Genomic DNA, 140,774 nt, shown 5'->3' on the forward strand with positions numbered 1-140,774 from the left:
GTCTTGTCTGGTCCAGGAAGTGTCAGCAGTCCCTCATGCCCCTGCACACATATGTGCACACATGTATATGTACACATATGCAGACCCCCCTCACCTCCAAGTCTGCTAAGCTATAGGACAGAAGAATCCTGGGATATGGCATAAGGTCTTAATAAGGGCCGACGGGTGGCCTTGCCAAACTACAGCTCTCTAGGCCCTACTCCACACACCCCCAGAACAGAAGCCCCCAAAGCTGGAGGCTCCTGGCCGTGACCATCAGTAGTAGAATAGAATAGAGCAGGTGGTGGACAGTTGGGCTAGCCTCTGGCTGGAAAGGCTCCTGGGTGTGGAAGGCTGGACACCCAGATCTCCTTAAATCTCTTTCTCCTTGCTTGTGTGCCGAGGTTCTTGAAGAGTGGGATTAATAAAGCTAGCGATAGAAGGAAGCATCAACCAAGCTAGAATACTGATGGGAGCTATGAGAGAGGACCACACAGCCAGAAACCAGTCCCTGGGATGCTGAACAAGGGGTGCTTGATCCTCTTCTACCCCTCCCAGGAGGCCAGCAGAGACCTGCTTTCTCCTGGAGTCATCCCTTTCGTCCACCCCACTGGCTCCTCCCATCCACCTGTCCATAGCCTGAGAGAAGTTCTCCGTGCCCTGAGGCCCTGCCTGGGGTTACCAAGGAGGATGTGAGGGTGGATGGAACAGAGCTCTCATGCCAAGAGACCACCTCCACCAGGTAGCCCACCCATGACTCACAATTAGAGCCCACAGGGTCTCTGAGATCAAGCAGGTTGGCTGCTGGGGCTTGCTTGTGTCTGTCCCCCATGCTGTTCACTGGCGCTGGTCACAGAGGGACCCACGCCTGGCTTAGCTGCCCAGGTACAAAAGTGCAGAGGTCAGAGCTTGCTTGAGAATTTGAGAAATGTGCACGGTGCCTTCATAACCCACAGCCAAACCATGGGCGTGGCCCGGGGTCCACTGATAGCCACCTGGAGGACAGCAAGCAGCTTGGAGGTCTATGGCACTGTAGGAAAACAGGCACTAAGCACCACAGATGGACCCCCAAAAGGGCTGCCAAGACAAAGACACTAGACACAAGAGCAGGCACCCCGGTGGGTGGCTCGCAGGTCAGCTGCCCTGGGGGAAGTCAGGCAAATGGTTGTTGGGCCATGGGCAGAGGATCTAGGGCAAGCCTTCAGGGTGACCCCCACTGGGAAAACACTTCAAGCACCTGCCTTCACTGCTCCTGTGACCACTAAAAGGTCACATGGTCAAAAGAGCTAATAGAGAAAAAAGATATACACTTGCAAAGAGTTTTTAAAAAGGCATAAACAAGAGGTTTGAACTTGAACCCCCTAGTCAAAAGCCCCCATGGGTGTGCGAGGAAGGCTCAACCTGTGCCTGGCCATCCAGCATCAATCTTGGCTTCATGGCAAATGTCTCTGAGTGGGCCGGGTGTGATGGCGCACACCTTTAATCCCAACACTCGGGAGGCAGAGGCAGGCGGATTTCTGAGTTCGAGGCCGGCCTGGTCTACAAAATGAGTTCCAGGACAGCCAAGGCTACACAGAGAAACCCTGTCTCGAAAAAACCAAAAAAAATAAAAAAATGTCTCTGAGTGTCCACACGTACTGCTAAAGTCGTTTTCATTTTTTGACCAATAGGAATACAAGCAGAGACTGACACACCAGGAGTTCAAGGTCAGCCTGGTTCACAGAATGAGATTGTCTCAAGTGGAGCTGGGTCTGAAGGTTCAGGTCTGTGATCCCAGCTGCCCAGGAAGCTGAGGCCTGTCCTAAAGTTTGGACTACAGAGCAGATCCTAGGCAGACCTGGGCAACTGAGCAAGACACAGTCTCAAAATAAAGAATTAAAAATTGGCTGGAGATGTAGCTCGGTGGCAGAGCATTTGCCTTGCATATACAAGGCCTTAGGTTCAATCCCCCATCCGCCCACAACCACCGCGAACAGTGATTTTTAAGACTGGGATTAGGGAAGAGGGCTCAGTTGGTACCTGACTCCCAACCCTAGAACCCATGTGCAAAAGCTGGGTTTGATGGCTCACACTTGTGAGGAGGGGAAGACAGGTGGGTCCCTGGGGCTCACTGGCCAGCCTGGCCTGCTTGCTGAGTTCCAAACTGGTGGGAAACCTTGTCTCAAAATCAAGGTGGATGGGGCCTGAGGAAGGGCACCCAAGCTTGACCTGTGGCAATACAAAGAAGAAGAAGAAGGAGAAGGAGAAGGAGGAGGAGGAGGAGGAGGAGGAGGAGGAGGAGGAGGAGGAGGAGAAGGAGAAGGAGAAGGAGAAGAAGAAGAAGAAGAAGAAGAAGAAGAAGAAGAAGAAGAAGAAGAAGAAGAAGAAGAAGAAGAAGAAGAAGAAGAGGAGGAGGAGGAGGAGGAGGAGGAGGAGGAGGAGGAGGAGGAGGAGGAGGAAAGAAGAAGGAGGAGGAGGAGGAGGAGGAGGAGGAAAAGGAGAAGGAGAAGGAGAAGGAGAAGGAGAAGGAGAAGGAGAAGGAGAAGGAGAAGGAGAAGGAGAAGGAGAAGGAGAAGGAGAAGAAGAAGAAGAAGAAGAAGAAGAAGAAGAAGAAGAAGAAGAAGAAGAAGAAGAAGAAGAAGAGGAAGAAGGCGACAAGGACGACATGCCAGCCAGGAGTCAAGAGTACCTTGGAAGGATGGCACAGCCCTCATGCTCCCAGTGGAACTGGGAACTTGCCAATCCCTCCTTTGCCCATAATTCTCGCTGCAGGTGTAGAACCCAGGCTTCACCCCTGCCCCAGTGCCCTTCCTTCCCTGGGGAGGACACAGGTCAGGAGGGTGAGTGGTGGGTACTGTTGTCTTCAGCTTGTCGCTGAACCTTGAAGGAGATGATTCAGGTGACCCAGCAGGCACGAAGCCCTCTCGAGCCACTGGAAATGTTAGGCCGGTGGCAGCTGCTGCTGTTAGCTTGCACTGGCCCACACTTTCTCTTCTTCTCCTCTTTCTTCTTGTTTTGAATTTTGTTTTTTAATTTAGGTTTATTTATTTGTGTGTGTATGTTTGAGTGTCTCACCATTCATGTGTGCAAGTCAGAGGACACACGTGGGAATTGGTTCTCTCCTTCTGCTGTGTGGGCCCTGGAGAGCAAACTCAGGTGATTAGCTTAGTGACAAGCACCTTTCCCCACTCAGCCATTTTTTCTGCAGGACCTCCTGAGTGCTAGGATTGATGAGACCTATCTGGCATGTCCCCAGAAGCCTACCCCAGTCCCCCTTAGATTGCTGAAAACCTTCCCAAAAACCACTGTGGTTGGTAAGAGTCCTCTACAACCCCACACAGTCAGGAAGGGGCTTTTCTAGAACTTTCCATTTTGTTCTGGCAGGCTGGGATTTGAGAACCCCCTTCCTACCTACCTTGGCAATTCCAGGATGCAAGCACTGGAGTGAGCCCCACCCTCCTCTGAGTGGAAGGCTTACTGCCTGGTTGAGGCTAAGAGGTTGGGTTCTGGGGCTGGAAACCCAGGCCCAGGGCCCGTGTTGCCAAGTTAGATGAAACTGGATTTGTACCCAAGCCTGGAGGCAAGAGATCCCACACTCTGACCCAGGAAGCAAGGCAAAAGCCACGGGAGGTAGGTGGAGGCCAGGGAGAGATGGATGCCCCACTGGGGCCTGTGCCCCACTGACCCCCCTCCCCACTTGGAGCTGCAGCTCTGGATTGGACCTTCTTTGCCAAGCTGCTTTCGCCATCTCCATCAGGCCCTGGGGAGCCTCCCAGATTGCAGTGGGGCTCTTCCTGCTCCTGAGGCCAGGCCAACCCAGCAGGAAGGGAGAGAACACGCCGGTATCCTCAGGACTGGGTTCAAGTCAGGTCCTGAAACCCACTTGCTGTGTGACCTCCAACAATTTGAACTCCGGGATTGTTTTAGCTTTTCTCCTTCATCTCAGATGCCTAGGACGTCCCTTCCCCCGGAGACACGACTGCCTGCACAGGCTCCTCTGCTCGCTGGCTTGCTGGATCTCTGGGTTGTTTGCTGGATCTGCCTGCCTGCCTGCCGGCTGGCTGGCTTACTTACTTGCTTTCTTGTCTGCCTGCCTGCCTGCCTGCCTGCCTGCCTGCCTGCCTGCCTGCCTGCCTGCCTGCCTCCCATCCACCTCACTCTCCTCTGTTTCAATGTGTTCTTCCCACTATTCGGTTGTGTCACTGACTTCAGGTTTGAGCTGTGTGACACAGCGTGTAAGGGAGTGGGTCAGATGCACAGAGCTCTGTGAACCTTTTGTGTATTTCCTTTTGCTTTTGTTGTTTTCCAAAGTAGTGCCTCATGTGGCTCATGCTGGCTTCAAACTCCCTGTGTAGGGGAAGATGACCTTCAACCTCTCTGACTGTCCTGCTTCCATCTCCCTAAAGCTGGGATGGCAGGCGTGCACCACCGTGATACCATGGTTTTGCCCAGGGAATGAAACCCAGTACCTCTTGGCATTAGGCAAATGCTCTACCAATCGAGCCTGGCCCATTGTATACAGTTCTATAAGTGGGTTTGGATGTATCTAAAGGACCACCTTCCCATAAGATCCAGACATCTCTTAGCTGTTCAGGGGGCTTCCTGATGCCCCTACCGAGGCAGTAACTCCCCTGCCCACAGAGCAAACTGCCAGGGTGACTGGGACCTCCCTGGAGACTGCCCTTCAGTTTTGGAGCGGAAGACTTAGCCCACAGAGTGGTCCTTTGTGTCTAGCATCCTCACACAGTGAACACCTCCGAGATTCACCAGCCAGGTGCTCAGATCTGCAGCTCATCTGTGGTTGTGCTATCCTCAGGACTATTCCTTGGCTTTGGTTTGAGACTGTGAGGGCTGTAACTGCTGTGGGCCCACAAGCCTTTTGCAAGTGTTTTCTTTCTCTTGGGTGCATTGGAGGTCAGAGTTTCTCTTGGTATCCTGCAGAGAAGTGGGAAGACTCTCGTGTGAGGCTCCAGGCTGTCTCCCTAGTCTGCTCTTCCCACCGCTTCCCTGCACTTTGGCCCTCTTTCCTGGTGATTTTTCTTTTATTTTTGAGACAGTGTCTCAAATCATTGTGCAGCCTAGGATGGCCTGAACCAAGTCACCCCCCTAAGAGCCAGTAGTCCGGGCACATGCTGCCCGAGCCAGCTTAGCATTGCCCTTCCATCTGCATTTGAGAATGAGTTGTAGACATGACATCACCCCCATCCCATATCTCCTGGCTTTCATCTCAGGCACATGTGTGTACACACCAGCATATACACATTCACATGTATGCACTCACACACAGTACTAAAACTGAGTTCAAGTCAACGTCACAATTGTGGGTCTTCTGACATTTGTCTGGTCCAGAGTGACCTAAATCCCCTTCATTATGTTTGGGGTCTAACTGTCTAAAGCACTTCCTTCCCGGCATTCCCTCAATTTTCATGACCTCCAGATGACTGAGGGTCCCAGCCAGCTGTTCTGTAGGGCATTCCTTGGTTTGAATTCACCCCACATTCCCTGGGAGGGAGGGGGAGCTAGAGCTGGGCTCTCTGCTCCTGCACAGGGACAACAGGAGTGACACTGGGTTCCTGGGTGTCCTGTAAAGACACCTGCAATTTGTCTCCTGGCTAGAAAATGAGGACAGGGAAGTGTCCCATCCCAAGGATTAAATGAGACACAGCCCAAGGACTGATTTTGCAATGTTCTCTCCCTGTACCTGACCTATCTCGCCAGCCCTGGCCCAGACCAACCCAGGAAGAGACAGGAATACAGGGAACTTGGGATTCATCCCCCCCTAGTTGCAGGCAGGCTGATGCTGGCTCTCCCTGATCTCCTAACCAAATGACAGGGACAGGGAAAGCAGTATGTCCCACAAACCACCGAGGGACACTTAATCTCCCTCCATAGCAGAGATTTCTCAACCAAAAGCAGTTTTGCCTCCAAGTAACAGCTGGGAACTCCGATGGGAAGCCTGGCACGGTGTCGCATACCTGCTAGCCCAGCAGCGGCTGAGACAGGGGGATGGCAAGTTAAAGGCCAATGTGGGTTATACAAGGAGATCCTATCGCAAACAAACAAATCTAAGAGTGGGTACCTACTCCTGTAATCTCAGCACTCAGGACACTGAGGCAGAAGGGTCACCATGCATCCAAGACCCCATTTCAGGGAGAAGCCAGTGGAGTCTGGTAGGTGAAGACAGGAGTTGTGGTACCTCCTCTTTGATGCATGGAAAGCCCAGGAGAGACCCCATTCCAAAAGCCCCCCATTGTTGAGTCCGCAGCACCCTGACCCACACGGGACCTAAGTCATCCAAGAGTGACAGGTAGGCCTCACCATCACTGTCTCCTATCTGGGCCCAGTGGCTGATGAGAAAAGGACCAGCTCTGACATCCAGCATACCCAGAACTTGATGAAGAGTCTCATCTTATGAAGAGCAAGTCACAGATCCTATGGCATTGTTTTGCAAGCACTCAGAGGCTTCAGAGAGTCTGAGAACCCCCAACCTCTGAGAAGCTGAGAGGGGGGTAGGGCCTTATGGGGCAGCCCAAACCTTGTCCTCAGAGCACCAGGACAGGCATCCGAGATTCAGAACCCCAGACAAGTTTAAACAGTAACAAATTAAAGTGTCAATGAGGATGCTCTAATGATGGTGCTGATGCTGGCTTAACCCTCCAGGTAATAAAGAAATGATGGCTCAATAGCGGTAAAAATAAATGAGGGGCTGGTAGATGCCTCTGTGGGTAAGGTGCTAGCTTTGCAAGCTTAAGCGCCTGTGTTCAGAACCCCAGGACCCACATCAAAGCCATGTGTGATGGTGTGAGCCTGTAACCTCAGTGCTGGGAAGGGGGAGACAGGCTGACCCTAGGCCAGACAGTGCAACCCAAGCCATGAGCTCCAGGTTCAGTGAAAGAGCCTGTATCTAAAAATAAGGTAGAGAGCCACCAAGGAAGACACCAGCCTGTGACTTACTGCCTCCACAGGTGCACATGCCCCCCATGAAAACACATGTGCGGGCATGCATGCTCGTGCACACACACACACACACACACACGCACACACAATGTGTGCACACACATACCACATGCACCACACACACCACACACACCACATACACACACACAAACCAGTCAATAAATAGGTAAGTAGAAACACAGGTCAGGGCTCCGTGGGGAAATGTGCTTACTGCCAAGCCTGACCACCTGAGTTGATCCTCTGGACCCACCGGGGGGGGGGGGGGGGGGGGAGAGCCAACCCTTCCTACAAGTGGCCCTCTGACATCCACCATACAGATAAATAAATAAGTCAATAAAGAGTCACAAAAGGTCAGGCAGTGGTGGCACACACCTTTAATCCCAGCACTTGGGAGGCAGAAGCAGGCAGATTTCTGAGTTCGAGGTCAGCCTGGTCTACAGAGTGAGTTCCAGGACAGCCAGGGCTACACAGAGAAACCCTGTCTTGGAGGTGGGGGCGGGGGGGGGGAGAAAGAAAAAGTCACAAAAGGTTATTTTAGAAGCAAATAAGTAACTACTTGAAAGTTGGAGGCCATCCAAGCTTATTTACATTGTTTCAAAGTTCCTTCCCTCCAATGTCTGCGGGGTTGAAAGAGGGAGAAGTGGCCTTACAAACCTGACCCCCTGACCCAGTATGATGGCTGCTGCTGAGCCCAGAGCTCCAGAGACAGAAACTGGAAATTGACTGCAAGTTTGAGGCCTGCCAGGGCAGTCTGGTCTCAAAAACCCTAAACCAAAACTGAAAGTGAAGCCTGCAGGACTTGCTTTGGTCAGGTGACCAGGGTGTTCCTGTCAGCACTGGGACAGAGTAGCACTCAGCCCTCTGGGTCCTGCAGAGGCTCAGAGCCTGAGTCACATTCAAGGAGATTGTGGAGCTGCTGCGAGGACCAAGCCACAAACAGCCCCTTGGAGTCCCCGACCTGCTAAAGACAGTGAAGGCCATGAAGCCACCAAGGCCAGCCTGATGTACATAGTGAGTTCCAGGCCAGCCAGAGCTACATAGTGAGACTGTCTTAGAAGCAAACAAAAATGTTATTTATTTATTTATTTATTTATTTATATTTTATTTTTTGGCTTTTTGAGACAGGGTTTCTCTGTGCAGTCCTGGCTGTCCTGGAACTCGCTCTGTAGACCAGGCTGACTTTGAATTTACAGAGATCCACCTCCCTTTGCCCTATAAATGCTGGGATTAAAACTGTGTGCCATCACTGCCCACCAAGAAACAAAGATTTTAATAGATTTACCTATTTTTATTTTATGTGCGTTGGTGGTTTGCTGGCATATTTGTCTGTGTGATGGTCCCCTGGAACTGACATTACAGACTCCAGTTGTGAGCTGCCATGTGGGTGCTGGGAATTGAACCCAGGTCCTCTGGAAAGGGCAGCCGGTGCTCTTAATGACTGTGCCCTCTCTCCAGCACCAACAAAAAGTTTACGAGAAATAAATAATGAAGGACTGGTGAGAACTCAATGATTTATTCCCAGTCCAGATGAAATATGCCCAAGTTTGTCATTTTCCTATAAATCTTCAATCTTTTTCAAGATGATAAGTGTTTTTTAACACAGAGACAGACAGACAGACAGACAGACACACACACACACACACTTTAGACCACATGTTTGTACAGTATCCACCTCAGCCACCCCTAAAGAGCCCAGATGGAAACCAAATTGTCCCCAAGCTATTAAATGAGTGGCCACTCAGCAATAAAAAAGGACTAGCAAGTCACACACTGCCACTTAGAGAAACGTCAAGTTGGAGTTGGGGACCAAGCATGGGATTCCTTTAACACAATTCACAGAAATGGGTGAACAAGTTCTTACTATCAGAACTCACGGGTCAGTGGCAGGGGATGCAGCTCGTCTAGTGTGTACGAGGTCAGGGGTTCAATCCCCAACCTTTCATGAAACTGGCATAAGGTAGGCCTCTAACCCCAGCACTCCAGAAATAGAGGCAAGGGGATCAGCATTTTAGAGGTAACCTGGGCTACATGCCATACTGTCCTAACAACAAAATCAGAGTACTGATAACCTGGGTGTAGGGAGGGGCTCTTGGGCATTGGCTTGGCCCTTTGAGGCCCCTGGCGGGGACAGCTAAGTGACTTTGCAGGTGTGATGGTAGACTAAAGAAGAGGAATCCACAGCAGGAGATGGCCACATGGACAGACATGATGAGGCTGTAAAGGAAGTCACACATGGCCTTGGAGTAGGCCTACGGGGACTCGAGCGGGGTGCAATGCAGTTCTTGGAATGACCTGGGAGAACCTCATGGCACATGCCTGGGGTCAGGGACGAAGGTAAGAGATGCCATGTCTGTGTATCAGTCACCAGCCCTTCACCCCATGGAGCAGGAGAAGCCGAGGCCCAGCAGGCCCTGACCCGCCCTGGTGTTCCCTTCTCCACAGCCCCTGCCCTGACTACCAAGCCTCTAAGGCTTCCTCCTTCTCCCAGGCTGCCTCTGTCCCTGCCAGGGCTGCAGGGCTGGGCCAGGGATCTGGTGACAGCTATAAAAACAATAACTTACTCTGCCAGCTCCCTGGCCTCCTGACTCGCCCCACAGCGATCTTGGTGGGCTGGCCCTTGTGCCTGACGAAGGTGCCTTCTAGCCCTGGCAGGCTGGCATCTCCAGGGAGCAGGTGCTGGTGGCTGGAGCTTAGGGCAAAGAGGTCATTCCAGGTGACAACAGTTGACAACATGCTCTAAGCGCCTGATCCTCTCTGACACTCGTGGGCCCCCTTTCTGGACTAGGGTGGGAAAGCAGGCAAGCAGGGTCTGAAGCCAGCTGAAGCCAGCCGAGAAGTTTCTACCCAGCCCAAGGGCCTGGGTCACGCCTGACCTAAGCATGCTGAGAACTCCAGAGCCATCTGGAGACACCAGACGCCTTCACACATGACTTCTGTAATTCAAATGAATGAAATCAACCCTTTCACCTCATCTAAGAGAGACCTTTTCTCTTCTCTGGGGAACGGTGTCAGCAGAACAGCCCAGATGAGGAAGCACTAGGCCACCCCTGAGAAACACAGGTGACAAAGAGGCCCAGTGAGCTCCGTGCCATTTGAGCAAATGTGTCAGAAATGTATTCAGCTGCCAGTAACAGGAAACCGAGTGACAAAGGTCTCAATGAACAGGGATTTCTTTTCTTCACACAAACAAGTGCAGAGCAGGGTCAGCAAGGACCGGTGAGGCTCCTCCGCCATCAGGACTGAGGCTCTGCCTCTGCCACCATTGGAACTCAATGCCTTTTGTCTTTTGGGTTTGCTACTATGCGTGAAGCGTTGCCCCTGGGGTCAAGGTGGTCTCTGCAGCTCTAGACATCCGAGTTCCAGGCAGAATGTAGGAAGGACGGGATACTGCAGAGATGTTCCCAGCAACCCCTCCTACAGTTTATGCTCACAGCTCGGGGGTCATTCCTAGCTGCAAGAGAAGCTCGGAGAATGTAGTCTCTCCACAAGGCAGCTGTTCCCAGACCTGAGCAGTCCCGTGGCTGAGAGAGAAGGGGAGGTGTGCACACTTCACTGGTAACATTAGCTACAATGAAGGGGGAGGGGGAGAATGAAAATCTGTGGAAGAACATTCTAGAAGCTAACCAATGCCATCTCCAGAGGTCTCTGCATGAACTAACCTGTCAAAGCTTTTCAAAACACTGAGGAATGTTCCTATCACCCTGTCACGGCCAGAGTAAAGAAGTGCTTGCTTGTCCAATTCTGTGTACTGGACACGGCAGATTCTGCTGCACTGTACAAGGGCAGTGGCTAACCTGAACTAGGATGGGATCATTTTAAATACGTCATGTGAACCAACTCGTCCTCACTCCCTCCTTACTGACCCCTATGAAGCCAGTTTGCTATTACCCCACTTGATAAGCAATGAATCAGAAGCACAGAGAGGTAAGGTAACATACCTAGGGCCACACAGCAAGAGTTAACAGGTTTATTTCTGGACATTAAAATCATGAGTGCTTTTGACTTCTTTTATTATTATTTTATTATTATTATTATTAGTGATCCACACTCTCTGGAAATTAAATAAAAACAAAATGCGTCTTGGAAGTCCAGCCTCCAGCCTATCTTACAGTCCTGAGACCATAGGAGGCCTGGCTTCCTTCTGCAGCATAGACTGTTGTCCCCTCACACACCCCACCCCAACCCTACCCCAACCCTCAGGCAGCTGCCCTCTGTCCCACAGCCATAGCTTCCCAGAGAACTCCTCTCTCTCTCTCTCTCTCTCTCTCTCTCTCTCTCTCTCTCTCTCTCTCTCTCTCTCTCTCTCTCTCTTGGCTCACAGCCTTTGTTCTTCCAGTCCCTCCTGGCCAGCCTGGCCCCTCTTCCTGCCTGGCACACGGCTCAACTCGAATGGCTCCAGGCCCTGGGTCACAGGCTCGAATCCTTCAGCTCTCCTGGGCCAGGCAGGCAGGCAGCCACTCTGCTCCCTCACCTACTGCACTTTGCCTAGCCTCGAGGGCTGAGGGGCCTGTTTTGTTTGTCACCAGACTTATCAGGGATTCTATGGGTGCCAGACTCTGGCAAGGGCACCCACTCAGCCATCCTCACACAGCCTCTGTTGGCCTCAGAGGCCCTGCAGAAAGAATCTATGACCCTCCACACTCCTCTGTCAGTTCTAGCCTTGGCTGCCACCCCTCCAGCCTGCCTCAGGACCTTTGCACCTGCTGATTCTCTGAGGCCCAACCTCAGGTACATTCTACCACTTCTCAGTCTTATTTTCTCAAGCCTCTTATCACTGTCTAAATGACTATACCAACTTGCTATGGATTCCTTTTAAGGAATGAGGAGGTTGAGTCAGGGTCTTATGTAGCCCAGGCTAGCCTCAAACTCCCTATGTAGTAGAGGATAACCTTGAACTCCTGACCTTTCTGCCTCTACCTCCCCAGTATTGGGATAACAGGTAAATACCCTCTTACCAGGTATCACCCAAGATTGTTTCTCCTGTTGTTACATTGTTACTAGCAGGTAAATCCCCTTCACCTGGGGTTTGCAACAAGCATTTGCTTGTGGTAGGTTGGCCAGATGAACTCTGTCCACCTTAAGGAAGTGCAAGCCTAGAAAGGTCAAATGTCTTGTTTGATGTCTCCAGTCATCAGGAGACAAAGCTCAGAGCCATGGGTCCTGGGGTACATCTTACCCTCAGAGGTTGTGTGTGCCTGTTGTCAACCCTGGGGCAAGATCAGGTCAGCAGGGAGGGGTCTGTACCCACCAACCTGCCCTGGGTTCAAACCCAACTCCATCAACTTTGGTCGTCTGGCACGGAAGCTTGTAGCGTTTTTTCAACACGCACACACTGCCTATCATTTTATCCACAGTAAATGTCTCCTCTACCTGCCAGATCCCTGCTTGGTTTAAATCCCCTTCAAATCCTGTGCCTTTAAATTACCCCATAATCTTGTACTAAAAAAAAAAAAAAAAAAAAGTCACACTGATCTTTGAGCAAAGACTGTCTGTGAAGAGTTGTGGTGTAGGTCCCCACACATCACAAAATGAGGCTCCTGGCCACTGCCTCAGAGGACGCAGGAGGGGCTTGGTTACCAGCTCTCTGCCTCCCCCTGCTTTGTCCAGCCTGCCCCAAACCTGCACTCAGTCAATAGCAACATCTGAAGCCCCTGCAGGAGTAACTGATGGGATGCTCCCGGGTCCCTCCGTCTCAGCAGGTCCACAGGTCCACAGGTCCAGAATAGGGTAAGGGAGGGAGGGAGAGGCATATCAGCCCTAAGGGAGGCCACGCTGAACTGGAAGTCAAAGAACCCTGGCTCAGCCGCCCTGAGAACAGTGACTTTGCCTCTGTGCCCGAGGTGGGAACTAGGGCCGGTCTCATGGGGGCTTGAGAAGCACGAAATTCAGTGACTACCGGACACAATATCCTGGACTCCCCACTCAGCCTAGGCTGGCCCCAGAGAAACACCTCCTCTCAGAAGTCCTCAGGGACCTTCTCTTTCCTCCCCACCCTCCCCTGCCCCACTTTTCTTCCTTCTGAGTATTTGTCCCCACCTGTCATTATGTCATTCCAGTGGCTGAATTATTTAAGTGTCCTTCTCTCCCTGTTAATTGTCACCTCAGTCTTTGTCACCACCCAACTCCAACACCAACAATGGAGCTGGCATACAGCTGGTGCTCAATAAATGTTTGTCACGTAAATGAAAAGGAACCAGGCAAATAAATGTCTACGTGAGATAAAAGAGCAAACAAGTCGGGGCTGGATATGTGGGGTGGGGGTGGGGACATTCCTCAGAAGACTGTAGGGCATGGTCACCCCCTGCAACTCTGGCTCCCATGCCAACCTTTACCCTGCTCAGTGGTGCAGTCTCTGCCAGGCAGGAGAACCCTGTAGCAGAAGCTCCGGCCAAAGCTGAGCTGATCACCACAGTGAGCGCGGCCTCCAGCTTCCCTTTCCTACACCCACTTTTCTCCTGGGTAGAGTCACCAGGTTGTGGGTGGCTGCGTTAGACAGTAAGACGAGAGAGTACATTTTGTGAAGGCGCCCGTCCGGAGCAGGCGTGGGGAGGGCTCTGTTTGCCCCTCCTCCTAGCAAGTCTCAGCAGTGACAACCACCCAGTGGGACTTCGGGCAATCTGGCTGACCTGCCCTGGCAGCCCACCTGTGACAAGGTCCTGGAGAGACCATCCTCACCCCACAATTACCCTTCAGGCTGCTGTCCTCTCCCTGTCTCTCTGCTCTGTCTCCAAGCTTGTGGTCCAGCTGGTCCCTGGCAGCCCGGTGATCTGATCCATGGGGTGTGTCACCCCATCAGTGGCCTCTGCTACAGTGGGCCACACTCATGGCAGTCAAAGCCTTTGACCTTTGACCTACTCCTGCTCTTTCTGATCCTGCAGTTATCAGATGGGCCTGGGTTCATATCCCTTCCAGTCTGTACTGCCACTCGACTTGGGGGAGGGCTACCTGATCTTGGAGCCAGGAAATGAAGGGTGGAGGATAGGGACAGGGACTACAAACCCACCCCAAACTTGCTGGAGATGGAAGTCCAGTGGGAGTGGCACTTCTGTGACTTCCAAGTTACTTATGCTGAGAAATGGATGCCCGGCCAGACTGGCTGCTGAGGTGCATTAACGCTTCCCATCCTTGGAAAGATCGAGCCTCCCCATCTCCCAGGTCCAGCCTAGGCTTGGCTTCTAAGTCTTGGAGCAGTGGAACTGACCAACAGTCACTCGGTGTAGACAGAAGCCACCAAGACACTGGACCATGAGGTTTCACTGACCTTGGCTCCTGGGCCCACCGGGTCAAGTGTCTGTCCATCTGTCTAGGCCTAGAAGGAAGCTGAATGGAAGCCAAGTGTCTGAGGGTCTGTACAGGCTTCGAGCCACCTTAGCATTGAGCAGGCGGAGAGAGCCTCAGTCCTCACCCTGTGACAGTGGGAGACAGGTCACCAGGCTCAACACTCCAAGTTCCCAAAGAGTAAGGGAAGAAAACAGATTCCCTATTCACCAACCAGAGTCACTGGTCACCCCTAAAATCCCAGGCTCCCTTAGGCCTTTGGCAAACTGCTCTGTTACCCTTTACCCAGAATGCCTCACAGTGGGGTGTTCATCGGGACCTGAGAGCCACAAGCTATCCAAATCCATAAAGCAAAAGGCACAGTAGTGCCTACCTTCCATGAGGCACGAAGGAGATGCAGGCAGGCCCAGGGCTTGCAGAACGCTGGCCTCCACACTCACACAGCCAAATGCCAGAAGCCTCCCATCAAAAATAATAACAAGAACAAACGCTTATGTAACAGTTCTGGCGTGCCAGGCATGGCGGGACACAGCACATCCACTACTCCTTGGACACCCTGAACTCTCACTAATGCGGCCCGGCTGCAGCAGAGCTGCCCCGGCAAATCTGAGTGTTGGCCCTGCATTCAAGTCCTGGTTCAGCCACCCTGAGCTCAGTAAGAGAGGCTCCTAAGTCCCCTCTGGGCAGAAAAACTAGTGAGAAAGGGAAAGCAGAGTAGGAACTGTTCCCTTCACCCTCCTCTCGGCCCAATCTCTCTTCCAGCTACACAGGGACATAGACACCAAACAGGCGAGCGGGCTCCCCTACACCACCAAACACAGTACTCACCTGCCCTGACCCAGCTGTCTGGACTAGCCTTTCCTACAGAAAGTCTAGTCCTCAACACAAGTCTGACACTCAAACCAAGCCCAGAGGGCGGCCTGTCCCAAGCAGGGTTTCTAGCAAGTCCCCCAGCACCCGTGGGTGCTGAGTCACCCTGAATTCCTGACCTGGCACTCTGCCCCCTCTCCTGGGGGGAGGGGCTGACACCCCATCTGCCACGGGAAGAGAAAAACCCAGATGCGACACCCCCACCCACCGCCACACACAACCCAAAAATAACCCGCAGCCCCCTACACACCAGAAACACAAAAACAAAATCTCGCATAAATCCAAAGTCGGGAGAGAAGAAAAAAATTTTTTTTTCAAAAGCCAACTACTGCCCCCAAAAGGCTTTTAAACATTCTCCAAAAAAGTTTATTAAAATGTCTTCACTTTAATGCTCGAAACGGAAAAGGTTCTCAAAATATACATACGCCTCTTTTCTCATAGAAATAGAACTTTTTTATATAATACAAAAAAAATAATAAGACCAAAAACAAAAAACAAAAAACAAAAACAAAACCAAAAACATCAACAGCAACAACCCCGCAGGAACATCTTTAAGTGATTACTCAGGGCCCGGCTGACAGTTACACGTGTGTTGCGTCAGTCCCGTGTCCACACGCGCTCAGCCACGTTTGATCCGGATTGCATCAAGTCCCGAAACCCGGTGCGCGGTGCAGGTGCGTGCGCGCGGTGCCCGCGGTGTCCCCTCGGTGCAGGTGCAGGTGCGCGCGGGGCACGCACGGTGGTCCGGGCGCGCGCGCGGGGCCGGAGCGCGCGGGGCAGGGCGCACGGTGCCCAGGGTGGCCGCGGCGCCCCCCACGCCACCCGCGCCGCGCTAGCAGTGGCCCGCCGAGGCCAGCAGCGGCTCGGGCAGCTGCTTGAACAAGTTCCGCAGGGTGCTGAGCTCTCGCGACAGCTGCTCCACCTTCTTCTGCAGCCGCTCGTTCTCCGCCGTCAGCTCCAGCACCTTGTGCTGCGTCTCCAGGTTGCGCATCTTGGCCTTGTCGCGGCTCTTGCGCACCGCGATGTTGTTGCGCTCGCGCCGCATCTTGTACTCGTCGCTCAGCTTGTCCACCGTCTTCTTGGCCTTGGCCTTGGCGGGCGCGGCCGGCGGCCCCGCGAAGCAGGCGGCGGGCGCGGCCTTGGCGTCGGCGGGGCTCGGCGTGCCGGGCGGGCTGGACGACGACGACGTGGACAGGCTGCCGCTGCTGCCGCTCGGCGTCGCCTGGTAGCCCAGGTAGGCGCGCAGGGCGAACGGGAAACCGGCCGCCATGGCCGGCGCGTCGTCCGCGCGCTTGCAGTCCGCGGGTTCGAAGCCCGGCTCCGCCTTGAGCGCGGCGGGAGGCGGCGGCGGGAAGCAGGCGGGCGGCGCGGCCTTGGCGCCCGCGCGGCCGAGGCTCACGTAACCGTAGTCGGCCGGCTTCTTGCTCGGCTTGGCGCCGTAGTCGTCGGCGAAGAGGTCGGAGAGGAAGTCGTGGTGCGCGGGCGCGGGCGCGGCGAAGTCCGCGGCGGGCGCGAGCGGCTCCAGGTAGGGGCTGAAGTCGATGGCGCGCTCGTGCTCGCCGATGGCCGGCTCGGCGGCGGGGGCGCGCGGCGCGGCGCGGGCCGCCTTGGCCCCGTAGGCCAGGCAGTCGGGCTCGTAGTAGAAGTTGGCCACTTCCATGGGTCTAAAGGCGGCGGGCGGCGGCGGGAGGCATGCTGCGTCCCAGGCCAGCAGGCGGTGCATGAACGCGGGGCCCGCGGGCTCCGCTGCGTCCCGGTCCCGTGCGCGGCTCGGACTCGGCGCGGCGGCGGCCGAGCGGGAGGTTTATAAGGCGGCGCCTGGGCAACGGGCTGCGTCACGCTGGGGCCCCTCCCGTCGCCCCGCCACCCGGTCGGTGCGCGTCATTGCCCGGCCGCGGGAGCGCGAGAGGGCGCGGCGGGGAGTGGGGCGCGGCGGGGGTCCTCGCGCGGGAGGCTGAGCGGTGGCCCGGGCGTCCCGCCAGCCCCGCGATGGCCACGGACGCGGGTGACGCCAGCCCGCCCCCTTCCCGCCCCTCGGGAACACGGAGGAGCGCGGCCGCCGCCCGCCCCCTGCTGGAGGACGCGGTGGCTCGTCCCGGCTCTGGTCCGCTGTCCCGGACCCCCAACTCTTAGGAAACAGATCGTTCCTCCAGCTACACGACCCCAACCCCCGGATCCTGGCCCGCTGTCCCCGGGCCCCAATTCCCTGGAAGCAGCCTTTCATGGGGTGCATGTCCTCCCACCCAGGTGCTGCCCACACCTCTGGGACCCCCAACTCCTGGGAAGCAGAACTCTCCACCGGGTGCACGCCCACCCCAGGGATGCTCGCTGTCCTGGATCCCGGCCCTCCACCCTATGTATGGCCCGCCTACCGCACCTGCCTACGCCACTCCCTGCGCCTCTCCGTGAAGGTGGCAGGGGTGGGGGTTCTGCCACACTGTGTCTGGGTGAGTCACTTTGCTTCTGAGTTTCCTCCGTGGACAGTGTTGGTATTGTTAGTAGTGGTGTCATCAGAGACAAACGGACCCCCGAGAAGTACGATGCCTTCCTAAGACCTGCACAGCCCTGCCCAGAGGCTGCAGACTTCTCAGGTGATTGCGGTGGAAGCATGGTAGACCCCACTCCAGCCATAAGGACCCAGCGGTCACCCTGCAAGCTGGGGAGGCAACCCCTCCACCCCGTGCACTTGAATGGGCTGGGACCACCAGCCTCTCTCCGGTGAGACCCTTCTGAGGGCGTCCAGGGCAACTCTTGAGGCCCACCCTTCTGCCAATCCTAGGTGGGCCACTCAAGCAGGAGCTGCCAACCTGCCTGGGGCTGACCCCCGACCCATTGACCCCAGCCCTGGCCCCGGCAAGCTGGCGGGGTGTTGCTCAACCTTCGGTGTTATCTGCTGAGCTGGGGTGACCTCCGCCCCCAAGAGCTGGAGAAATGACATCTCCCTGTGCCCTTGGGGGTGGGGGGCAGGGAGGGAAAGGGTAAGACGCTAGCCCTGCCTGCCTGCCTGCGGCTTTCTGGCCTTCCCAGCAGCCTCTGGGCCAGGAAGGGATCAGGGCCCAGAGAGGCGTGGTGACATCCCCAGGGCCACCCAGCCAGGCCTGGCTGTAAAGTGGGACGTTGGGGCTTCACTAACGGGCCCTCCCTTCTCCAACACTGGTGACTATTCTTCCCCTCCTGTAGGTCACCATTCACGCACGTATTCTTTCCCTCAGTTTCCCCTCAGACTGGGCTCCAGAAAGGCAGCGAGTGAGCACACTAACTGTTCCCTCAACCCTGCTCCAGGAGCCCCGTCCTGGGTCCCCAGCCCCCAACACTCCTGACCTGAAAGCCCATCTCACCTGGCCTGTCTTCCTTCTGTCCCTGCTGCCCACCCCGCCATGTCAGCCCCTCCAGGGAGGGATATATCTGTCTGTCTGTCTGTCTGTCTGTCTATCTATCTACTGTGCACTACAACTTGCATGTGAAGGTCAGAACTTGGGGTTCGCTGACTGTCACAGGTCTCTCCTGTCAGATGGGTCCTGGGTATTGAACTCAGGTCTTCAGGCTTGGTAGTAACCACCTTTAAACCACTGAGCCATCTCAATGGCCCGACTTCTCTCTTTACTCGAGTTGTTTTGGCTGGGTGTGGCCTTGGGGCAAACTGGCTCTGTGCCTTAGCTTCCTCCCAACATTTCAGGGTTCTGGGGGAGACACAGCAAGACCTGGGGAGGGTTATTCAGTACTGCAAGCATCTGCTGTGTGACCTTAGCCGGCCCTCCGCTGTCTCTGAGCCATATTTTATACTTGTAATTTGTGGGAGGTGAGCCGTACTGTTTGTGTTCACAGGTTAGGAGACCGGAGATCTAAGAGTCAGCTCAGGGTCGTCACACTGAAGCAATGGCGGTGGAGAAAGTCTCCCAAGCCTTGGGGTTGTAATCAGCTCTAACAGTAAACTTGAGTCTAGAGAAAGGTGACTTGGGTCACACGGGGACTCAAGGGGTGACTCAGGCCCTGGAGACCAGACTCCACCTCATCACAGAGCATGGTGCTCTGGCCTCCAGATTGGGCTAGCTGGCCCCATGGCAGCCTCCCTGCCAGGCTCACCCACCCACAGCTGACCCAGCTGTCCCACGGGGAGGCCAAAGGATCCTTGTTCTCCCCAGGTTCCTTGCTCAATAGGCCATGCCTGTCACCTCGCTGTGGCTGCCAGCCCTCCCTCAGGGCTCTGAGGCCCCACCAGGCCCAAGCAGCTGGCACAGCCCTATCCAGATCCAGCTCCTTCCCTGCTCCCTGTCCCAACCTCATGTTTGGAGGAACCTGGGCTGCAAAGGTCTCTGGTGTGGCCAGACCAACCCAGAATGGGTTAGCTTAGAACTATTGCGGTGTGCCTGGTGTGCCTCTTTTCTTTTCTTTTTTCTTTTCTTTTCTCTTCTCTTCTCTTTTCTCTTCTTTTTCTTTTCTCTTCTTTTCTCTTCTTTTCTTTTCTTTCCTTGTGACAGTGCTGTAGTCGGGAGACCCCGGCCTTGCCCACGCTGGCCACAGCTCTGCCAGCGAGCTACACCCCAGCCCTCTTTTATATTCTTTTGAGGCAGGGTGTTGATAAGTTGCCCAGGCTGGCCTTGATCCTCCTACTTCAACCTCCAGAGCAGCTGGAATCACAGGCCTGTGCTACCAGACCCCAGCTGTCCCTTTAAGTGAATTCATTCCTAATGTGTAAAAACCAGAGACTTCACACCGCGCTTCCAATTTCCAGTTCTTCCTCTGAACTTGGGTCCCTGAACTGGCCTCTCTGGTGTGGCTGTGATGGTTGCTAAGGCATTTCCAGTATGGGTTGTATACACTCTGTTGTGGGAGGACTTAGCCCATCTGCAGGAGGAGGAGGAGGCTGAAGCTGAAGCTGAGCCCCCTCCTCCCCACCCTCACCCCCAGCCTGCAAGCAGCAGCTGTGACTCAGTACAGATGGGACAGCAGGTGGTGAGAAGTGCTGGGGACCCTCCTTACAAGGGTGCTCCAGCCATTTCTGTGACCCTTCAGCATATAGCATAGGGATGTGGGATGTCCTGTCTCTGGGCCCTGTTGGCCTTCTCCTGACAGGTAGGGGTGACTCACCTCCCGGCAGCCCCACACAGGGCTTAAGGTGGCAAAGCCTTAGAAATGCTACTCAGCAGGCTGTTGAGGACAGCCCTCAGTGGCTCACAACTTCTCCCAGAGCCTGTGTGCCACGCCTGAGCTTTGCTGGGGGGTAGAGCACTTGGTTTCGTTCCCAGCTAAGGGAAATAAGCAGAGAGGGAAGCCGCCAGGCCTCCTCTCTCAGGCCTCAGTTTCCCCAGTGTGATCAACAGTCTTCAGTCCGAGATGGGCCTCCTCCGCATACCAGCTGTCTGTGAAACTTGCCTGTGTGCATGCTGCCATCTCGTGGCAGGGCCTGGGACTGCAGGAGTGACTTGAGTATCTTTTTGAGTAGTAGAGCCTGGCACTGTGGGACATGAGCATGCCACAAGAGGTACAGCTGTCCACGGGATGGGAAGAGGCTCTCAGCCTTCGTATAGCCGTTCATCAAACTTTTTTAACTGGTTCAGATGCTAGAGACACAGGACATAGGGAAGACACTGGGTCGCTGCTCGGGGGTGGAGGTGGGGGTCTGAATATCGAGCGTTGCAGATGGGAGTGGGAAGAGGCACAGCCTGTAGGTCTGTACCAAGCAGTGAGCCCAGACAAAGGCTGCGCCCCTGCAGTGCTCTGTTAGAGGCCATATCACCAACAGCCTTGCTGACCATCGAGGACATAACACAACCAGCTGTAACGAGGGACAGGAGACAGGATAGACCCTCTAAGGGGACCCCTCTGGTTCCCTGTGGGATGTGGTCTGTGGCACAGGCCAGGGAGGGAGAGACATTCAGGAGTCAGGGAGGACCTGACCAGGACTCTACTGGAGAAGAGACCATCATGATTCCCTGACACAGTGAGCACAGTGACCTGCTGTGTCTCTGGGGTCCAAATCCGTGGCCAGAAAAGGTTTGGTGAATGACTACACAAAGGTCGAGCTCCTTTGTCTGTTGCTGGGAGAATCTTGTTCCTCTTAGTGGCTTTTTGTAGCTGAGGCAGGGGGATTGCTTTGGGTTTTCAAGGCCAGCCTTAGCTACTACACAGTGAGACCCTGGTCAAAAGACAAAATGTGTGTGTGTGTGTGTGTGAGAGAGAGAGAGAGAGAGAGAGAGAGAGAGAGAGCGCATCCCTCCACTGGATTCGATAGTACGCAAATACAGTGTTCCATGAGGAAGCCATCTTGTCACAGAGCCCAGACTGCCTCTCACCTCCCTCCAGGGTCTTCTGAGATCATCTGAGGTCCATGTCTCCTGCGTAGCGTCCATATCTTCCTGTGCCACCATCCCTGTCCTGACGCAGTTCTTTTCTTCTAAAGCACTCACTGGAGAATGAGTGAGCCCCGGTGCCTATGTCATAGCAAGTTTGCAGCCTCTTTGCAAAGCATGAGAGAGAGAGATGACCTCATTCAGTAACTGCACAAATACTGGGCATGGTGACTCGGGCCTGTGATCCCAGGAGGTGGTCACAGAAGGCTCAAGTTCAAGGTTTCAGCACATGGTGGCACACATCTTGAACACCAGAACTCTCTGAGTTCAAGACCAACCTGGCCTATAATAGTGAAATCCTGACTCAATAAATAAATAAATAAATAAAATCTTTTGCTATCTCTGGCCTAGAAATACCAGTTCATTTGCAAAGACTCAGAGACAGGTGGACACGCACCAGCGCTAGTGACGTCACAGGGGTGTGGTCCCTGCAGAGAATGTACAAGAATGAGGTGGCTTTGTGGGGGAGGAGTGGGGCAGTGCTGTCCGACAGAACTTTCTGGTATGCCTGGAACAGCCTCTCCCTGTGTCACAGCAGCCACGTGTGGCTCCCAGGGACCTGGCTTGTACCACCGAGAACATTTCTACGGCATTCTTGTTTGTTTTTGAGACAGTCCCATGTGGCCCAGGGTAGCCTTGACCCCCTTTGCCTCCACTGGGCTGCAAACTTGCTATGACATAGGGACCGGGGCTCACTCATTCTCCAGCGAGTGCTTTAGATGAAAAGAACTGCGTCAGGACAGGGATGGTGGCACTACGCAGGAGACATGGATCCCAGTTCAAGCCACCACACTTGGCTTGAAGTTTAATATTTAAGTTCTCTGCTGGTGACCACTGTACTGAGTAGCAATGGTCTAGAGTCATCTGTACATTCTAGTGTTCCGTTTTTGTTTTGTTTTAGTGCGTGGTGTGGGTGTTTTGCCTACATGCTTGCCTGCATGCCTGGCGTCTGCAGAGGTCAGAAGAGGGCGTCAAATTCCTTGCAGCTAGAGTTACAGATAGTTGTGAGTCACCATACAGGTGCTGGGAATCGAACTAGGTCCTCTGAAAAAGCAGCCACTACTCTGAACACCCTAGTTAGGGTTTCACTGCTGTGCACAGACACCATGACCGAGGCAGCTCTTATAAACGGCAACATTTAATGGGGGCTGGCTTATAGGTTTAGAGGTTCAGTCCGTTATCATCAGAGCGGGAGCACGGCAGCATCCAGGCAGGCATGGGGCTGGAGGAGCTGAGAGTTCTACGTCTTCATCTGAAGGCTGCTAGCAGAATACTGACTGGCTTCTAGGCAGCTAGGATGAGGGTCTTTAAGCCCATACCCACAGTGACATACCTACTCCAACAGGGTCACACCTCCATGTAGTGCCACTCCCTGAGTCAAGCACATACAAACCGTCACACTTATCCACTGAGCCTCTCTATGATCTCATGTTAGTTGAAGAAAAAAACACTAAGGTGGAAACCTGCTGTAGTTTTGTGGGAGGGGGGAGGCTCCTGCTTTAAATGAGAGACATTAGAAAGTTGGAGCTGGGGCTGGAGAGATAGCTCAGTGGTTAAGAGCACCGACTGCTCTTCCGAAGGCCCTAAGTTCTAATCCCAGCAACCACATGGTGGCTCACAACCATCCATAATGAGATCTGACACCCTCTTCGGGTGCATCTGGAGACAGCTACAGTGTACTTACATATAATAATAAATAAAATTTTTTTCAAAAAAAAAGAAAGGAAGGAAGAAAGAAAGAAAGGAAGGAAGGAAGGAAGAAAGAAAGAAAAGAAAGGAAGAAAGGAAAGAAGAAAGAAAGTTGGAGCCGTGTAGACCGGGGCCAGACAGTTCGTACCAAACCCCACTGAACCTCTATTTTAGCCTAGCTCATTGCCTGAGTGCTCAATCCCAGTGCTCAGCAGACTGAGACAGAAAAGGGTGCCAGCCTCAGCTACATAATGAGTTTGGGGCCAGCCTAGACAACAGAGTAAACCCTTATTTCAATGGTTGGGGAATAACAAGAAAAAGCACACCATTTTACCCCTCTAGGCTCCCATGGGGCTGGGAATGTGGGTGTGGTGCGGCCAGGTGCCCACTGGGAAATCTACAAAGTGGCTTCTTCATCCCTGAGTGCAGCCCTCAGCTAAGGTGGCCTACAGGGCTGATGGATGGGTAAGCGACACGTCTATGACTGCAACCCTCTCTTCCTCCATGTCCCCAAGAGCTGCTTCCCCCCCACGTGGTTTCCATGGGACCTTAGAACATGGTCCACATTGGATCTCCTGGTATCCTCCCCGTGTGACCCATGATCCTCACCTCCCAGCACAAGCTTCTGACATGGCAACGGGCTTCCCCAGTAGCGTGGAAATGGAAGCTACTGGGCCTTCCTAGGCTTAAATCCAAGCGTGGCACCAGGACAGAGGTTACAGCTTTTGTCCAGCAGAAGACCTCCACCCACCCTCATGACCTCCATGTCAGTTTTCCATCACTGTGACAAAACGCGGACCAGAGGGTGGTGGTCATGTGACTCAGCAGGTGACAGTTACAGTAGCCTGAGTAGCCTGTTCAATCCCTGAACCGAACGTGGAAGGAGAGAGCTGGCTGGTACATAGTGGGCAAAAACAGGGGGACTAGGAGTTCCTGGGCCATTCTGGGCTATAGACAGAGTTTGAGTCTAACCTGTGCTACCTGAGAATCAATAATCTAGAGAGTTATGGAGCTGGAGAGATCTGGTTGCAGTCTGGATCTTGGCACTGTCCAGCATCTCTGGTCTCGATGTTGTGTAAATTGGTTTTCATCACCTCTGATTGGCAAATAAAGAGCTGAGCAGCCAATAGCTGGGCAGCAGAGGAGAAGGTGGGACTTTGATCCCAGAGAGAAGGAGGCAAGGGCCATGAGAATTCACCGTGAGGGTCACCAGGGGAGGACAGGTGGAGCAAGAACACCCAGAGCAAGACTGGGATGGCAGGTAATGCCACAGGGCTGGGAAACAACCCTTCCAATCCATGGTCAGGTTAGAATAGACGAGAACCCTGCCATAACACAAGAGGCTTTTGGATAGCTATGCCAGGTCTCTGTCATTATTTCAGAGCTAGGGCGAAGAAAAGCCCCGAACATTCACACGCTCTCAGGGCTAAGAGCCTTGGCTGCTCTTTAGTGAATCTGGCTCAGTTCCCGCACCAGCATGACAGCTCACAACCATCCTTAACTCCAGTTCCAGGTGGTCCGATGCCCTCTTGTGGCCTCTGCAAGCACTACATGCACATGGTGGTCAGACATACACATTTAAAAAAAAAAATCTAAATCTAAAAAAGTCTTTAAAATATGTAGAGACACAAATGAAAATTAGCCAACAACTTCTGTGTTGTCTCACGGTTTCAGAAATCCTGTCCCAGGTCCCATTGCTGTGGGCCTGAGGCCGGGCTGAAGCACTGTGACAGAAAGCCCTGCAGAGGAGTAGTACACAAGACTGTAGGGATACAGAGAGGGGAGGAGGTATGCAGTCAGCTTGAACTCCCCGGTCCCTAGGGTTAGCTCCCGATGGTGTCCAGCCTCTGCTCATAGCACTTAGACCAATACAGGTCTAAGCCTTCTACAGATCAGCCTCTGCAGGATTAAAATACAGACGACAACAGGAGTGGGTGAGAAAGCCTACCACTAACCTTTGCCTATTCTGTTTCTGCCTCTAACCCTTTCCTGTTCTTGGTTGGCCAAGGCAAACCACACACCCCTTCTGTGCATTCTGTCAGTGTCTGACCAGTCTCTAAGTCTCCACCTTATTCCGAAGGCATACAATTAGCTCAGCGGCAGTGGTTTGAGGGCCCCATGTCAGGAACACACACACACACACACAACGTAAGCCACGACCCTGGGTACACCCGCAGGTGCGATATGCAGAGCCACCGCCAGGGGGCGCGTCCGCCCGCTGTCGCCTGACATCATATCGCTAGCCAGTGAATGATGCTGAGGAAACTCAAGAGGTGCCAGCCTACTCTGCTCTGCCCCCAGGGGCGCCAGCGTCTACCCAGCATGGGCAGGCATCCTGCAAGGGGGTGACTCTTGGGGTACTGACCCTCTGTTACCTCTCACCCATCCCAGTTTGGGTGCTGAAGATGGAACTTAAGACCAACTCCCACTTTTTTTTATTTATTTTTTTTATTTATTACCAGAAGAGGGCGTCAGATCATTACGGATGGTTGTGAGCCACCATGTGGTTGCTGGGATTTGAACTCCGGAGAGCTAAGAGCTGTCGGGTGCTCTTACCCACTGAGCCATCTCACCAGCCCTTTTTTTAACTTTTAAAAGTTGCATTTGGGGCTGGTGAGATGGCTCAGCGGTTAAGAGCGCCGACGTGGTGGCGCACGCCTTTAATCCCAGCACTCAGGAGGCAGAGGCAGGTGGATTTCTGAGTTCGAGGCCAGCCTGATCTACAAAGTGAGTTCCAGGACAGCCAGGGCTATACAGAGAAACCTTGTCTCGAAAACCAAAAAAAAAAAAAAAAAAAGAGCACCGACTGCTCTTCCAAAGGTCCTGAGTTCAAATCCCATCAACCACATGGTGGCTCACAACCATCCGTAACGAAATCTGATGCCATCTTTTGGAGTGTCTGAGGACAAGTGTACTTACATATAATAAATAAATAAATAAATAAATAAATAAATAAATAAATAAATAAATATTTTTTTAAAGTTTCATTTGTTTATTTGTGTGGAAGGTGCAGGCTTGCCACGGGATTGGGAGGTGGGGGGAGGGGGGAGGTCAAAGGACAACCTGTGAGAATCGGTTTTCTTTCCACTATGGGGGTCTTGGAGATTGTTGAATGCAGGTCCTCAAGTTTAGCAACAAATGCCTTTGCCCACTGAACCCTCTTCCTCAGCCCTAACATTTTTTAAGTTTTTATTTTTAGATTTATTTATTTTGTCTGCGTGTATGTAAATCACCTGCATGCCTCCGGCCAGAGTTACAGTTGGTTACATGTTGTGAACCAACATGTAAGCAAGCACTGGGGATGGAACCAGGGTTCTCTACAAAAACAGGAGCTCTTAATTGCTGAGCCAGTTCCCCAGCCCTCTAACTGCCCAAGCTGTCCTCGAGGGTCCGTTCTTCCACCTCAGCCTACCCTATAGCTGGGATCACAGGCCTAGCCACAAGGTCTTGTGCAGCTAAAGATGCCCCTGAACTTCCCATCCTCCTGATGCTGGGGATGGACCCAAGGCTTTGTGAGGGATAGGTGAGCAGTCTACCTCTGGTCCATCCACCTTTGAAATGTTTTACGAAACATTTTGAGATTTAGAGAGAAGATACATATTGCTATGTTGTTACCCTATGATGCTTAATTTGATACAATGTAGGCTTTTTTTTTTTTTTTTTTTTTTTTTTTGGTTTTTTCGAGACAGGGTTTCTCTGTATAGCCCTGGCTGTCCTGGAACTCACTTTGTAGACCAGGCTGGCCTCGAACTCAGAAATCGCCTGCCTCTGCCTCCCAAGTGCTGGGATTAAAGGCGTGCGCCACCACCGCCCGACCAATGTAGGCTTTATTATCTCAGCTGTTAAGGTGGGAGTGCCTGGTTTACTCTGCAAGACTCAGTAGATTTGCTGAGAATAGAGCTCTGCTAATATAAGCCAAAGCTTTTCTGTGACTCTGGCTCATTGTCGGCACCACTGGCCTTAAGATGCAAGTATGGCCTACCTCCCTCTTTTGCCTCTTCCCTGTCCTGAGGCTGGGACAGTTGTTCATTCTTCCTTTTTCTTTTCTTTCTTTTTTTTTTTTTTTAAATATACTTTAAAAAAAAAAAAAAAGGTTTGTTTATTACATTTACAGTGTTCTGCCTGCATGTACATCTGCTCCCCAGAAGAGGGCGCCAGATCTCGTTATAGATGGTGGTGAGCCACCATGTGGGGCTGCAAATAGAACTCAGGACCTCCGGAAGAGCAACCATCTCTCTCCAGCCCTCATCTTTCTTTTCTTTTCTTTCTTTCTTTTTTCTTTTTTTTCCATATTATTTTTTGGTCAGGATCTTGCTATGTAAACCTGGCTAGGTGTCCTAGAACTCAGGGCGGTCCTCCTGTTTCAGCCTCCCAAGGACCAGGCTCATTAGACCTTTGCCATTCCATTTTGGAAACACATGGTTTGTCCCTGTCTGGTATTGCGTGCCTACAATGTCCTGTGGGAGCAGAGCCCTATAGCTTCCACGTGGGAGCCACAGGTCTGGAGAGCTGGGACCTCAGCCAGATGCTGCATCAAGGGCTGTGACTTCAGACCTCACAGCAGCTACCTGGCCCTGGAGTGGTTTGATGACACAGAAGCTGTTGTCCCCAGAGACATCAAGGCAGAAGCACAAAGCTTTCTGAGACTGAAGACCACAGGTCCTTCCTGCCATGCTCCATTTATCAGAGCAGAGAACAACAGTCAGAAGTGTGTCTGTCTGTCTATCTGTATTTGTGTGCATCCATATCTGTCTCTGTATTTATGTTTGTCTGTGTGTGTCTGTCTTTCTGTATTTGTGTGTGTCTGAGTGTGCGTGCATCTGTCTTTCTCTGTGCATCTGTCTTTCTGTGTGTTTGTGTGTCTGTGTGTGTCTGTTGGGGGGTGTCAATGTCTCTGTGTATTTGTCTATCTGTGTGTGTGTTTGTGTCTGGGTGTGTCTGGATGTGTGTTTGTGTGTCTGGGTGTGTCCATGTCTCTGTGTATTTGTCTGTGTGTGTGTATTTGTGTGTGTGTGTATTTGTCTGTGTGTGTGTGCGTGTGTGTGTATTTGTGTCTGGGTGTGTCTGTGTGTCTGTGTATGTGTGTGTGTATTTGTCTGTGTGTGTGTATTTGTCTGTGTGTGTGTGTATGTATGTATGTATGTATTTGTGTGCATCCATATCTGTCTCTGTATTTATGTTTGTCTGTGTGTGTCTGTCTTTCTGTATTTGTGTGTGTTTGAGTGTGCGTGTATCTGTCTTTCTCTGTGCATCTGTCTTTCTGTGTGTTTGAGTCTCTGTGTGTTTGTGTCTGTGTGTGTCTGTGTATGTGTGGGTGTGTGTCAATGTCTCTGTGTATTTGTCTATGTGTGTGTGTATTTGTGTCTGGGTGTGTCTGGGTGTGTGTTTGTGTGTCTGGGTGTGTCCATGTCTCTGTGTATTTGTCTGTGTGTGTGTCTGTGTGTGTGTGTGTTTCGACACATATCAGAGGTTTAAAGGCTGACATAAGGTAACCTCCTCAACCTCTGCCTTGTTTTTTGAGTCAATCCCTCACTGAGCCTGGAGCTCATTCACTCAGTTCAGCTAGCTGCCTATGAGCCCCAGGGTTCCCCTGCCTCTGCCTCCCAGCACTAAGATCACATGGATGCACTCCCTGTTTTATGCAGGTGCTGGGGATCAAACTCAGGTCTTCATACTTGTTCAATAAGCCCTTTACCAGTGAGCTACCACCCCCATTTGAACAGGACCTCATGTAGCCCAGGCTAGCCTAAAACTCAACAAGCTTCCTGACTAGAGATGTGTGTCTGACCCCCACCCCCAGACCCTGCTCTTAAAGATCATGGCTGGAGGAGATGGAGAGGTGGCTTAGTGGTTAAGAGCACTGATAGCTCTTCCAGAGGTCCTGAGTTCAATTCCCAGCAACTATATGGTGGCTCACAACCATCTGTAATGGAATGGAATGCCCTCTACTGGTGTGGATGAAGAGAGCGACAGGATAGTCAATTACATTAAATAAATAAATCGAAGAAGAAAAAGAAGAAGGAGGAGGAGGAGGAGGAGGAGGAGGAGGAGGGGAGGAGGAGGAGGGGAGGGGGAGGAGGGGGAGAAGGAACATGGCAAGAAGCCATGGAGACCACAGGGTCATCACAGGATGTAAGTTAAGGGTTTTGGTTAGTTTTGCTTTTGAGATAGAACTGAAGCCCAGGAAGTCCTGGAACTCACAGCCTAGAATGTTGGGCAGACCAGCCTGCACCACGCTTCTGCTGCCTGCTGTGTGGTTCTTCACCCTCTGAGGCTAACACTCCTAGTTAGGATACCCCCTCTCTTCCTTTCATCTCTGTTGCTGTGATAACATACTGATACATACTGATACAGTCTCCATCTCTGCACACTCTCTGCCAGTTAAAGAATTAAACTGCAGAAAATCTCTGGAGCAGAACAGGTGGCCATCGAGAACTCTGGAGCACCTCAGACAGTCAGCAGGTGAGTGGCTGCATTTATTGGGGTGAGGAAGCAAGCAAAAGGCAGACACTCAGAGGAAAAGACCCCCACAGCGGAGCTGGGACTGCAAAAGCTGAAACCCAGTTCCTCCCAAGGCCTGGGGCAAACCTTTTAGCCTCTGTAAAGTTTTCCTCCTATACTTGCAACTGTCAGTTTCAGGGAAGTGTGCAGGGTTGGCTGGCCGGGAACTGTGCAGCACTCCTGACCAGGCTTTTTGAACCAGTTCATCAGCGTGGAACCTGCTGGTGGGAGACAAGACAGGAGGTTTAGGAAGAGGCTGACTGTCTTGGAAATTCACTTTATTTCCTAGCCATGGCTCCTCTCCCTATCTGGCTGCCTACCAAGGAGTCAAACTCAATACTCTGACAAAGGCAGCTTAAGGAAGAAGGGGTTTACGCAGCTCACAATCCCAGGTTCTAGTCCATCATTTGGGGAAGTCACAGGAGGACAAGAGTGTGAAGCATCCGGACATCGCATCCACACTCAGCCAAGAGCAATGGATGAATGTTAGTCCTGGGGCCCTCTACGTTTACACAGTCCGGGATCTCCAAGCCCAGGGAATGGTGCTGCCCACAGTGGGCGGGGTCTTTAATATCAACTATTCAATCAGGACATCCCTCACAAACCTGCTCGGGGCCCTTCTCCTGTGTCGTGTTGACAAGTCGTCACCCACCTCCAGGGTTCTGGGCATGTTCACTGGTTTATTCTCTAGGGAGCAGGACCCGGGTCTGTATCCTTAGCACCTTGGTGAGACCCTCCAGTCCTAGGTGCTCCTTATGGCCCCCACTAAAAGTATCAAATAGATGGATACTTTCTTGTAGCCTTGAACAGAGATGGGTCCCGAGAACACAGGTTCCTAGAAAGAAGTAGGCAGAGATAGGTCTACCCAGGAGAGCCCAGCGCAGAGACCGGAATTTGATCTGATTCCTGGTTTTAACCACCTCACCTTGGCTCTCTCCTCAATTGTCCCTAAGGAACCAAAGTTGCCTCTGAAACCCCCTTACCCAGCTACGCGGAATGCAGTGCCGACTTCCACCAGCAGGTGTCGCCAGGAGTCCCTGACCACAGTCAAATCAGTACCACAACGCAATGCCTGGTGTGTGTGTGTGTGTGTGTGTGTGTGTGTGTGTGTGTGTGTGTGTGTGTGTGTGTGTGTGTGTGTGTGTGTGTTGTGGCGGGGGGCTTTACCTTTCAGGCAGTTTGCAAGATACTGCACCTCAAACAAAGCTGCGGTATGGTTGCACCTTTGTTCACAGGCTATAAACAGAATCTGGAAGAGAAAAAGCAATGTTTACGTTGCTCATATTGATGGCAAGTAAGTTGCACACATTGCTTGACAGCTAAGGAAAGTAGACCCAGAGAAGGCACGAGGTTAACCAAGGACACACAGCAAGCTAATGGGCCCCACCACCTGACAACGGCTTTCTCTGGCCATGAATTTCTGCAGTGGGTTTTGCTCCCCACTAGGCGGCATTAGACTGCAGCAAGGAGGGGTGGAGCCTCCTCCCCTGTCCTTTTCATCCAGAAGACAGGAAATCCATCTGGGGTGCAGTGAGGCATTTTCACCTTCAGAGACCCAGCCTCTTTCTCTCTCCTGGGCAATTGGCAGTTTCCATCGTCTGGTACAAAGTATATTTACATTCCAGAATATGAGAAGAAAAAAAAATCAGTCTCTTGACAAGCCCATGTGTGAGCTCAAAATTCACAAAAAAAAAAAAGAGAGGCTGGTGTAGTGTCACAGGGCTGAAGGCAGCTCAGGAATTCAAGGTCACCCTCCACTACATGGAGACTGTGGGAATAGTCTGGGCTACATGAAACCTCTGTCTCAACACAAAGCAAGAGTTGATGTGAGGAGCTGGCAAGATGGCTTAGTGAGTAAGAGCACCGACTGTTCTTCTGAAGGTCCTGAGTTCAAATCCCAGTAACCACATGGTGGCTCACAACCATCCATAATGAGATCTGACTCCCTCTTTTGGAGTGTCTGAAGACAGCTACAGTGTACTTACATATAATAAATAAATAAATCTTAAAAAAAAAAAAAAGAGTTGATGTGAGCCGAGCTGGTGGGAGGGAGATATGGTTCCCTGAGCAGGAAGCACAGGGTGGGTGGGGTGTCTTAGAGTTTTATTGCTGTGAAGAGACACTATGACCAGACAACTCTTATAAAGGACAACATTTAATTGGTACTGGCTTACAGGTTCAGAGGTTCAGTCCATTATAATAATTAGCTTCCAGGGATGCATGGTGCAGGAGCTGAGAGTTCTGCATCTTCATCTGAAGGCCACTGGAAGACTGGCCCCCATGTGGTAAGGAGGAGGGTCTCATTGCCCACCCCCACAGTGACACACTTCCTCAAACAAGGCCACACCTCCAAATAGTGCCACTCCCTGGGCCAAGCATATTCAAACCACCACAGGGAGGTTCTCAAACACTTAAACTGGGGATCCCTTTGTGACTGAGCAGTTTCCCTTCAGGTCCCCAAAAGAGTTGAAAACTGGGGGGTCTTGACACGCCCACCTTCACAGCAGTGGAACATGGAAGCACCCAGCATTCTCTGCAGATGATGAGAGCGGCAAAGATCAGCCTTCGCTGGAGCACAGCCTTCTGCCTTCAAGAGGGGACCACACCACAGTGTGCACACACAGTATAGGATCCCAGAGGCACAGGGCCAGGTCTGTGTCTCCCTCAGAGGCGGGACGGGGTCAGCATCACAGAGGAGGCTGCGGCAGAGGGGAAGCTGTTCAGTGGGGACCAAGATGTGCAGAACTGTGGAGTCAGCTTAGGTGGTACATGGTAAGAAGGCCATGAGTTCAAGGCCAGCTTGCGCTATATAACCAAACCCTGTCTCAAACAAAATAAAATTTTGGAGATGTGCTATGATGCCCGCCCACCGTGAATGTGTTTAATGTCCCTAAACTATATATTCCTAATGGTGTCCACTCAGTTAATTCAGAGGTCACTTACATGAGGCCTTGGGTCCAGTCCTCAGCATATCGTAAGATTTCAAAGGGCACACCTGTAATCTAACACTTAGATGGAGACAGAAGGTTCAGAGTTCAAAGTCATCCTCAGATGTAGAGAGTTCGAGGCCAGCCTGAACTACATGAAATACACACACATCCTTTTGGTTTTTCTTTTTTTTTTTTTTTTAAAGATTTATTTATTATATGTAAGTACACTGTAGCTGTCTTCAGACCCTCCAGAAGAGGACGCCAGATCTCATTACAGATGGTTGTGAGCCACCATGTGGTTGCTGGGATTTGAACTCTGGACTTTTGGAAGAGCAGTCGGGTGCTCTTTCCCACTGAGCCATCTCACCAGCCCCCCTTTTGGTTTTTCAAGACAAAATTTCTCTGTGCAGCCCTGGCTGTCCTGGAGCTCACGCTGTAGACCAGGCTGGTCTCGAACTCAGAGCTACCTGCTTCTGACTCCTGAGTTCTGAGATTAAAGGTGTGTGCCACTACCACCCTGACTGAGACCCTGTCTCTTAAAAAAAAAAAAAAAAATTTCCTAGCACCTATGTGGTGGGCCTAGCCTTTAACTCAAGATCCAGGGGATCCAGCGGCCTCTTCTGGACTCCCCAGGTACATCCACAGAGCATTTTATATACATGCGGGCAAAGCTCACACACATATAAATATTAAATATAAGAAGGTTAAAATGGTTAGGATGGTTAGATTTTCTGTGTATTTTACCATAGATTTAAATTTATTATTGTGGTAGTGGTAGTTGACAAGGTCTCATGTGGTCCAGACAACACCAACTTCTTTACCAGCCGAGGATGACCTTGAACTCGGGATCTGGCCTCTACCTCTCCCTTGCTGGGATGACAGATGAGCATTATCTGATTTTTGCAGTTGTGGGGATGGAACCCAGGACTAGGGCTCTACTACCTGAGCCACATCCCCATATCACCACAAAAAACCCAGACATTAGCCGGGCGTGGTGACACCTTTAATCCCAGCACTTGGGAGGCAGAGGCAGACAGATTTCTGTGTTCCAAGCCAGCCTGGTCTACAAAGTGAGTTCCAGGACAGCCAGGGCTATACAGAGAAACCCTGTCTCAACAAACAAACAAACAAAACAAACAAACAAACAAACAAAACCAAGACAGACATTTTGGCACAGGCCTTTAGTCCCAGTACTTGGGAGGCAAAGGCAGAAGGATCTCTGTGAGTTCAAGGGCAGACTGGTCTACATGGAGAGTTCCAGGACAGCCTTGAAAAACCAAACTAATAAATTTTAAAGCCCTAGGGGGAAAAATAAACAGTTGGTGTTTTCAGCAGGAGCTATGGTGACTCAGCAGAGGCCCCACCCTCCCCAGACCCGGACCTTCCAGGACTGTTCCATTGATAAAAGCTGGTACCCAGTCGACTTGACTCTGAGGCTAACACATCTCTCTCCCTCTCTCTCCTCCCCCTCCCCCTGACTGCCAGTTTAGACAGCTGACAGCTGCCCGGGGCTCCCAGGAGACTCTTTCTCCAGCTGCTATCACAGCAGAACAGTTGTTTTGTATTGTTTTAAGACCTTGCTTTGCATTTTGAGGTGGGGGCGGGGTGCACCAAAGCAGTATTGCTGCATCACCAGGCGCCGGATGACGACTTTCTCCACGAAGATATTATGGTGCTGGATGACCCGTGGACTCGAGAATGGGAGGGGCATGTTTGGGGATGTGCTCGGGAACATACTGTCCCATTTTCCACCCCCTCCCTTCTCCCATCTTTCCTCATTATTGTGGGGGATGGGTAAGAGTGTATGAGTTTGTGAGTCTGCTCTTTCCACTGTGGGTTCAGTCAACGCAATTAGAATAGGGAGTGAATAGAACTTGGTGCCAAGGTTCAATTTCATGGAGAATTGTCAATGACATTCGGTGACAGTGAGCCCTGGGGCCCTAAGAAACAATCTACAGAGCACAAGATGGCACCGGACACTCGCCAGCCCAAACACTAAGAGAGTTAAGGGCCACATGGACCAGCTGGGCATGGTGGCACAGGCCTGTTATCCCTGTACAGGGAAGGCTGAGGCAGGAGGATTGCCACAAGGTTGGGGTGGCACAAGGGAAACAGAACTTTGAGATGGCTCAGTGGTAAAAGGGTTTGCTGCCAAGCCTCAGAACCTATATTTGACCCCTCGAGCCTCCCCAGGTGCAGGCCAACGTGGCAGGATGAGAGAGCCAACTCAATTCCCAAGAGCCCACCAATTCTAGGCAACTTGTCTCAAACCTACATGCAAAGAAATGTAAGAAAACCTTAAAAAGAAAGGAGGCGAAAAGAAAGGAAACAGTTCCGTGGACCAGCAATTATGCTGGTCACTGTGGCTCCAGCAGCCACACCCTCCTCTAGCAGCTGATTGCCTCTGGGCTGAAAGTGTCAGTCCCCAGCTCCCTGGACAACCCATGGGTCAAAGGGTAATCTCAATGGCACTGCCTGCAGCCAAGGAAAGAGGAGGAGCAATTCCTGGAAGCTCCTGGTCTGTTTGATTTACCTGGGTCAACAAAAGGAAATGAGTCTGTGAGACTTCTGGCTCAAAGGCTGCTAAGCAGATCCGTAGCAGATCCAGACCTGGGATTAGAGGCCACGTATTATAGAACTAGACCCAAGAACCTTGGACATCTGAGCTCTACCCCGGCTTCAAGGATTGTCTATGGAAATAGGAGGATGCCCAGTGCTGGCACCACAGGCGTGTGTCTTCTGGCAGGGGTCACCTGGTCTCTGTGGTACCTGGGACCAAACCCAGCACTTAGTGCAGATTAGGTAAGGCCTCTACCCCCAATCCTGTGCTAGCAGGTCCTGTTGCGACCAGCCTCCTTCATATCCCAGGATCCCGAAGTCCACTGTGGTTGAACCTCCTAAAGTCACTTGATCACCTCTGAGCCATTCTCTGTGCCCTCAGGGACCAGAGGAGGATGTTGCTTAGCTTATTCTAAGGGAAGGTCAATCCCATGCCAATCATAGACTTCAGAGGAGCAAGAACGGTGCTTCTTAACTTCAGGGAACCCTGATTTCCACACAGAAGGATGTCTGAGTCAGGGTTTCTATTGCTGTGAAAAACGCCATGACCAAAAGCATGCAGCAAGAAGGGCTGATCCCGTCTTACAACTCTCAGGTCACGGAGGGAAGCCAGTGATGGCAGGAACCAGGAGGCAGGAGCAGGAGCAGAAGCCACGGACGAACATTGCTTACTGGCTTGCACTCCATAGCTCACTCTCCATGGCTTGCTCTCCATGGCTTTCTCAACTGGCTTTCTTGTACTGATAGTAGGCTGGACCCTTTGATCAAGAAAATACCGCCACAGCTGGGCGTGGTGGTGCACGCCTTTAATCCCAGCACTTGGGAGGCAGAGGCAGGTGGATTTCTGAGTTCGAGGCCAGCCTGGTCTACAAAGTGAGTGCCAGGACAGCCAGGGCTACACAGAGAAACCCTGTCTCGAAAAACCAAAAAAAAAAAAAAGAAAAAGAAAATACCGCCACAAACTTGCCTACAGGCCAATCTGATGGAGACATTTTCTCAGTTGAGGTTCACATTTTTCATAACTTGTGTCAAGTTGACAATAAACAAACAAAAAAAGAAACAAGCCTGAGCTGGGAAGATGACTCAGCAGGTAAGAGCACTGACTGCTCTTCTGAAGGTCCTGAGTTCAAATCCCAGCAACCACATGATGGCTCACAACCACCTGTAATGAGATCTGAGCCCTCTTCTGGTACATCTGAAGACAACTACAGTGTACTTACGTATAATAATAAATAAATCTTTGGGCCAGAGCTAGCAGGGACTGAGCAAGTGGAGTTGGCTGGAGTGAGCAGAGGTCCTAAAAAAAATTCAGTTCCCAACAACCACATGAAGGCTCACAACTATCTGTACAGCTACAATGTACTCATATACATAAATCCTTTTTTTGTTTTGTTTTGTTTTTTGGGGACAGGGTTTCTCTGTGTAGCCCTGGCTGTCCTGGAACTCACTCTGTAGACCAGGCTGTCCTCTGTCTCCCAAGTGCTGGGATTAAAGGTGTGTTCCACCACTGCCCAGCTAAATAAATAAATCTTTAAAAAGAAAGAAAGAAACAAAACAAACCTAGCCAGGACAGAGGAGGGATGGAGGTGGTAGCTCCTAGGAACGTAAGACATTTTGCAATGAATACTGGGAAACTGTCACTGCCCGTAGTCCAGGCAAGCAGGAAGCACCCCTCAGTCCCGCCAGCACATTGTGTCATCTTGCACACACAGAGACACACAAAACACAAGTAAATTGTAAATTTTAAAAGGAACTCTGTCTCGAAAAACAAAACAAAAAAAAAGGAACTCTGGCTGATAATTTACCATTGTAGGTTGGTCTCTGTCTCCCCAGTGAGGAATGCCAGGTGCCTTTGTGTCAATGGTGACCTCTTGGTGTTAATGGTGTCCCTGTAATCTCATCAGGTGTGACACACATGTCACCCTGATGATGGGGATAAAGATAACAGATGCTGAATATGTTGAGAGGACCTTCGATTATCTTGGAACTTTGTCTTGGTTGTGCAGTAAGTCTAAAACTGTTCAATAAACAAAGTCTGGGGCTGGTGAGAGGGCTCAGTGGGTAAAGGTGCTTGCTGTCAAGCTTGACAACCTGAGTTTGATTCCCAGAACCCACATGATGGAAGAAGAAAATCAGTTGTTCTGCGATGTCCTCTTACCACCACGGTGCCAGGGTGGATCACATGCACACACACACACACACACACACACAGACAGAGACAGAGACAGAGACAGACAGAGACAGAGAGTCACTAAATGTTAAAAGTATCTTTTTTTTTATTCCGTATTTTCCTCAATTACATTTCCAATGCTATCCCAAAAGTCCCCCAAATCCTCCCCCCCACTCCCCTACCCCCCACTCCCACTTTTTGGCCCTGGAGTTCCCCTGTACTGGGGCATATAAAGTTTGCATGTCCAATGGGCCTCTCTTTCCAGTGATGGCCGACTAGGCCATCTTTTGATACATATGCAGCTAGAGTCAAGAGCTCCGGGGTACTGGTTAGTTCATATTGTTGTTCCGCCTATAGGGTTGCAGATCTCTTTAGCTCCTTGGATACTTTCTCTAGCTCCTCCATTGGGGGCCCTGTGATCCATCCAATAGCTGACTGTGAGCATCTACTTCTGTGTTTGCTAGGCCCTAAAAGTATCTTTTAAGGGAGCTGGAGAGGTGGCTTGGTGGGTAAGAACACTAGCTGTTCTTCCAGAGGACCCAGGTTCATTTCCCAGCACTCACAGGGCAGCTCACAACTCTCTATAACTTCAGTTCCAGGGGATCCCGCACCTCACACAGACATACACACGGGCAAAACATTGATGTACATAAAATAAAAACAAATTATTAAAAGAGATGCATCGCTGGGCGTGGTGGCGCACGCCTTTAATCCCAGCACTCGGGAGGCAGAGGCAGGCGGATGTCTGAGTTCGAGGCCAGCCTGGTCTACAGAGTGAGTTCCAGGACAGCCAGGGCTACACAGAGAGACCCTGTCTCGAAAATCAAAAAAAAAAAAAAAAAAAAAGGGCTGGTGAGATGGCTCAGTGGGCAAGAGCACCCGACTGCTCTTCCGAAGGTCCAGAGTTCTAATCCCAGCAACCACATGGTGGCTCACAACCATCCGTAACGAGATCTGGCGCCCTCTTCTGGAGTGTCTGAAGACAGCTACAGTGTACTTACATGTAATAAATAAATAAATCTTTAAAAAAAAAAAAGAGAGAGAGAGAGAGAGAGATGCATCTTTTAAAAGTGGGAGATATCGGAGGGTAGGATCAAGGGTCATTGAATGCCAGGGAAGAGAGTGTGGGTCTGTGGGTCAAGGTGACAGATGGGAGTCATAAGAGAAGCATGCAGTGCCTCTGCGCCTGGAAGGTTCTTCCAAAAGCTCAGCTCCACATCTCCCCACAAGGCTCCTTTGCTTCATCCGGATTCCTGTGCATGGCACCAGACTGACCCATGGTTGTTACCCCACCTCTCAGAGTGCAGCCTGAGGAGCTGGCTCTCTGCATTTCAGAAGGCAAAGCCAAGACACAGGCCAGTGCCCAGAGCCACCAGCCGTGGCAGGCCAAGCCTTCTGCCAGCCTCCCTACGGCTGGCCTTTGCTCTCACCCTAAGTGCAGGATTCTACCTGAGCTGCTCATTTGTTTCTTTTTTTTTTTTGGTTTTTTCGAGACAGGGTTTCTCTGTGTAGCCTTGACTGTCCTGGAACTCACTTTGTAGACCAGGCTGGCCTCAAACTCAGAAATCTGCCTGCCTCTGCCTCCCGAGTGCTGGGACGCCCGGCTTCATTTGTTTCTTAGCTTGACACAACCAAGAGTCACCTTGGATGACTTGGGATGGGAGAGCAGGCCCGTGAGCAGCCAGCCTTCTTCCTGGTTGCTCCCTGACCCTCTCAAAGAGGGGCTGAGACCTGGAAGTATAAGGTAAAACAAACCCTTTTTTGCCCAACCTTCTTTTTGGTCATGGTGTTTTATCGTGGCAACAGATGCCAAGCTGGAGCAAGCACCGGGTTGCTGTGATGGACCTGCCCATGTGGCTAGGAGAGAACGGGGAAGATTTTGGCGGTTTGAACTGCACACCGAGCCCTCTGCGTTTGGTGAGCTGTGGCCGTCTGGAAGAATGAGAGCTACTCGGGCAGTGGAGGCCTGGCTTATGATCAGGAAAGCTGAGAGTCTCTCGGAGACTGCTGGGGTCATGCCTATGGTATGTCTGAATGAGGTATCTGCAGAAATGAAACCCTTACTTCACTGGCACAATCAGTGCTGGTCAGCTGGAGCCACGAAATCAGCAATGGTTAGGAAGAGACTGGCATCACTGTAGTGAAATCTTCTGGGAAGTGCTTTCTCAGAATCGACCACAGAAGCTGTCCAGAAGGGGCCAAGGCCACATCTCAAGATGACAGCCAGTGCTGGAGAGATGGCTCAGCAGTTAAGAGTACTTACTGCTCTTCCAGAGGTCCTGAGTTCAATTCCCAGCAGTGGCTCACAACCCTCTGTAGTGGGTCTGGTGCTCTCTTCTGGTGTGTCTGAAGAGAGCAATAGTGGTGTGCTCATATGCAAAAAATAAATAAATAAATCTTAAAAAAAAAAAAAGATGACAGCCAAACTCAGAGAACAGTCTTCCACATGTGCTGTTTTTGAAGACATGAGGATGTCATGACGAGCAGTCAGGCTTGGCACGGTTGGCAGAGAGGCCAGGAAGCCATAGGTGAAGATGTACCATCGGTTACAGTGGGACCCGCAGGACCAAAGGAGTCACGGAGAGCAGTTCAGGCGCTCGACACCGTACAGCAGGAGTGGAGTCTCTGCAGGTCAGCCAGGCGGCCATTGCTGTCAGTGAAGCCTCAGTTGCCGTGAAGATCCCAGGGGATGAGAGGACCCAGGACTGTGGAAGGACCATGACAGTGGCCAGTGTGTGGAGTGGAGTTGATCAAGTCTAGGAGACAACGTGTGTGCTGTGGGTGCCAAACCAGAGAAGAAAGCAGTCCAAGCCCTTCAGAGCAGAGATCGTGTGTGAGTCCCAGATATCGGGACTCACAGAGCTGCAGAATTTGAAATTACACCATTGGCTTTTCTTTAAAATAAGAAAATATGTAATTTGCTTTTTACTTTATAGGAGCCCACAGTTAAGAGATTTGGGATAGGGCTGGAGAGATGGCTCAGCGGATAAGAGCACTGACTGCTCTTATCCAGAGGTCCTGAGTTCAGTTCCCAGCAACCACATGGTGGCTCACAACCATCTAACCAATGCCTTCTTCTGGTGTGTCTGAAGACAGCTACAGTGTACTCATATAAAGAAAATAAATTAATCTTTTTTAAAAAGAGAGAGAGAGAGATTTGGGGTTTTTAAACAAACATTGGATTTTTTAAAGTGTGGAACAGTTTTCTTTTTAATATTTTTATTGAGAATTTCATATGATGTTGTTTTGTTAGACACCCTCTCTCTCCCTGTGTAGCTCTAACTGGCCTTGAACTTGCTATCTAGACCAGGGTGGCTTCAAACTCAAGAACTCTAGCTACCTCTGCTCACTGGTGTTGGAGTGATACCTGGCTCATACGATGTGTTTCCATCACGCCACTCCTCACAGACCCATCCTCAATCCTGGAATTTTTTTTTTAAGATTTATTTATTTATTATATGTAAGTACACTGTAGCTGTCTTCAGACACTCCAGAAGAGGGCGCCAGATCTCGTTATGGATGGTTGTGAGCCACCATGTGGTTGCTGGGGTTTGAACTCTGGACCTTTGGAAGAGCAGTCGGGTGCTCTTACCCACTGAGCCATCTCACCAGCCCAATCCTGGAATTTTTTAATGCTGTTTTTTTTTTTTAAAAAAATTTGGACTGTTTCATATTGTATTTACATGAGACCTTGAGGACAAGCCAAGGCAAGGTTATGTTTTAACCGTGATCTGTTTATGTGTCACGTTGACAAGGGGTGGCTTAATCTGGTCAGTGTTCATAGTTAACACACCCCAAGGTTTACTTGGGAAAGGGGACAAGCCAGCGAGCAGCATTCTCCATGGTTCCTGTCTCCAGATCCCTGCCTTAGATGCCTGCCTGACTGCCCTTAAAGAAGGACTGTGACCTGGTTGCTTTGAGTCATGGTGTTTTATCACAGCAAAGGATCAAACAAGGATACCATCTGACCCTCATTTCTGTTTTTGCTCTTCGGTCTGTCATCATTCCACCTAAAGGTTCTTTCTGTCCTGAAGGACGTGTTCCAGATGGTTTGATCTAGATCTTCAGCCACTAGCCCCAGGCTACCACAGAGGATGTTACATGAGCCTAGCGTAACAGTAGTAAGTTCTGAACATCTGTAATTCATTCACTTGCCGGACAGTCGGCATGGCTGTGGCTGGTGAGAGTGTGAACCCGCACACCAGTCCAGCGGCAGCTTCTTCCGTACTGCCAGGAGTGACTGACAACTGTCAAGGCTTTTAAACATCTGTCTGAATAATGCCATGTCACATGTGTGTCCCACCAGATCTACCTGTATATGCAAAAAATGACATTATACACGAGCCTTATAATGCGCAAAGAAGAAGCCACACACTGTGGCATCTAAACAGAGAAAACCAAAGGGAAAATATAGATAAGCAGACTCCAGCAAAAGTCAATTTCTGTATATAAAGGGCATTGCTGCCCAGTGTGGTGACACACTCCTTTAATCCCAGCACTTGGGAGGCAGAGGCAGGCGGATTTCTGAGTTCGAGGCCACATCCTAGTCTACAGAGTGAGTTCCAGGACAGCCAGGACTACATAGAGAAACCCTGTCTCGAAAAAAAAAAAAAAAAAAAAAACAAAACAAACAAAAAACGAACCAAAGGACCCAAGAAGAGAATATTCCAATTCTTTTATGTTAAAAAAGATGGGGGCTGGGGAGATGGCTCAGAAGTTAGGAACACTGGCTGTTCTTCCAAAAAAAGAGTAGATTTAATAACCCATCTCTATTTGTCTAATTTCTTATAATACTACTATATCCCCCTTTTTTCTTTTCAACCAACCCCCTTCCTTCTACCTAAGAAAGAAAGGATAGAGAAGAAGAAAGGAAAGATATAAATCCCTGAGTCTAAGCTCTCGATTTTGTTTCCTCCATGTCCAAGACCACAGTGATTTGTAATCATCCCCTAAAATGACAACATATCTATTATTCATAAAATAACCAAAACCATCCATCCCAACTTAAGGGATTGAGATGGCGGGCCTCTTATAATTGTTTCTTGCTGAATTGGGCAAAGAATTAATTTTGTGGGCCCAAAAGGAAATTGGAAAAATGGCTAAGTGAAAAGAAAGCTAGCTGGTATAATTTGTTGTCCAGTCTCGGTACTGAGAAAGTTCAGGGTTTAACTGACGTCCTGACTGGAACAGTTTGAAAGGCTGAATGAACCACTGTCATTTGGATCAGCAGTCCTTTCTGAGATTGTCCTAGAAGCAAGTCTCTGGGAACAGCATCAGTTTGAGCAGGATTAATCAGGGAGCTGGAACAAGAGGTCTCAGAATCTTAGCATCCCCGAGGGTGAATTCTTTTTTTTTTTTTTTTTAAAGATTTATTTATTTATTACATGTAAGTACACTGTAGCTGTGTTCAGACACACCAGAAGAGGAAGTCAGATCTCATTACGGATGGTTGTGAGCCACCATGTGGTTGCTGGGATTTGAACTAAGGACCTTTGGAAGAGCAGTCGGGTGCTCTTACCCACTGAGCCATCTCACCAGCCCATGAATTCTAATTCTATAAGGACTGTCCATTTGGTCGTTCTGTGGACATAAAGTGTTTAGAGGTGATATACGTTTCTATATTAACATAATGTATGGAATGTGCACTGTGCACAGATCTGTTAAAGATGAATTTTGCAGCCGGGCAGTGCACGCCTTTAATCCCAGCACTCGGGAGGCAGAGGCAGGCAGATGTCTGAGTTCAAGGCCAGCCTGGTCTACAAAGTGAGTTCCAGGACAGCCAGGGCTACACAGAGAAACCCTGTCTCAAAATAAAAAAACAAACAAAAGACAAAGAACAAAAAAACAAACAAACAAACAAACAAAAACAAACCTACTGCCGAGCTGGAACCCTTGAGATTGCTCCCCTGGACTTCCACGGTTGATGGAACAAGCCAACCAAAGCCCAAGTGTTGCCCTTTGACCACACATGGACACTCAAGAACACACATGCACACAAAACAACAAAAAAAAAACTACAGAAAGAGACTTCCCCGGTCATTTCCAGCAAATCTCAGAGACTCTGCATAGGGCCAAGCTGGTGCTCTGTGAACTGAATAACGGTGAGACAGAGTTAGTTCCGACTACCTGTCTTGTCTGTCAAGCAGGATGTCCTGGCCACTGGGATCTCCAGCCCTAATCTGCAACCCTAGCCTTCTTGCTAACAGGCGCTGTGCAGTCTGGGAGGGTCTGAGACCCAGCACCTGCCACAGCAAGTTCAGCAGAACCCCTGACACCCCAAATCTAATGGCGCAGTTAATACAAATGCCAGGCTGTCACCTTCATCGGAACAGGAAGGACTTGGGCTGCAGCTTGACTCGGCCATCCGAGTGGCTCTTCCTTTGAGTAGACGTAAGGAGACAGAGAAGGAGCTTGGGACGGACAGAGACCACCCAGGAAAGGAGCACTGTGGGGGAAGGGGAGATAGCCTGGGGAGGCTGGCAACTGAGAAATATGAAGCTTAAATCTCAGAGAAGAACGAAGATGGAGCCTTGGAAAAATTCTTCAGATCTTAAGTTCCCTCTGCGGACCCCAGGCACCTCTAGGTCTTGCAGCCCCAGGGTGGACGCTGTTTATCGTCCCTTAAGGACTTTACATAAGCCTTTAGCTCTCTTAATGCTAATGCCTTAAAGACAGAAGGATATTCTCTGAACTGGAATTCATTCAACCTCTCCTAAAATCTGTCAGCTGTTGGCCCAGGCAGAGTCCCTGCCCTCAGGGGCTCCTTTCCTGATAGGGAGACAGTTACTCCTGACAAGCGCTGAGTAGCGTGAGGGTGATGTCACAGTGACCAGAGGAGGGGGCACCCCAGCAGGTGGTCACGAGCGGCCTCTCAGCAGGCAATATTACTTCTTATGTTCTGTGATTGAGTCTTGCAATGTAGCTCAGGCTGGCCTCGAACGCGAGACACTCCTGGGTAGTGAAATGAAACCTAGCGCGTGCAGCCGATGTGCTGCCCCGTCCAGCAGCTTCCTAGCGAATGCACGATCTGCAGTAGCCATGCACTCCGTAGGCGCTTCGCGGCGCGTACTCCCTGCCTCCAGCGCGGTACGCGAGTTCGCGGGGCGCAGCGGGGACGCGCACATCCACCCTGCCTTCCGCGTCCAGCTGCGTCCAGCTGCGACCCCGCCCCCCGGCGCCGCGGTTGGCTGAGGCCCGAAGGCCTGCGATTGGCCGGGCGCGGCGCGGGCGCGGGCTCCGATTGGCTGTGACGCGGGGCCCCGCCGACGCCCCGCCCCGGCCGCCGCGCCCCGCGCCGGCCGGTCATTGGGCGGCGTGATATCGCCGCGGTTCCGCGGCCGCCGCCGCCGCAGGCAGAGCGCAGCGGGCGGGCCGGGCGACGGGCCATGGCGGGCGCCGAGGACGCGCCGGGCCGGCAGCCGGAGCTGGACGAGGACGAGACGGCGGAGGGCCGGCGCTGGGGCGCACAGCACGCGGGAGCCCGTGAGCTGGCGGCGCTTTACTCGCCAGGTAGGACGGATGGAGGGCCTGCGATCTGATGGGTGCTCGGCGCCGGGCCCGCCCCGACCGAACCCCAGGCGGCCCGAACTCCTGGACCCTAACCCATCTGAGCCCTCTGGATCCGAACCTTAGCCCATTCGAAGTCCCCGGATTCGAACCCTAACCCATCCGGAGTCCATGGATTAGAACCCCAACCTATTCGAACCTCACTTCGACCCAACCCGTCCGAACCCCCACGAATCCAAACCCCAGCCCATCCGAAATGCCGAGATCTGAACTCTACCCAGATCCGAACTCCAGCAGCCTATTTGGACGCCCTTGGATCCGAACCCCACTCCATCCGAACCCTAGCCCCATCCTAACCCTGCCCCCATCCTAATCCCAGCTTCCACCCAAAGCGGAACTCCAGGGCTTCTAACTTTGCAAAGAGCACTCCTAGATCTAGGGACCCTAACTAAACCCCTTCCTACTCCGAGCCCTGCGGCTTTGGAGTTGCAGAGATTTGGAACAGCCCCAGTGCACCTGCGCATCCAGAGTCCTAGCCCCAGGGCACCTTGGGCAGTTTAGGAACCCCACCCTGGCCTGCCTTGTCTTCCTAAATCCCAGTCCAAGGCTTCCGGTTCTCAGGCAGCGCGAAGCCTTAGACATCTCAGTCGCAGGCACTGCCCTTAGCCACCTAAACTCACACGCAGTCCTAGGACCCCCACATTACGAGTCTGCACCCTGTGCGTTTTTTCCAAGACCGTGGGTTGCAAACTAACCCCCCTTCTGGAACTAACAGCTCTCCAGCCTCTAGGGCCCCGATTTGGATTTCAGCTGCAAAATATCCCAGGCGCTCATCCCCCAAGCTCCATCATGGTCCCTGCTTCAGTAGCTGCAGTGAACTTATCCCCTCCCCCTCCCAGTGGGACCGGCAGCCCTCACCTCTTACTGGTAGATTCTCGGCAGCGATTCAGACCCTACTGAGTCTAGCTCTGTCCTCTCCCACACCCACACACTAGCTGCCCATTAGGACACTTCTCACCACCCGGAGCCCCTTTCCCTGGCTCCACCCCTTCCCCCAAAGCCAGGTCCCCTCTCTGGTTTCTTTGCTTCTTGACATGCTCATATCCTAACTGGCACTGGCTCCATCCCGCTCTCCAGCTCTCAGGGAGCCTCAGCAATCTCACTGCCTGGCTGGGCATCCCCAGGGGTTGCGGAAATGCCTGTGCATCCAGGGTCAGATGACAGCCAGCCTTGAGGCCCCTCTGCCAGGGTAGAGTCTCCAGGAGTTGGCTTTGTTATTCAACATTCTATCCGCTCCCTTGGCTGGGCAGCTACAGGGCACACAGCCCTGGCCTGGGTGGGGCTGAGGCCACTACCCCCTTGGCTCCCTGCCCTGGCTGGCATGCGATTGATGCTTTTTCAGCGCTAAGTGGCACGTGACATAGGACCATTTGCTTTTTCTCTATGGGTCCTAGGTCAGTGAGGATTGGCCTCGCCTTGGGTTTCCAGTCTGTATGTTTGGTTTTCCACTTGTCTTGGGTGTTTGGTCTGTTCTGCTGGGTCCTTGACCCGAACACCCAGCCTCAGGACCCGAGTTCTCCTTGAGGGAGGCTGGTGGTGTTAGCTGGATGGCCTGGGTGGTGCCTCCTCTGATCACTCGCTGTAATGACACACACTGTGTGGCTCTAGGCCTTGTGTACAGTAGGCGGCCCCTGTGATTCACCTGGCCAGCCGCCCTTCTCTGAACTTGAAGCGAGCTTGGTCTTGCTGGTCCTCAGGCATATAGTTGGAAATGGAGAGGAAGGGATTCATAGTGTGTGGCTGTGCTGTCCTCACAGCCCCCTTCCTACTGGCCCCAGTCTTTCCTCTTGCTTTCCCCTGGGGTCCACCTCTTGCCCCTCCTTTATGATCAGGTATCAGTACCTGAAGAGCAGCCACACAGCTTCAGACAGCCTCCTGGGGCCTTTCCTAACCCAGAGAGGGAAAGACTGGTCAAACTGGTTCCTCCAAGTTTCTCTCAGTAGGTCTCCTTGTCTCTGTCCCCCGAGCTGTGTGGTCTTAGAGAGGTGCCCTGGCCTCTCCTGACCTGACCCTGTCAAAGAGAAAGCAGGCCTGATGTATATTGAGCACCTAATGGAATATTTCTTCTAGTCCCTGTTCTCAGCCCTGAAGGCAGGCAAGACTTGAACTGGCATTTTGGTTCAGGAGACAGGTAACGGGCCCCTCAATAATAGGGTAGCAAAAGCAACAGGGAAAACATGAGGCAGGGGCTTGGCATTGTAGAGAGCCTGTATCGGGCTTTACTGAAAAGACAGCATTTGAACATGGAGCTGAAGGGAGAAAGGCAGGAGGGAAGGGACCTTGAGAGTGTGTGTGAGGGCCAGAGAACAAGTGGAAAGGCCCCGAGGTGGGAGTGTGGCTGGCACGAGGAACCTGTGGGCTGGAGCAGGGAGAATTCCCTGCGTCCCAGGACCGAGTTCTTGAGATTCCTGGGGCTGATAATGGTTTGTCATTTGACAGCTGATAGCAGTATGTTAACAAAGATGCCATTTACTGAGTGAGCACTGGCTCACACAGGCGTTTCCCCGAATGTTCCCATGTCTTAAACACCAGGCCTATTTAGGGCTATGCCACTGCTGCTGCCACAGAAAGACTGGCGAGGGTAGGCTGTGCATCTTTGACATCTGGTTTTCAGGGAATCTCTGGTACCCTAGGACCACCCTATCCATGTCTGTGGAGGCTTAGCACGGGATGGTAGCCCTTTCTGCTCCCATGGGGGCTATCCACAGCACCAGGACCAAGATGATGAGGGTCTATTTCTTGTTTGCCTGCTTTTGCCCTGGCTGTAGAAATTAGCCAGGTCTAGGACAGCAGTTCAGCCTGTTTGTGGCAGACACAGGGCCTGGTGTGTGTGTGTTTAAGTGTGTGTGTTTAAGTAACTCCAAGCAGGGTGACCAGGGTGGGTGGGATAGAAAGGGGTGACAGGGATGAGGTGCTAGTGATCTAGGGCTTAGTTCTGTGCAGTGGAGTCACTGAGTGTTTTCCTCAGTGCCCCCCTCTGTATGCCTTTCTCAGCAATAAGCCAGAAGCCAGGCTTGAGAGGAGCCTCATGATGGGTCCTCCCTCCCACCTTCCTTGGGCAAGGTGGCACTCGGAGGGGCCAGCTACAACCTGCCACTTCATGGGTGTCCCAGTTGTAAGGACACGGAACCAACTGTCCCGTCACCTTGGACGGCTGTGAGTGCTCTCTGCCCTGGAGGTGTTTAGGACCACAGTGGCCTGACCTGTAGACCTGAAGTTGGACCCTGCATCACTCCAAAATGGGCCTGGTTGAAGCCTTGGCACACAGAGCCTTGGAGCCACTGTGGCATCTGTCCCTGGCCAGGCCTGCTCCCACTGCATTGGCCTGAGCTCTGTCTGTCTCTACCTTAGTCTGACTTTCTCCCTAAGTCTCATCTTTTTATCTCCCTGGTTTCTGTTTCCTCCTTCTGTTTCGTCCCCCTCCGTCTGGTCCTATTCTCTCTGTCCCCCTCGTGTGTTCTCTGTGGTGCACAGCGTCTGAGGGCCAGAGGCCAGCACAGGTGTAGGGTATTTGAGGCAGGAAGAGGCTTGCCCAATGAGGTAGGTGAGTCTCCCTCCCTTGCCAGGCTCCATGCCCATCTCACATTGGCATCTAGGCCAACAAGTGGGCACCCAAACCTCAACAGTCACTGCTACACCTTGGCCCCAGATCAGCAGCACCTCTTGCTCCAGGCCAGGAACAGGCTTTCAGGTGGAACAGGCCACCAGAGTCTTGAGTAAGCGGCCTCCTCTACCGCCTTGGTTTTTGTTCTGGTTTTTTGAAACAGGGATTCTCTGGCTGTCCTGGAACTCACTTTGTAGACCAGGCTGGCCTCGAACTCATAAATCTGCCTGCCTCTGCCTCCCAAGTGCTGGGATTAAAGGCGTGGGCCACCATGCCCAGCTTTAAGCGTGGAGGTTTATAAAGTAGCTCTGTTTAGGTCCGGTGACTATGTGGGCTTGCCAGCGTGGTGGCCTGGGTCCTATGTTTTCAGGGCTAACAAGAACTAGGGATGTGTGTGGTTTTAAGTTTAGGTCACATTTTTTAAGAAATCAGAACAAACCCGACCAGAGGGTCCTGTTTGCAGCCCAGCCTCGTCCCCACATGGCGGGCATCAGCTGATGTCACCATTGTCATTGCTTTAGTCTAAGCCTTGGCTGTGCCTCTGCCTACCCACCTGTCCATCCATCTGTCTGTCCATCCATCCGTCCCTCAATCCCTACGGTTAACCAAGCAGGTTGGCAGGGAGAGTTCCCTGTCCCCTGTCTCCTCCTGAGTCCCCTTCCCCCACCCCTGGGGCTTCCTGCTTCTGAGTCCTGGGCCCTACCCAACAAGCAGGAACCGGAAGAGGTAGGCAGGCTGTGGCTCAAAACGGGACTCAGAAACAACCCAGCTGAGACGGGAAAGATCAGAAGCCTCAGGCCCAGGTCTGCTCCCGTGACCTCTGGGGGCCTTGCCTCTCCTTGGCCTTGGTGTCCTCTTCTGTAGGGGCGAATGACCCCTGAGTCCCCCTCCCATGGTCAGCCTTTTTTTTGGGGGTCAGCTGCTTTAGCTGGTCTGGCTCCAGCAGTCAGGAGCAGCAGCTACTGTAGGGACAAGGGTGGAATCTAAGCTCTGCTTCCTACGTGGTGCTGAGCCTAGGACACAGTTCCGGTTTTGTGACTGGATGTGTTCATCCCACAAGCACTGACTGAATACCAGCTGAGTGCCAGGGCCTGGTGAAGGAACTTGACCTAGCCCTAGTTCATATTCAGGTGGGGCTGTAGCCCTGGGGAGCGGGGGAGGGCGTGTCAGAATCACAGAGCAGGAGAGATGGTAGAACGTTCGTTCTTCGGGGGCAAGGCGGTGGGCAGCAGGCCTGGCTTGGGTCTTCATTAACCCCATACATGAGCCTTCACCAGGACAACAGTGTGGTAGAGAAATGGGGGCAAGCATGGGCAGCCGGAACAGGACAGGGGGAGGGTTGAGGAGGCCACAACATCCTTCAGCTCAGCGTGCTGAGCTGCCTTGGGCTGCCTCCCTTCGATTTTCCTCGTAGCCTCTGCTTCTGGGTAGGTTCTTGGTTCCTGCAACAGTAACTGCTTGGTATATATTAAGCACCAGTGATAATAACATTGTCAAATGCCTGGGAAACAGGCAGAGGCTTGCTACTCATGTGTGGTTTATTCCTTATTAAAAAAATATGTATGTGTTAAAAATGAGTTGACAGAGCGGGGCAGTGGTGGTGCACGCCTTTAATCCCAGCACTTGGGAGGCAGAGGCAGGCGGATTTATGAGTTCAAGGCCAGCCTGGTCTACAAAGTGAGTTCTAGGACAGCCAGGGCTACAGAGAAAAAAAATAATAATAAAGAAAAGAAAAAAACAAAACCAAACAAAAAATTATAACTTTCGAGAAGAAAACGCCTTGATGTGCTCTATCGAGGGGAGGGCGGCCTCGGGTGGTCTCCAGGCTTGGCTTCTGTACAGTTTTCTTCGATTGAGTGTATTTGTGCCACAGCATGATGTTGGCTGAGGACAGCTTGTGGGAGTTGGGTCTCCCCTTTCATTGTGTAGGTCCCAGGGATTGAACTGAGAGCATCAGGTTTGGCAGTACATGCCTTTACCCACCAAACCATCTTGCCGGCTCCTTTATGTCTTTGTGTGGTGGAGCCTTAAGCAGCCTCGTGCTCAGCTCCCGACCCTTTCCTCCCTTGATGTTTTACTCACTTTTTAAAAATGTTTATACATACTTTCTTTTTATTTGGTGAGTGAGTGTGTGGGGTGTGTGTGTGTGTGTGTGTGTGTTACAGAGGTCAGAGGATAACTTTCAGGAGGAGTCCGTTCTCTCCTGGCGTGTGGCACCCAGGGACTGATCTCAGGTGATCGCGCTTAGTGGCAAGCTCTGTTTCTGGCAGAGAAAGCTCTCCAGCCTTTCTTCTTTATTGATGTCTCTAGCCTTTCTTCTTTATTGATGTCATCACCGCATTTGCTCTCTGTACCTCCATAGAACGTGGGCAACAGAGAGAGCCATGGGGCAATTCTGCCTCATCCCTGGGCCGTGGACACTTAGATGATGTCCAGAGTTTTGACACCTCCACCAGAGCCACAAGGACTGATCTGATTGTCCAAGCTTCCTTGTCTATAAACTGATTACATAAAATGGAATTCTCATAGCCACGTCCTCAGATCCTGTGTCTCCTTGGTCACCTGCAGCCTTCTGGAGACCACACTCCTGCCTGGCTGCAGGCGTCCAGATGCCAACCCTGGAAGGCCTAATGTTCTCAATGCCCTATTTCTCTTTGACCCTGAGGCTGATGGCCTGTGTCCTGCTACATGGAAGCTGGGCAGGCTCTGGATATCCCTGGGTTAAAGGATCAAAGGCCTCTTGCTTCAGATGACCACCTACCTGGGAACAGATGGTACCAGGAAACCAGTTCAAATACAAGGGTGTCATTAAGTTCCCACAGAAGTCCCCAGAAAGCCTGAGAGACCAGCATTGGGACCTGTCTGTCACTTGCAGGCCCAGCCTCACAGGCACACAACATTTGCTCAGTGTCCTGCTTCTACAAAAGCCCTTCTTCTGGGCCAGCAGTGCTGTCTGTGAAATGGGCTGGTGGTGGGTGCTTGGCACAGTCCGCCGCCGCTACCGTTGAGGCTCCCACAGCCCGTGCCTCACACAGCCCTCCTCCCCTCCCCACAGGCAAGCGCTTCCAGGAGTGGTGTTCCGTGATCCTCTGTTTCAGTCTCATTGCCCACAATTTGGTCCACCTCCTGCTGCTGGCCCGCTGGGAGCACACACCCCTCGTGATCCTGGGTGTCGGTGAGTACCAGGGCCCCTCTCGAGGTCGTGTGCCTTTGTGCAGTCGAGCTCATGAGTGCTCGGGGTGGTCTCGCGTCAGCACCTGCTCATCTTGGAGCATTCAGTCGAGTGGCATGGTGACATCACCCCCAGTTCCTGTTTGTTCCATTCTTCTTTTGGCGTACTGAAAATCAGCCACCTCCCCCAGCTGTTCTCCAGCGCCCCCCCCACCCCCGCCCACTGCCCTGTCCAGTGCTCACCTGGCAGCCATTCCATCTGACAGCCCCCAACTTCAACATTCCATCCTTGTTGCTGTTCGGCCACACTGACCACACTCTCGGCGCATGCACACCCCTTCCTTTGGGGGCCTCTGTACGAGCCGTTCACTGTACCTGTAGCCCTTCTCAGGACTCCACGCTTTTGGTCCCCAAGATCTACTGACAGCCACCTGCTTAGGTAGGTCCTCCGTGATGGGCCCTCAGAGACAGCCCTGTGGAGTTTGGTGGGTGCAAGCCTTTAATCTCAGTACTTGGGAGGCAGAAGAAGATCTGTGATCTCTGGACCAACCAGGGCCACATGTTGACCAAGCCCTGCCACACACACTGTCGCTGGAGCCCACTGGGTCTCCAACAACTCAGAAGTCAGATTTTTTTTTTCCCCTGTTCCATTCACTGCTGTATCTCCAGCCTCGGGCATGAGCCCTGATACATGGCAGGTGCTGGGAATTCAGTGAGTTGGATGGTGTATATGGAGTGGGGGTCCTGTGTGCTAGGAAGTCCTGGTGTTCCCCTTGGCCAGGCTGAGACTCATCTTCTTGATGAGGAACTAGGGGCCGAGAGAAGGGACCTGTAGGACACTTTAACCTGAAGCACATGTGGTCGGAATGTCTGACTGCAACCCGAGCTCCAGATGGCTCAGTTTCCCTCCTTTCCAGCCTATTGTCGTCTGGCTCAGGTGCCCCAGGGCTGGCCAAGGGGTTGTGGTACCCTTGGTCCTACCTGACCCTTCCTGTGGCTTTGCTTCTCAATCCTGTTAAAAGCATTCTGTCTGCCTAAGCCAATAGTGTACAGCCCTGCTAATCAAGCTGTCTCACAGGCCAGGGGAGAGTTTAGCCCGCTTTGTGATGGAGAGCCCAGGCCTCATCTGCAGGAGTCCCATAACCCCCACACCCACCCCCAACCCCTCCTAGGAGCACCTAGCCCAGAATTGGGAGGCTCCTGCAGCCTTGGCTGGGCTGGCTGCAGCACATGTCCTGAACACTGAGGCCGTGGCAGTGTGGTTTCCTGGAGCTGTAGGAAAGCCGGGAGGATCCAGCCACGCTGAGAGGGCTGGTGATCGGGATGAAGAGGGAAGGTGACCTGGCCTGCAAGACCACTGGCCAAGGCTACCTTAACCCCTGCTCATGCTGACAGTGGATATTCTATAAGTATCTGCTAGGTCATGCCCTGAGTTGGCTATCTCCCTGGCAACAATATTGTCCAGCATTGTTCTCTTCCCACCGGCCCTGGGCTCTCTAGGCACACCCTCCCTGGCCAAGGGTAGGGAAACACCCTGTAGTAGGTCCAGCTGGGTGCCATACTGTCAGGTCACCTTCCCACGCTGCCTGAGACCTGTGTTTCTGCAGCTCCCAGCCCCATCCTAGAAGCCAAGGTGGCCGGATCTCCCAGGCACCCAGCTTCTGGGCTGATAAGGGCAGGTAATCCCCTGATAGCAGTGTTTACACAACCCTCAATTGATTTAAATAGCCGCCCTGATTTGTCTGTTAGCATGTAGGTAGCCGCCAAGGGCACTGTGCCAGCTTGTTTCTATCTCTTCAACAGTTCCTGATGCCCCAGGTAGCCCCGGAAACCAGAGCTTAAACTGAAAGGATTCTAGTCTGTAAAAGTCGGGCTTGTGTGACACAATGCTTGAGAGCTGATCAAGATAAAACTGTGGTTGTTAACAGCCTGGAGGGGAGGAGATGCCAGAGGAGGCTTATCTGAGGCAGGGCGACAGGTGCAAAGGCCCTGAGGCTGCCGTGAGCCTTGCATCAAAGAGGCCTGGTGACCTTTCACTGAAGTGGATGGGTGAAAGGGACAGGACCTTGGGGGTCATGGTCTGGACAATGGGATTATCTTGAGTGTTGTAGGGAGTCACTGGTGAATTTCTCATGGGAAGATGCTGGGTGCTAGGTTTCTGGTGCTAGGACCCAGGAAGCAGGTGGTGATGGGTTTTTCGAACTCAGAGGAGCTCGGCAGTTGAGCTGCGTGATGGTGGCAGAGGAGAAACAGAAGTAGCCTGGGGAAGACCTCAGCTGGACAGCAGGAATGAGCACAAGGTACAGCCCAGGGAGTGGAGAAAGCTGAGAGGCCCGCTGCCTCAGAGAGGGCACCACCCGAGTCGGCAGCACAGCAGGCAGCCTGATGGTGTAGCAAAGGGACCTGGCCCTGAAGGTCACTGATGGCCGTGACAAAGATAGCGTGTGGTGAAAAACTGATCGTTCTCTTGGGGAGGGGATGCCGTGGGTCCTTGAAGGGGCAGCTTGGAGACTGAGGAGAGCAGGGATCAGCACCGAGTCCCAGAGGCCACACTGCCTGAGGCGTCTGGATTAACATAGCCTGAGCGATGTGCTGGCTCGGGGTCTGTCTACCTAGTCTGCTGGCCTCTCAGCTCCACGCAGCCTTCACAATGCTGCTGTCACTGGATAGAGCAGCATCCTTGTGCCCTTCCCAGTGTCTGCGGGGAAGGATGGTGACCATGCCAAAGCTGCTCCCAGGGTGACCCAGCCACCAGCCACCACCAAGGCTGGAACAAAGAGACGTCTGTATCTGTACCCTGCCCCCATTAAAGGAGCCTCATGGGCAACTGAGTGCCCTAGAAAACAGCTACCAGGCTGCAGGAATTGAGAGCCTTTTCCTCAGGTGGTGGGAGAGGACGCTCTTGTCCAGGTTATTCCTGGCACCAGCGTCGAGCATGTCTCTGTGAATACCAGATGCCAGTCATCCTACAGATGGCAAGACTGAGGCTCACAGAGGGATGCCGGGCTCAGGCTACAGGCAGCTACCACTGGGGAGCTTGTGCCAGAGCCCAGAGCTCTGGCTGCACCCTTGTGCTTCTTTCGAGAGTTTCTGATAGTTAAGGGACAGGTATCCTGCATGACTCTCATTTCCCAGACCTGGACATGACGCTGAGTGTGGTCCTCTTGCCCCCACCCGCACGGGTGACCTTGGACAGTCCTTCCCTGCCAGCCTGAGCAGGTCTGAGGCCTCTGGGCAGGGCAGGTGTGATGGGGCTGTCACTGGACATGAAGGGAGATTGCACCGTTCTTGTAGATGGTTCTCCATGATGACCCCGATTTCCTGATCTTCACCTTCAGAGTGCTGGGTTTACTTGGCAGCTGTTTCTGCAGGGTTGGAATCAAACCCAGGGAACCCAGGGCTTTGTGTGTGAAAATAATTCTCTCCCGGCAGTTGCTTTTAGGCCATTTCGGGGTAAGGAAGGGTGGAAGGAAGCAGGCGTTGAAGCTCTGCGCTTGTGCCAGTTAGCACCCAGGGGGGCTGCTCTATGCTATGCTCTGCCATCGATCACTTGCCTTTAGTCTCATAGCCAGTGTCCCCTTCCTATCCCAGAGTCCCATCTAGGCTTGCACAATCTGGTTACTTGTCATGGCCCTATTTGAGGATCATTGGTCTGTGGCAGTTTCTCAGCCACAGCCCAGGCTGGCTTCAAGTTCTCTCTGTAGCCCAGACTGTCCGAGAACTCCCGGTCCTCAGCCTCCTGAGTGCTGGGGGCGGAACTCAGGCCATACACATACTGGGAAGGCGGTCTCCCTCTGACGCCTCACTTGCAATCTTGGCTGACTTGGGAACACTGGTTAGAATTATTAGGATGCCTCAGAGTCTAGAGTGGTGATGCGCTCCTGGCCTGATTGGTGTCAGCAGAACAGCTCAGTGCAGCTCGCCACTGTGAGGTCACTTTGCCCTGGACCAGGAGCACCTTCTGGGTTTTTTCCCATGTTACCATGCACCCCTCCCGGCTTCTTTTGAGACAGCCTCAGCCCTAACTTAAGTCAGTAGTGAGGTCCATACAGCGCACTTTCCTGACGCCCCTGCAGTGCTGGGCACTGGAAAGAGGCTCCCAAAGGCCACCCTGGCTTGACTTTGTAATGCTGTTCTACTGTGTTCTGATGACAGAGGATTAGCTGCCCAGGACAGTTAAGGGGAAGGAGCTTAAGCACACTAACCTGGTCCCCAAGGACTAACAGAGTCGATGCGCTCAAGTCCAGTGTGCTCTGGTTTAAAAGAAAAAGTGTCAACCAAAAAAAAAGAAGGAAGGAAGGAAAAAGGGGAAAAAACCTCTTATGGTGTCAAACAGAAGTCAGGCATAGTGGTAAGTGTCTTTAATCTCAGAACTTGGGAGGCAGAGCTCTGAGTTTGAAACCAGTTTGGTCTACTTAGCAATTTCCAGGCTAGCCAAGGTTACATGACGAAACCCTGCCAATAAAGTTAGTAAGTGTTGAGACTGGATGGGTAGCTCGGCGGATAAAGTGCTCACTGTACAAGGGTGAGGGTTAGAGTTCACATCCTGGCAACCGTATAGAGAAAAATCCAAGTGTGTATGGCAGCCTACCTAAATCCCAGCCATTAGGTGGAGATGGGATCCCCAGGGCAAGCTGGCTTGCTAGACTAGCCAAAGCTGCAAGCTCTGTGTTCAGCCAGAGGTCAGCAGGTAGAGAGCCTAGAAGAACCTTAGTGCCACTGTCTGTTAGGGTATGTTTGCACACCTGTCACCCTTGTACTTGACAGGCTGAGACCGGAGGATCAGAAACGTTCAAGGCCAACCAGGGCTGCATGAGTCTCTGTCTCAAAAAACACAATGTCTGTTGTCCTCAGACCAGGGGATGGGGGAATCTGTGAGCACATGGACTTCTCCATGAACGAGCAATGCACCCAGGGCTCAGTAAAGGTCCAGTGTGGGCTGCGTGCATTGTACCAGATGATGGCACAGTAGTCAGCAGCAAAAAGGGAAATGGCCAATGCATGTGACACAGGAGTGACTCCAGATGTGCTAGCCCAGTGAAGCAAGCCAAACCCAAAATACTTGCAAACAAGGTATTACAACAATACCATCGCATCACTCCTCGCCCCCTGTGCTGACTGACACGTTGCCTGTGGTCACCCTGTGATGTTGGCAGGGTTGAGTCATAACAACAGAGACCATGTGGCCACAGAGCTGGCGGCCTCCGTGTCTAGCTTTGTTATAGAAGGTTTGCTGGCCCCTTAAGTTCCACATGAAGAGGAAGCCGTGTGGTGACCTTGGCTGGTCAGAGAGGTACAGCCTTGAGCCACATAAGCCTGCACACCAGGGTGTGCAGGTTAGGTACAGTTCTAGTCAGACTCCAGCCATACCTGGGGAAGGAAGTGATCATTTCATTCATGGTCTGGGCCGGACATTCAGGACAAGAAGCCTGGACTAGGAGCCCCTGCTGTGCTCTACCACAGGACCAGTATTCCCCATAACTGTTTGTCAGGGTGGCAGTGTTTAAATCTGTCATTGGTCAGTGATACTGGGACAGGCCTCTGGAAGGATGCTGAGCCCAAATTTGGCAAGAGGCAGAGCAGTGTAGTTAGCTAGAGACAGGTTCCTCAACCCTTGCTTGCTTAGAGGCAGTATGTCTACACCATTCATAGTAGACAGTGGGTCCTGCAGTAATGCCCCAGACCTGTTGGGGTGCCAGGGAGCAGCAAGTCCTCTTCGGGGCACGTTGTCTTCACTGAGCAACAGGACTGCCCAGTGCTAGGCAGTGGAGCCCTTCTATCCTCATCTCCCACCGCTGCTCTGGCCCACTGCCTATGCTTGGATGGGTGAATAGAGAGATGAGCAGGTAGGTGGGTGGAGGGATGAATGGATAGTGCATAGATACATATTAGGTAGGAGGTGGATGGATGTGTGGGTAGGTAAATTTGTGGATAAGTAGCCAGGTGGCTGGACAGGTACCACTGGCTTCTAAAAACCTACCCTTAGCAGCTGCCTTTAAACAGATTGGACACTGGGATTCCATTCCCAAAGTAGCCTGCATCCTTCCTCCTGTCACCTGGGTTACAGTCTCTCTCTCTCGGGAGGTGTCCAGAGGTTCTCACCCACAGGCCTCGTGGCACCCCCAAGGCCTTGGTCCCGTCAATGAGAGTCCAAAAGCACCATTGCAACTCAGAGCCTGGGCCAGGCAACCAGTTTACAGTCAGAAACTGAAGGATGGGGGTCAACGGCACAGGCCTGTACAGCTCCTCATTTCCATACACCCTAATGGGTCAGCTCTGAGGGCCTCCTGTGTGCCAATTGCTACCCCATGCAGCATTGAGCCCATTGATGTCGCAAAACCAAGGTCCAGTCCTAAACCAGAGCCCACGGTGCCCCAGATAACTCAGGTCTTAGGAAGGGCACAGAGCCAGGACCCTAAGCCTCGGAGGAAAGCAAGTTGTTGAACTGCATCCTGGAGAGGAAGAATGTTCCGGGCAGAGAGGAACAGTAAAGGCAGAGGCTCAGAGGACAAGAAGGTACAGGGGGTGAAGGAAGGGCAGGGACACTGCTGGGCTCTCTGCCTCAGTTTCCCCATGTGTTCGTGGCTCCTCCTATGCCTGGTTTAAATCTCAAGGCCTTAGGAGCCAGCTATGCCACTGCCATGTCTTTGACTTGGGCTCCATCCCTCTTCCCACATTCTGTGGGTCACCTCTGTCAAGTAAGCTAAATGCTACTAACGGGTAAGAAAGTGACAGAGAGGCCACAGACAGAGGGCATGTCCTGCTGAGACTTGATAAACAGTCACCACTGAAATCTTTTACATCTTCACCACTCCTGTCCCACAAGAGAAAGTGGGACACAGAGATGTTAAGTAACACACGATCTCACACAGCTCATGGGGAGGGGAGGGCTACCCCAAGCTAGTTCTGAGCAGGTTGAAAGTAAACAAAGAGCTGGGCTGTGGTGGCGCACACCTTTAATCCCAGCCTTGGGAGGCAGAGGCAGGCGGATTTCTGGGTTCGAGGCCAGCCTGGTCTACAAAGTGAGTTCCAGGACAGCCAGGGCTATACAGAGAAACCCTGTCTTGAAAAAACATCAACAACAACAAAAAACTAAACAAAGGGAAAGCTCAAAGAACTGAGTCCATGATACAAGCCAGGTGGGATAGGAGGGATGGAGACAAAATTGCAAGTAAGGAATTGCTTATGTTTGCTGTAGCCCAGGCTAGCCTCAAACTCTGGATCCTCCTGCCTCAGCCTCCCAGGTGCTGGGATTCTAGGCAGCTCAGCTGAGGCCTAAGAAGGCAGTGATGCCCCCACCTCAGGGAGTGAGTCCACTCTGTGCAGACCAGAACCAGGGATGTTGCGTGTTACTCTGTGCACTGGGCATTGGCCCGGATGCTCCGACCTCATAATAAATAAACGTCAAGATTGTGGGGGGTGGGAATGGTCCCCGACAGGAGGGGCGGGACATCTCTGAGTGCCCCTGCCCTGGCTTACATTCTTGTTGCCCACAGTTGCAGGGGCTCTCGTCGCTGACTTCCTGTCCGGCCTGGTACATTGGGGTGCTGATACATGGGGCTCTGTGGATCTGCCCATTGTCGGGAAGGTGCGTATGCGGGGCTGTGTGACTGTCCCAGGGTCAGTACCCTAAGACTGGACTGGGGATCCAGTAACAGCACAGGAGGGTGGGTCAGAGAGCCTCCTGGAGTCTTCCCTCAAGTCAGGGCCAATCCTGTGCTTGCATGTAAGCTGTCGGTGAGGCTTTCGGGCTTAGGCAGAAGATTCAGTCCAAACCAGTTCCATCAGGCAAGGATTCCGAGTCAGTCAGTGCTAAGTTAAAGCCAGGGCAGCCACCTTTTTAGAATGGGCATTCCATTTCTAGTCTCTGCCTTCCCTGCTGAGTTCAGGCCTCCACTCCTGTCTGCCTAGAGAATTCTTTCCCCTAGTGGCTGCCAAGCTCGCAGCACCTCATCCCGTTAGTCCAGCTGGTATGGCACCGCCCATCTGCAGCCAAGCCCCGCCAGGGAGATGGATGGGCTCTGGTTAGCTGGTCCTAGGTCTGTGCTCACTCAGGCCAGGCTCCACTTAGCAGCATGAATTGAGAGCCTGGAGATTGTTCCCAGAATCAGGAGCTTAAGGGCCAGGTAGACAGGGTCCCCTTTGTTTTTGTGGAGATTGTCTCCAAGTCCCTCCCAGTATGGTTGGGGAAACTGAGGCCCAGAAGGATTGAGGAAGATCCGCATCAGTGTATTGAAGCCATTGTGGACTGCAGCCTGTCAGACCGCCCCAGGCAGGGTCTGTGTCTGTGGCGAGGTAGAGGGTGAGGAGCTACAGGAGAGAGCCTGGACTCAGCTGAGTGGGAGGCTACCTCTGTACCCTTCCCACCTAGGCCTTCATCCGGCCGTTCCGAGAGCACCACATTGACCCCACAGCCATCACAAGGCACGACTTCATCGAGACCAATGGGGACAACTGCCTCGTCACGCTGCTGCCACTGCTAAACATGGCCTACAAGTTCCGGACCCAGAGCCCAGGTGAGACCTGCAGTTGGGGCTCCTCAGAGTCCCCGGAGAGGCTCCCAGGGTGTGTGGGTGTCTTGTGACATTTAAAGAAAGTATTCACCATTCGTAGGGCGCATATAAAAGTTGGGCATGTAGCCTAAGACGGCATTCTCTGGTAACGTGACCCCCAGGGTCCTCCTTCCCACCTCCTTCACAGAGCTGCTCATTTGACTTGCTCCTTGTGAGTCACAGGCAGCCCAGGCCTCGTTCTGTTGTATTATTTAAAGAAAAGGCACACTATGAGCATGTGGGTGGGACCTATTAGCCGAGAGCTGGCCCTCTGTGTCTGTACCCTGGGTTCAATCCCAGCACTGGGAAAAAAGGCAAAACATAGACTGTGAGCTGAGGCCAGCAATGCCCGGTTTTGAGTCCCAAAGCTATCTGGCCCACTGCTGGGTATCAGGTGAGGCAATGTCAGAACTTCTGCTAGTTGGCGACACTTCCCTTTGGGAGAAACAGAGGGTCTGTCCATGGCCAGGGATGGGGTACTGCTGGGCCCACCCCCCTTACTGACAGTCTCCCAGCAACCCCTTCTCCATATCCCCACTTCCTTCCTCTCCCCATCCCATGAGCAGGAAGCCAGCAAGCACAGGCCTCCCGAAGGCCCATGGCTTTGCTTTCTTCCAAGGTGAACTCTGTGGAGCTGTTATACCCTAGAAACCCACAGGGCCCCACAGAGCCTGAATCCCTGTCCCAGACGCTGCCTGCCTCCCCTGCTCTGTAGATGTGTTCCAGCAAGAGATACTCCCTCGAGCACATGAGTGTCCTGCTTCAGAGAACCTGACCCAGAGTCCCTGCTCCGAGCCCATGCAACCCACAAGAGTCAGCAAGAATCAGAAACCAGCCCCGGTTGGCTGCAGAGCCCACACTCTTAGCCAATCCCTGGCTGCTTCTAGATCTGAAGATCTGATGGTAGAGGCTGAGGTGGTGCTCCACCTCGGGGGCCTGGGTGCTCCTGGCACAGGAGCTGGCCGGCCAGTGAGGCAGCTGCAAAGGTCTCATGCCCTTGCCCTTGCCTTGCAGAGACCCTGGAGCAGCTGTACCCTTGGGAATGCTTCGTCTTCTGTCTGACCATCTTTGGCACCTTCACCAACCAGATCCACAAATGGTCACACACATACTTAGGGCTGCCATGCTGGGTCACCGTCCTGCAGGACTGGCACGTGATCCTACCACGGAAACACCATCGCATCCACCACGTGGCGCCCCACGAAACATACTTCTGTATCACCACAGGTGGGTGGTGCTACCCCCCAGGGTCAGGAGGGTGGGTGGCCATAAGGCCTTGGCCTCCTGAGTATTCTCAGAGCGCACATTTACTGAATGAACCTCTGTTATGTGCAAGCGTTCTTCTAGGTCAGGGCCTTGAACACCAAAGCCCCTTCCTTACTTCAAGCTCTTGTGACTCCAGACATTCACTCAGCCCACAGACAATTTACTTGGTGCCTATTCACTGCCCTGGGCTTAGGGTATACCAGTAAATAAAACAGACAGAATTCCTTGTGATTGCCTGGTGGGAGGGCACACACCTTTAGTCCCAGCACAGAGACAGGCAGATCTCTGTGAGTTTGCGGCCAGCCTGGTCTACAGAGTGAGTTCCAGGACAGCCAAGTCTACACAGAGAAACCCTGTCTCGAAAAACCAAAAAAAAGGGGGGAAAATCCTAGTGATTTGGGGAGACCTGAGGGAGGGCCCCAAGCCGCACTTGAGAGAGGTCTCTCTCTTTCTGTGTGCCCCACCTTCTTCTGCCTGTCTCCTGAGGGCTCTCCACCCCAGGGCTGGCTCTCCTCACTACCCCCATAACTGTGTCTGCTGCAGGCTGGCTCAACTACCCCCTAGAGGTTATAGGCTTCTGGCGGCGCCTGGAAGATCTCATCCAAGGCCTGACGGGTGAGAAGCCGAGAGCGGACGACATGAAATGGGCCCAGAAGATCAAGTAGCATGTCTGGACTCTTGGTCGCCAACCTTCCCGAACCTGAACTGAAGCCATCTGCCAAATCCCGGCGTCTCTGAGCTACCCTCCAGTGAAGAGAAGTCCCCTGGGCTGGGCCCGGGCACCCCTAGCCCACCCCCAGTGACACAGAATACTTGAGTCACCCACTTTTCATTTCCTCTTCTCCTTTTCTTTCCTTGGGCCTTCCTGGCCACTGAGCTGCTCCGAGGCCAAGCCTGACTGCAGACGGGAGCCCAGTCCTGCTGGCCAGCCCCACCCTGTGCATCTGCTCTGCACGCCTGCTCCCTGGGCCGGTGTAGGGTCACAGACAACAGATCTGTCTCGGTGACCCAGAGAGCCCCCAGAACACGTAAATGTCCCTGGATCATGATTCTCCCTCAGCCCTGTAAACAGACCCTAGAGGCCTAGGTGGGTGGGCCACCCCAGCTGCCACCCAAGGGAGGCAGAGCCGGGCAAAGGTCAGGGGGCAGCTGGCAAGGAGAGGCCATGATGCCCTGCCCACATGCGGATACTCTCCCTTCCCCTAGTTCTCCTGTCCATGTGTCCAGCCACTTCTGAGGTCTCCCTGCAGAGACATCTTCATGGGCACAGCTCTTGTGAAGGGCTTGGTCATTTGGGGAAGGGACACTGTGTCCCTTCTGGCCAATGTGTCAGAGGAGGAAGAATAAGGCTTTTTTATTTGGATTTTTTTTTTAAAGGTGCTTGCTTGTTAATGTAAATAATAGAAAGCCTTAATATCTTTCTGTAACATGGAGTAATATTTTAATGTCATGTTTTGGATGTATATAATATATTTATAACAAAGGAAGCATCTCCTTCACTCTGGTTGCCGTGTGGTGTTTCCGGATGGCTGCATAGAGGGAGCTAGCCCTGGCCTGAGGGATGGGGGCTTTATCCCCAGACACAGTGAAGTGGTCTAGATTTATTTATTTTATGTTTTGCCCGCATGTGTGTGTGTGTACCATGTGTGTGCCTCGTCCCCACAGAGGTCACAGAGAGCATTGGAACCCTGGATCTGAAGTTACGGATGCTGAAACACTGTGGGTACTGGGGAAAAACCGGGTCCTCTTAAGTGCTCTTAACCAGGGTGCCATCTCTCTCCAGTACTGAATTTTTGTTTTTTTTAAGGCGGTGGTGTGTCATATACTCCAAGTGACCTCACACTTCTTATAAAAACCAAGGCTGACCTTGAATTCCTGGTCCCCGTACCCTCCCAAGTGCCAGGATGACAGGTGTGTGCCACCATTCACAAGACCTTTCACCTAGATTGTGCTAGAGCAGTGCTGGCTGGCCTGTCCCAGAACTCCTTTGGGGTCATTGGCATTTGACGTACGTCATGGCTCTGGCCTAGATCCAGACCACCAGACTGACTGACTGTGGTGGGAGCTGATCTAAGAAAAAACACCATAAATAAAGAAAACGTACTACAACTTCTTTATTATATTTTTTGTTTGTTTTAATACTTTGTTCTTTCAAGAGGTAGGGGTCTCAGTATATAGTTCTGGTTATCCTGGAACTTGCTCTGTAGACCAGGCTGGTCTTGAACTCCTGAGATTCATCTTTGATCCCAGCGTTGGGATCAAAGCATGCGCCACCATGCCCAGCTCACAGTGCGGTTTCACAGGGTCATCTGTGGAAAGCTATTAACGAAGCTGCCTTGGAGAAGCAGGGTGGAGGCTGCTGGGACAGGAGGCCATTTGAGAAGGGAGCTGGGAAGAGGCAGAGTCAGCTGGGTTGAACAGAATAGGTCTTTTGGGGAGGACAGCAGGTACAAAGGCCCTGGGGCAGGTCCAGACCTGCAGTTGGATGCTAGGGTGATCAGCAAGATCAGCCAGCACAGAAGTGAGGAGAGCAGCTGTCGAGAAGCCCCGTGCCGCCTGATAAGCATTTCCAAGGCACCAGGATTTAGTAGTGAACACACATTCTGGTGTGTATCTGGTCAGGCTGTTCTGTGGCTCCAGGCCTGTTGATTCAAGCCTGTAATCCCAGCATTCGGAAGGTGAAGATAGGAAGATTATAGAGGGTCAAGGTTCATCTTTGGCTACATAGCAAGTTTGAAGCCAACCTGGACTATATAAGAACCTGTCTTTATTAAGAGAGAAACAAACCGGGCGGTGGTGGCGCACGCCTTTAATCCCAGTACTTGGGAGGCAGAGGCAGGCAGATTTCTGAGTTCAAGGCCAGTCTGGTCTACAGAGTGAGTTCCAGGACAGCCAGGGCTACACAGTCTTGGGCGGGGGGGGGGGGGGGGGGGAGAAAGAGGGAGGGAGGGGAGAGAGAGAGAAAGAAATCAACAAAGATCTTAGGCTGATTTCTGCAGTATTAATAATGGAGGGAGAAGGGGGCTTGAGGACACAAAATGACAATCTGAAAAACATTCATTGACCTTGATGTTAGTCAACACTGGCCACTACAGTCACGACCACTGAAGGAGGGTGTGTTAGCATTTGGCGGTCCCTTAGGGATAGGAGATGAGGCCAGGCCTGGTGGCGAGAGCCTACAACTCTATTCTGGAGACCAAGGTGGAGGGTTTTGAGAGTTCTAGACAGGAGTTCAAGGGCAGCCTGGTTGGTACTTTAATAAGTCCCTCAACAGCAAAAAGAGACCTGGAAATAAGGGCGGTTGTGGAGTGCGTGCCTAGGAGGTGGGCAGAGGGAGCCAGGGTTGTGCTGCCATCTGGTGACAGGGTCAGGTCAGTGACGTGCAGGGCAAACCTGGCTTTAGAGTGGACTTCGGTCAGGCACCTTCAGTGCCAACCTCTTTTGAGAGGAGCTAGGTATGTGCCTCTTTCCACCTGTAACTCCCACCACCTCAGGTGAAACCCAAACCTCCCAGGCCCCCCTCACAACAGTGCAAACCATGAGCTGTAGGTAGGAAGACCAGCAGGGTCCCATCCAGTCCACTGCATTCTCCAAATGACAGCGGGCAAGGAACGGGTACCATTCACAGTGCAGTGTTCAGTGTCCTTGTAAAATGCATTGTCATCTGTTCCAGCCATTCATTTCCTCCCAGCTTCAAGGGGCTGGGTGTGTGTAACAAAGACCAGACACCCTGCAACGCCTAAGGCCCGAACAGGCTTGGAGGCCTGATGCAGCCAGAGATTTCAGTTTCCCAAGCCCCCGGTCAGGTTCTCTCTCAAGGCACACATGAAATGCTTGCTCTGTGTATGTGTGTGTGTGTGTGTGTGTGTGTGTGTGTGTGTGTGTGGTGGTGGTGGTGGTGGTGGTGTTTTGAAATAGGGTCCCACTCTGCAGCCCTGGCTGACCTCAAACTTAGAGACATCTACTTGCCTCTGCAGGATGCTGGGATTAAAGGTATATACCGCCACACCTGTCCTTCAGCAGCAAACGTTGCTCCTCTGCAAGGGTGGCCCCTCAAAGGCCATCGCTTTGATAAGACTGTGATGTCTGCTGTATGAACACAGGAGGCTGCCTGCCTGTCCCCTACTTTCCCCCCCTCTCTAAGAAGACATCACCAATGAACAGCGGGGTGGATCTCTGCCTTCCCTTTTCTCACAGAACACCTTTTAGAGAGTATTATGTCTGACGGTCAAAAGATTTCTTTTTAGTGATGTGTATGTAGTATTCCAATTTTAAAATGGACCCATCTTGGGGACTGGGGAGATGGCTAAAAACACTGGCTGCTCTTCCAGAAGCCCTGGCTCTGATTCCCAGCACGCACAGGGCAGCTCACAATCCTCTGTAACTCCAGTCCCGGGAACCCTCCCCTACCTTTTGTCAGCACTGACCCTGCACCCTCTTCTGGCCGGCATGGGTACTGCATGCACATGGTGCATAGACATACATGTACACTAACACCCACACCTATATAAAATAAAATATGGGTGGAGGCAGTGGGAATGAACCAGTCTTGTTTTTGAAAGACTTTGTAGTCCTGACTGGCCTTGAATTCGCAGCAGTCCTCATTGATCTGCTTCTCAAGTACGGGGATTATAGAATGTGCTGCCACCCCGGCAGTCCACCTGTACACTTATAAGTATATGTAGGGAAGGGGTGTGTGTGTGTGTTTGTGCACGTGCACAGATGCATACACAAGTGCATGTGTGCGTGCCAGAGGTCAATGTCCGGTGTCTTGCTTTCTGCCTACCTTTTTTTGAGACCAGATCTCTCACAGAACATGGCCGACTGTTCAGGACCCCGGGATGCTTCTTTCTTGGTCCCCCCAATGCTGGAATTACAGGCATAGCTGGCTTTGTGTCTGGGAGCTGGGGATCACCCTCACTCCGGTCCTGGTGTTTACACAGCAAGCACTCTCTGAACCCAGCCACTTTCTCATAACCACCTTCGTTCTTCAGACCCACCCACCGGTCATGGGATGAGATCATTTTCAGGCCCAGGAACTACAAACTATATTCAGAGGACCTTGGCTTTGCTCCTAAATGCCATGGGCAGCAGGGTCAGTTTCTAGGAAAGGTCAAGGGTGTTTGGGCTTTCCATTTCAATCGATTCCTCCCAGGCTATCTCCTGTCTCTGAGGCCCTCTCCGCACACCCTGCCAGGTCAGGGTGCTATTGATCAGGAGTCAGTTCTCTGCCCATCTGATAGCTGCTTGCTTCCCCGACTGTATTTCTCTGATTCTGAGATGTCCTGGGCCCTAAGAGATGCCCTGATTTCCCATATGCTCCAGTGTAAGACATGCATTTTAAACCTCAGAAATAGATGCCTCACATCAGTCCTTGTGAGTTTATAAAGTGTTCACATTCCTCATAACTGTTTCCGTTTTCCTGGAAGATAGTACCGCAGTGCTTAATCCTTTTGAAGGATGGGGGAGGTGTTGAGAAAGTCTTACTTTGTAGCTACACAGCTCAAGGTGGACTGGAACTCAGTGTGTATAGGCAAGGTTGGCCTCAGATTCACTGTGATCCTCCTGCCTCAGCCTCCTCCTGAGTGTTGGGGTCACAGATGTGAAACAGTACACTGTGTGTAATGGTCAGTAGAAAAGTGTGACTCTGGTGGGTCTGTGAGGCCTGTTTCCAGAGGTGACTCGCTCTGAGGGTGATACCCTGAGTATAGCACCACCATGGCTGCAGCCTGGGTGGAATAAAGGTGGGGAGGGAGAAAGCCATCAGCAAGACCAGGAAGCTGGTCGAGTTTAGGGTTTGCCGTGCATTCTGCCAAGAATTCAAGACCAGCCTGGGCTACATAGCAAGATGAAAGGAAGAGACACAGAAGAATGTGTGGGGGAGGGCCAGCCTGGGCTACATAGCAAGGAGAGAGCCTGGAGAGGGAGAGATAGAGGAAGAGAGGAGAGAGAGAGAAGGGGGCTTGACGTTCCAGCTCTGCTGCTTCCAGGCTTGTGACTCAGGTCTCAGTCACGTCATGACGACTTGAGGGAGGGTCGACTCCTTTCCACCATGGGTTCAGGTGTAGAATTCAGGTGTAGACATCAGCTTGTCGGGCTTATGTGGCAAGCGCTTTTTCCTGTTGAGCCATCTCGTCAGCCCCAGTGTAGACCAGGCTGGCCTCATGCATGTAATCCTTCTGTCTCTGTATCTTCAGCACACCCTACTGGAAAACACAACCACAGCCAACCACACCCTCTTTTCACTCATCTTTCTCAGTGGGCTGCAAGGTCAGTCTCCCCACCACGCTACACCTCAGACCCCTGCCTACCCGCAGGCATCCTTCCTGCCTGCCTGCTTAGCCACCTACCTGCCTGCCTGCCTACCTGCCTTTCCTTCTTTCCTTTTTTAAATTCTGTTTTCTGTGTACGACTGCTCTGCCTGCATGTATGTCTGCGTACCGTGTGCTATCTGGTGCCTACGGAGCCCTTAAGAGGGCATCCATTCCCTGGAACTGGAGTTATAGATAATTGTGAGTCACCACGTGGGTGCTGGGAAGTGGACTTGGGTCATCTGAAAGAGTAGCCAGTGCTCTTACCCACTGGCCCTTTCTTACTTCTTTCTCTCTCTCATTCTTTCTTTCTCCTCCTGCCCCTCTGTAACAGTGAAAATTGAACCCTTGGCCTAATATGGATGAGGCAAAGGTTCTACAACTGCAGCTCTGGACTCCTTGGTGGCAATTCCTTGACCTCCAACCACAAAACTAACACATACAAAATTCAGACACTGTCCAAGGTGCTGTGCACCAGGAAACCACAGACTGGGCCTTGGGATGAGGCTTCGCAGCAGACAGCCCTTAGGGGAAATCTGAAGCCATTAAGGAATTATTAGCCACAACCCTCTTCAGTGTCCGAGGTCTTCCTGTAAGTAGCCCACACTCTCCTTTCTGGAGTTTGCATTTAGAAGCTGGGACACGAGGTTGTGGCCTTGGACCTCAGCTTTGCCATCACTTTTAAACTGACTTTAAATGACACATGCCTTTCCTGTCCAGAGAGACTCCAGACTCCCATGTTTCCCTACCTCGGTAGGACCGAATTTATTTTATTTTTCCTCTTTCAGACAGGGTCTTGTTGTGGGAAATATTAAAACAAACCAGCTCGTTCCTGCCCTTGTGCTGGCAACTCTCTGCCCCTGCGCCCTGGCCAGCCATGCACTGGTAGGCAATGGCTGACCTGCTTTTATCTCGTGGAGACTGTGACTCAGAACTCCACAATCTCTCCACCCAGCTCAGTAGGTTTCCACTGGCGGGTTGTTACTACATCAGCCTCATGCTTCAATACCCCCCACAGCCTTTGTGGTGCACATGAGGTGAACCCACGCTTTGACACCATACTTTTCTCTCTGAAACCCAGATGAGTTGCTGGGAGAAGAAAAATACCATACAAACTTGGTTCAGAAACAATAGTAACTCAATCCTAACAACTAGAATCCTAATCTTGTAAGCCGTATTAAATCTAATTTCTCCAATGGCGAATCCAATGACAAGGATTCGCCATATGCCGGGAGACACTAGTGGCTACATCTTGTCCTCAAGATATCCCCATCCAACAGGGACTCTCAGTCTCTCTCTCTCTCTCTCTCTCTCTCTCTCTCTCTCTCTCTCTCTCTCTCTCTCTTGCCTCCTTCTCTCTTTCCCTGTCCAACTCCGAAGCTCGGAAGTTCCTTCCAGTGATTGGCTCCTTTATTCACAAAAAGTCACCTGAGTAGTGACTCACTCCTTGTCTGCAGCCTCTCCCAAGAGAGAGCAGAATGAATTAGCATCAAAATGCAAACAGCACCAGGCCCATCCACAACAGGGTCTCACTAGGTAGCCTTGGCTCCTTAACAGGCTAAATATGTATAGCAGACTGGAGCTTGCTCTGTAGACCAGGCTGGCCTTGAACTCATACAAATCTGCCTGCCTTGGTCTCCTGAGCATTAATATTAAAGGCATGTGACATATACCCTACCTGTTTTTCTTTTTATTAAAAAATATATATATATTGCCAGCACTTGGGAGGCAGAGGCAGGTCAATTTCTTGTGAGTTCGAGGCCAGCCTGGTCTACAAAGCAAGTTCTAGTACAGCCAAAGCTACACAGAAAAACCTTGTCTGGAAAAACAAAAACGGAATACTGTAGTGCACACCTTTAATTCCAGCACTCAGAAGGAAGGCAAAGGCAGGAGGATATCTGTGAGTTTGAGGTCAGCCTGGTCTACAGAGTGACTTCCGGGACAGCCAAGACTGTTACACAGAGAAACCTGTTAGTGAGTATCTTTTTTTTTTTTTTTTTTTTTTGGTTTTTCGAGACAGGGTTTCTCTGTGTAGCCCTGGATGTCCTGGCATTCACTTTGTAGATCAGGCTGGCCTCGAACTCAGAAATCCGCCTGCCTCTGCCTCCCGAGTGCTGGGATTAAAGGCGTGTGCCACCACACCCGGCTAGTGAGTGTCTTTAAAAACCCAGATGTGTTATGTGAATATGTTTTTATTTTAATCCCAGGTGTGGGATAAGAGGCTACTTCACAATGGGTGATTATGATTTGCCTCATGCTCTAGCAGGGGCATGGTTTTGCCAGGTTCATATACTTTCTGAGAGTGTGACGTTTGGAATTCTGGGAACTTTTGAGAATCTGCTACAAGGGGCCAGGTGTATTCAGAGGAGGTTGCTTCTGGTTCCTGCTGCTGCTGTTTGTCAAGTAGTCATTGGCGATAGCCTGGTGACTAAGATTGGTCTTATCCCAAGGAACTCAGACACCCCTAATCAGCAGGAAGTAGTTTAAAGAGGTCTACACCCTTTTCCCCTCTAACCTTCTTTCTCTCTTACCTAGTGTTAAGTTGGGGAGGGTGAGGAGGCTGGAGAGATGACTCAGCGGTTAAGAGCACTGAATTCTCTTCCAAAAGTCCTGAGTTCATATCCCAGCATCCTCATGGTGGCTCACAACTACCTGTAATGAGATCAGACGCCCTCTTCTGGCACCTCTGAAGACAGCTACAGTGTACATATTTATAATAATAAATAAATCTTTTTTTTTTTTTAAAAAGAAACTCTGAGCAAAAACAAAACAAATTTATATTTTTTTATTATGTCTGTTGAGTGTCCACCACATGTGTGCTTTGTGCACAGAGGCCAGATGAAGAAATAGAATTTTCTAGAGCTTGAGTCACGGGTTTGAGTCTCCTGACATGGATGAGTAGATGCTCAGAACAGATATCAAGTCCTCTGGGAGAGCAAGAAGCACTCTTAAACACTGAGTCATCAGCCGGGTGTGGTGGCGCACGCCTTTAATCCCAGCACTCGGGAGGCAGAGGCAGGCGGATTTCTGAGTTCGAGGCCAGCCTGGTCTACAAAGTGAGTTCCAGGACAGCCAGGGCTATGCAGAGAAACCCTGACTCGAAAAAACAAAACAAAAAAACCAAACAAACAAACCCACTGAGCCATCTCTCCAGCCCCTGTTTTTTTTTTTTTTTTTTAAAGATTTATTTATTTATTATATGTAAGTACACTGTAGCTGTCTTCAGACACTCCAGAAGAGGGCGCCAGATCTCGTTACGGATGGTTGTGAGCCACCATGTGGTTGCTGGGGTTTGAACTCTGGACCTTTGGAAGAGCAGTCGGGTGCTCTTACCCACTGAGCCATCTCACCAGCCCCAGCCCCTGTTTTAAACACAATCTTTTATTTGTTGTTATTATTGTAGGAGACATGCTAAGCCATCTTGGTGGCCCTCCTCTATTTTTATTTTTTAGATTTTTTAAAAAATGAGTTTTTGCCTGTGTGTATATATGTGAGTGCCTCCTGATGCTCATGGAGGCCAGAAGGCAGCACTGGGTACCCTGGAACTGGAGTTAAGAATTGTTAGCTGCGTGGCGCACGCCTTTAATCCCAGCACTCGGGAGGCAGAGGCAGGCGGATTTCTGAGTTCGAGGCCAGCCTGGTCTACAGAGTGAGTTCCAGGACAGCCAGGGCTACACAGAGAAACCCTGTCTCGAAAACCAAAAAAAAAAAAAAAAAAAAAAAAAAAGAATTGTTAGCTGCCATAAAGATACTGGAAATTGAATCCAGGGCCTCTGTTCAACACGTGCTCTCAACAGCTGAGCCATCTCCTCTTCTTCTTCCTTTTTTTTTTTTTTTGTTTGTTTGTTTGTTTGGTTGGTTGGTTGGTTTGGTTGTTGTTGTTTGGTTGACTTTCTTTCATTTACTACATAGAAAAACAATAACCTTTTAATCTAATTTCACTTCTCGATGTGTGATCCTGGAAAGAGCTAACTGCTCCCAATTTCAGTTTCCTTATCTGACAAATGTAGGCTGTAAAGTGCTACTTTGCTGGGGCCTCGAGGCTTCTTTGCTGGGGTCATTGACAAGGATTAAATAACTAAGACTTAGCATTTAGTGCCGAGCACTCTTCTAAATTCGGTAGTTAACCACTTTAATCTTTCCACCAATCCGATAAACTGGATTCTCTCATGCCTATCAGCTGATCTCAAGCGCAATGAGCGTGGGTGAGCAGCATGAGGAATCCCTCTCTGGGGACTCGATATGACGCAAGGAAAGGGGCGGAGTCTCCTTGAGGGGAATGTGAACTCCGAGTACTACAACTCCCAGCAAGCCACTGCTGGACTACAATAACCAGCATGCCCCGGGGCGCTCATTTTTTTTTTTTTTTTTTTTTTGCCCTCTTCCTCTTGCGTTGTTCTCGTGGGAATTTGCAAGATCACTTTTGCTTGCAAGATGCATCTGCTGGCAGAAATTTTATGAGCATAGAGGATAAAGAATTGTGTTTTAGACGTCACTCCACCTATTGGCTCAGTTCCTTGTTTTCTCACCTTCCTTTCCTGTCTTTTCTGAGAATCCTTCCTTTGCCCTGGCCTGGAATTTCCTATCAAAGATTTTTTTAAAAAAGATTTTTTTTTTTTTACTGCTATGTTTATGAAGGTTTGCTGTACGCATGGTTACGTGCGTGCCTGATGTCTAAGAGGTCAGAAAAGCAGTTGTATCGGTGCTGGGAATTGAACCTGGGTGCTTAGCAAGAGCAATAAATGCTTGAAATTGCCGAGAATGCTTGAAACTGCCGAGACATCTCTCAAGCCCCCAGCCTCCTTTTCCTCATCTTTAAAATGGGACCATTCTTAGCAGTGCCTAGCATTTATACGTGGCTTAGCAAATGCCAGATTTTCTGCCGCACCCGCATCCTCTCATCGTCCAGGGGATTTATCAAAGCATAGAGTGAGACTAGCCCCTTTTCAGAATGGAGAACCAGATACTAGGTGCTTCAAACCTCTGAGGTGTACTTTGTTGTTAGAGACAGGGTCGCAACCATGTATTCTAGGCAGGCCCCAATTCTCCAGCCTCCAGCCTCAGCCTCCCTACTGCTATGATTACAGGGGTGCACCACGTCCAGCTATCTTTACAAACCTCTCAGCAGAAGCCACCCAAAAAGATAAACAATGAAGACTCAAATCTAGAGACTCTCACTTCTGAAGTGAGTCAGCCTCCAGGGACAAATGCTTGCTCTAGGTCCTAGTGCTTTACAGTGGCTCTAAATCCAGAGCGAATGTCATCTGTGCTTCCAAAGGATGCTTTGTGTCATGTGACATGTGAAGCAAAGGCAAGCTATATGGCAAGCAGCTGGAACTCCTGGCATCTCAAGAGCCTCCAGTGACGATTACAATAGGTGAGACCAAAGGGTCTGAGGCCAGGGAGAACATGTGAGGTTCCATCAGCCTCGAGAAGAGGCAGAGCCACGCTAGAGAGGCCCTGCACGTGTCATAAGGTCAAGGCTAGAGTGAGGCTGTCGTCGTATTGTGGACTCAAACCTGCAGACACTTCGGCAAGCAGGTACAATATTGGGACACCGGGAAAGCCTTCATAAATACAAGGCCACAGACACATCATAGCCCCAGCCCTGGGAGCAGAGCCTCAGTGCATTGTGCACTCACCCTTCCCAGTTTACCTAGAGACCCGGTTCCCTCTTTCTGTGGGACAGAGTCCTAGGCTGGTGTGCATCCTCTGCAGGACCGTAGTTCTGAGCTTACCACGTACTTCCTCAAGAGGTAATGCAGTGGAGCTACCTAGAACACACCAAACAGATGACAAATGGAATGTTCCAGGAATGCCTCCAGCTTCCTTGCCCCTCTGCTGTCCCTCTTAGCAGTATGATCTGCAGCCCATCTGGCTACTTCATCCTCGAGATTTCCATGTCCCCTGAAGGGCTTCACATCAAAGGTGGCTTTGTGATGGGTTTACTCTGTATGCAGAGTCTCCAGACCTTTGCAGGAGGCCTTTTCTGATTCTTCCTGGTGCCCATTATAGGTTTGTCCCCTATCTTATCATAAGTAAAATGTATACTTATCTATTTATATTGGCTTACTTGTTCTCTGCCCAACTAGAATGTAAGCAATTGAGAAGAGAATCTCACTTCGTGGAGACATTGCCATGTCCGGCACCAAGCAGAGTTCTCCCACATAATAGATGCTTAAATAGAAGAGTGCAAAGATGCAGGGCTAGGGATGAGGCTCCTTGCACAGCAGACACAAAGCCCGAGCTTCCATCTCTAAGAACTCTAAAACACAAGCCTGCAACCCAAGCAAGAGGCAGAAACCGAATAATCAGATGGTCAAGGTCATCCTTTGTCTAGTGGGCTTTGGGACAACTGGGTTGAGAGCATGTCTCGAACAAAACCCCTAAACAAACAAACAAACAGAATGCATGTCGCCCCTAGCTGCACCTTGTCCCTACATGCTTCAGGTCCCAGAACAGCAACAGTGCCGGAAAAAAAGATTGTACTGGCCCACAATTTGACGCATTCAGGCCTTTCGGTGTTATTTTTCTTCAGATACCCCATAACAAAGATCATCTGGCTTGGGGTCAAATTCTGACTCAGCTACTTAGCAGTTGAGTTGAACTTCATCTCTCTCGGTTTCATTTTCACTACGTGGTGAGGACACAGGGGGACGGAAACAGACTGGGAACAGGCTCGGGGCTCAGCAGCCCTTCCCCCTCATTCTATTCTCCCGGAAGCGCACGGTCACCCCGGGCCCCTCCAGCCCAGCACCTGCACGCCTCCCCCGCGCTCGGGCTGGGCGGGGCTTGCAGGTTGCCCCGCCCTCGTGCTCGCTCACTGAAGACTCGGGCAAAGCCCTTCCCGCCCGGCTCCTGCGACCCCGAGCGGGCGTCAGCGGCACCGTTTGCGGCTGCGCCTACACCTGCGCCTGCGCACCAGCGCCCGGAGAAAAACTCAAGGGGGGGTGAAGAAGGGGCCGGCCTTCGAGCGACAGCGACGCAAGATGGCAGCCACCACAGGCTCGGGTGAGCGGGGGCGCCGGGCGTGCTGGCGGACGGGGCGCGGGCTCCCTGGGCTTGGTCCCGGTCTACCGGAGGCCATGGTGGCCGGGCCAGGGCTCCGCGCTGTCCCTGCGGCTGCGTTTGGCTGCTCGGCCGGGCCTGGGACGATCAGGCGGCGGCCGGAAGCCCGGGCGGGGGCAGCCGGGCCGTGGGCGGTGCGGCCAAGCCGGAGGCTCGGGCGCCTCCGGGGGGCGGGGGGTGGGGGAGAGGCCGGCAGAGGGGCCGAGTGTGCTCGGGAATGCCCGGGCGAGGTCCCGCTGGGAGCTGGCCCGGGCTACTGGGAGCCGGGAATGCCCGGCGGGGCTACGCGGGCGCAACCCTAGGGAGCACGCACGGAACCTCGCGGGCCGCAGGCGAGGCCGCCGGGGCCCCGCGTCAGTTTAGGGTCGGGGCTGCGAGAGGGAGAGCATCGTGGTGGTCGCTTCCCTGGGAAATCCGGGCACCTGCACGGGCTGAGCCCGGGCGTTCTGCCGTGGGAGCAGGCCTGGGTTGCAGAGACCAGGGATAGATTTCAGAAGGCGCGCTGGGAGCCGAGCGCCGCGTTGGATGGGCACGAGCAGGTGCCTTGGAAGCCCTGGTGTGTGTGTGTGTCGGGGGTGGGGTGGGGGTCTGTCGGGGCGTGTCGCCGTTGGGAAGGCTCCTGCAGTGGGGAGAATGGGATGGGGTGCAGTCCCGCAGATGATGCTTTTAGAGAAGAAAAACCTCTTCCTGCGCGGAGCGGATGGAGGAAGTGCCTGTCACTCCTTCTAATCCTTCGGCGAATTGGGGAAAATATGTGGGTTCAACTCAGAAACTCTCCATTATCTGGATGGGCAGGAGAGGAGCAGTAAAATGAGAGCTCTTGGATCAAATGGAAGGGATAGCAAGAGGGTAAAGCGGGTGCTCTTAGGGGAGAAGCTCCGTCTCTGATGGGCTAAGAGAAGGCCAGATGGGGAAACCCGAAGGGTCTGCTGCCTTAGGACCGGCAACTTGTACTTGATTATGGGGCACGGACTCTGGCAGGCTAGAGAAGGTGGAGTGGGTTTGGTGAAAGAAGGAGATCCCCCGGGGTCTGGGAAGGCATGAGAGTCTGCTTTTCCAATGAAGGATTCAGGAGAAAGTGAGTGCTCCCTTCTGGTATGGGGCTGTACCCTCGGGAGTCTGTCAATGGAGGTGAGCAAGGGGTAAGGACGAACCACCAGCCGAGGCACTGGTGTTTTGGAGCTGTGAGGCCACGAGAGGAGGAGATGTTGTGGGGTGGGAAGCAGAGAGGTGCTGCCTACAGTGACCCACCACACAGTGCCTGGTGTGTCCTGGAGAAGACTGCGGAGCCAAGTCAGTCCATTCCCCAACAAATACATGGCGGTGGGAAGACTGGGAAGACCCAGTCTGCGTCAGGCTTTACTGGGGTGGGATGCAGGGTATCTCACAGAGCAGTGCCAGGCAGCCAGTACTGGGGTGGCCCTACCAGTCAGCACTGCTTGTCCTTGCTTTAGGACATCTCAGGATCCGGTTTGACAGCCACTTCTAACTTCTGAGGCCCTGCCCATGCCTCAAGAGTGCAGATAAAAACAGCAGCTCGGCAGCAGCTGCTGTATACAGAATCCAGAAGAGCTTGGGCTGGGTGAGGCTCAGTGCTAGAGTGTTCGACTAGCAAGTCAGAGGCCTTGGGTTCCATCCTTAGCACCATGAAAAGAAGGAAGCGCACATAGCACAGCTTAGATAGCATAGAAAGGCTTTAGGGTACCCAGAAACAGGCGTTCCTCGGCGCCTGTCTAGTCCACAGATGGTTACTGGGGCCTCTTGTGTCCTGTTACGAGTAGCAGACAAGGTAGACAGAGCACTGTCTTTAGGTTTCATTCAAACCAGACAGAAGGCCATTCAGGATGGAAATAAAGTGACTCCAAAAAGCAGGAAGTGCTCTGAAGAAAATTGTGTTCTGTGATGAGCGAGTCTGGTGAGGAGGGGGCAGGCTTCTCTCAGGGCCAACACTGGAACTGAGACCAGTGGGTGGGAAGAGCCAGGCCTGTGGCTGTGGGAAAGTACCATCGGTGCGGTGGGGACACTTGTGTTGAAAGATGAGATTAAAGGCCATGGGGCAGTAAGGTGGCCCAGCAGACAAAAGGCCCTTGGCGAGCCTTGGGCCCTGAGCTTGATCCCCAGGGCCCACATGGTTGGAGGAAAGGACAGCTTCCACAGTTGCCCGCCGCCGTCCACGGGTGCCCCTCCCGTAACAAAGGGCCTTAGTAATGAGATGGAGAGAGATGACTTGGGGCTTTACTATGTGCGAGGGGGAGCCATGGAGCAGATGCCTGCTATGAGCAGGCATTGAGAGTGTGGTTGATGAATGAATGAATGAATGAATGAATGAATGCCTTGAAGAGAATGATGAATGGTGAGCTCTGACTTGAGCCCCAAGGCATCAGGAGGCTGCAGTGGTGAGAGTGGAAGCAGGACCTTCATTAAACCTGGTGCTTAGTCTCTGCTCCCTGCTACAACCTTCAGGTGTGCTCAGGCCTCAACCGCCTGTAGACTGAGCCTGGTCATTAATCTGTGCCCTGGTTACCAGGAAACCACTGTGTGGCCTCGGAGTCCTGTGAGGCCCGGCTCAGGTGCTATGGTCACTGCTGCTGGCATCTTCCCACATTGTTCGCTGTTGTAATTTTGGCGCAGGTCTCAGAGAGGAGCTGAGATGAGCCCACTACAGCCACTCAAGATGTCTACAATTGAAGGGACGTCTCTCCTGTGTGTCCAGGACTGCAGGATGTCAGACAGTGGCCCTTGGCTGCCAGGTCGTTCCTCTCATCCAGCAGCTCACAACGCTGTGCTGCCCAGAGCTGACAGTTAACCAGATACCGAGTGCCAGAGTGACAAGCCCTGGCAGGGTGCCACTGTAAATATACACGCAGGGGTGTGGCCTCATGCACACATTCAGCTTCTAGAAATGTCACCATCTGGGCGGTTGAGATTGGGTCTTTCCTTCCACTCAAGGGTGTTCCCCAGACAGCTGGGGATGGGAGATGAGAACTGAGGCCCTGTAATAGGCCCCAGTTCTCACAGGTCTCACTGTGAGCCATCTCAGGTCCCTTACAACCAAGTGCCTTTTCTCCTTCATGGCCTGCTTTCTGGATAGCTACTTCGGAATGTGCTCAGCCTGAGAAGCAGAAGCCAGGCCCCACAGTGGGGCTGGCCAGCTTGGTGAGTGAGTGCAAGTAGGATTTCTTTGTCTTTGATGTTATAAGACAGGATATTATGCAGCCCAGGCTTCTCTTGAACAGTGTGGAGTTGAGGATGCCTTTCGACATGCCTCTGGTCCTGCTGCCTTCATCTCATAAGCGCTGGGATCAGAGGGGTGTGCTGCCTGACACCTACTGTTGTATCCAATTCCTGTCTGGCAACTGGTGGCACACGCCTTTTATCCCAGCACTTGGGAGTCAGAGGCAGGCAGATCTCTGAATGCCAGAGATCAGGTCAGCCTGGTCTGCATACAGTTCCAGGACAACCAGGACTACAAAGGAAATCCTGTCTTGACAAACCAGAGAGTTGCCAAGTGAGGAGCACAACAAGGTGGCTCACTGGTTAAGAGCACTTGCTCTTCCAGAGGATCAGAGCTTTGTTCCCAGCATCCACACCTGGCTGCTCACACTCATCATCATACACACAGATGCACGCCCACACTCACATGTCATGCACACATACATGCTCACACTCACATGTCATACACACAAATACATGCTCGTGCTCACATATCATACAGACACGCACACACACACACATATGAATAAACACAAAGATGGATCCTTAGAATTGCTAAGTGAGTTTTCACGGGGCTTTTGCCCCATTACTCTTAATTAAAAGGCTGAGTGGAGTTTATGTAGCGTATTTGCCAAGCTGGCCCTTGGTTTGGTTCCCAGCATCAAAGGAATAACAAAATCACCTCCACCTTCCCTCCCTCCCTCCCTCCCTCCCTCCCTCCTGAGTTGAAACTACCAAGGCTTGATGGCCACAGAATGAATACAAGCTGGGCACCCTCGGCCTAACCCTGAAAGGCCATGGCAATGCCTAGAGTGCTGTGTGGGGTGTGGTGATCCCCACCCCACCCCAGAGGGTCTCTCTAGCCCTGGCTGACCTGGAGCTCACTGCATAGACCTGCACTCCTCAGACTCGGGCCTGCCTCTGCCTTTGCCTCTCGAGTGCCGGGGCTGTGCATCGCCGTGAGTTCTGTGTCCTTGTGAGTAGTTGAGCTGGGACCTGTGTGTCACACACAGGGTAAGTGGGTCCTTGTCCTCATCTGTGTGCAAGCCCTCTTGTGAGAGGAGCTCACCCTGTAGTCTAGCCTGGGGGTACAGGTGTGTGGCCTTGATGGGCTGGTGCTGCCTTGCGCATGCTTTCTCTTCCTGGACCTCTTGGGAAGGGGTTGGGCTGCCGTGATGAGTTCTCTGCCCAGATGTGTGACTCAGGCGTGATGCAGAGGTGTGGAGCTCACAGTGCTGCAGCCACAGAAGAGGGGGATGGGGTGCAGTGGCTCCTTCCTGGACTGGATGTCCAGCTCACTCTGTCACTGAGCCCTGGCACACTGAGATGTAAAGAGTGACAGCTGAATGGGGGTGGAGCAATGGCCTCCCTGGGAGAGGACCCAGGTTGGGTTCCCAGCACCACAACTGCCTATCACTCGAGATGCAGGAGACCCAGCTTCCCCTTCTGACTCCGTAGGGCGCCAAGCACACATGGTAACTTACGTACAAGCAGGCAGCACATTTACATACATAAAGTAAACCTTAAAACAAAGAGTAACAGGTTTCCATGCTAAGTTCTGCCTATGATAGATAGTCAGAGAGGCCCGTCGTCACATTGCTGAGCCGCCCTCGGAGCTGCTCATTGTGAGTTCCCAGAGGAGGACATCTCAGGCTGGCTGGAAATCAGCATAAGTCGTGTGCCCGCTGTCCATTTTGGTAATGCTGCATCCAGGGCACCTTTCAGGTCCTGTCAACTTCTAAAGCTGCAGCAGCACTCTGTGTAGCCTTAGTGCTGCTGCACCTGCACAGTTTGCTAGAGCCCTGCTATTAATCCCCAGTTCTCCAAAGATGATTGTATTTAATTTTATTTTTGTTTATTTATTTTGGTGTTTGGTTTTTTTAAGCAGGTTTTTTTATGTAGACTTGGCTGTCCTGGAACTCGCTTTGAAGACCTGGCTGTTGTTTATTATTTCTGAGGCAAAGTCTTACTCTTTAGTTCAGGCTGGCCTGGAACTTGTGGCAATCCTCCTGCCTCAGCCTCCTTTTCTTTTCTTTTTTTTTAAGATTTATTTATTTATTATATGTAAGTACACCGTAGATGTCTTCAGACACCCCATAAGAGGGCATCAGATCTCATGTGGTTGCTGGGATTTGAACTCAGGACCTTCAGAAGAGCAGTCAGTGCTATTACCGCTGAGGCATCTCTCCAGCCCTCCTTTTCCTTTTTTTTTTTGTAATTTTTTAAAAAAGATTTATTGGGCTGGTGAGATGGCTCAGTGGGTAAGAGCACCCGACTGCTCTTCCGAAGGTCCAGAGTTCAAATCCCAGCAACCACATGGTGGCTCACAACCATCCGTAATGAGATCTGGCGCCCTCTTCTGGAGTGCCTGAAGACAGCTACAGTGTACTTACATATAATAAATAAATAAATCTTAAAAAAAAAAAGATTTATTTATCATATATATACGTGTGTGTGTGTGTGTGTGTGTATACACACACACTGTAGCTGTCTTCAGGACACACTAAAAGAGGGCATCAGATTCCATTACCAATGGTTGTGAGCCATCATGTAGTTGCTGGGAATTGAACTCAGGACCTCTGGAAGAGCAGTCAGTGCTCTTAACCTCTGAGCCATTTCTCCAGCCCCTGCCTTAGGCTCTTAAGTGCTGCAGTTACATAACTGAGCTCCCATTTTTAGTCAGGGTCTTACTGTGCAGTTCTAGCTGACCTCCAGCTCAGACTCATCTGTCTCTGCCTCCCAGGTGCCACCACACAGATTTTGTTTTGTTTTTGAGTCAGGGTCTGTGTGCCTTGTGTGGCCTGCACTCAAATCTGCATGTCTCATCTGGCTGGCATGCTTGCTTGGTTGTGTCTCATGAGCTTAGACTGACCTCTAACTTGACTTGTAAAGGAGAGGATGACAGAGAACTCCTGGTCCTCCTGCCTCTACCTGCCAAGTGCTAGGATTATAGGCACACAGCTACATCTGACTCCTGATGGTGCTGGGCTCTGAATTTCTGTCCCCACGCTTACACAGTGAGCCAGCTCCCCCTTCCTCCTGTCTGACATTTTGTTTGGAGTCATGCTGTGTAGCCTTGGCTAGTCTCAATCTCCTCCCGGCAGCCTCCCGAGGGCTGAGGTTGCAGGGGTGGTCACACCCCAGAGTCATCTCTGTGCAGAATGTCTCCCGGGGACACCGTGTGAGACTGTCAGCCTGCATGGTGCCTGCTTTTCTTTTGGGGGGTTGGCATGTGTTTCGGCATGCTTATGGAGGTCATGGGACAGCTTGGTGTGCTGGGTGTTGGATCTTTCCCACTGTATTGGTACCAGAGGTGGAGCCCTGACCCGCTGAGCCATCACACTCAAACCTGCATTTCTATTGTTTTCTGGGCTTTTTGTTTATTTGTTTGTTTGGTTTGTTTTGTTTTTACTGCATTTTATTTAGTCTGTGTGTGTGTGTGTGATTGCATGTACCACGTCATAGGGCTGGGGGTCAGAACTTGTATGTGGTGACTCTTGCTGCAGGGTTTCTCAGGGTGGAACTCAGGCGTGACAGCCCTGGATTTCACTCTTGCTGCATCTGTGCCTCTAATTTTGAGCCCATGGAGTTTGAACTCACGCCCTGAGGTTCATGGCACTGAGGTGCCTTAGGCCACGAGGATTTCCATGCTTTGTGACTGCTGTGGCAATAGCTTACTTTAGCTTCCTTATAGTTTCTAAGTTTGGGACAGCAGTAGAGCACATTCGTGAGTTCTAATCTGAGGTGGGTCCTGTCCTCTGGAGGCAGTGCTTTCTTGGAGAGGCTCTGGGCTTCAGCCCAGCACAGAAAAGAGGCTTTTTCTTATGAGGTTTGGTGAGGAACCAGTTCGCCCTAGTTTATAAACAGAATAAGCAAGTGGGTCTGGCCCCCAGACAGCTCAGCTGTGGAGAGACAAAGGCAGCAAGGGCAGAAATTGGAGGCTCGCTCAAGTACAGAGGCAGGCAGTTGAAGGCCGTCCTGTACAGTTGAGTGAGGTACTGTGTTAGAGAGGTTCCGTGGCAGGGGATTTGCCTGGCTTGTGCCAAGCCCTGGGCAATACCCAATATGGTGGTTACCCCCTCCCTCCAACGTTAAGTTTCCCTCAGATTCCTACTTTTTTTTTTTTGGATGGGGAAGGACTGTTGGAACCAACCGTGGCAGCGCACGCTTCTAATCCCAGTAGTCTGGTGGCAGAGGCAGAAGGATCTTTGAGTTTGAGACCAGCCTGGTGTACAGAGTGAGTTCCAGGACAGCCAGGGCTAAGAGAAACCCTGTCTCAGAAAAAAGAAAAAGAAAGTTAAAAAGCTGAGTCTGGTGTGCTGGTGTAATAACCTTCAGTCCCGGCACCAGGACAGCAGTAGCAGGCAGATTAGAGTTCAAAGCCAGCCCTGATCTATACAGCAAGTTCCAGATCCTGTCTCTAAAGTTAAAATAAGGCTGGGGGCTGGGAATGGGTTGCTGGGGAAGGGCTCTCATGCCAGAACAGACATTCTGAGTGCCATGGACCCACTGTGGCACACAAAAGAAGTAAAACATAGCCATTGTAAAAGCTACCGGATTTTACATCCAAAACCAAAAAACCCACACCTCAGATGACTGAGTGTGCTCCAGAGCCCGGTGACCTGAATCCAGTCCCCACGATCTACGTGGCAGTAGAAGAGAACCGACTCCTGGCCGTTGTCTTCTGACCTCAAGTGTATCACGGTGCACAAAAAATAAGAAAATGTAACTGAAAGACAAAAAACCCTGAACTTGGGCCAGGGAGGTGGCTCCCGATGCAGGCATCTGCTGGGTAATGGGTAAACCTGGGGAAGTGGGTTTGATCCCCCAGACTCGGGTAGAAGGAAAGAGAGAATTGTGCTTACAAGATTGTCCTCTGACCTCTACACACAAAATAACTTCAAACATTCAGATAGCCTCAGTTGTCATCTGATGATGTCCAGTGTTTTGGTCCTAGTCAAGGTAGGGCTCGAAGTATGGCCAGAAAATTCTGCTACCCATCCAGGAAGCTACCATCGTGTGCCAGACAGCTGGTCAGTTTGTGTGTGCTGAGGGCAGGTTGAACGAGTCCTATAGCTCTTTCTGAAAGCAGTGAGATAGTAGAAAACAGGCAGGAACAGAAAGAGAAAGCGTCTGTGTGTGGGCAGGACTGCTCAAGGTGCACAGGTACAGAGCCCTGCTGGCCTCTGCAGTCAGAGGACTGACGAGTCTTGTTCATTCTGCTTGTGTGTCATGTGGAATTCTGCTTAAATTTTAAAATCCTCACTAAGCATTTTGTAAGATTCTCAAACCAAACTAGGTGGGCACACCTATAATGTTAGGACTTGGGAGTAGAGGCCTGTGACCTGAGGGCATCCTTGTTATATAAGCTAACTCACAGCCAGCTTGGGCTATATGAGACTCAGTGTTCATACACACGCACACACACACACCAATAATATAATAATAATTAGGCTCCCTTTTAGTAAAGTGTTTCCTGGGTATGTTTTCAGGAATCTGTCATAATCTTGTGAGGCGGGGTTTACCAGCACACATCAGGTACCTGCTGGAGAAGGCAGTGTGCGAGGCTAGACACGTGTGGTCAGAGTGTCCGGTCAGCTTGCTGGAGCTGAGCAAGAGGCAAGAGGAGGAGTGTAGGCTAGGGAGGAAGAAGCTAGTGACTTGCCAGCTGTCCATGCCCTGGGCGAGAGCACCGTGACACAAAGGTTGAAGGAAGCCAAGCCTCCCCCAGAAGCCTGAAGGGCGTCTACCGTGGTGCTGGCCACTTGTGATGAAGGCTCCATGGAGCAAACCTGGCTTGGCTGTGCTGAGAGGCTGGTGGTGCCCTACAGGGAAACGATGGTGTCCTGATCACATAAAAAGGCTGGTCCTTGGAGAACAGGCAGAGGGAGTCAGGCAGAGCAAGAGGCAGAGGTGGCAGGGTCCCCAGTAGTCACCAGTGAGATGGTGGTTGGGGCAAGAAAACCAACCACATAGAGATGCAAGGAGGGATTGCCGTCCGACTGAGATGGAGCCAGAAGTGTTGGTGCCACATCCCAAGATTAGGAGTGACTGTGCTATTTGGGGATGCATGCAGCAGGATCTGTTGGAAGGGTTCTGAGTGTCTGAGGCCCGTTGGTGGGTGTCTGGGAGGGATGGCTTAGCATGGACATTGAGGAGTCGGCTTAGTGCGAGGTGTGGCTCAATGGAAGCACTTGAGCAGTGGGGTTGAGTGCTGAAAGGGAGTTTGGAGGCAGGAGCATGGAACTGACTGTGACATCTGGCCAGGAGCTGGGGTGCAACATGTCCTGCCATGAATGACCGGGGGAGCGCTCAAGTAGAGCCAGGAGAGGTGCTCCACCATGGTGGCCATGTGCCATGCGTCACCACAGCCTTCCAGGCTCACTCCTTCTGCAGAGGTCAAGAGTATTGTGACCTCTGCTGGGCCAGGGGAAGGGAAGGGCTTAGCTCATGCACGACTACTGTAAGGGGGGGGGGGAGTTGGGGGGGCCTGGCTCAGTGGGCACACGTGCCCTGGCTTCAGCATTCACCCTCCCCTTCCTTTCCGTGTCCCCCTCTCTCCCCGCCCTCTCCCTCTGACACCCAGTCACCACCTACTGTGGACCCAGTCTGGGGGAAAAATACTAACGCTGTTGGTGTGCTTGTGTGTGTGGGCATGCGTGCCATCATGTGCATGTCAGAGGAAAGTGTGTGCAAGTCAGTTCCCTCTTCCACCACATGCTTCCGGGAGAGAGCTCGTGCTGCCAGCCTTGGTGGCAGCTGCCTCTCTATGCTGAACTAGCTCACTGTCCCCAGCCTGACCCAGAAAACAGCAGATTACTGAGGGAGGTCAAGTGTCATAGAAATGAGTCCCCGAAGCTAGAGAAAGTACCCAAGGAGCTAAAGGGATCTGCAACCCTATTGTTGGAACAACATGATGTACTAACCAGAACCCTGGAGCTCTTGTCTCTAGCTGCATATGTATCGAAAGATGGCCTAGTCGGCCATCAATGGAAAGAGAGGCCCATTGGACTTGCAAACTTTATATGCCCCAATATAGGGGAATGCCAGGGCCAAAAGAATGGGAATGGGTGGGTAGGGAAGTGGGGGGCGCTATGGGGGACTTTTGGGATAGTATTGGAAATGTAATTGAGGAAAATATGTAATAAAAATATAAAAAAAAAAAAAGAAAGAAATGAGTCCCCACAAAAGATGGAGTCTATCTTATGGCTGAAGGAAGTCTTCTATAAAGAACAGGAAGTGCCAAGGCTGGGCGATACCTTGGTGGAGTGGAGTACACGTGCACACACACACACACGCGCGCGCGCGCGCACACACACACACACACACACACACACACACGGCTGAGGCAAGAAGATGACAGGTCTGGATAATAAAGAGGGAGTCACTAGCCTTGATTCTCAGAGATCCCCCTGCCTCTGCCTCCTGGGTCATTCCCAGCACTCGGGAAGCAGAGGCAAGTGGAGGTCATCCTGGCCAATCGTGAGACTCTCCCTCTCTAGTGGGAATTAAGTTTAACTCTTGTGTGTGCTGTGCAAGCATGTGCGTGTGCCACCATACACACTGGCGCAGGATGCATGGAGCCACAGCATGGAATAGCTTCGCCTTGCTGCCTTGAGACACAGCCCCACTGAACCAGCAGCTCCCTGACTGTCAAGTGCTGGCTTGTGGGCATATAGGCACGTGCTCCTAACCCTGTTTTCTACATGGCTGTGTGAGATTTGAACTCAGATCCTCATGCTTGCAGAGCAGGTGCTCTTGGCATTGAGCTATCTCCCAGTCCTTCCTCTCATTTTTTGTTTAATTCTGAGCAAAGTAATTATGTTGTTTGCCTTTTGCCTGTGATGTCCAAACCTTGTTTACTGAAGGACGTCACCTCATATAGCCGAAGAGTGCAGCTGGCTCTCCAAGATGTGACAGATGCTAATGATTCTGAGCCAGTGAGTCACGAATGCTTTATGTTTCTGCTCTTCTTTTTTTCCCCCAGTGACCACATTTGCTACTTAGTGTTTTCAGTCAAATGACTCTTTTGCTCCAGCTTGTCTTGGGGTGGCTCAGGTGGTGAGACCTTGTAAGACTGAGGACTGGGCTTTGAGCCTCAGCCCCCAAGTGGGAGGTAGACAGGCAGGCATGGTGGTGCATGTCTGTGACCTAGGCGTTTGGAGGTGGGGACAGGAATCCTGGGGTTCACTGCCCAGCCTTCACAGTCTATCACTGAGGTGGACAGCTCCTGAGTAACAACACCCAAAGACATGCATGTATACGCATGGACACACGTGTGTGCATAATTCTTTTCCTTTTTTTTTTTTTTTTTTTTTTTTTTTTTTTCATTTAAAAATTTGGTTTCTCTGTAGCCTTGGAACTTGTTCTGTAGACCAGGCTGGCCTCAACCTCAGAGATCCAGCCACCTCTGCCTCTCAAGTGCTGGGATTAAAGACAAGTGCCATCACTCCCAGCTTCCAACACTTTTTTTTGGTTTTTCAAGACAGGGTTTCTCTGTGTAGCCCTGGCTGGCCTCGAACTCAGAAATCCACCTGCCTCTGCCTCCCAAGTGCTGGGATTAAAGGCGTGCGCCACCACTGCCCGGCCACAATTTTTTTTAAAAAAAGAAGCTTTACCATTACTGTAAATGGGGTTAGGGTGATGTTATTTGTCCTAAATAAATTTTGTGGTGCTGGAAATAGAAGCTGAGGCAGGTGTCTGCCAGGCATGTGCTCTGCCACTGAGTTGAACCCCAGCCGTAGTGAAGTTGCTGCTGCTGGAGAAGGAAGAGGAGGAGAGGGGAGGGGAGGGGAGGGTGAGACTGGGCCTTTCAGCTAATGGGACCCTGTGCTGCTTTCTAGTCCAGGGAGCCACTCCTTTTTAAAATTATTTTTATTTTATGTGCATTAGTGTTTTGCCTGCATGTGTGTCTGTGTGAGGGCACTGGATCCCCTGGAACTGGAGTGACAGAGAGTTGTGAGCTGCCATGTGGGCGCTGGCAATTGAAGCCAACCGAGTCCTCTGGAAGAGCAGCCAGTGCTCTTAACCACTGAGTCATTTCTCCAGCCCCCAGGGAGTCCATCATAACAGGAGCTGTGGCACTGGAGGATGAAGCACTCCACTGCTCAAGTCACTCACGTTCCACAAGCAAGTCTGTCCCAGATGCTCGCACCAAACCTGTGGTGCTAGAATTGACCCTTTCTCACAGGCCACCTGAAAGAATCCTTTCTGCTGGGACCAGAGCCTGGCACATGGCCACCGGTCCTTTTCAGCATCCCTCACAATATCTGGGGTCACTTTGAGAACTCGCTGGTCTCTCCTGTGGTCCTCTGTGCTGTCAGAGGCCTTTTCTGCTGACCTGTGCTCCCAGCTCCTCTTCTGGTTGGGCATCTGCACGCTGTTTCTTGGTACTAAGAAATGTCAGACCTGGAGACCTGTCCCCTGAGCCACCCCTCATCTGTGCCTTTGTCTCACTTTTTCTTCAGGCCCTCAGCTGGGACCTGTTACCCCCTATCCTACACAGTTCATGTATTTAATGTTTATCCCACTGCTCTTCTGGGTGGAGGTTCCAGGAATACAGGCGCTGTTCCTTGCCTGTCTCCCAGTGCGTGGGCATGGCTGCCATGATGGCATAGGTGAGCTGTATGCCCTGCACATCAGGACCCGAGGACATTCCAGGACAGGGTCCTGGAGTCCGGCCAGATGAGCTAGTGGCCTGTGTAGATCCTAAGGTTTTTGTCAGGAAAAGTTACAGGGGAGGCCAGGAGCAAGCCTTCCAGTGCTGCTGCTGGCATGGATTCCCTAAACCTGAGCTCTGTGCAAGATACCATGACACTGAGGTGGCTCAGGTGCCTGGTGTGGTTGTGGCGATGTCTGTGCTACCCTCATGGGCAGCTTGTTGGGCTTTGTGGCTAAAAAATAAACCAGAGGGGCCAAGGCTTACGGAGTGGAAAAACCTCCTCTCCACACTCCTGGCTGACAGCTACTTGTGGGGACAGCATTTCATGAGATACAATGCTTGTGTCTCTAAGGCCTTGCCAGCCAGGAGCATCCTTAAGTCTCTGCAGCCTCCAAAATGTGTCATACCACGCTTGCGTGACAGGAAGTGCCGTGTCCCAGGCTGCAGTTGGCATTCCTCTCAGCCAGTGCTCAGATTAAAGGGAGCAACAGCTAGACGGGGTGGGGCGCAGGAGGGGCTGGGTGGGTGAGCACCCCTCTGGCTCCCCATGGCTTGGTGTGTGTGAGGCAGCCATTGCCAGCTGTGTACACAGCGTCCACAGCACTCACAGCTCCTCGATGTGCTGTCTTAGCCTTACAGCTCCCTGGATTTGCTGGAACCTTGAATTTCTTTCCGTTTGTTTTAGGAGTAAAAGTCCCTCGAAATTTCCGACTGTTGGAAGAGCTGGAAGAAGGACAGAAAGGAGTAGGCGACGGCACAGTTAGCTGGGGTCTGGAGGACGACGAGGACATGACACTTACAAGATGGACAGGCATGATAATTGGGCCTCCACGAGTAAGCACCAAGCTCCGGCTGTCACTGTCATTGTGTTGAGCTCACTGTGCCTTTCCTTAAAGCAGTGGTAGCCTTGTCGGCAGACAGCACCAGTGGTGTTTGCTCAAGTGTGCTGTTTTTTCTCTGACCAATTTCAATTTATACATTTGAGCCCTTCTGATGCGCTTTAATTCTCTTTGGTAATCAAATCCTGTGTAGCCAGTAGTATGGATTTACATGACAGTGTAGACTGTGGTCTTCAGACAAAGCGAGCACTTGGACAGCAGCTACCGTCCCAGCTTTACTGTGCCTTTGTGTTCTGCCTGTCACTCAGCGCAGGTTCAAGTCCTGCCATCAGCTCTGCTGGGTCCAGAGGTATTTAAACCCAGGGCCAAAGAAGCGGGGCAAGCAAGCCTACAAGCACTCAGCTTAGTGAGGTCCTAGCCACTGTGTGTCTGAGGGTACATGCTCAGCCCTCCAAGAATCGTCATCCAGTGCCCACAAGGTCGTTGTCTCATCCTCCTGCGTAACTACATTCTAGGTCACAGGTGGGGAAGCCACCTGCCCAGGGTCACAGAACTGGGTCTGTTTGCCAAGCCTGTTCTCCTCCCTGCCCACTGGTCACTGACACACTCCTAACAAGTTGAGTATTCATTAGTCAGCACTGAAGTGCTAGGGAGTTTACTACTAGGTACAGGAGAGAATACAGGAAGAAGGAAAGACCCTAAAAGGGACACTCCTGGAGATGAGCCTGAGTGTGCTATGCCTATGGTGACAGCTTCCTTCCTTTTCAGCAACAGCAAGGCACAGTGGAACTAAGAGGGCAGACACCTACCTCCTGCTCATTAGCATTCAGACATTGGAAGGCCACCTTTGAGGGTCATTGAGCAGCCTTGCACTTCACTCCTGCTTCCTAAGTCATCTTTGCAACTCTGATGCCGGGTGCAAGAGTCAATGTATATACATTCCCCATTTCCTCCTCCCTGCACAGCAGTGTGCTGAGTCTCAGGACAAACAGGTAGATGGCTCTGCAGATCCTCTCCTTCCTCAGAGGATCCAGCCTCGAGGGAGATGTTCTCCTTAGAGCACCTGGGTGTGGCTCAGGGTCAGGGGGTACAGAGGCTGTGGACCTTGTGCCATCAGCTCTGTTGAATGCTGAGAGACTCTGTGAGAACTAAACAAGAGCTTGCTATGGCCATAGTTGCCCACATCCCAGCATGCAGTGGCAGAGGCAGAAGGACCGACCAGTCACTCGCAGTGATCTTTGCCACACAGGGAATTTTGGGCCAGTATGTATCCTTGAGACGCTGTTTCAAAAGAGATAGGGGCTGAAGACAGCTCGGTGGTTAAGAGCACTTGTTATTCTAGCAGAGGACTGAGGTTCTGTTCCTAGTACCACCCATGTGAAAGCTCACTACTGTCACACATGAGACACACACACACACACACGAGCAAAGCAAAAGGACACACAGACAGAAATCTAAAACAGCTTGTAAATACTGTTGGAAATGTTCTGCCTAAATGTTCAGGCTAGGATTTCTACAGCACACTTTATAAACTCAGAAGGTGAGGCAGGGGGATTACTGCAAGCTCAAGGCATCTTGGACTACCTAAGACCCTTTCTGTAACAAAAACTGTTTAGATTGTCCTGAGCTAGGCTTTACCCTTTTCTAAAGGGGAGTGGGGCTCACTGAGCTGCTAGACACCAGATCCTTTCCATGTGTCTATTGTACGGGCTTGCAGTGCAGCCCAATGGAGAGGAGCCACCTTAGGACCTCACAGATGCTTGCTTGCCAAGCAGCATGCCATGCCTCTGAAACACACTCCAGGCAGACCAGCCTGGCTTTTGTTTAAGACAAAGTGGTTGCTCAGACCTAATCCCAGCTCTTGGGAGGTTGAGGCAAGAGGATCACTATTGATTGGAGGGTTGCCTGGGCTACATATCTCGCTCCTGTCTCAAAAACAGAAGAGGAAGCGGGGCATGGATGGGACATGCCTTTAATCCCAGTGCTCAGGAGGCAGGGGAAAGTAGATGTCTATGAGTTTGAAGCGGGCCTGGTCTGTAGAGAGAGTTCCAGGACAGCCAGGGCTGCACAGGGAAACCCTGTGTCCAGAGACTTAAGAAGATCCTGCCTTGCAGACCTGGGTGCCAAAACCTTGGAATCCTCTTGCCCCAGGCTCCCAAAAGCTGGGGTCTAGGGCTGTGGACATGGCAGGCAGGTGCTCTACCACTGGGCTATGTCTCTTGGCCGTTTGTGTTTGCGTCTGCTGGTATCCTGGAGCTGTGCTCGCAGGAACCTGTGATCTTCTGACGGGTGCTAGGCATCAACTGGGTCCTCTGCAAGAACAGCTAAGTCTGTGTGCTCCCCAAACCTTGATTTTTGAGATATAGTTTGGTAATGTAGCACAAGCTGGCCTCAGATTCCGCCCCTGAAGCACTGAGGCCGTCTCCTCGCCTGGCTTAGAGTGCTCTTAAGTGTGTAATCCAGCTGGGTTAGTATTTGACTCTCCCATCCATCTGACACAGTGCCTGCAGGAGGAGTCTGGGAGCGAGCATGCGCTCCCACAGGCAGGGCAGGGTTGAGAGCTGGTGCTCCACAAGCCTGCCCTCCTCTTCATGCTCTGTAGCCCAGCACAGGGTAGCTCAGTGGGCGATGCACTTGTGCCAAAGCCTGGCAGCCACTATGAGTGAGTATGTGTGAGTGAGTGAGCTATCGAGCGAGCGTGTGAGAGTGAGTGAACATGTGGGAGTGGGAGTGAGCATGTGAGAGTGAGTGGGAGTGAGCGTGTGAGTGAATGGGTGAGAGAGTGTGGGTGAGAAAGCGTGTGAGAGTGAGTGAGCATGTGAGTGAATGTGTGAGAGTGAGTGATGTGGGTGAGTGTGAGTAAGCATGTGAGAGAGGGTGAGTGAGCGTGTGAGAGAGGGTGAGAGAATGTGTTAGTAAGAGTGTGAGAGTGTGACTGAATGTGGGTGAGAAAGTGTGAGTGAACATGTGAGAAGTAAGTGAATGTGTGACTGAATGTGGGTGAGAGTGTGAGCGTGTGAGAGAGAGAATGAGCATGTGAGAGAGTGTGTGAGAGTGAGTGAATGTGGGTAAGAGCATGTGAGTGTGAGTGAGCATGTGAGAGTGTGAGAGCATGTGAGAGAGTGTGACTGAATGTGGGTGAGAGAGTAAGCGTGAGTGTGAATGAATGTGGGTGAGTGTGAGAGCATGTGTGAGTGAGAGAGTGAGTGAATGTGGGTGAGAGAGCATGTGAGAGTGAGTGAGCTTGTGAGAGTATGAGTGTATGAGTGTGAGTGAGCATGTGTGAGTGAGTGCCACCTGGCTAGCAAAGCCACCACAGTATCTGTCACTTGCCATTGGGTCATTTCTCATCACACTAAAGAACTGTTGGTGGCGATGTCGTCCCAGGACCACCCTGAGCTTTCTTCCAGTAGAGCCGCCGTGGAGCTGCTGGCTGCCTGGTTGTCTTCACTCGTTACTGTAGGCATTGGGACTGACGCTGGCCATGGTGGAGGGTCTGTGTGGATCAGTCCTCAGTTCTGTGCGGAATGTACTAGGACTGGCCATGCCAGATGAGGTGGTAGCTGTCGGGCATTTTCAAGAGCTTGGGCTTTGTTGGCAGTGTGTGCAAAGTAGTGTCCCCTGTCACTGGCTCTGTCCTGTTCTTTTTTTCTTTTTATATGTTTATTTAATGTGTGTACACTGTAGCTGTCTTCAGACACACCAGAAGAGGGCATGGGATCCCATTACAGATGGTTGTGAGCCACCGTGTGGTTGCTGGGATTTTAACTCAGGATATTTGGAAGAGTCGGTGCTCTTAACCACTGAGCCATCTCTGCAGCTCCCCTGTTTTTTTCAAACCTATCGTCTTTTTGCTTTATGAGACATTTTAGAGTCTCATTGCAGCTCCGGTTGGCCTGGAACAACGATTCTGCCTCAACCTCCCAAAGATGAGGTTACTCGCCTCAGCAGCCACCCTGGCATCCCTATGGCTTTGATTAACTTAGTCCTCTGAGGTAAAGAGCAAACTCATAAAAGCGACTACTTGTAGGCTCCTCATGGGACTGTGCTGCTTTATGGCTGGCTCATAGGCCACGTGCTCTGGAACTAAAAACCTACTGGGGTGTTTGTTTGTTTGTTTGTTTACTTGGGGTCTTAAGTACCATAGGCTGGTCTTGAACTTACGAACTTTCTGCTTCCACTTCCACCTTGCTCTGACATATTTTTTTTAATTTAAGATAGGCTCTTATGGGGGCTGCAGAGATAGCTCAGCGGTTAAGAGCACTGACTGCTCTTCCAAAGGTCCTGAGTTCAATTCCCAGCAACCACATGGTGGCTCACAACCATCTGTAATGGGATCAGATGCCCTCTTCTGGTGTCTGAAGATAGCTACAGTGTACTTAGATATAACAAATAAATAAATCTTTAAAGAAAAAAAAAAAGATAGGCTCTTAGCCTGGCAGTGGTGGCGCACACCTTTAATCCCAGCACTCGGGAGGCAGAGGCAGGCGGATTTCTGAGTTCGAGGCCAGCCTGGTCTACAGAGTGAGTTCCAGGACAGCCAGGGCTACACAGAGAAACCCTGTCTTGAAAAACAAAAACAAAAAAAAAAAGATAGGCTCTTAACTTAGTCCTTGCAAAGCTGGGGCTGACCCTGTCATCTCAAACTGGCAGAGATTTGCCCACTTTCTACCTCCCAGGTGCTGAGACCCTATGGTGTGTGTGTATTAGCAACATGGTTTTTATATAGACATACATTCCTTTATTTAGAGGCTGGAAAGGTGGCTCAGTGGTTAGGGTGGTTGCTGCTCCAGACGACCAGAGCTCCGTCCCCAGCATCCATGCTGCCCACCGTTGTCTGTGATTACAGCAGCTCCAGGGCCTCTTCTGGCCTCTGTGGACATGTATGCACAATCAAACTGACACACATAAGTAAAGTGCTCACATTTATGTGTTCTTTTTTTTGGGGGGGGGGAGTAGTTTGAGACAGGGTTTCTCTGTATAGCCCTGGCTGTCCTGGAACTCACTTTGTAGACCAGGCTGGCCTCGAACTCAGAAATCCGCCTGCCTCTGCCTCCCAAGTGCTGGGATTAAAGGTGTGCACCACACATTTATGTGTTCTTATGTGTGTGCACATGTGGAAGTCAGAACACTGAAGGGTCTGCTCTCCTTCCCACCCTGTGGATTCCAGGAAAAGAATTCCAAGCCCGGCAGGTGCTGTATAGCTGAGCCACACACTTCGCACTTGAGCTCTTTATAGCCCTGCCAGGGCTTGAACTTAGATATCTTGCATCAGCCAGCTGAGCCTCAGTTACAGGCCTGTACCACTGGGCCCAGAGTTCCAATTGAGTTTTGCTAGATTTTTGTGTGTTTGTATTTGTTTGTTTGTTTTGTTTTCGAGACAAGGTCTCTGTGTGTACAGAACTCAACTGTAGACCTGCCTCTACCTCCTGAGTGCTGGGATTAAAGGGGTGAGCCACCACTGCCTGGCTGCTCTGCCTCCTCCCATGAGTGGAAAACTGGTGTGAGGCGCTCTATGCAGCTGTCTAAAGCAGTAGCCCAGGCTGGCCTCATCTTGCTGTGAACCTGCTGCCTTCTGGGTGCTGGCAGAGCTGCTGAACGCGTGCTGGGCAGGCATGCAGAGGATGAGGCATGTGAGTGTGCTGGTTTAGGGTATTCTGCAGTGATGGGGAAGGAACCTAGCCTCCCGTGTACATTCAGCACACGCCCTGCCCTCGAGCCACACCCCAGTGCTGGCTTTCTGAGATAGGGCCAGTCTTTTACGTAGATGGCATTTTGTTTGCAAGCATTGTTTATGTACCATATACGTGCCTGCTGTCCACCAGGGCACCACATCGCCTGGAACTGGGGTTATAGGTGGCTTAGAACAGCCAGTGCTCTCAGCTGCTCCCCGGACCCCTCCCTCCCTTCCTCCATCCCTCCCTTCCTAGTTAGTTTGTAGGGCATCACTTTAGAGCTCTTACCTGGAACAGTGAACTTTGGCAGCCTTGCCTTGGCTTCTTTCTTCTGGGTGCTCCTGGGGGTTGTAAGTTTTTATGGACCCTGTGCTGGGGGCTGAGGGGCTAATCCTGTTTGGGATACCTCAGCAGATGTGAATCCACAAGCTATGAGCAGCATTCCTCCACCCAGACCCTATAGCCGAGTTCTGCTGAGCGTGCTGGATAGATGATGGGTGGCAGCACTCTCAGGTGTGGGGAAAGGGAGCGTGCGTGCGTGCGTGCGTGCGTGCGTGCATGCAGAAAGTCTTTGAGCTGGCTTATCTTGGCATGAGAATGGTTTGCATAGGTGTGTTCTGGAGGACCTGAACCTGATAAGGGCATGATTAGGCTGTGTTCAAGGGTTTTTAAAAAGACCTTGAGGCCAGTAGGTGTCGCTGTGTGCACAGGAGCAATTGCTTTGTGTGCAAGACTCATAAGGAAAGGGTGCTGCCGCCTGCCTGATAAAGAAGACTACACCTTTTGTAGTCTTCCTCCTCCTTCTGCCTTGACAAGCTTGCATGATGAGCCCCTTACCCTCTGAGCTGTCCCCACAGCCCTCAGCAGTTGGCGTTGTTGTTTATTTGCACAAGTGATTTCATAGGCCAGACCCCTAAGGCTCAAGGTCACTGTGTGCCCGGGAATGACCCTCGTGGGGTCACAGCTGGGTACTGTCACGCCCAGACACAGTTGACGTTTCAGAGTTGATGCTGTCCCCGATGGTCTGGTGCCTCAGCTGCCTGGCCTCCTGCTTCACTCACTTGATGCTGGTGGCGTCTTAGGTCACCATGACTACATAAGAGAAAGAATGCTCTGAGGGCAGATGGCATATGCTACAGAAGTGGCCTCAGATTGGACTCATTGACACGTAACCCCAGTTTCCTCCTGTGTCTGTCCTGTGCTTCCGTCTCTGAGGCACCCACGACAGGCGGTCTGGGGCAACGGTGTCTCCGAGGTGTTGGAAGCTGTCTCTCTCTTAGGTCTCTGTAACTTGTCTCTATTCCTTTTTTCCAGACAATCTATGAAAACCGAATATACAGCCTTAAGATAGAGTGTGGGCCTAAGTACCCAGAGGCACCCCCGTCTGTAAGATTCGTAACAAGAGTCAATATGAGCGGCGTGAGCAGTTCGAATGGAGTGGTGAGTCCCCCACTGCCTGCCTGTAGGTTATCAAGGTGCGCTGTGTCTGCAGCGTTGGGCAGGGCTGCTCCATTGTGGCTTGTCACTGCAGGAGCCTTGCGCTGGCTGTCAGCCGGGTGTGGTGGCGCATGCCTTTAATCCCAGCACTTGAGAGGCAGAGGCAGACGGATTTCTGAGTTTGAGGCCAGCCTGGTCTACAGAATGAGTACCAGGACAGCCAGGGCTACACAGAAAAACCCTGTCTCGAAAAACCAAAAAAAAAAAAAAAAAGTGTTCGGTGTCCATGACACCATGAGGTAGAGTTGTAGAGTTGGGAAGTTGGGGCTGAGGCAGAACTGTTCCCACATCTTTACCTCCTGTGTCCTGGCCCCCGCCATAGGATATTTTTTAATACTGTTTGCTTGTGCAGCCCTGGCTGGCCTCCACCCATGGCAGCCTTCTGTCTGAGCCCCTGCATTAGTGTTGTCCATGGCCTTGAAGGCCTGGCCTTGAGAGGTCAGGGTTGCAGCACTGTCTACAACTGCAGCCCTCTGTAGAGCTCAGGCCTTATACAGGCTGGCCACACCTCGGCCATAAAGCCCTAATCTGTGTCTTGCTTGCTAGAGGCTTGGAGGCGCTGTGCCTGTCCTGTCCTAGGAGTCTTCAGAAGATGGGCCAGAGAAGTAGAAATGAGCGTTCCTGCCACTTGTCCTATGTGTTCTGTGTTGGAGCTACTAACCCCTTAGTGACCTGAGAGACCTGGGCACTATGGCTGCTCTTGCTCCCTACCCTCCTTTCTTTGTCAGCTCCACCCTGGGTACACATTGGAGAAAGGACAGGGCATGGGCGCCAGGCGCTTGTTGGTCAGGATGGACCCAGTTTGGCCACATTAAGTCTCCCTGTGTGCCTCAGGCTCTGCTAGTTTTCTTCATGCCAGGACCCAGAAAAGGGAGGCAAGACTGTCTGCAGGAGGGCAGTTTGGCCCAGCCCATGGGTTTGATGGGCCTGTGGGCTGGGCATATCAGCCCCGGGGAGGGCGGGAAGGTTTTGCTGCTGAGTCTACAGTAATGTGTGCATTTGCCTCTGCGCAGGTGGATCCAAGAGCCACGGCAGTGCTGGCAAAGTGGCAGAACTCCCACAGCATCAAAGTCATCCTGCAGGAACTACGGCGCCTGATGATGTCAAAAGAGAACATGAAGCTGCCACAGCCGCCGGAAGGACAGTGTTACAGCAATTAGTCACCAAGGCCCCGGCCTCCCCTCCCCATCCAACCCAAGTCTTCATTTTCCACAGTAGTGAATTTTCTAGATACATCTGTAGACCTCAAAGTACCGGAGAGGAAGCTCCACTCAGCCTTCATCCTGAGACACTGTTCTGATACTAACTTCTCGTCCATTTGAAATACCTAAGTTGTGCTGTGTAACATCATCTGTCGAGTGTAACCGCTGTCTGCCTGGTTGAAAGACTGGGATCAAGAAGGTGTTGAAATCGGTTTCCTGTGGGAGCGGTGGGCACAGCTAACGCAACTGTGAACAGACACGTCACACAATCACCTGCTGCTGGCCCTTGGCCTGGGTCTGCCTTTGCCCGCCCCGCCCTCCGCCACAGCTGTGTGGTGGCCCTTAGACTAGATGGGAAGGCTTCAGATAGCAGCTGTGGGACTGACTACTGCTGGGCTTGGGGCGCTTTGGCTGCACCCCTGCTTTCTTAAGTCTTAAGTGATGCCCCATCCAAGCCATGGTCCCCACTCCTCCACTCCCACCCTTGGCCAAAGCTTAGATTGTAACCCTCCCCTCCCTCTGAAATTGGCCGCGGGTGAGGAATTCAGGGCTTCCCGTGTCCCCACCTTTATCAAGGGGTGCTGCTTTCCCCTCCTCAACTCCCCTGTTGCCCATCACCACCCACCACTTGCTGTGGCCAGAAGCCATCAGATGAGGTTGGAAGAGCCTGGCCTCCCTCACTTAGCTCTGGACCACACTCGCCTGCCACCAGCCTGGGAAGGGAGCACGGGGCCCTCAGCCCTGCTGCCATCGTCAGCCCTCGAGCTTTGCGCTCAGGTCTAGAGGTAAACAGAGCAGTCACAGGGTGACTCAGACCGGCCAGCGCTCGGGGTCCTTGGTGGAAAGATGCCTAGAGAAAGGCCATGCGGAGAGTCCTCAGTGCACACGGTTCTGAGTTGGTTCCTTTTCCCATAATTGCTTTGCTTTTACACATTGAAGAGGTTTGAACAGGGCTCTCGAGTCACCCTGGCCACCCATCGGGTCTGATGTGGAGCCTGACAGCTGGAGCACGAGGCCCTGACCCTGCAGACTCAGGTTTCAGTGTTGCTCCTCAGACCCTCTGCAGGGACCGGGAGGAGCTCTGTGTCCCCACGTTTGCAGATCATCTGCAGATCGTGGGCCTGGCCTCCTGGCTCACTGCCACGCTCCCCACTCTGTTCAGGACCACTAAATGTTGAAATGTGGATGCATACCGAAATAAAGGCAATCCGTTGTGTTGCAGAGCTTGGTGGTATTTATTTATTATATGTAAGTACACTGTAGCTGTCTTCAGACTCACCAGAAGAGGGAGTCAGATCTCATTACAGATGGTTGTGAGCCACCATGTGGTTGCTGGGATTTGAACTCTGGACCTTCAGAAGAGCAGTCGGGTGCTCTTACCCACTGAGCCATCTCACCAGCCCTCGGTGGTTTTATTTTAAGCACGTGTGTGGCTCCACCTTCTGAAGCAGCAGCTATGAGGTCTAAAGAGTGGCTGGTGGGGCCTTTGATCTATCTGGGGCAAACTAGCTCTCCAGTAGGCACCCTGTAAGTCAAGCTTGACTGTCCATAAGCAACGTTCTGTCATCGTCCAAGTCTACTGTAATAAAAAAGTATGCTTTGATACAGGGCAGGCTGTGCCCTTCACCTTCAGGCATATTCAGTGGGGCCTGCCTGATGGCTGAAACCAGCGCTTTACCTCTTATGAAAACATTCAGGGTTCTCCAACCAAGTTTAGGCTCTTCCCTCACTGTGCATGAGGGACAGACCTCTCGCTACGTGGTGAGATGCAATGTCAGGCACAGTGAGGCAGGGTCTGGCTATTACATAACCCTGGCTGTCCTGGAACTCACTCTGCACAGCAGGCCGGCCTCCAACTCCAATTCTCCTGCCTCCGCTCCTAGGTGCTGGGATTAAAGGGCTGCACTCCAAGCCGAAACGTAGCTGTTAAAGGCTCTTCAGATGGGGAATTTGACCTAGAGACCCTGGGAAAAGCAAAGTGGCTGCTTGTGGTTGTACACACCTGTAGCCCTCCTTAGGGGCGATGCAGGAGGATGAGTTCAGGACTCCAGGGAAGTATGTCCTCTTTGAGCCTCACACGTCCCATGAATGACTAGTTAAATCTAGCAGATCACAGCAAAGTGGGTGTGGCGTAGGTACTTGGGTAAAAATGAAAATTGGTTTCCCCTTGCTTAAGTTGCCTTGGGGAACTCCAGCTGCTGGCTCCTTGGGGAGAGCCTGCACTGATTGGACTCTGTCCTAAAGTTAGACGAATGTGTCATAGCTGTGATGTTGCAAACAAGAATTTCGATCTGATAGAGTGGCAGCTGTCTACCGTACAAGGGGTGAGAGCAGGTCTGAATGTCTTGACTCAGGAGCTGAACTTCATCCTGTAGATACACAGGCCAGCCTACAGCTGCGGCAGACATTCCCTCTGGCACATGGCCCCAACAGGCTGACCTCCAGAAGGCCCTGCTAGACCCCAGGTGCTTGGTGCCTGCCAACAGGTCTCTTCTGGCCTGGGCTTGTTAGTTCACTGCCAGGTCACTTAGGGCTCCAGGCTGGGGTCTCCACTCAGCAGAGCTTGCAGACAGTACATCCTCTTTTGAGGGTGTGACCTCATGTGGCCCCAGCATGAGCCCACAGGACCTGGCTTTTGCACTGTGGGGTCCACATGGGTCCGTTGATGTCCAACAGCTGCAATGGCTTGGGAGATGGAGATCCTAGAGCCAGTCACTGAGAGGCCACCGTGCACACACAGGTGTGAAGGTCTCATTCAACACCAACATTTTCCGTGGAAGTAAATTTTACATGACATCTCCCAGAAACCACAAGTCCGTTAGCCTACCGGTGCATGGGCAACAGTGGCCAAGTCTGTAGTCTCTGTGGGGTACCTGGTCCTCCCACGATGTTTAGTGTGTACCCTTTGGCTTTTAGGGAGCCACAGTTCTAGGAGCTCTTTGAAGAACACTCTATGGCCCCAGGAGCCTGGGTGCTGGCATTTGTGTTCCCAAGTGGCTGATGAGGACACCATCCACCTGTCCCTGTCATCACAGCTGCTGCTAAATGTCAGTCATGAGAAACCAGAAGTGTCAGTAAACAGAAGAGGTGTGTGGAGGGGGTCACTTTAGGGTCATTTTTTTTTTCCTTTTTAAATTCCATATGCAATAGTCTCATTCTGACGTTTCACACGTTAGTATGTCCTGATCATGTGACCTCCGGTTTACACTTAAGCTTTTTGTGAGCGAGAGTCTCTTGTAGCTCAGCTTCCCAGCAGATCCTGGGCAGACACAGCCAGACCATCCCCACTGGGACTAGCTTTATCTTGGGGCACTGCTGCTGGGTACCAGAGGCATTCAGTAAAGAGGACAGTGATGTCACCTACCGTCAAGACCATGATAGTGACCCTTAGTTGGTTGAGGTGTGGCAATGACGGGAAAAGCCTATCTCAAATGTGTAAAAAAAAAAAAAAAAATTCACGTCAGGGTGGGCGTGTGGCTGAAGGTGACACGTTCAGGCTCTATCACACCTGATAGGGACATATTTACTCCTATTGTTTGCCCCCCCTGCCCCACTGAGCGTCAGCTGAGAGCAGCAAGGCCCAGCCTAACTCCATAAATGCTACTGACTATGAGTGGAACAGAGGCAGAGGCGGGGTAGGCATTGTTGAGGGTGTGAGGAGGGACTGCACCAATTCTCCATTGTAGGCCTCAAGGCCAGACTCTACTATGTGACTTCAGGCAGGTTCACTAACCTCTCCATGCCTGGGTCACACACCGCTGCAAACACCTTGGCCCAAGTCTGCATGAAGTACTGACCTCCAGGTTCAGCTCAAGCCTTTGAACCCATTGAAGTCAGCAGAGGGCGCCCTTGTGCTACAGACTACTGCCTCACCCACATCGGTTCCCAGCCAGCTGGACTAAAACAGGGACAGGTGGGGACAGATGTGGCCATTGAGCAGGAAAGGAGTTCGCAGCTCCAGGGTGTCCCACAGAGAAAACAGTCCTCCACCCCCTAACTTGTGCTGTCCCTTGGATCCTGAGATTTCAGTGAGGGTGGAAGCAGGGGTGGGGTCCTCTGGAGGCCACCAACTGCAGGCAAAGGCCTAAAGGGCCCCGGGGGTGGAACAGAAGAGGAAAAATGGGTGTCTGGAACACAGGCCTCATAGGCCAGCCTTTCCCCTTGTGGAGCGGGTGAGGTGAGGTGTCTGTTTCTGTGGGGACAGTGCGCTGAAGGTGTTTTGATTTCTGTCATTATTTTCCCTGTTCCCACCCCTGAGCAGCCTCACCCGCACCTGAGGCGATTCTCTAGGAAGAAACTCCCTTCTGTTTCCCCACCTGCCCATCAGCCCTTCCCCAGGCGACAGCCCTGACAGTCCCCTTTCCATCCGGTAAAGACCCAGCCCTGAGCTGCCCCCAGCAGGCTTTCCTCCCCTGACACACTCACCCAGCAAGCATCTTATGTGTGCTCACTGTGTGTCAGAGCCTGTGCAGTGAACAAGAGCTGTGAGCTGAGATGGTAGTGGGCTGGGGGACAAGGAGGCAGGTGCACACAGTGTGGCTTTAGAGGTGTCCGGAGAGTGCCCGGTAGAGATCAAGGGGTGATGGAGAGGAGAGTTAGTGCCTTTGAAGGGCTGACTGACTGACCAGGCGCCGTTGGCAGTTCTAGGTGGGGGAGACTGAGACCACAGGCCTGGGTTGAAAGGTTCAGGTCACAGTGTCACACTAATGCCCCCAGTGTGCCGCACTGAACAGGTACCCAAGGAACAGATAAAGGGACATGTGACAGTCTGGGAACCCCTGCAATCCCCCACTGGCTCAGTGGACACAGGAGAACAATGGCCCATCACCCACAGGAGCTGGGACTGCTGTACCCATCACTAACAGTTTGGGGGGCACCTCTCCTACTCGGTGAACTCCCAGCATTCCTGGCCCACTGTGAACCCATGCCTTGCCCCTCAGGTAGGGGTCACTTCTTCCCCTCCAGCCTCCCAGTGCACCTGTGGCTCTCTGGCACTCGCTTATACCACAGCTTCCTCGGAACATAATTATTTTTTCTCTCGGATAATTCAGGCCAGGAGACTCCCCGGCCCCTTCTGGCCACACTGCTCTCACCCCCCTCCCTAACTGACCCCTCTGACATAGTGATTGCCTCAGGTCAGAGATCCAATGCCCAAAAGCCCTGGCCTCCCTCCTGGCTCAGCCCCAAGAACCTGGTTGCGCCCACCCGTCCACCCAGGTCTACGCACTCAGCTGTATTCTTTTCCAGAGCCTAAACTCTTATCATTCTGACACACCCTTTGCATCCGGAAAGCACAGGACTCTACAGTTTATACAGTGAGCCACATGATAGTGCCTTCACTTAGACAGGAACACAGTGAGGCACCCACTTCTGCATTCACCCTGCTCAACCAGTGTGTGTGTGTGTGTGCGTTACCAGAGCCCCAAAGGTGTCGCAGAAAGCTGACCACTGGCACACTATGCTGGCAGAGGTGACCTAGGATGGCCATGACCCCTGCAGAGACAGGAAAATGACAGTAACAAATTATATAGAGGAGATAAGGCAGAGAATGGGTTCGTGACAGACGGGGCTGAGAGTCCCTGGAGTCAGAGAAAGCCAACGAGGTAGCCCTTGAACAAAGATGGAGAATCTGCCAACATCTGAGGGGAGAAAGGTTTCAGACAGATGAGACTAGAGCAAAAGCCCCGAAGCAGGGGCATGGTAGACTTGAAGTTGTAGCTGGGAGGTCTGCATAGCTGCAAGGGAGCAAGGAAGGAGGAGGCAGGGGACAAGGAAGTGACCGTGTCCCTGAAGCAAGGCTGGAATCTATGCTGGTGCCCCAGACCAAGGCCAGAGCTACTGGTGACTTGGGAATCAGGTACCTTACTCTACAGCCTGGTTCAACAGACCCACCAGGGCTGTGTGGCTGCAGGGCTGGCCTCGAACCCTGTCACCACTTGTCCCTCTGTGGCCTGAGTCCAGCAAACCCTTAGCCAGCTGTTTGCTGCTGGGGTGAGCAAGGACTCTGATACCCAGGGAGGGGCGCCATCTGCTCAAAGACAGCATGTAAAGACAGCATGTTTGAGTATGGGACTGCGAGCCTGGGTTAGCTTTCCCTTCACGAGTTGGCAGGGTTTGTCTGTCTTTCAGAGGACCCTGGAGCGGCACACCTCTGTCTATAAGCTCTGTGATATGGATAAGCATGGGCTCTGGGACAAGTCCCAAACTCAGATCTACCACAAGTGCCCTCTGAGTGGCCGTAGCCTGAATGCCATGGGCCCCCAGAATCCCTCACACCACAAGGGTCTCTCCAAGAACCATGTTCTGTGGCTGCTACTGGGGAATACTGGCCTTCTTCCCTGCCACCTTTCCTTCCTTCTCGACACCCCCTGACCCAGAAACCAGGACTTTCTATAGGCCCTGGGGTCAGAGGGAGACACCTGGTACACTGCTCTGGGTGAGACACTCACTTCCCACAACAAGCCACCTGTGTTCCACAGCGTTGGGCCTGGAACTTTGACAGTTTCAAGGCTGTTTCCCCTCTTCCGGGCTCTTCTTGGGCACAGGCTATAGTGGGGTCCTGCTGCAAGAAGTGAGGGGTGGGTGGCTTAAGAGGTTTAGTGAGCCCTGTCATACCAGAGAGACCTCTCCAAAGTCAGTCAGTTGTCACACCTGTGGGGCTGACTCTAGCACCCAGAGGACAGGAACCAAGGACACTGTGAGCCCCAGGTGACCAGGCAGCCCCACCCTCACCCCCAGGTGCACAGAGGATCTGGTCTCAGCGTGGTCTATCTAAGCCAACACAGCTAGTAAGCAAGCTTCCTTTCAGCTGAGCTCTAGACAGATCCTAAAAGACCAAGGGTGTGCATGAGCAGCCAGGGCAAGGTCTGACAAACCCTATCACCGTGACACAAACGCAGCATCACCTGGGAAGAGGGAACCTCAACGGAAGAATTGCCCAGATCAGATTGGCCTGTGGCCATGTCTGCGAGGCACTTTCTTAATTGTTAATTGGTGTGGGAAGGCCCAGCCCACTGTGGGTGGTGCCAATCCTAGGCAGATCAACCTGGGCTGTGTAAGAAAGATTGCTGAAGCCTGGATGGTAGCCTACACCTTTAATCCCATTTACCCTGGATGCAAAAGTAGGCAAATCTCTGTATATTTGAAGGCAACCTGGTCTGCAGAGCAAGTTCTAGGACAGGCAGCCCTCTATGGATACCCTGCCTCAAAACACAAAAACAACCTTACTGGCTGAGTCTAGCGGCTCACACCTTTAAACACAGCACTTGGGAGGCAGTGGCAGGCAGATCTCTATGTGAGCTTGATGCCAGCCTGGTCCACAAAGTGACTTCCAGGAAAGCCACGGCTATTAAACAGAGAAACCCTGACTTGAAAACAAACAAAAGAAATCCCAACAGTCTGGAGCTCTGTGATTTTGAGGCTAGCCTCATCTGCATATGAAGTTCAGGACAGCCAGGGATACATAAAGAGACCAAAACAAACAAACAAACAAACAAACAAAAGGAAGGAAGGAAGGAAAGGCCACTGAGGGAGCCGACTCAGTTAAGGACCTTAGTCTATTTTCTGGGTTCCACATGATGGAAGGAGAGAATCAAGTCCCACAAGTTGTCCTCTCATATATGTGTATTCTCAGCCACTCACGAGTGAGCACACACACAATGAGCAAGCATGGCAAAAACACATCTAAAAGGGTTGTGTGTGAGCAAGCAGAGCGGGCAGTAAGAGCGCCATCTTCCTGGCTTCTGCTCCAGGCTCCTGCCCTGGCTGTCCCCAGAGGATGCTCTGTAACCTGGGAGCTAAATACATCCCTCCTCCCCAAGTTGCTTTTGGTCACAGTGTTTATCCCAACAACAGAAGGAAAAGTAGAACAGGGTTCGAATCTCAGCCCTGCCTCCCACCTGCTGTGCGCCCCAGGCGTGTGTGTGTGTGTGTGTGTGTGTGTGTGTGTGTGTGTGTCCTTCCATCTCTCCTGGCTAGTTTCCATAACTACAGTCAGGCAGAGTATGGGGACCCACCTCAGAGGCTGAAGGAGATGAGTCTTCGGGCTCCATGGGGTTAGTGGAGGTAGGAAGACTCACAGGGCAGACCCAGCAAACGCCGAGGCCAAGGCCGCATCAGCTCCTCCCAAGCACCCACTCCTCCACTGCTTTCATCCCACGCCTGAGGGGAGGCTTCTGATGGCTTCTGAGGATTTGCTAGAAGAGGAAGCTGATGCCCTGAGATGTCAAACACCCTGCACAATGCTACCTACCCAGCAGTCCAGACATCAAGTGGGGACAGGAGTCCTGGCTGAGTGTCTGCACTCGGACCAGAGGCCCCTCCCTCCCTGACCTCATACCACAGAAGTACCTTTGTGCCATTTGTCCAAAACTTGGGAATTCTGCCTCCCAAATCTGATGGAACTCAGTTGCCCTAGAGTTAGCAGCTGTCCACTCAGCTCTCCCCTTCTGCCCACAAATTCCCCAGAGGGACAGAGACACTGGACTCTCACGCCCCTTCCCAACCTCAACCACTTTCAAAACGCTCCTAGCCTGAGCCAGCTATGATTCCAGATCTTTCCACAGCAGAAAACATAGACTGAGTCCCTCTGAGGACCCTTGTGCCATAGCCCCGAGGGGCCCAAGGACAGGCCTCACTCGGCAGGAGGCAGACCGGAACTTGGCAAGCCCAGTCCCTACTTTAGATCAGGTCTGTGTCCAGGAAACTCAGGCCCTGGGCCCTCATCCCTCAGTGAGCACCTACTGAGTCTGTTAGCCCCTACTCCTCGCCACAGCTTTGCCAAAGACAGGCGACCTTTCCCTCACCTGCAGAAGGGGAAACTGAGGCTCAGTGGGGAACATGACACAGCCAGGCTTTGTTTGGGCCCTTTCTTGAACTACCTCCTGCTGACTTGGAGAACCACAACAAGAAGGACTAAGGGCAGACAGGTGGGGAACTTCCCTCCACCTGCCTGACTCTGGGCTGCGCCTGAAGGGACCAAGCGCTAGCTAACTGCAGCTTCTCTGGAAGTTGTCAGTGGGTGCTGGCTTCACTTCTGAGGTTGTGATGTCTGTGGGGCTTGTTTCCATGACGTCTCAAGTCATGCCCTAACAGTAATGCCCAGTGTGTCCCCAGCTGGTTCCCATCCCAGCCTTGTCACGGCTCCCCAAAGCCCCCAGTGAGGGTGAGCGCCTCACCCCGCCTCATTCTTCCTGCAGAAGCTCTCGGTTTTAGCCTTTGTCCTCTTCCTCGTGGAGATCCTGAAGCAACACTTCTGAAACCCCGAACCCTGCAGGTGGAAGCAGGAGGACCAGAAGTTCAGGGTCATCCTCAGCCACAGAAGGAGGCAAACCTGGGCTACGGGAGACCTTAGCTAAACAAACGAACAAACATAGAGACAAACGTTTCTTCCCTTGGTGCTAGGGCCAGGCTCTGAAGTTTGGGGACATGGTGCTGCTCCTTCAAGGCTCCCTCCAATCCCCAATAGCACCTAGCATTCTTGGTCTGAAGCCACACCACAGCAGCTTCTGCTGCCCCATCTCCTCAAGGTCAGTTCTCTGTGTCCCTGTGTCCTCCCTCTCACTGGGCATCACCATCGGCTATTATGTAATCTTGTCGTGAGACCCTTAGTTAATAAGTCTGGGAGAGTCTATTTCCAGATCCAGTCGCTTCTGGGGCTCCAGGTGCACTGGACTTAGGAGGAAACACAACTCAATTAACTACAAGCACCTACTGTGTGCTCTGGGGACAGAATGGTAAGTGGCCAGGCTAGGTGGCGTTAGAGATCCAGTTCCGGGAAGGGGCTGGCAGGGGCGGAACCAACAATTACAGAACTGAATGAGGTTTTAATTACAGCCTCTGAGACCCCACAGGAGACATGGCTGGCCTGGTCAGGCCACCAAGCATGAGCTGACCTGTGGGTGTCTGGACCCCAGCTTTCCACACGGGCCAGCTCCTTCCACCTGTGTCCCCTCTCGCCTGTGCCCACCACCCAGCTTCCTAAGGTCCCTAGAGTTTCTCCCCATACCAACAGGAAGGTACATTTTCACAGACTTGGGATTTTGGGTGTGGGTGTCGGGATGGAATCCAGGGTTGCAAACAAGTTAGGCCATAGGTGTTTATCTGCCACAACCCCGAGCCCTACTTGGAAATGTTTATTTGTTAACAAAAGAACGGTTTCCGGGGCTGGAGAGCTGGCTCCGTGGTTAAGAGTACTTGCTGCCCTTCCTGGAGAACCAGGTTCAACTCCCAGCTCCTCCTCTTCCTGCCTCTGTGGGCAGCTGGGCTCACATGAACAGACAGCCGTGCAGGTTATTAAAAACAAATCAGTAATCAGCTGCTGCTGGCGACTCGAATCCCAGCACTCGGGAGGCGGAGACAAGCAGACCTCCAAGTCTGAGGCCAGCCTGGTCTACAGAGCAAGTTCCAGGACAATCAGAACTACACGGTGAGACCCTGTCTCAAAAAAACAAAAACAAAAACAAAACAAAACAAAAAAACCTAAAAAAAAAAAAAAAAAACAGAAGTTTCTGTGGCTGGGCCTAATGGCTCACATTACCGGAAGCATTCTGGAAGCAGAGACAAGGGGATCTCTGTGAGTTGAGACCTCTGGGCTACAGAGTGTGTTCCAGGTCAGCCAAAGCTCTACAGAGAGGCTGCCAACAAACAAACAAGAAAGATTCTCCGGTGGGGCTTTTAGCAGGGGGCATCTCCCCCCCACTCCCAGGCTCCTTCCTGGCCTGCAGCTTCCCGGTGATGAAGATGCCAGGCTTTGGGAATGGTAAGTGCACAACCGCCTTCAGAGGAGGAAAGATATTGCCTGTCACACTGCTAAGACTCGACTACGAAAGCCCAGAAAATACTTCCCCAGCCCTGGAACACAAACACAGTGAGCATGCTGTGGGCAGTCTACAGTGTGTGCCACAGGGAACCACTTTGACACCCATCACCACAGACCTAGAAAGCAAGGAAATGCATAGTGTGGAGTACTACACAGCTGTGAAAATGACTTCGCTTTAGCACCTTAGGTGGGTAGACTCAGAGTAGGGGATATGCAGGCGGAGCCCAGGCCTTCTCAAGCCCACAGAATGAGGTCCCTGCTGCCCTTCCACACACACCTCCAGCCTCGAACCGTTTGTATTTTAAACCCTTTTTAAAAAACTGCAACAGGAAGGAGTTCTGGGATGCGCTCCGACTAGCTGTAGGAAGCGGCTCAGGGCAGCAGGGTTGAGGCCAGCAGGCAGGAGTCCTGGTCTCTATTTATTTACTTTGGGGCTATAAGTTATTGTTATTACCGAGAAACCATAAAGAAGAGCGCCCTCCCCAGTCAGCCCCATCCAACCCTAGAGCGGAGGGGACCTCCTCTACCAGAAGCGAGGCAGCCTAGGGAGCCCTGCATCGATCGGCCCCTGCCCACCCCACCGCCCTGAACCCCGTCTTTCCCGTCTCCCCCCACCCCTGGTCCCTCTGTCATCGTCACCCCCGCCCCACCCCACCCCCCAGGCACGAGGGATCGCCGTCCGTGCGGAGGGGAGCTGTTGCCTGGGCTCTCCCTGGCTGCTGCAGGCCGGGTGGGGCGCAGAGCCAGCAGGCTGGAGCCAGGCAGCCTCCCGGGCCTCCTCACAGCCGCTTTTGATAAAGCCCCTCTGTGCGTGGGGTGGGGGCCCGGCCGGCTGGAGCCAGCGCACATCTGGAGGCCAGCAGAGGCCCAGGCGGCCGGCGGCTGACAGCGGCGCCATCCCGAGCCACACGCCCGGCCCTGGGTAAACACGCCCGCGCCCACCCAGCGGCTCACCTTTCGCCCACAAGGCTGCCTTTCTTCTCGGACCCGGGCCCATGCCACCGCGAACATTCCTCCCGGGCACAGGGCAGAACAGGCCGCTCACCCCAAGGCTGGCTGAAATCCGAAGCCGGGGCGGGCGCAGGTTGCGGTGGAGGGGGGGGGGTCTGGGAAGTGTTCCCCCACCCCCAGCCAGGCCCTGACTGTGGTTCGGACCCCCCTGGAATGGTGTGGGCGGGGGGGGGGGCACGTAGACCTCAAGGTATCCCTGAGTTCCTATAGGGATGAGATCCGGGCTCCAGCTGTGTGCCCTTCAGAAAGTCACCGCCTCTCTGGGCCTCAGACTGGGCACCCAGCTGCCTTACACTCAGAGCTTCCAGAAGTTTCCATGAGCGAAGTGCTGGGAAGAGAACTCACACAAGCTAGAGCTCCCCAGGTGGCTAGTTCCATCGGGCTCTCCCAGGGCCACCACTGTGTGCCCGACACTAGGCTGAGGAGGTGGTAACGGGCTCAGGCCCTCAGAAGCTGTGTCGTTACTCAGGGCAGACCCCATCACATCTAGCAGGGGCTACCCCGGGACAAAACTACCCTTGCCCAGTTGGGAAACTGGCTGGCTTCTCTGTCCCTTCCTCTGGTGGATCATTACACGGTTCCAGCCTGGGGACAGCAGGCTGGGACCTCACCATCTGCTCTAAGAGGAAACAGAGGGTCTCCTGGCTTCAGTACTGCAGCGTCAGCACATTTCTGCTGCCTCACAACCTCTTGTTTCTTCTCTCCTTCCTCCTCCTCTTCCTCCTCTTTCTTAGAGACTCTAAGACAGTGGTCACCACCGATGGTGGCTGGCACAAAAGGAGAGGTGTGGGAGCAGTCAGGGCACTTCCTGGAAGAGGCGGCCTCATCGCTCTCAGGCTAGAGGGTGAGGGGAGGATGATTGGCAGCTGTGTACCCAGCATAGCTTGGATGCTTTGTGGAACTTCAGCCTTCGCGGCTGGGCTGACCTAAGAGGAAATTGAGGCCCAGAGGGGAGCTGCGTACTTTACTGGGGAGGGGGAGGGGCCTGGACCCCTCTCCCCCCTGTCTCTGTCAGTGAGCAAGTCTACTGTGTGTTGGGTCCCCAGGACTGAAGCATGCTTGCCTCTCTGTCCCCTCCTTTGCTTCTTCTGGCCTCAGTTTCCCTTCTCTGACCAACAGCTTCACTCTCCAAGCTGCCTTTCTGACCCAGGGTCCCTAACCGGCTGGGGCTCTGAAGCTGGCTGGTGGGGAGGGTCCTCCACCTGCTACACCCCCTGATCCCGTGAACCTGCTCGCCAGGCTGGAGCCAGCCGCCATCTGGAATGCCGGGCTGTTTATGGAGCCGGCGGCTGCAGCCCTGGCCCTGACCCGACCAATCTGGAAGTGATTAGCAGCTAGGCCAAGGGGTATTAGAAGTTCTCATCCGTGATCCACCGCCCACCCCTGCACCGCTGGATCCCAGGCTGTGCTGGGGGTGGGGTGGGGTCTCTGAGAAGTCCCCTCTCTCCCTCCAGCTCCTGCTTCTAGGCCAGTGGCTCAGAATCCCACGATCCACAGAGGCAGGAACTAGGCCACAAGCAGGCCAGGGCTCTGGGTGGGGCTGCGGGCCAGGATCTGGGGCTTTCCCGAGGGGAGAATGCCTTTTCCGAATATGAAAGTGGACAGAAAGAAATACTGACTCCATCAGCAAAGCCCAGACAGAAGTGGACAGAGGGAACCCCTGTCACCAGGGTCTGGGGGCTCTCACCGGGGTGGGAACACCCACTCACGGGAACCTTCCCATTTTTGGAGCAAGATGAAGGAGTGTGTCAGGATTGGGCTCCGTGTGTCCTAGGCTGGGTTCAAGCTCTTTGTGGAGCTGTGGATGACTTTGAACTTCTGATCTTCCTACTTCTTGTATGCTGGGATGACAAACTTGAGTCACCATGACAGCTTTCTGCTGTGAGGGACAGAATCCAGGCCTTTATGCATGCGGGGCAAGAGTTCTACCATCTGAGCTGCAGCTCCAGACATTTTTTTTTTCTTTCAGTCCTGGGAATGGGACCCAGGGACTTTCCCATACTGGGCAAGCTCTCTACATGTGAGGCATACTTGCTGGTCCTTAGACTATTATTGCCGATAGCTGAGACTAGCCCAGAACTGTCTTCCTCCTCTTCTCCTGAGTGCCAGGATTCTAGGCTTGTGTCACCACATCTGGCTTCTCCCTCTTTGCTCACAGGGACAACCCTCTGTCCTGCCCCTCCCTCAAGCACCCAGGATGAATCCTGCAGCTCATGACACTCATGACAGTGCAACTCTGGGCTGCAGCACGGGGCTGGGGGTGGGGTGGAGTGTCCTGCTGTGCACCCATATGTCTGACTGTTTCACATGCACTGATCACATGGGTGAGAGATTCCATGGGGAAGCCGCCCTTGTCATCTCTGTCCCCATTAGAGGAGACGTAAGCGCACAGGTGACAGGTACCTGCCTGATATCCTACGAGTTGACAGGCAGAGCTGAGACTCTAGACTCCAGCTCTGAGGGCTGAGTCCCAAACGCCCTCACCATGTTGCCTCTCCCTGGGCTGCAGAGCATTCTGGAGAGATCTGGTGTCTTGCCAGGCCTCCAGTGGTGCACAGCTGGCTTGCTTCCACTGTGGGCTGGCCAGACAACGACATCTGTGGCAGTGGTAGGGCTGTGGGGGTGTTTCCATTCCCAGAAGGGGCTGTTTGTCACCATGGTGACCATTTCCTGGGATGAAGGCCATCCGCCCAATGTCCTCCATGGGGAGGTGCTGTTGATACTGACCTGGACCCCTGCCCTCAATCCCATGTCCTAGGCTTGCTTCCAGGGACCTCAGGGCATGCAGCCACGGAGCTCCTTCCGTCCTCACCGAGCCTCCTTACTTCGAGACTCCTCCGGCTTCCTTTGTGCCGCCTTCCCCCAGCCCAGGCTCCTGCTCCAGCCAGAGAGAGGACAGCAGAGCAGCACGGGAGGGGCTGGAGAGCTCACTTGCAATTGAGAGCACTGGCTGCTCTTGCAGAGGACCAGGCTCAGTTCCCAGCAGCCCTGCCCCATGGCTCACAGCCATCTGTATCTCCCACTCCAGGACATCTGATGCCCCCCTCTGATCTCCATGGGTACTTACACTCACGTGCATGTACCCATGTGCTTGCACACACACACACACACACACACACACACACACACTTCCCCCTCTGGCCAGCACCACCCTTAGGGAACAAGACCAGGACATCCTTGGCGACGCTGGCTTTTCAAGGACTCTTTCCATGCCCCTTGTTCATGTGTCCTAGGGCCTACAGCAGAGCCTGCCATGTGTTCTAACAGTACCTAATGATGCAGTTGGCCATGCCAGCCACTCAAGATGCTGAGACAGGAGGATGACAGACAGCAAGGCCTGCTTGGGCTACAAAGTGAGGTTAGACCTGCCTAGGCAACTGAATAAAAGGCTTGTGTCAAAATAAAAAGTCAGCACAGGGCTGGGCTGAGTAGTGTGTGTTTTTAATCGCAGTGACCAGCTGAGTGTGGGTGGGTGGGGGTGTCTCTCTGTGAGTTTGAGGCCAGCCTGGTCTGCATATGGAGTTCCAGGCCAGCCGGGGCTACACAGTGAGATCCTGTCTCAAAGTAAGAAAAGAGACCGAGGGTTACGGGGTGGGATGCAGTTGGTGGTAGAAGGCTTGTTTAGCATGTCCTGGCTTCCATCCCAGAAATATAAAGAAAAAGTAAGTGAAGGGATTGGTGTGGGGACCCAACCTGACTTGGCTCAAAGGTCATTGCCCTGGAGCATGCAGGGAAGGAAGAGAGGGTAGGAAGGAGCAGATGACACAAAGGATTTATAAAGTGTCCACCATACCTAATGGACTTCCCTCCCTTCCCATAGCCTGTGCCCCAGGCCACAGTGCCCATCCACTCCACAGAGCCACCCTTCCAGGTGCCAGATGCCAGTGTTGGAAAACAAGCAGATACTTTGGGTCTTGTGTACAGGGCAAACCCTGCAGGAGGCAAAACCAGAATGGACCAGAACCATCAGCTCAGTTCCACCTAATCTGAGGCAGGAGGATTATAAATTTGAGGGCAGCTTGGGCAACACTGTGAAGCCCTGTCTCAAAAAATAAAAAGGGGCCGGGCATTGGTGGTGCACGCCTTTAATCCCAGCACTCAGGAGGCAGAGGCAGGAGGATTTCTTGAGTTCGAGGCCAGCCTGGTCTACAGAGTGAGTTCCAGAACAGCCAGGGCTATACAGAGAAACCCTGTCTCAAAAAAAAAATTAATTAATTAATTAATTAATTAATAAAAATAAAAATAAAAAGGGTCTGAAGAGATGTTCAGTGGTTAAGAACATTGGCTGCTCTTCCAGAGGATCCGGGTTCAGTTCCCAGCACCGACATGACAGCTCACAACCATATGAGACTATGGCGACTCCAAAACCCTTGCTAGCCTCTGAGAGCACTGGTCACACACACACAGTGTACACACATACATGCAGGCAAAATACATACATAAATAACCCTTAAAAAATAAAAATAAAGAAAGAAGAAAAACTGTGCTTTGTTGGATAGCCTGGCTCAAGAATGTAAGCCCAGAATGAAGGAGGTTTGGTAAGAGGGCTGTCTATCAGACTCAAGGTCAGCCTGAGCTACAGATATTGTATTTGTTTCTCTTCTCTTTCCTGTTTTTCCGAGACAGGGTCTCTCTTTGTAGCCCTGGCTGTCCTGAAATTCACTCTAGACCATCCTGGCCTCTCAGACACCTGCCTGCCTCTGCCTCCCGAATGCTAGGATTAAAGGTGGGCACCACCATCACCACTTTCTTTTTTTCTTTTTTTTAAAGATTTATTTATTATTATATCTAAGTACACTGTAGCTGTCTTCAGATGCACCAGAAGAGGGCATCAGATCTCATTACAGATGATTGTGAGCCACCATGTGGTTGCTGGGATTTGAACTCAGGACCTTTGGAAGAGCAGTTGGTGCTCTTAACCACTGAGCCATCTCTCTAGCCCCATCACCACTTTCTTTTCGTTATTTTAAAAACAGAATGAATATACATTTATTAAGAAAAAGAGAGGGCTGAAGAGATGACTCAGCAGTTAAGAGCTCTGACTGTTCTTCCAGAGATTCTGAGTTCAATTCCCAGCAACCACATGGTGGCTTAAAACCATCTGTAATGGGATCCACTGCCCTTTTCTGGCATGTCTAAAAACAGCTACAGTGCTTTAACATCCAAAGCTGAGGCAGAGGCAGGTGGATTTCTGAGTTCGAAGCCAGCCTGGTCTACAGTGTGAGTTCCAGGACAGCCAGGGCTACACAGAGGAACCCTATCTCAAAAAAACAAAACAAAACAAACAAACAAACAAACAAAAATCCAAAGCTTTTTTATTTTGGTTTTGGGTGTTTGTTTGAGTTTGAATTTGTTTCTTTGGGTTTTTTTTTTTGTTTTGGTTTTTTTTTTTTTTTTTTTTTTTTTTTTTGAGATAGGATTTCTATGTGTAGCCCTGGAACTCACTTTGTAGACCAGGCTGGCCTCGAACTCAGAAATCTGCCTGCCTCTGCCTCCCAAGTGCTGGGATTAAAGGTGTGCACCACCACTGCCCAGCTTGTTTTTATTTTATTTTTTTAAAGATTTATTTATTTATTTTATGTATATGAGTACACTATAGCCGTACAAATAGTTGTGAGCCTTCATGTGGTTGTTGGGAATTGAATTTTAGGACCTCTGCTCGCCCTGGTCGGCCCTGCTCGCTCAGTCCCTGTTTGCTCCAGCCCAAAGATTTATTTATTATCATAAATAGATACACTTATAGCTGTCTTCAGGCACACCAGAAGAGGGCAGATCTCATTATGGATGTGTGTGAGCCACCATGTGGTTGCTGGGATTTGAACTCAGGACCTTCAGAAGAGGAGTCAGTACTCTTACCTGCTGAGCCATCTCGCCAGCTCCGAAGCTCTTTTATTAACAGTAAGATCCAGGGTTAGTTTTTGTAGCTTAGCCTAGCCCTTCAGCTAGCCCTCTGGCATCTCGAACTTCTGGCCCTTGGAACAGACATAGGGTTTGGTGTGGCTGTGTGGGGTTCCTGGGGCCTTGCCACAATGTTGGTACACCCCTCCCCCCTTCTGAGGACCAGACATGAGCACAATGCCTCCACCCTTGGGAGACTCCAGGGCCAACTGGTCAACAGTGAGGATCTTACCCGCAGCCTGAGGGTGTGACTTTGGCCCTGCAGTGCACACACACGTTCAGTTTGGGCACTTCCAGAATCCGAATGCACAACATCTGTGATGGTCCCCACAACCACAGCGGCCAGGAAGCTTCAGCTTTCAGATCATCGGGGACAGGGACAGAGGTGGCCAGTTAGTGTGTCTCATAATCCTTCAGCACAGCCTGACTGGAGGTGGAGTTGGTCCGTCTGGACAAAAACCTGTATGGCTTGACAGCAGCCGCGGGCAGATGTCCTGACTCTTGGGTTCCTTGCCCCAAACCTTCGGTCCTTGTGGTGAATGTCAATACTGATGAAAAAATAAAAAGTAAAAGAGAATGAGGCCAGCAGTGGGGCCCAGCACTCAGGAGGCAGAGGCAGGTGGATCTCTTGAGTTTGAGACAAACCTGTTCTACAGAGTGAGTTCCAGGACAGCCAGGGCTACTCAGAGAAACCATGTTTCAGAGAGAGAGAGAGAGAGAGAGAGAGAGAGAGAGAGAGGAATAGGAGGGGAGGGGAGGGGAAGGGAGGAGAGGGGGAGGGGAGAATGATATGACCAGTCCAGAACACACACACACACCCCACAGACAGAGACAGAGACAGAGAGACACAGAGATAGAGAGACCTAGGAAGGCATACACACAGGTTAAGGAGGGAGGGAAGGAGGGGACCACAGGGGTAAGAGAAATCTCAGGGTTCCCATGACTTTGTCAGGCCCTCAGCTTTCTGTCCTCTGGGAAATGGGGGTGGGGGAGCTCAAACACCGTTCCCGAACTTTGTTGCAAGCCAAAAGAGTCCATTCCAGCAAATGCCCACGTAGCTGGGCCGCAGAGTGACTAAGAGTGGACATGAAGCAAGCCTTCGGCTAATTCTGTGGCTGAAGCCAGCCTGGGTGTGGGCCCTGCCCAGTCCCCCTCTGCCTTGGATCCTCCTGGCCCTTGGTGACGCAGCTGTGGTGGAGTTTGGCAACTCCAGCTGCCCACAGTTATGACAGCTGGGGGTGGGGTAGATGGGCCAGTCCCAGCTTCTGCCAGAGACCCTTTCTGACAGCCTCACCAGTATGAGGCACCCCTCTCTGTGCCTTCTCTGACAGTGGTCGTTTTCAAAGACTAGAAACTCTTGGCCTTGGGCAGGACCCTGCCTGTCACGTTGTTACCAACTATTCTGAGCAGAATAGATGGCACCTGTCCTTTTTTTTTTTTTTTTTTTTTGCTTTTCTGGACAGGAGTTCTCTGTGTATCCCTGGCTGTCCTGGAACTCACTCTATAGACCAGGCTGGCCTCAAACACAGAAATCCACCTGCCTCTGCCTCCCAAGTGCTGGGATTACAGGCATGCACCACTACTGCCTGGCTCGGCTCGGCTCTTCTCTTCCTTTCCTTTCCTTTCTTTTCTTTTCTTTTCTTTTCTTTTCTTTTCTTTTCTTTTCTTTTCTTTTCTTTTTAATAAAAGACAGGGTGTTACTATGTAGCTCAGGCTAACTTTACTCTGTAGCCTAGGTTGGCCTCAAAGTTCTTCTGGCAATTATTCTGCCTCAACCTCTCCAGTTTGGGGATTATGGCCTGAGTCACCAAACCCAGGCCAGTGGACACTTAGTACCAGATAAGGAAATGAGAAACTGAACAAAAGCTGGATGTGGTTCCGTACACCTGTAATCCCAAGATGGAGAGTCACCAGTTCAAGGTCTGGGCTACTTGAGATCCTTTCTAAATAAATAAATCGGAAAGAAAAAAAAGGAACAAAATAATAGTAGTGATTTATACCCCTCCCAAATAACCGCTAAGCTCCTACTGTGTGCTGGGCACTAATCATAGCCCCAGGGGTTCGACAGTGTACAAAGTAGACACTCCCTTTTCTTAGAACGGAGTGGATTTAGCAATGGCCCAGCTGTAGATGGTGAGAGGGGGGCAGGGGTCACCCCACAGGACAGGTGAGCACCAGCTGAGGTACAGAGCTCTGAGGCTGAGTCGGCAGGGAAGGAGACCTTCGCTTGAGCAGGACACTCCTTGTGAAAGCGGAAACCCTCAGGGCTCTGAGCAAGTGCCTGGTCAGGAAGGTCCCTGAGGAAGTGACGTGTGTGCTGCACTGGGAAGGGGGCAGATCTCTAGGCCACTAGAGGAAGAGCTTTCCCAGCAGGGGCAAAGCTGGGGCAGAGGCAGGAAGACAGTCGCCACCCCTGGGAGCCAGTGACCAGTGGGAACGCCCCTTGGCCTTGGGTTTCTCCTCCGCCGGGAGGGAGCAAGGCCTTCCAGGCAGGCATCAGGAAACATCTCCGAAGCTGCTAGGATCCCCCAGGGCCATGCACCTTTCCCCCAGCCGCCAGGGCCCCAGCTGCTCCGCTCGGACCAAATGGCAGGTGCGTGGGAATGCTGTGCCTGTGGTCACCACCTTCTCAAGATCCCCAGTTTCCCCGTGTGGGGAGATAAAGCCAACGTCCCTCTCTCCTGATGGCGGTCAGCTTCTCTGAAGCCCCATTTGCTCTGAGGTGGAAGGGGATGGTGTGGGTGGAGCAGACGCGGCTCTCTCAGGAGGAAACGCTGTTCAGTGTCCCTTACAAAAGGAGGAACTGAGGCCAAGGCGAGGCGGGTTCTGACCCTGGCCCGGTGCTCACGCTGAACTGGGCATTGGGCAGAGCCCTTTGACCCCAGCTGCTGCGCCTGGTTCTCTCGGCAGGCAAGGTAGGAAGCAGCCGCTGGGACCCAAGCTTTCAGTGAGGAAGTAAAATGCAAGCTAAGAGGAAAGGCAAGGCCAAGGCTGGGTCACAGGGGAAATGGGGACAGCCAACTACACTCCAGACCCAGGGACACCAACCTGATGCTGCTGGCTGTGCAGGCAGGATGAGCAACACACACATACACTCACATGCACACACTCACATACTCATACACTCACACATACACACACATACACATAAAACACACTCATACACATACACTCACACCACACACACACACATATACACTCACACACAAACACACTCACTCATACATACACACACACACACACACCACACACATATACACTCACTCATACATACAAACTTACACATATACATACTCACACATACATATATACATACATACATATATGCATACATACAAACTCACATACACATATACATATGGTGGTAGTGGAGTTGGGTTTTGGGGTTTTTTGTTTTGTTTAGTTTTGTTTTGTTTTTTTGAAAGATTTATTTATTTTATGTGTGTGCGTACACTGTTGCTGTCTTCAGACACACCAGAAGAGGGCATCAGATCCTGTTACAGATGGTTGTGAGCCACCATGTGGTTGCTGGGAATTGAACTCAGGACCTCTGGAAGAGCAGACAGTGCTCTTAACTACTGAGTCATCTCTCCAGCCTGTTTTGTTTTGTTTTGTTTTGTTTTGTTTTGTTTTGTTTTGTTTTGAGACAGGGCCCCATGTAGCCTAGGCTAAACTAAAATTCACTATGAAGCTAACTATGATTTTTGAACTGTGTTTTGTTTTGTTTTTGTTTTTCGAGACAGGGTTTCTACTGTGGTATTAGCCATCCTGGAACGATCTTTCTCTCTCTCTCTCTCTCTCTCTCTCTCTCTCTCTCTCTCTCTCTCTCTCTCTCTCTCGACCAGGCTGGCCTTGAACTCAGAGACTTCGCTTGCCCACCACCAGGCTTATTTCGTCCTGCCTCTACATCCTGAGTGCTGGAATCCAGGCATGTGCCACCACACCTGGGTTACCACGTTCCTTTTGGTTGTTGTCAGTTTTGAGACAGGATCTAGCTGTAAATAGCCCAAGCTGGCTTTGAACCCACAGCTCTCATGCTGCAGAATGCTGGGATGCAGAGGTGTGGGCCAATCCCAGCTCAGCTTCTTGTTCTCCTACCTAGATTGCCCAGGGGAGCTGGGGAAAACCTCAATCTCTACCCATCCCAGCAGCCTGGAGTTTGTTCATTCATTCATTCATTCATTCATTCATTCATTCATTCAGTAGAACCCTTAACTGAAATGGCACAATACTAACTTTAAATGTAAATAGATTAACTCAGCAAGACCTGTCTCAAAAAGGAAGAAAGACACTGGGTGTGGTGGCCACACCTATAATCCCAGCACCTGTGAGGCAGAGGCAGGTGGATCCCTGTGAGTTTCAGCCCAGCCTGGTCTACAGGGTAGAGCTCACTTCAGAACCCTTCTATAGCATGCACAAGGCTCTCTGCTTTTGACTCCTGCTCTGCGTGGGCAAACACAGTAAAGCATCCTCTTTTGTTGGGCAAATATTTACGGAGTGCTTCATCTGTTAAAAGACGCTGTTTTAGACTCTAATGAGAGTCAATAAGAATCAGATCTAGTGGGGGCGGAACACGGAGTGGGGGACCAGGGAGAGAGACACGAAGGTGCTGGTGTGGAAGGTGACAGGGTCGAGGGGGGAGGAGCTGGAAGAGGCCACCGCGATTGAGTAACAGCCTGGTGGGGGGAAGGGCGGGAAAAGGTCTGTTAGCTAGGCCACCCTGGAGCATAAACAGGACAGTCACCCTGTAGATGTGTTGGCTCTCCAACAAAGCCAGCTGGGGTGGGCTGGAGATCGGGGGCTTCCTCCAGCTGCCTGGGCCACCCAGGGCACGGTCTATGCTTCCTTCTGGGAAGAACACTGTGTGAGTCACTGGCTCAGGCTCAGGCTCAGGCTCAGGCTCAGGCTCAGCCTCTTCCTTACCAGTTCTTTAAGTCCCAGTCTCGTGCTAGTTTCCTCCCATTTTACAGAAGAGAAAACTGAGGACCAGAGGCATACAGTAAGCTGTATAGGGGCCACACAGTCAGCCAATGGCAGGGCAGAAGTTTAAAGTTCTTGTGTAGGGTATCTTTTGTGTGCCTGCTTAGCATCACATGACCTCTTAGGGGCTGGAGGTGGACCGGCCTCCACTGGCTTCAAGTCCTTATGTCTGTTCCCTTCCATCCTAGGGCCTTAGTTTCTTATCTGGGAAACAGCATGTTTGGTCAGAGTCAGGACCCACTGTTTGGGTAACAGCTCCCTAAAGGCTGTGTGGACAACCCCTCAATTCACCCTCACAATGACTCTGTTTAACAGAGAAGGAAACTGAGGCACAGAGAAGTGGTGTCCATGGCCTTGGGGTCTCATTGGATTGTCGGATGGTAAATCCTCAGACTGGGGAAATCGGAGACAAGGACTCTAGGGTTGGGGTGGGGACAGGGACACCCAGCTGAACTGGGCCTGGGCGGGAGCAAATAGAACCCAGGATGTGGGACCCGGCCCTTGCCTTCTGGATAGAGGCCTGGTTCGTGAGTGGCAGGACCATGAAATCCCTGTGTCTCTCCTCAGGCTTTTGCCTGGGCCCTGCCCAAACAAACAGGAAATGCCAAGTGGTCCCCCACCCCCACCAGGGCCGTGGGAAGACTCTGGAAGAAGGTTTTGAGTCAGATCTCCTGCTCTGGGTCAGCTTCTGCGGGAGACCGGGCCCAGGAGGCTGCCTGACCTCAGGCAGGGCCTGCCCTTCCTGGCCTCTGTCTCCCCACCACTTGTGGAAACACTGGCAAACAAGCTCTGCTACCTCGGGCTGTGTGACCTGGGCAGTGGCTGTGGCCCTCTAAGCCCAGCCTTCTCTTTCATGTTTTCGTTCACTGAGCTGTTTGTGACCTTAGTGAAGAAGGGGAGGGCAAGGCCAGGCTCTGAGAAGACAGTGGTCAGGGGACAGGGGATGCCTGAGTGTTAAAAAGCTGGCTCAGCATGTAAGGGGCTCTGGGTTCACCTCAGCATTCCTCCCCCTCCCCTTCCCCCCTACAGCCCCCTCCCTCCCTCCCCCAGGGCACACACACAAATTCCAGGACCTTTACAAATGGTTTCCAATTCTTCCCTGGGCCACGCTTCTCCATGCCTCAGTTTCCCCTCAGTAAAGGAGGCCAACCTGCAACCGATTTATTCCTGGTATCACTGGCAGTTCAGGGCATGGCTGATACAGGATGGAGGGGGGGTGGCATGGTGGGAAAACACAGACTTGGAGTGGTCTGGGTGCGGGGAGATAGAAAGCTCACCTCCCACACATGATGAATTCAAGGCCAACCTGGGCAGCCTGAGACCCTGTCTCAAAACAAACAACCAGACCTCGTGCCCACAACCAGGGAAACCCCTTAAGGGTTCCAAAAGTGAAGCAGGGCCTGTCCCTAGTCACCAGACACACACAGAGAGACACACATTACCAAACTGTGTAATGGGCTGTGGCCACACTGTACCGAGGGGAATGCAGTACCCAACTCATACCCAGAGGACAGACATCCAGGGCCATGGCTCTGTCACCAGACATCTATTGTCTGGTCCTGGGGACTTTGGTTCCTCTCACAATGGGTGCCTGTGCAGAACCCCAAGGCTCTTCTTTTACCATCCATCACTTACAGTAGAGCCTGGCACATAGTAGGTACTCCATGCCCTGACTCTGCTGAGACCCTAGACTCCGTAGCTTTCCTCCAGTTAGGTTCTGCTCACCCCTGCTCCTTTGGGTGGCAGCACCCACTGCCCTGAGCTCCAGGTCCTGTCCTGCCCGCCACATGTCAGGAGCTGGGGACAGAGCTGAGGACTTGGTTGCACTGGGCCTAGAGCTTTGGGAATTCTGGCTTTGTGGATCAGGTAGGAGCCAGAGGGGGCTCTGAGCAGAGGAGAACTGAGATCTGACTCAGTTTCACCATCCAGTGCACACTGGAGGGCACAGAGGAAGGGCCAGGAGGATGGGGGACGGGGAGTGACTGCGATATCCCAGCTGTCAGGAGGGTACCTGGGAGGTGGCCACTTCCCACTCTCCTGGGGTTTCAGTGCTGGGGACTGAACCTAGGGCCTCAAGCAAGTACCCCACCACCAAATTACAGCCACAGCCACCCCTTTTCCTTCCTTCCTTCCTTCCTTCCTTCCTTCCTTCCTTCCTTCCTTCCTTCCTTCTTTCCTTCCTCCCTCCCTTCTTCCCTCCCTTCTTCCCTCCCTTCTTTCCTCCCTCCCTCCCTCCCTCCCTCCCTCCCTCCCTCCCTCCCTCCCTCCCTCCCTCCCTTCCTTCCTTCCTTTCTCTTTAGGTTTCATTTTATTTTGTCTGCTTTTTCCAGACAGAGTTTCTCTGTATAGCCCTGGCTATTCTGGAACTTGCTCTATAGACCAGGCTGGCCTTGAACTCACAGAGATCCTCCTGCCTCTGCCCTCCTTAGTGCTAGGATTAAAGGTATGCGCCACCACTGCATGGCTTAGGTTTTATTTTGAAATGAGGCCTTCCCCACCCCTCTCCTACTTTCTTTCTTCTTTTGTTTTTGTTGTTATTTTCTGAGACAGAACCTATGTAGCCCCAGGCTGGAACTCACTCTGTAGCCCAGGCTGGCCTTGAACTCAGAGATCCATCTGCCTCTGTCTCTGCCTCCTGGGTGCTGAGATGAATGAAAAGCACTCGCCACCATGGCTGGCCCTCTCCTTCATTTTTGGAGACAAAATCTTGCTAGTCCAACTGACCTGGTACTGTGTAGTCCATGCTGGACTCAAACCTTTGGCAATCCTCCTGCCTCTGCCTCCAGAGTACTGGGAATATACACAGATGCTACCATACCTGACTTACAGGTTCAGCCTCCCCCAGCAGCTGGGATTGCAGGCCTGTGCTCACAGCACAGCCCTCGGCTCTCCCCATCCTGTCTAACTGCAAAGAAGAGGGGCCCCAAGTTCTGGTGAGACGCCCCAGGGTTCCCAGAATCCCCAAGCTGAGGCTCAGACACACCAGAGTTAGGCCTGGAGGGATGAGAAAAAAGGTCTTCCCATCAGTCCTGCCTGTTGTGGGTACCACACCCCTAAGCCTCACGGGGAGGACACAGCCTTTCCATGTAGTGAGGGCCCAGTCAGTGCTGTTCCCAACAATTAATGAACTGTAATTATAAATCATACTGAGAAAAATTCTACAGCCTGAGGCCTCTAAAGAGGGACGATGGCTCCCCCATCTTCCAGCTGAGGACAAGGGTGTGGGGGAGGGGTGCCACGGACTGAGGTCACAAGGTAATGGGACTGTGTTCTGTTTCAGAAACAGGCTGTTCAGGAGCAGGTATCCAGATTTGTAAGATGAGTCGGGAAACAGAGGCCCGGGGACCTGCCCTTACACATATAGAGCCCCCTGACAGAAAAAGGCTTTCCTGGGTCCCCCTTGCATCCCCCCACAAGCCGGGGGCTCTGGGCCCCTGCAGGAAGCGGCCTGGCTGGGACAGGCCCACTGCTTTGATCAGCTTTATGAGACTTGGCTGTTTATGGAGAGCCCGGCCCCCACCCTGCCACCCGGGGCTGTGTCCTGTCAGTGCCACTCAGAGATATTAGCTGTCCCCGGAGAGTCTGCTGCTGGGCCTCAGCCCCATTTCCTCTGGCTTGGCCCTTGGCCTTGGCTCCTGGGAACAGAGCAGCCCCTCAGGCTGGAATGGGGGTGGGTCCTGAAACTGAGAGTTTAAGACCACTTCTGTCTTGGCTGGCCCTTGTTGCCTAGGCTGGCCCTGACCTGGGACCACCTCCATTGTCCCCCTCCCCTTGGTAAACGGTGCTCTATTCTCCTCCCGGAGCAGAGTAGCCCTCCCCACCCCATCTGATGACCATCAATCTGGCTCACTCTTTCTCTTCACCCCCAGGCTGGAAGGCTCGAAGGATTTTTGTCTGTCCTGCCCGTGGACCTCCCTCCTTCCTCAGTGCAGAGACCTCATCCCCCAGTACCGGCCCCAGCTCCTAGCTGACACACAGTAGATACTAAACAAATGCTTCTTGAGTGAAAGATAAAGATCTTAGTCTGGGTGTGATAGAACAAGCCTGTGATCCCAGCACTTAGGAGGCCGAGGCAGGAGAATCAGAAGTTCAAGATGCTCTCAGAACATCATGGGTTCCAGGCCAGCCTAGAGGGGCTGCGTGAGACACTGTTTCATCCCTCCCTCCAGAGAGAGAGGGGAGTGGAGATCAAGTCTTCCCTGGAGACAGACCTGTAGGAAGCCAAAAGCTTGATCATACCCCCACCCCCACCCCCACCCCCACCCCCCAGCAGCATCCCTGTGTCAGGAAAACCCACCGGGTGTGGCCTCTGCTCATGCACTAGGCCTACCTGCAGCTCCCTCATGGATGAGGGAACAGGAGACGGAGGTGACTGGTTGTTCAGGGGCCAGACTTCCCTAGGCCCTGCCCCGAGTCCCACTCTCCACCTGCAGCCCAACACCCCCCCCCCTTACATCTGTGATGGCTACGGTGGGGGGGGTGCAGGGGGGGCAGGTGTCTGACCAGCTGGGCCGGTTCTGGGGCTCACACATGAGGGCACTTTCCTAGGGGTGATGCTGGAAGATGCTTGTATCCACCTGCTGGGCACCTGCCCTGCATCTGCCCCGCCTCCCCTCCCCCCAGCTGAGACCATCAGGCCCCGTGGTCTCCTCCCAAGGTACTGCCCACAAACCCTCCACACCCACAAGGCACAATGGCTGGTTGTTCTCAGAGACACTCACACCCTCATCTCCTCCTTGAAGTGTTTTCTGTGACCTGGGGCAGGTGTAGTGATGGCTTGGGGAGGACACACAGGTGGGAGAGGCCTACCTGCTCCCCGAGAATCCCGCCAGCCCCAGCTCCCTATCAGCCAGCTGTCTAGAACCCTTCAATTCTGGGAGTTCGTGTATGTGAGTGTGTGTGTGTGTGTGTAAGAGAGTGTGTATGTGTATATGTAAGTGTGTATGTGTGTGTGTGCACAGTGAATCTCTGATTTTGGCAGTGGAAATTCAGAAACAGAGATCAGGGCACCTGCCCAAGTTCACACAGCAAGCAGAATTTGAACTCAATGTCTTTCCAGCTCCTCCACCTTGTGTCCCCGTAGGGAGTTGATGTCACTTTAGCGGTTTTTCTGGAAGCCTGCTGTATACTGGCATTTAGCCAGGTCCAAGTGCATTAGATAGGAAGGGGTTTGTGGAGCCTTGTGCAAGGTGTGGGGAGAAGGCATGGCTAAGGTCTGTCTGATGTTACAACCGGGGACACAGAATCTACCAGCAAAGTAACAGTGATGTCACCTCTGGTGTACCTCAGATGAGGCCAGGCCATGGAGGGCAGGGAGGGCACAGGGGTAGGTGGTCTACTGTGAGGAATAAGTTCCAAGCTGAGAGAGATGAACAGGCAGGAAAGGAGAAAGGGAGGCTGAGGGGCGGCTTCTGCAGGTGAGCCTCTGTGTCCCCCATCTGCATGAGGGAGGAGGGGGGAAGGGAGGGGAGGGACCCACAGGCCAATCTGATGGAGGCATTTTACCAATTGAGGTTCTTCTTAAAGAAGATTCTGGCTTGTTTCAAGCTGATTTTAGATAGATAGATAGATAGCCAGTACAATAGTTAGGCTAGATCTGTCTTAGGTCTTAGATGTGCCTCTAGACACCACACAATGCCTAGCTCCATCTTGGGTCTCTGCATGTGGGTGACCTCTAGGCTTCCCATCTCTCGGGATGCCTGGTACTCAGAAGGTGTGGCAGGGGTCCTCTGGCTGGCCTCAGTAGACCACGTCAGAGGTCCAGGCATGAGCATCAACCCTGGAGCTTGCCCAGGAAGCCTGAAGGATTCTAGGGTGATGGCTGCTTTGGGACCCTGAAGGGTAGATGGAGGGCCAGGGGCATCACCTTGGAAGCTTCATCCTCAAGTTGGCTCCTGTCCACTCAGATCTGGGAGAATTCAGTGTCCCAGGATCCAAACCCCATCCCATGGATGAGAACTTGGAGGTTGAGAGAAAGCCCAGGATCACACCGCTAGAAAGACCAGAACTGGACACAATTCAGTCACCTTAAATCTCACTGTCCCCAAACAACCATTAGGATGGATACCGTAGTTGTCCTGCAGTGTACCCATTGCACAGATGAGTAAGCTGGGGCTTGGAGAGAAGCAACTTCTCAGGGTGTTTGTAATTTATACAAATATTCGCTGATCACCTACTATGCCAGGTGAAAATAGACACGGAGGCAAAACCAAGTTAGACAGCTTATGTGGACTCCGCCCCCAGTCCATGGAACAGCTGTTATTCCTGATGACACAGGGTGAGAGAGGCAGGAAAATCAGAAGTTCAAGGCTGGTAACTTTGTGGGACTCTGTCTCAAAATAAAAAAGTAAGAACGGGAGGGCCGGGGCATAGCTTAGTGCTAAAGTGCTCAGTCTCTGAGCTTGGTCAGTGGTGATGCATGACTCTAATCTCAGCACTTGGGAGACAGAAGCAGGGGCAGGGGCAGAGGCAGGTGAACATCTGAGTTCAGAGGCAGGGGCAGGGGCAAGGGCAGGGGCAGGCAAACATCTGAGTTCAAGTCCAGCCTGGTCTTCAGACAGAATTCCAGGACATCTCACAATTTAATTAATTAGTAAATCAATTAAACAAGGGCTAGGGAGATGGCTTGGTGGCTCGAGTGTCTACATGGCAAGCATGCGGATCAGAGTTCAAACCCCCAGCACCTACTTAAGGAGGGCATGCTGGCCCAACCTGTAACCCCAGGACTCAGGGGGCTGGCACAGACAAGGATTCCCATAGCAGGCTGGCCAGGTAACTAGGCAAAGGTGAACTCTGGGTTCAGCTGGAGAGAAGCCTGCTTCAAAATATAAGTGGAAGTGACCGAGGAAGAGACCTAGTGTCAACCTCTGGCCTCCACACACATGCACACACACATGCACACACAAGTACATACATGTACACCACACATGGAAAAACTAAAGTGAAATTAAAAGGGAAAGTTTTACAAATAAGCTTGTGTTCAAGTCCTGGTTACCACTTGGTAGCTGTGTGGCCTTGGGCAAATTCCTAAACCTCTCTGTGTGAAGTTTCTTTGTTACATAAAGTGACTTTCCCTCATGAGGGGATGAGCAGGTAGTATCTTATGCTTTTTTTTTTTTAAATTAACATTTTAAGATTATTCTTTTTTGACAGGACAAGGAGTCTTTTTTTTTTAATTAATTAATTTATTTATTTATTATATGTAAGTACACTGTAGCTGTCCTCAGACACTCCAGAAGAGGGACTCAGATCTCGTTACGGATGGTTGTGAGCCACCATGTGGTTGCTGGGATTTGAACTCCAGACCTTCGGAAGAGCAGTCGGGTGCTCTTACCCACTGAGCCATCTCACCAGCCCAGGACAAGGAGTCTTACTTTACAGCCCAGGCTGATCTAGAACTCAAAGCTCAGAATCACACACTTGAACCATCACCCTGGCTTATTTTACAAATCCATTTAATTAATTAATTAATTAATTAATTACTTTTTGAGACAGAGTCTCTCTATGTAGTGCTGGCTATCCTGAAGCTGGATCTTGTTACATAGACCAAGCTGATTTTGAATTAACAGAAAAATCTTCCTGCCTCTGCCTCCCAAGTGTTGGGCTTAAAGGCACGAGCCCCACTGTGCCCGGCTATTTTGCAAGTTTGATGGTGCGTCTACAGTATCCCAGGCTGAGCCTTGGGAACTGGGTGCACAGAAGCGAGCATGAAGCATGGCGTATCATCACTGCCGCCTTCTCTTGCCAAGTCAGCCTCTTCTGGACCCCCTCCTCCTGGCCACGTTGGAGTTTTCAGGTGGGTACTGACACCTGCTACGACAAGTACCAGCAGCCACCGGCCTGGAGCTGATGCCTGCCCGCCTGTCAGGCTGGCAGAGGCTTCTTGAAGAAAGCCTTTTAACCATTAAGGTTCTCGCAGCAGCAGAAGATGTGTGAGATGAGTTTCCCAGGCCTGTTCCTGCTGTCCTGCTTGGCTCTCCTGTAGCCCCTCCTTACTCTCCCTGTGCATGTCCCCAGGTGTGGCCCAGAGGACACTGCACTCAGGGCACTGGGGACTTCTCTAAGATGCCCAGAGATCCCATGGTTCTGACAGCCCACAGGCAGGGACCACACCCCTGGGAATCCTAAGGCCAAGCCAGAGCCCCTGAGGGACAGAGGTGAGGAATAGACGCTTTTGGCCTCCATGGGTCTTGAACTATCTAAATGTCTTAGCTCACAAGCTTCCCAACCCTATTCAGAGTGTCTGGTTTCCATGGCAACGGCCACTTCCCCATTGCCCCGCCCTTCCGTCTCTGGAGCACCTGCAGGCCCTGGAGTATCTGACCCTGCTGAATGCAGGGGAAGGGACAGCAGGTGCTGTTGTCACAGGAGGAAGCATCCTGAGTGAGTGACTGAGCCTCGTGTGCTTCCTGGGCTCTGCTGAGCTTCCAGAGGCCTCCTTCACCTGCCTGGCAGTGCTCACTCCTGGTCAGAATCAGCTTACAAGCCCTGGGAGGGCAGAGGAGTCTGGGAGGCTCTAGTCTGGGGTCAGCCATGTTCCCGGTGGATGGTCCCAAGCAAGGCTCTTCCCTTCCTGGGCCCTGAATTCTCAGAGCTGATGCCAAAAGTCCCTGTGTGACTTGAGCCAGGGGCTTAGCATTTGTCACACCTGCACCCCTCACACAGGAGGAAGAGACAGGACCACCTGCCAGGCCAGCAGGACCCACTGGAGCTCAGGCTACTTGGCCTCAAGAACCACATGAGCCCCTTTTGTGGCGGTGTGTGTGTGTGTGTGTGTGTGTGTGTACACAGGCAGCTCTACAACTGTTCTTGCTCTTATAAGACAGGGGTGGCCAGGCAGTGGTGGCGCACACCTTTAATCCCAGCACTTAGGCAGAGGCAGGTGGATTTCTGAGTTCGAGGCCAGCCTGGTCTACATAGTGAGTTCCAGGACAGCCAGGGCTACACAGAGAAAAACTGTCTCGAAAAACCAAAAAAGGCCGGGCATGGTGGCGCACGCCTTTAATTCCAGCACTCGGGAGGCAGAAGCAGGCGGATTTCTGAGTTCGAGGCCAGCCTGGTCTACAAAGTGAGTGCCAGGACAGCCAGGGCTACACAGAGAAACCCTGTCTCGAAAAACCAAAAAAAAAAAAAAACCAAAAAAATAAAAAGACAGGGATGACCTTGAACTCACTATAATCCTCCTGCCTCAGTTTCTCAACTGCTGGGATTACAGAAGTACAGAAGTGCACCACCACAATAATCTTTTTTTTTTTTTCTTTTTCTGGAGACAAGGACTGTAGATGACCCTGAACTTCTGATTCCTTGCTTCCAGCTCCCCAGTACTTAGCACACGCAGGGGATCCCAGGGCTGTGTGCATGCCCGCTGGGCAAACGCTCTACCCACTGATCACATCGCTAGCCCTCCTGTAGCCATTTGTCACTTCTCAGCTGAGGAATAGTTGGGGACAAATGGACGGGCTGACAGAAGACAGAAGGACTGAATGGCCTCAGTCCTAGGCCTGGACAGCTGACCAGGTCAGGAAGGAAGCCGGAAGCCAGAGCAACCATGTGTCCAGGTCCAGCTCCGGCCTCTGCCTGCCCACACATCCTCAGGGCTGAGCTGGCCGCTGGGGCTGATTGAAAAGGCAAGATGATCCTGGGAAGTCTTTAAAGTGTGGGAAGCAAGCAGATGACATAGCTCCACTCGGTGCTGTCCTGGCTGGCCCCTTAGTTGTCGGCTTCTAACTCTGGCCTCCCGGATGCTCCCTGAACGCACCAAGCACATTCCAGCCTCAGGGCCTTTGCACTTGCTGTTTTTGTTGGCTGGAAGCTTTTCCTGTCCCTCGGGTGTCTACAGGGCTCCCTCCTCCTCCCCACTCCCTTCAGGATTCTGCTCAATGGTCGACTTGAGCCCCTTTCTCTCAACCATGAGAAGCAGCTGCCCCTCCTCCTTCAACTCTCACCACGCTGTACACGGTAAGAACATTCTCTTTGGTTTCCAGGCTGCCACCAGGACTTGTACGCCTTTAAAGCTGTAGTCGTGCCTTCACCTGCAGCCGGGTGGAGTGACAGCCAGGTGGGGAGGACACACACCTTTAATCCCAGTGCTTGGAAGGCAGCGAGAATGAATTGTATGAGTTTGAGGCTATCCTGGGCTACGGTATCAAGTTCCAGGACAGGGAAGGCTACAATGGAGAAACCCTGTCTCAAAAACAAAAACCTAAAAACAGAAGTGAAAAAGTTTGAGAATACCTGGTCTGCAAGAGATTACTTTATCTAAAAAACAAAAACAAAACCCCAAAAAACAAAAAACAAAATAACAACAACAAAACCCAAAAGAGTAAATGATGATGATGATGATGATAATAACTACTTGGTAAAGCCAGGTGGGGTGGCCCAGCACTTGAGAGGCAGAAGCAGATGACTTTTTCTGAATTCCATGTCAGCTAGGGCTACATAAAGAGATCCTATCTAAAAAACAAACAAAAACAAACTCTAGTCTGTGGAACATAGTAGATGCTCAATAAAAATTTTTCAATTAAGTAGACAACAGAGTAGAAAAGAATGGAAGATGCTAGAACAGACCAGGGACCACAGTGAAAGAGGAAAACACGGTGGGTGGATGTGACACACTGTGAGGGTCCAAGCACTTCACCACTGCTGTGCTCAAGGCTCCAACCGAGAAGTCAGGACCTTCCCAGTGCTACCTCAGCCCAGGAGGGTATCACAAGGCTGGTGGCAAGCCTGGGGGTCTTCTCTGGACTTGTCTCTGCAGGCTGCCTGGCCTGAGTCCAGGGCTCTTCTGCCCTTTCTGCCCAGCTCTCGTCTCCCTGGCAGGTCAGAGGTGGTTTCCGGTCTGGACGTGAAGAGGCAGTGATTGTCTCAGATGAGGGCAAGTCCTGGTGAGTCACTGGCTGAGCGCTGACCAGTATCCCATAGGCATCATGGGGGGGCGGGGGATATCCATCACAGGAGACAAATCATATGTCTCTGTGTGTATCTGTGTACATGACTGTGTGTGTGTGTGTCTGTCTGTGTGTGTCTCTGTGTCTGTGTGTCTGTGTATGTCTCTGTGTCTGTGTGTGTCTGCATCTGTGTGTCTCTAGGAGTGTCTGTGTCTGCGTCTGTGAGAGACAGACCCCCTGTGCTTGGCCCCTTGGACCATCCTTGGAGGCTGAGAAAGATGGAAGCCCCATCTGCCTTCAGGTCTGGGCACCGTGGCTCCTGTATCCTGTCCTTCACAGCCCTTCCCTGAAATCTTTCAAGAACACAGATGTATCATCCCCTGAGTCTAAGGAAATCTAACCAGGTCTTAATACTTCCAAGGCCCCTCTACTCAGGACCCCCAGGGCTCCCTGACTTGTCAGATCAAGACTCAAATCCAGCTCAATCCACCTGCACCGTTGCTGACCTCATTGCCTCCCCCCACCCTCAGCTCCATACACACTGGCATGAGCTGCCCCATATCATGCCAGCCATAATCCTGCCCCAGGACCTTTGCACTGGTCACCCACGCTGCCGTCATTTTCTCTGCTGACCCTGTCACGGTCAGCCTGCTCTAAAGCATCAGCTCCAGGGAGCAGGTGGGCAGTCCACTCTGTTCTCTCCATCCTGCGTGTCCAGGGCAGGGCCTGTCCACTGTGCATTCTCGGAGCCATCCAGGCAGACTAATGAGAAGCTAGAGAAACTGGAAGCAAATGAACGAACTAGGAAGGTTACACTTTAAAAGCCAGGTGATGAGGACACAGGACACGGCTCCGCGACAACAGTAAGCCAGCCCCTTCAGGATGATCCAGAGACCACAGGTGGAAAGGGACTGAGGTATAGAACCCACTCAATAAACTCCAGAAACAGAAAGTGTGAAGCACAATGGTGTGTGTGGCTGATGGGGAGGGAGACGCTGTGCGGTGGGAGGATTGAGGGAGCTGCCTGGAACCTGGGGGGTACCAGACCCCACTCTAGTACCACAGGGCCCCCTTTTCTATCTGGCTGGTGGCTTTGTATCTGTCCTGTACAACAAGGGCTAAGCCAGAGATCTCCCCACAGCCTCCCCTCCCTGGCTCCACCCTGGCTCCTCAATTTCCCGCCTGGTTTGGCAACAACGGGGAAACAGTGACTCAGGAGTCTGGCCTCAGGTTCTGCAGCCATGTCCTGGCGGCTGGGCTCCTGCCAGCCTTGGCCTGATGTGTGGCCTCCAGCCCAGCATCCATGCAACGTGGCCAGGGGCTCTCCCCTTCCCACAGCAGAAGGTTAACAGGATGACTCACGGCCCCGCCTACTCACGACCATTTACCAAGGATGTGCTAGGCTGGCCTCACTTTCCAGGGCTGGATGCTGGGGATGCTTGTCATGCAGCAGAACTGGTGCTGTTGTTGACTGTAGCACTTGCCAGGCAAGTTCTAAGCGGCAGGCTGGGGGAGGCTGAGCCTTCACAGGGGAATCAGGACATGTGAATGAATGTTTGGGTGACCCTAGGCAGGAGGGACCCCCAGGTTGCAGCCCCAGAGCTGCAGTTTCTTTCATCCAGAGCCTTGAGATATCCAAGTGCTCCCAGAAAACCATGGTTAACAGCTCGGACAAAGTCTCCCCATATCAGCAAGGCTCCATGGGGGCGTGGGCTGCAGAGATGCTCATTAAGTAAAATTCTTGTCATGCAAGCCTGGGTTTGGTCACTGAAACACTCAGCAGAAGGAGAGAACCAACCCCTGAAGCTTGTCCTCTGACCTTCAATACACACAGATGCACCAGGAACAACGACGACGACCAGAACCACCACAACAACAATACCTAATGGTGTGGCATAGTTTTTGTTCTCAGCCACATTCAGTTGCTTCTCAGCTGTGCACATCTTGGCAAGTGTCTCTACCTCTCTGGGCACAACTTCCAGGTTGCTTTGCACTTGCCTGGCACATAAAAGATGCTCAGAGCCATCCCCATGGTCCTCCCTGAGCCCTAGATGTGCCAGGCCTCAACCATGCACGAGGCTTGGGGACTCCACCCAGTACCCACACTGTGCCTTGCCTGTGGCACATCACTGGTCATGCTGTCCCTCCCATAGTTCCAACATGGGAGTCCACTTGTGATGAGGTCACAGTTAGTATTTCTGACTGAAGCGCACGGTGGTTCTGGGGACCTTGCAGGCTTTCAACGACCGGGGAGTCCAGATGGTTTGAGAAAACCATCACCCGCTTCAGATCCAGAACCTTCAGCTGCAGCTGGGTATGGAATTTCTAAGGTGAGCATCACTTCCTCCCATGGGGCAGCCCATTCCTCCCAGCCCATGGCCTGTACCCGCCCATCTTAGACTCGGATGGAGACTCTTCTCTGTCCCCAGCTCCATCCAAACCAAGAGCATTGGGTTGGGGGACGCTCTTCCTCCTGTGTCACCGAGGAGTCTGACTCCTCGGTGACACCTGTAGTCCTAGCGCTCAGGAGGATGGAAAGTTCAAGGCTGGACTGGGCAGCCTTGAACTCAAAGATAAAATGTTAAACACACGATCCCATTGTTTGATGTGAAAAGAAGGCCAGAGAGGTGAACCACCTTCCCCATATCACTCGGCCAGGAAGGGACAGAAGAGGCCCGGGGAACAGGTGAAAACCTTTGACACTGTCACCTCTGACCTCAGCTTCCTCTACAGGTGGCACATGAGGAGGTGGAGCCCGGCCTAAAGACAAACTTCCTTCTCTCCCACACCTTTCCCTTTCTCTTCCTCTCTCTCCCTGTCTCCTCTCCCTCCCCTCCCAGCCTGCTCCTTCCTCTCCATATCTTTTCTGCCTTTTAGTTAGTTTGGAATCTAGCAGCCCTGAGGCTCTCACATCACCAGTAGAACAGGAAAGTCCCACCCCTGAGGTCTTAATTTCCTTCTCTGGTGAATGGGTCAACACAAGGTCCCCTTATTATCCAGTTGTGAGAATCCCAAGACCATGGCTGCCTTTTTAAAATTTTTAATTAATTTATTTATCTTAATATATGTGATTACACTGTCATTATCTTTAGACACACATGGAGAGAACATCAGATGCCATTACAGATGGTTGTGAGTCACCAGGTGGTTGGGAACTGAACTCAGGACCTCAGGAAGAGCAATCAGTGCTCTTAACTACTGAGCCATCTCTCCAGCCCTCCCCTGCCCCGCCCCCATGGCTACTTTGTTGTTGTTTTGTTTTGGGTTCTGGTTTGGTTTTGTTTGAGACAGGGTCTCTCTATGTAGCCCTGGCTGTCCTGGAACTCACAATGTAGAAAAGGCTGACCTCAAACTCACAGAGCTCCTCCTGCCTCTTCTGCCTCTGCCTCTGCCTCTGCCTCTGCCTCTGCCTCTGCCTCTGCCTCTGCCTCTGCCTCTGCCTCTGCCTCTGCCTCTGCCTCTGCCTCTGCCTCTGCCTCTGCCTCTGCCTCTGCCTCTGCCTCTGCCTCTGCCTCCCAAGTGCTCAGGTGTGTGTCATCACACACTTAGATGCCATGGCTGCCTTTAACAGTGTCAGTTGGCAGTTCCTGAGGTCAACACTGATAAATGGGCCTTGTAATTGCTGCTACACACTGACCCAGAAGAGAACTGGAGGGGGCTGAGGGTCAACCAAAGCCTGACACAGCTGGGCACGGTGGTGCATGTCTAAGATCCCAGCACTTGGGAGGCAGAAGAATCAGATGTTCAAGGATAACCTGTCTCAAAGAACAGACAGACAGACAGACAGACAGACAGACAGACAGACAGATTTGTCCATGGTGTTCCTAATGGTGCCATTCTTCATTCTCAGTGGTCAAATTCTGGGTCTGACTCAAACATGCATTGATTGACCAGTGGGCAAGCCAAGTGTGGTTTATCTGTAAGATGACACATTCATTGATTAAAAACAGCTGAGCTACTTGGTAAGCTGAGGCAAGAAGATTGCCACAAAGGCACTGCATGGTTGAAAGTGGGAAAGCTGGCAGTCTTAGAGGCCTCTGCACAGGAGCCCGTTCCAGACCGCCGAAGAGACAAACCCACAGCAATGGGGAATGGGGGCGGGGGGAGGGCTCCTCTTAGGGAATGTTCTGGAATTGGAGATGAGTGATGTGAAGGCTGACAACACTCAGCACACTTACCGCACCGTGGAAAGAAGCGCTCATCGCCTGGAGCGCCTGGCCATCACCGAGGGAGTGAGCAGCACCTGGCTGCAGGGTTGGTGCGTGAGGCACATCTGGAGGTAAAACTCTTCCTAGCCACCCTCCGTGGCACTGTGCTGGCTCAGCTGCTGTGTACCCAGCACCACTCGGAGTCAATGACATTCCCCATGGCCACCAGATAACCAGGGACTCTGGTGTCATGTGGCTGTGAGTGACAAGAGAAACACAAGCTGGCTCAGACAGGGCCACTGGGCAACGCTCTGGGACACAGCTCAAGACAAGCCTGATCACTCTATTTGGGACTCGTTCATCCCTGTTGATGTCCATCATGTCTGCCCACCTCACACCACCATTTGTCCCCTAGTCTGCACACGCCCTCCCCTACCCCTATCCTGGCCACACCTAGCACACACAGATGGCTTTGCCGCAGGGCCTTTACACTTGCTGTTGTGTGCTAGGCCCATGTCCTCTGAACTGGCTCCTTCTCGCTCTTTGTATCTCTGTTCAAGGAACTCCTCCTAGCTTCCCTGTCCCAAGGGATCTTTATGTTCCCTGCTGTTATCCCCTCCCCCACTAGGACTTTTCACCCAAAATTACCTTTGACCTGTGTCTATTTTCTGCCCTCCTGTCCCATGAGATTGTCAGTTTCCAGAGAGCCAGGCCGCCAGGCTGCCTCCTTACCAATACCTAGTACCCTGCACACAGTAGGTGCTCATCTGTGTACAGTCAGACACAAATTAATAAATGTGTGCACAAATGAGTAAGTGAATGAATGAATGAATGAATGCTTCTTTGTATAGAGGACAGGCCTCAGCCCCTGAGAGAGCTAAAGCCTCTTTAAGGACACACAAAACAGAGGTGACCCTGGGGCTCCCTTTCACCTCAGGCACCACCCAGATGCCCCAGTTGACTAAAGGCCATAAGTGGGCAGGAGGCCAATGCAGCCTAGAGGACCCCTGTACACCTGTGACTTCCTCCCTGGGAGGTCTAACCACTCAGCTTTCCAGCCCCATCCTGGCTGGGAAGTCTCTAGCTCAGATGACCATGGGGATTTTCACCAACAGGTAAGGGTGGGGACTCAGGTGGAATGGTGCCAAGTAGCACCAAGACAGCTGAGCTTCTGAAACTTAGCCAGGAAGAGAGCAGAGGGGCCAAGGCCATTTACCCAAGGCCCCAAGGACACAAGCCTGAGCTTCCGACCCCTCCAGCTCACTCTTGCCTTACGTGGCCACCACAGGTTCCTCCCGATACAGGAGTTTGCTGTCACAGGCATGCAAGGTAGCATACACCTGTGAACCCAGGACAGGACTCCAGGAGCCTGAGGCAGGAGGATCACTTTGGGTTTGAGGCCAGCCTGGACTATAGAGTGAGACCCTCTCTCAGCAAAATGGTAACAGCGTAGCAAGCAAAAGCATCCGGCATCGCCTCTGCCAAGTGAATGAAGGAAGGAAGAAAGGAGAAGCAGGCTAAGGCAGCGGGCAGGACAAGCAGCGGGGCCAGCATTGTCTGCCCCTGGCTCACAATCCCTGCTTCCTAGCACATTCCACCTTGGCCTCCCAACAGCCTCTAGGGGGACGAGGAGGCTGGCGGGAAATGACTCAGCCAAGGCCTGCAGGCTGTCTCCAGCTGCGGCTGAGCCGGTCCATGCTTCCAGGCGGCTCTCAGCCTCCACGCACTGACAAAACCAACCCAGAATTCTGCACGCCTCCCTTCACACTCAGACCAGCTTCCAGTGGAAAGACCGAGGCAGGCAGTTGAGATGTGTTGAGCAGATGAGGCCACTCCTGCATGTGCCCAGGAGCCCAAGGGCCCAGGAGTTTGACTGACTGACATTGCTGGCCAGGCCCAGAGAATAACTCAGCCAGGCTCTCAGTGAAGGAAGTTCGTGTCCTGGCAGCCTCTGCTTGTCCCTGGCTCTGAAGACGGGAACTACCTCCCCCAGGGCCTGTCACTTCTGGCAACAGCAGCAGATGTGGAAATCCAGAGGCTGAGCTGGCAGACAGCGGGTGGCGGACGGGACTTATGCCAGAAACATTGGGCTGACTGAGTGTGTGAAATGTGGCCAGTGCTGTATTTCATTCAGTCATTCAACAAACATCCATGGAGGGTCTGCTAGACCAGGCTCCTGGTCTCACCCCTAATATTGGTAGTTAGCAGAAGAGCATTAGTCAGTGTTTAAAATGACCCAGGGCACACTCTTATTATCTATCCATCCTGTCCCCTCTGCATTGCTTGTGTGATGCTTAAGAGACAGTCACACAGGGAAGACTAGCCCTCTGTGCACACGGGCCATTGCACACACTGGAGCTGGGGTGGCCAGGGTAGCATCTCATTCATTTGGAGACTGTGACAATCCCAAGTGGTAAGTCACAAAGCGAGGAGCAGTGCCAAGACACCCTCTCCTCTCCTCTCCTCCCCTCCCCTCCCCTCCCCTCCCCTCCCCTCCCCTTCTCTCTCTCTCTCTCTCTCTCTCTCTCTCTCTCTCTCTCTCTCTCTCTTGCTCTGAAGCTTAGCAGGAACCCAGGAGGAAGGCACCACACTGAGGCTACAAAGGCAAACAATTGACATAGTTTGCTCATTCATTCAATAATTCCTTATAAAATCTACCACAGGGGCCAGCGAAAGGGCACAGTAAGTAAAGGGGATTGCTGTGTGAGCCTGGTGACCTGAGTTTGATCCCTGAAACCCATGTAAAGGGGGAGGAAACTGAGTACACAAAGTTGTCCTCTGACCTACACACACACACACACACACACCAACCACAAATATAAAATAATTGTGTTTTGTTTTTAAGATTGTTAGCTGAGCATAGTGATACAAGCCTTTTATCCCAGCACTTGGGAGGCAGAGACAGGTGAATCTACAGTTACAGCGTGAGTTCCAGGACAGCCAGGGCTATATGGTAAGGGCTATATATCTTAACGCCGGCGCCCTCCCAAAAGATTTTTAAAGATATGTGTATGTGCATGAATGAATCTGTATGAAAGTCTGTGTGTCATGCGTGTAATGTTCACAGATGTCATGGAAGAGGTCATCAGATCCCCTGGACCTGCAGTAACAGGACGTGTGGGCTACCACGTCGATGCTGGGAACCAAATCTCTGCCCTCCGGAAGAGCACTAAGTCCTCCTAACTGCCGAGCCAGCTCTCCCGGCCCCAGGTGAGATTTTGAAGAGATGTTTTGAGACAGGTGGCTCAGGCCTGTAATCCGGCAGACAGAGGAAGAGTTGGTTAGAGGCTCCTGGGCTGCCCAGTGAGACCCTGTCACAAAACTAGGCAAGCCGAGCCAGAGGTAAACGGGCCCTGAGGACTCAACACATCTCCTCGGCCATCACGTAGCAGATGGACAACTTCACGGAAATGTCTTCCTTAGGTTTCTATGGCCGGGTTAAAGACCGCAAGCAAAAGCAACCCGTGGAAGAAAAGGGCTGATTCCAGCTTACACTCTCCGGTCACACTCCATCACCAGGGGAGTCGGAGCAGGAACACAAGGCAGGAAGCTGCAGGCAGGACCGGAAGCAGAGGCCACACAAGAAAGCTGCCCATTGGCTTGCTCTCTGCTCCCCATGACCCTCTCAGTCTGCTTCCTTATAGAACAGAGGACCACCTGCCCCAGCGGGCGTGTATCACCCACAATGGGACCACCAGCTCTCTGGAGGCAGAGGAAGGTCCAGTCTACAGATAGAGTTCCAGGACAGCAACGAAGGCTACATGAAAAAACCCTGCAGAGAGGGGGTGGGGGAGGGAGAGAGGGAGGGGGAAGGGAGGGGAGGGACCCACAGGCCAATCTGATGGAGGCATTTTACCAATTAAGGTTCTTCTCAAAGAAGATTCTGGCTTGTTTCAAGCTGATTTTAGATAGATAGATAGATAGATAGATAGATAGATAGATAGATAGATACATACATAGATACATAGATACATAGATAGATAGCCAGTACAATAGTTAGGCTAGATCTTAGGTCTTAGATGTGCCTCTAGACACCACACGATGCCTAGCTCCATCTTGGGTCTCTGCAGCAACCCTGCCAGCAAGATACATCCTTCAACCTTGAATACAGCCCTCAGACCGTGAATCTCAATCCTAGCACTTGGAAGGTGGCAGGTGGGTCTCCATGAGACTGAGGCCAGCCTGGTCTACATAGTGAGTTGCAGGATAGTCAGGGCTATAGAGAGAGATTCTGTCGCACAAACAAAACAGAAAAAAAAAAAATCCAACGTGAACCTGTACCCTCTGGACCAGTGACGTAGCAGGTCTCCACTCTATGTGGATGCCCTGTCTGTGGGGTCAAAAGGTTTGAGGCTTAGCAGTACAGGGTTTGGGGCCATGAGGCCTTTTAAGACTCTAAGCATTGAGCCGGGTGTGGTGGCGCACGCCTTTAATCCCAACACTCAGGAGGCAAAGGCAGGCGGATTTCTGAGTTCGAGGCCAGCCTGGTCTACAAAGTGAGTTCCAGGACAGCCAGGGCTATACAGAGAAACCTTGTCTCAAAAAACAAAACAAAACAAAACAAAACAAAACAAAACAAAACAAAGACTCTAAGCATTAACTGGGTATAGTGGTATATGCCCAGCATGAGGAGGCTGAGGCAGGAGGATTGCCTTGAGTTCAAGGCCTAGCTGGTCTACATGATGAGTTCTAGGTCAGCCCTAGCTGTGTGTCTCTAGACTGTCTCAAAATAAAATAATAGAGTAAAATAAAACACCCTGGATGTCTTTGGGAAGGGCCCCCAGGGACACCAGCACCTGAGACTCCCCTGTATCCTCCTCCACTGTCCCCGGCCAAGGCATTGACCCACAGAGTTGAGTAGAGATCTCCATTGGTGTCCTATTAGACCACACATAAGCCTGCTCACCATGCTAGCACAAGCCAAGTGGTCCTGGAATGTGGGTGACAAGCAGGTCGTCCTGGCAGAAGCCAGCACAGGACCCTGGGGCTGCGGGAAAATGGCTAAGATCTACAAGAATAGGGGGCCAGGGAGTGGAGGTTGGGGGGATAGAAGGAAAGAAAAAGAGGAAAGACAGAAATATCAGGGTCTACGGCTGCAGGCCAGTAATCTCAGCTACTCCAGAGCCTGAGACAGAATCTCAAATTCAAGGTCAGCCTGAGCAACTGAGTGAGATTCTGCCTCAAAATAAAAAGTGGAAGGGAGCTAAGGACGAGGTTTAGTAGAAGAGCGTTTGCCAGCGTGAGAATCTAGGTTCAACCCCCTGAACGGCAGGCAGGGCAGGGCAGGGCAGGGCAGGAGGTGGCCCACACCTTTAATCCCAACACTCGGGAAGCAGAGGCAGGTAGGTAGAGCTTGGTTGAGTTCCAGGCCAGCCTGGTCTACAGCCATAGATCCAGGACAGCCAAGGCTACATAGAAACACTCTTGCTAGGAAAAAAAAAAAAAAGAAAGAAGCCAGGTGTGGTGGCAAACGCCTTTAATCCCAGCACTCGGGAGGCAGAGGCAGACGGATTTCTGAGTTCGAGGCCAGCTTGGTCTACAAAGTGAGTTCCGGGACAGCCAGGGCTATACAGAGGAACCCTGTCTCAAAAAAACAAAAAAAAGAAAGAAAGAAAGAAAGAAAGAAAGAAAGAAAGAAAGAAAGAAAGAGAGAAAGAAAGAAAGAAAGAAAGAAAGGAGAAAAAAAGAAAAAAAGAAAGGAAGGAGGAAGAAAATAGGAAGATAGATAAATAAATAAATAAATAAATACAGTCAAAGAAAGCCAGAGAAGGCTGTCCAATGTGATGGCTCATACCTGCAATCCAAGAATTCAATGCCATCCCGAGCTACAGAGTGAAAGAAACCCTGTCTCAAAAATACAAAATACAAAATAAAAGGGGGAGAGAGAGAGACAGGACGACAGGACTGAGAGAGGAGAAGTCTAAGAAGAGAACTCCCCCTAGTCAGGCTCAGGCTGCGTTGGAGCCAGACCACAGGGCTCTCATTTTCTGCAGATTTTTTCCGCCAGAGGCAGGAAACGTTGTCCCCTGGGAACCTCCGAAATAGCTGAGCTCCAGTGCAGCCCAGGCTGGGGGCGGAGGCCGCGGCCAGGAGGGATTTACACCCTGCTCTGCAGTGCCTGGAGCTGGAGAGGGCTGCTGCTGGC

At 52.2% G+C, this 140,774-nt stretch overlaps 3 protein-coding genes, 1 long non-coding RNA gene and 2 pseudogenes across 5 annotated transcripts in view; 3 read left to right on the plus strand and 3 right to left on the minus strand.

The window, feature by feature from the left end:
* Window positions 1-15,030, plus strand: part of LOC147005727 (uncharacterized) — an 82,732-nt pseudogene extending 67,702 nt beyond the window's left edge.
* A 320-nt stretch (window positions 15,031-15,350) lies between these two features.
* Window positions 15,351-17,019, minus strand: Cebpb (CCAAT enhancer binding protein beta). The gene has a single exon (XM_021155447.3). It carries the CDS (start codon window positions 16,784-16,786, stop codon window positions 15,896-15,898), a length of 891 nt encoding a protein of 296 aa, XP_021011106.1. The 5' UTR covers window positions 16,787-17,019; the 3' UTR covers window positions 15,351-15,895.
* Window positions 17,020-44,580: 27,561 nt separating this feature from the next.
* Window positions 44,581-63,543, plus strand: Peds1 (plasmanylethanolamine desaturase 1). The gene is made up of 6 exons (XM_021150001.3): window positions 44,581-44,771; window positions 51,488-51,607; window positions 59,100-59,191; window positions 59,975-60,119; window positions 61,170-61,382; window positions 61,965-63,543. Exons 1-6 carry the CDS (start codon window positions 44,648-44,650, stop codon window positions 62,084-62,086), a joined length of 816 nt encoding a protein of 271 aa, XP_021005660.1. The 5' UTR covers window positions 44,581-44,647; the 3' UTR covers window positions 62,087-63,543.
* An 11,098-nt stretch (window positions 63,544-74,641) lies between these two features.
* Window positions 74,642-98,108, plus strand: Ube2v1 (ubiquitin conjugating enzyme E2 V1). Of its 2 annotated transcripts, XM_029473876.2 has the most exons (5): window positions 74,684-74,743; window positions 77,432-77,550; window positions 88,360-88,508; window positions 95,503-95,628; window positions 96,699-98,108. In XM_029473876.2, exons 2-5 carry the CDS (start codon window positions 77,451-77,453, stop codon window positions 96,843-96,845), a joined length of 522 nt encoding a protein of 173 aa, XP_029329736.1. In that variant the 5' UTR covers window positions 74,684-74,743; window positions 77,432-77,450; the 3' UTR covers window positions 96,846-98,108. The 2 variants fall into 2 exon arrangements, with proteins under 2 accessions (XP_021005670.1, XP_029329736.1); XM_021150011.3 differs by lacking the exon at window positions 77,432-77,550 and having other exon boundaries at window positions 74,642-74,743.
* A 16,551-nt stretch (window positions 98,109-114,659) lies between these two features.
* LOC147005728 (large ribosomal subunit protein eL18 pseudogene) lies at window positions 114,660-122,338 on the minus strand (annotated as a pseudogene).
* Window positions 122,339-133,933: 11,595 nt separating this feature from the next.
* LOC110290550 (uncharacterized) overlaps window positions 133,934-140,774 on the minus strand; it is a 7,503-nt gene continuing 662 nt past the window's right edge. The window contains exons 2-3 of the long non-coding RNA XR_002377454.3: window positions 134,660-134,885; window positions 133,934-134,398 (exon numbers count right to left, since the gene is read on the minus strand). This is a non-coding gene — a long non-coding RNA (uncharacterized LOC110290550). The remainder of the gene's footprint in view (window positions 134,399-134,659; window positions 134,886-140,774) is intronic.

Source organism: Mus caroli, unplaced genomic scaffold (genome assembly GCF_978045245.1).
Source record: "Mus caroli unplaced genomic scaffold, Mus_caroli_1 scaffold_2, whole genome shotgun sequence".
Classification (NCBI taxonomy): domain Eukaryota; kingdom Metazoa; phylum Chordata; class Mammalia; order Rodentia; family Muridae; genus Mus; species Mus caroli.

Coding starts and splice junctions, on each gene's coding strand:
- Cebpb (XM_021155447.3), bottom strand. CDS start 16,786: ATGCACCGCCTGCTGGCCTGGGACGCAGCATGCCTCCCGCCGCCGCCC.
- Peds1 (XM_021150001.3), top strand. CDS start 44,648: ATGGCGGGCGCCGAGGACGCGCCGGGCCGGCAGCCGGAGCTGGACGAG. Junction 44,772..51,487: donor GGCGGCGCTTTACTCGCCAG/GTAGGACGGATG, acceptor CCCTCCCCACAG/GCAAGCGCTTCCAGGAGTGG. Junction 60,120..61,169: donor GTTCCGGACCCAGAGCCCAG/GTGAGACCTGCA, acceptor CTTGCCTTGCAG/AGACCCTGGAGCAGCTGTAC.
- Ube2v1 (XM_029473876.2), top strand. CDS start 77,451: ATGAGCCCACTACAGCCACTCAAGATGTCTACAATTGAAGGGACGTCT. Junction 88,509..95,502: donor TGATAATTGGGCCTCCACGA/GTAAGCACCAAG, acceptor CCTTTTTTCCAG/ACAATCTATGAAAACCGAAT. Junction 95,629..96,698: donor TGAGCAGTTCGAATGGAGTG/GTGAGTCCCCCA, acceptor GCCTCTGCGCAG/GTGGATCCAAGAGCCACGGC.